The following is a 142,636-nucleotide window of genomic DNA, read 5'->3' as shown; positions in this document are numbered from 1 at the left end:
ACAAAATTACCATTTTCTATGTTATCGACTATATCTGTCCTTCTGTATAGACAAAGATATAGACAAGGATAGCACGCTACATTGCACGCACACATACGCACGATGCACATCGACATTATACTTTTATATTACGCTTCCAAATCTTGATTTGGAGGGTTTATAGATCTTTTTCTTGTTGTGCAATTCGGGGGAACTTGTTTTCGCGTTTGGTTCCCAGTCAAAATGTCTCTCCTAAATAATCTCACACAAAAAAGTCTGGGGAAAAATATCTCAGTCCCAAATGTCTCAGTCTAAAGATATCTCAGTCCAAAATGTCTCAGTCCAAAAATATCTCAGTTCAAAAATATCTCAGTCCAAAATGCCTCAGTCCAAAAATATCTCAGACAATAATGTATCGAACAAAAATATCTCAAGTAATAGTGATTTATTATATTGTTACGCCCGTGCTGGACACTGAGTAGAGAAGTCGCGGAAAGCTGTGAAGCGCGCTCCTTGACAACGGGAGTTTGTTGATGGATTTATTGATTTTCTGTCTGGCGTATTTTTGGAATCCGCACGCGTTCTGTTTTACGAGCTTGGAATAAACGCATTTTTTAAGTTCTTTTGAGTTCTCTTTTCTTTTGCAAGTTCCGCGAAATACGTGCGCGAGTGTGGAGTGCGCGATAGTGTTACGGCGGCGAGCTTACTCGACGAGCGTAACAATATTATTATTATTATTATTTGCATATTCAATTGATTATAATAATTTATTATCAATGTATGGCTGTTTATGAAATGTGATAATAATTAAATGTAATATTAATTTTGTCTTTACGCGTAAAAAGTCCCACTGTCCCTATCTACTATCTAGCAAAACCACTGCCAAGGGAACGGGCTTGGAAAAATTAGCGGGGAAAGAAGACTCTGTTGAGAGAGAGAGAGAGAGAGAGAGAGAGAGAGAGAGAGAGAGAGAGAGAGAGAGAGAGAGCTTGACTCTAGTCTGGCACTGTAAGGAGACATGAGAGGTGTAGCATAAGTGGGAGATGGCAACATCGCCGGTGAAATACCACTACTTTCATCGTTTCCTTATTTACTCGGTTAGGCGGAGCGCGTGCCTTGAGGGCTTTGTGCCCCGGCGGTCACGGTGTTCCAGAGCCAAGCGTGTCAGAGTGGCGTGAGGCCTCGCGGCCGATCGCCTTTAATACTCCCGCGTGATCCGATTCGAGGACACTGCCAGGCGGGGAGTTTGACTGGGGCGGTACATCTGTTATCGACATCGAGGAAGTTCGGCCGTCACTCCAGCAGCCCCTTAAGTTAGTTTTAAAATTTTGAAAATTATTATTTTAAGCATAATTTGATTTTACATATACATCATTTGTATCAATGCACAATAAGTACTGTCCTATTTTAAATTCCTTAATTGCTGTATTTTGATGACATTTAGAGCAATATACAACTTTATTACTAATGTATTTAATTATTTCATTCTCCAGATTTTTATAACCATTTTCTCAAATTGAGTTCAGTGATAGCACAGGTATTACTGGGTTTTTTATCACCTTATTGTTTGCACATTAACTTCGGATGGATAATGTTGGATAATGTTTCATTAAAATCGAAAATAAAGTACTTACATTAGAGTTACAGTCAATAGTTGGTTGCATGTGATCAAAAAGTCTATGTAGGATATATACACTTTGTTTGTAGAATTTATCTTGCAATCCAGTATTAGCATAATCTATAACGGTTTTTGCATAATTAAAATCAGTTTTTTCAAAATCATTCAAGTCCTGTGGAATATTTTTAAACAAAAAGTCTTTAAATTCTTGACTTATACCATAAACAGCTCTTAATAATTCTGTACAACTATCAAATGCACAAGTATTGAAGAATTTAAATTTTCTTTTAAATACAATTCTTAATTTGTTCCTATTTTGTATGACTGTTTTATATACTTGACCCGTTGTTTTTTGGAGCTGTAATTCAAATTCTGGATCTGCTGAGACAAATTTTCCTCGTTTATTCGCTTCTGCATTATTAACAATTTCTTGCACATTATCAATATTCCTTTCAAAATCATTAATAGCTTTTTTTGTTAGTTTCTTTTATTGTTTGAGTGTAATGATATATTGTTAAAAAAAGAAGAATAGTTTGTTACATTACTTTCATTAATTTTCTTCAAGTTGCAGTTCTTGATAACTGAATTATTATCTTCGGCACGGTTAATGTTTTTGTCAAAAATTTTGTTGGTGTAGTTGTACGTGATCATGATTAATAGAAAGATTAATTAAACTTTCAGAATTTATTTAAATTGAAGGTTCATTGAAAGGTGCGTGTATGTAGAATGTTTTTTTGAACCCCTTCTTTTTTTAATAGATTTTTATATTCTTCTCTCTTGCTTTCTAAGTTAGCTGTAAAAGGATCTGTTTAATCTCATTTAATATAAACGTCATTGATTTTTCCTTCTTTAACAATTTTTTGTGTACCGCTATCATATTCCAATATTTAGTGTTATTATCTAAATTAATTAAATGAAACTTTTTTTTCTTTGAAATAAAAGTTGTAGATCTTGTTGAGACGTTTTCAAAACGCTATAATATAAAGCCCTCTTTCGTTAAAAATTTCCTGAGATATTTAAAATTTTATTATAATATTTTTAATATATAATATAAAATATTTCGTGAAGTATTCACTTTTCTATGACTACTTTCATACTTTTATACGTAGAATAATAAAAGAAAGCAAGTAATAACATTAATTATTGCATTTGCAATATTGCAAAATTAAATGCGTCTATAAAATGCAATCTTTTAAATATTTTTTTGTTTTTTTTACAACAATCGATTCCTTTTATTATTCTACGTATAAAAGTATAAAGGTAAAGTCATTGAAAAGTGAATACTTTATGAGATATTTATATTCATATTTTATATTAAAAATATTAGGGACTTGAAGGGGTGTTAGCGGATGTGGACAAGTGAGTGTCTGAGAGTGTATGAGTGCGATTCTAGCGAATATTTAGAGTTAGGTGATAGTTTGTTAAGGTGCCGGGGGCAGAAGAGGATGAGTTGAGAGGAGTGGAAGCGGCGTAATTGAGGGGAAAACGCGAAAAGCGACAGCGAGGTGAATAAGTAAGAATTAAAAAGGGAGTCAGAATAGGTTAATGTAATGCTGCGTTCCCACTATATACGCGTCGCGCGACAACGCAGTTGCAGTTGTGTCTGCTGAACGCGGCCATTCTCACTGAATGCGTCGCGTCAATTAACGCACGGGCAGAACATAACTTAGGCTGAGTTTCTACTGAGCGCGTCACGCGTCGCGTCGTCACAAGTTAACCAATCAAAACATCCCATTTCATTACATTCTTGTGACGGGATCAAAATTGGATGTTTTGATTGGTTCAACTCGGACGACGCGACGCGTGACGCGCTCAATGGAAACTCAGCCTTAGTAAGAGGAATAAAAGTCGCGTTTGAAGAATATGTGTTAAAAATGAATGTATATGAATAATATATTACTCAAACTTATACAATTGAATAATAAGTAAATAAATATTTTGTATTAATAAATAAAAATAAAAAAAGTATGTAAAGTAATACACAGCTTTAATTGAATTAGAGTGTAAGTATATACATATATATATATATTATAAAATATCTGAAATAAATTTAATTCATATTCAATCTTTTTTAGGTTACATATTATTAATTATCGCATTATTAATGGGTATTTTTACTCCAATTATTCAATATTTTCATTTATATTGTGTTTGTAGAATTATGGAAGCTTATCGAAAGAAATGGCAGACAAAAGTTATGGACATGGTAATACTTCATAAAAGAGACATCGTGAGATTGGGAAATTTTGTAGGTACTTTGGTAAATGCCACAACGTAACCAAAAGTCTAGCAAACAGACTGTCGCATCGTGCAAGATCTTGCGTCGGAAATGACGACATCGAAGGATCAAAAAGCAACGTCGCTATGAACGCTTGGCCGCCACAAGCCAGTTATCCCTGTGGTAACTTTTCTGACACCTCTTGCTGAAAACTCTTCAAGCCAAAAGGATCGATAGGCCGTGCTTTCGCAGTCTCTATGCGTACTGATCATCGAGATCAAGCCAGCTTTTGCCCTTTTGCTCTACGCGAGGTTCCTGTCCTCGCTGAGCTAAAATGAAACGTTTTGATTGGATAACTCATGACGCGGCGCGCGACGCGTATAGTGGGAACGCAGCCTAAGGCTGAGTTTCCACTGAGCGCGTCACGCGTCGCGTCGTCACAAGTTAACCAATCAAAACATCCCATTTCATTACATTCTTGTGACGGAATCGAAATAGGATGTTTTGATTCCGCGCTTGATTCCACTGAGCACGACGCGACGCGTGACGCGCTCAGTGGAAAAAGTCTTGTGTATGTATATGTACACGATGCTACCGCCGTAGAGTTAGCAGACAAATTGAATGGTAAAGGTGAACATGTACTGCCTCACCTCAAAATCGAATGAAAAAATACGTTTTTGACGTATTTTTGGCTGCTGATTACGAATATCATAATATAAATTAGCGGTCGGACATATTGGAGCCGCCTTTTTGAAAAAAACCTCGAAAAATGCGACTTTTTCTATATTTTTGCTTCTATAGTCAAAAATATGCATCGGATAAAAAAATGTTTCAAATAAAAAAAATAGAGTATTAAATTCCCTATAAAAACGTTATATAAATTTTTTTCCTAATCTTAAAAGGAAGCTCATAAATGAGCGATGAATAGCCATAATGCGTTTACGTTCGTATGCAAAGTACGTATGCTTATGAGACTCGCTGTACTTTCCACACACAAAATGCTTATTGATAGTTGTTCATGCGTGCGTGTGTTTACCAAGTCCAAACCCTTTCTGGAATGTGTGTGTGTCCTGCTCTCGGCATTACCCAGAATCAACGACGTGGACGTAGCAGAATACTGATCCCTTCGGGGTGTTGGTTTAATAGGTTAGTGACGCGCGCTTTAAAAGTATTCAAGTATTTAAAGCGCGTCAACTAACCTATGTAGATTAGTGACGCTTTAAAAGTATTTAAGTGTTTAAGGGGATGCTAAAGCCGTCCAAATTACCGACAATTACATTTCAAAAGTCTCATTTTGAAACAACTTTACAGATCGCAAAATCCTTTTACAGGAATAAAGTAGAGGTACTAATGAAGGGTGGAATTATCAAATAATTAGTAATAATTAAAAAAAAATTTTAAATGCTGTCACCTCATAACCTTCTTTTCTAATATAAACAGCTGTATAAGTAATATGTACGAAATTAAACTTTCCTACCCTTCAGAAAACGTGCACAAACAATAATGTACCTTTGAAATTGAGATTGAAAGCCCGGAATAAAAATGAGAGCTTTGAAACGATCGTGTATATTTTTCACAAAAATATTCACGCAGAGCAGCAATCATGTCACAGCAGTAATTCACGGATCTTGCGAGAGATGGCGCAATAGCGCACGCTGCTTTGGGCAGTTTCGGGGTTGGCTACATTGTCTGGTTCCTAACACAGCAATTGAACCAAGACAGATATATGATACAGATTTCTCGTTAGGCATTTTTACAATTTCTTCAATTATTACTAATTATTTTACAATCCCACCCTTTATTAGTACCTAAACTTTATTCCTGTAAAATGATTTTGCGATCTATGAAGTTGTTTCAAAGAACGAGCTTTGACAGATATGTCGTACAGATGCCTCGTTAGACAAGGACAGATATCTCTCGTATTATTTCTTTCTCTGATGTATGTATGTAATTTGCATGCACCCATTTATTCCTCTCTCTCTCTCTCTCTCTCTCTCTCTCTCTCTCTCTGGAATTGGATTTTTTCGTACTTAACAGGTCGTTCTCAAGCGGTTATTGATGACACTGGTAATCTTTCGGAATGGCTGTTTACCTCATTAGGAGTCCCACAGGGCTCTGTACTTGGTCCTCTTTTGTTTTTACTTTTCATCAATGATATATATAAAATATTACGTTATGTGATGCATATGATCTTTGCTGATGACATTCAAATTTATTATTCATGCTTACCTTCCAACATCTTACGTGCATTGGAATTAATTTCGTTGGATGCTAATGCTATTTTTGACTATGCTACGTCTAACGGTCTCATGCTTAACCCTGCAAAATCCAAGGTTATTATATTTGGCAGTCAAGCGCACATAAGTAGTATTGATATCAGTCGTCTCCCACCCATTGTTGTAAACAACACGCCTTTACCATTCGTTTGTGAGGTAAGAAATTTAGGTGTTATTTTTACATCTAATCTATCATGGACGAGACACATCTCGCTTATCTCACAGAAAGTTCATCATGCGTTGAACAAATTGAAGTTCAACAAGAACTCTCTTTCCAAACAGCTTAGAATCAAACTTGTTACAACATTAATTTTACCTCACATTGATTACTGCTGTCTCGTATATCATGACCTGACCAAAGAATTAAACATCAAATTGCAAAGACTAGTTAACTGTTGTATTCGATATATTTTCGATATTAGGCGTGATGACCATATCACACCGTATAGACGACAACTGGGATGGCTTTCTGTTGAAAATAGACGGCATTATTTTCTCGGTTGCCAGATGTATCGTATTCTACACATGCGTTCGCCCACCTATTTGTCTGAGCTTTTCACCTTTCCTGATCCATCACTCAAGCGATCTAATTGTCTTGCTGAATTATCTGTTCAAACTTTCCATATTCCTGCTCACAGAACAGTGGCTTACAGAAATTCATTCCATCTTTCCGCTGTTTATTTTTGGCACTCACTTCCTAATACAGTCACATCGGCAGCATCTATAGCATCTTTTAAAAGTCTTCTTTGCGAGTTTTTGCTTTTGTCAGAGTCTGAGTGATCAGTCTCCTCCCTTTTTATTGTGTTCAAGCGGTACTATTTTGTTAGTTTTAAGTTTCGTTAGAATTAGTATAATATGTTAATCTTACGTTATATTTTGTTGAGAGCTTATAATTATGTTTATAACTACATTTATACACTTTTGCCCCTTAGCCATTGCTCGGGCATAATAAATCTATCAATCTATCAATCTATCTATCTCTCTCCCCCCCTCTCTCTCTCTCTCTCTCTCTCTCTCTCTCTCTCTCTCTCTCTCTCTCTCTCTCTCTCTCTCTCTCTCTCTCTCTCTCTCTCTCTCCCCCTCTCCCCCTCTCCCTCTCTCCCTCTCTCCCTCTCTCTTTCTCTTTCTCTCTCTTTCTCTCTCTCTTTTTCTCTCTCTGGTGAGTACGGTGTGTGCACATCCGTTGTGTTGCTCCTGTCTTAATTGGACATATTTCTGCCGCAAGCTGCCTTCGGGCTCATTTGTTGCAGGTTTATGCAAGTCTTTTTGTTGCTCGTCACGTGCTGTTGTCAGTACGCATCGGGCTATCGCTGGATTCTCGCTATTTGCATGACGAGTGTTTCTCATTATTGCAATATTATTTCTGAGAATCATTCCATGGAGGATGTCGTTTTCTTCTGCGCATGTGCCTGCCGCTTGATCTGTTCTTTCCTACACCTGCTGTCCTGGGTCATGTTCCAAAACTCACTCTAGTTAACTAAAATGCTATAGTGTACGTGACGTTGCAGCCGGCGGCTGCAACGACGACGACCAGCGACCAGGCGAGGAGGCAACCTAAGATCATGGGAGACATAATACTGCCGCACCCCTTGGTGAAGTACGACCAGGGCGAGAAGGGGTACAAACCAGTGTCACCACCGGAAGGGAGAGACGACCGAGCGAGCCCCGAAATAGTGAGGGCACAGTGACGTCGAATCCAAGCGGCTAAGAGAGACGCGACGACGGTGGCGGAGCGGCTGAGCGCCGTGCGACGCGGGGCGATAATATAAGGTGCGAGATGTACATATAGACTTAAGATTGCAGATATTAGGATTAAGTTAATAACGTGTAAGACAAGTAGGCTAAGATTTAGGTAATACGGTAAGACAAAATGGGAGGAATCAATGGGACTACTAGTCACACAAAGTTTAAATTTCGTTATTTAATCACAGATGTGTAAAATTTTATTTTCGTTTAATTGTATGCGAACTCACGCAAACAAGAAAAAATGTTTATTCTCCTTGAATAAAAAGATTATGTTATTTTGGTTTAAATAAGTACAAAGATTAATTTGTCCCAAGAACCAAGAATGTACAAACCCGATAAGTTAAAGACAAAGATTTGAGAAATCGATAAGATTCAAGTAGATAACCCCTGAGGGGACTGAGAACTACTGCGCGATAAAGGTACGTTCACAACGAAGAAGATGGTAATGAAATAAACCGAGCCACCGGGCGGATCGGGACAAAAACAACGCGGACGAATCACTAAGATAGATATTAATACAAAGCAACCATCAAAAGTCCAGCGAAGCGCGCGAAACCGAAAATCGGCTTACCACACGTGGTGGTAAGCGAACCGGATAAACAAACGACGCGAACAATAAAGTTACGACGCGAGGGTAATAAGAACACCTCAAAAGGAGGATTACCGCGAACAGATAACGTAGCGAACAAGTAGGTAAAGAGATCGCCTTACCATGCGGTATGGTAAAGGAACGCGAATCACAAGATCAAATGACCGATTGACGATGCCATAGGGATAAATAGGCCGCGAAAACACCGCGGACACCGGCAATCGATGGGCGCACTGGGTAAACCGTGAAATCGAGTTACCAAGTGGAGTGGTAAGCGATCTGAGCGAGCAAAGGGCCAAGCCGGCAAACAGACCATGCGAGCGTGTAATAGTTGGCGAGACCAACGCAAACATACGAATGAGCGGCGTGCCGAACGCCCGAAATGTAAGATCGGGATACCACGGAGGCGCGGTAACGGCCGGAGGCAAACGGGTCAACCGGGCGGCGAATGGAGACCGGGGGCGCACACGGGGCGTTGCCAGAAACGGATCACGACCAACGGTCAGCTGATCGAAGGTAGGGGAGGCGCGAGAGCGTTACCAAGGACTCGCGCGCGTATAGGAGCACCGGGTATATCGGAGAGAGCGTAACGGGTGACCACGAAATCTAATATACAGGGTAAACGGAACTCGCGAAACAAAAGCCCTAGCGATGAAATAGTAACGGTAAGACAACCGCCGTGGGCTAAATAGTCGAGCCCGTATATAACAATTGGCCAAATCATGCGACAAATGACCAGTGGCTGTACCACGAGGCTTCACGAAACCGAAAGCGAAACGTTAGTCATAAGAAACAAAATGTGAACGCGGGGTCCCAGTTCTAATGCAAAAATTAATGACATGATTCAGATTAACAGAAATTTAATTATTAATTAACGGAAATGGGACACCGGGTAGATGCTCGAAGGAATGTTCGAGAGGTATGAAAAACCTGTTATTGCGAGAACTATTGCTCAGAACGGTGGAATGTGAATAATAAGACACAATGGGCTTTTTGTTCGAGGCAACATCTGTCACAATGGAACGCGGAAGCGACGTGCGGCACCTGCCACTGTAAGACGGACAGGTGCGAAACAGATGTGGGAAGGCGGAGTTACACCAGAGTGGGGAATCATCCCCGAAGTCGGGAGCCCAAGCGAAACCCAAGCATCGGGGATTCCGCTCTAGAGCTTCAACAAGTACAGTCGACTCGGTCTTGAGAGCCTTACGATCAACACTTAGACTCTGCGTAACATATCCCGCGGTAGACGCGTTAAAACTTAAGTCGGTCACGCGATATTTGTACAACCTGAAATAAAATAAAATAGATTATATTTTATTTGCTAAAGGAAATCAGAGTACTCAAATTTATTCGTGTGCGGGTAACCTACCTAAAAGACATACTTACCTGATCCTGATACTTACCTGTTGGCGATCCCAAGTCCGTTCGGGGAGATCCTAAGTCGGTCCAGCGCAGATCCAGAGACACAGTCAGCGGTGCACAGCTGCAGTCCAGAAGAGGTCCGAGGTGCTTGGTCCATCGACGATCCAAGATCCAGCGGCAACGGGGCGACCTGAAACAGAAACAAGGAAAGAGGAATCAGCGAGGCGTCGAAAGGTTGGGAAAATCCTAATATTTAGCGTCATCCTTTCTCGTTTTGAGGGTTAAAATCGAGTGGCGACCGTGTCGGTGACACCTAAATATAAATCGGGGGGAATATCACTCCTCCGTTCGGTTACAACGTAAACTATAGATTTTAGTTACCCAGAGTGAATTTTGGAACGCAACCCTGGCGTGCCATCGAGTTCAATATCGATATCGACGCGTCAATCGATAGTGGTGTGACTTCGAGTTGTCTCTAGCGGCGCCTTCACAGTGCAGGTGTGTGCGATGTGAATCAGGTATAGATGCGTGTATACTGTGTGCTCGATAATTGACTTCATCTATACCTGTATAATTTTAAGTATTGTTTTCATATTATAGTGTAAGTTAATCTTTTATTGCATAAGTGATCCTATGATTTGTTGGTGTGCATTATCTTGTAGCATATACAGTTTAGCAATTTTAATTTTACGCTTCGTGTAACATAGTAAAATTAAGTTAAGATTCTAGCATGATATTTTTATGCGTATCATATCTTGCTTTGTGCTAATAGTGAAATGTATGCTTTCAGAATTTGATCTCGTTATCTTGGGCAGTTTCAGTACATTTGATAAATCTGAAGCAACATTAATTATTATATTGAGACATTCTATTATCAGTCGGTGCTACTAATAATGCTTGTATTGTACTTTTATGCATGAGTTTGCATATGATGCAAATTGTGAATTGCTTCTTCACCGTACTTTATTTTACTTTCGTGCGACTGCTTTTTGCGTGTGTATTGCAGCTCGACTCAGCGTCTCTTTGACATATACCGTGGGTGTGTTTAGTGGGTATGCTGCGTGCGTGCACTAAGTGCAGAAAGACGATTGCGACTATTTCTGTTGAGTGTGAGTGTGGGAGATCATTTCATCCGGGTTGCGTCAAGCCATACTCGGTTACCAAGTACGCAGACACTTGTTGCAGGTCATTGTCGTCTTTAAGTTTACCTCTTACTCCTGAGGTTAGTGATACTGTGCCGTCTTTCAACTTTGACGTGATGGCTTCTCTCGTGGACACCAACACTCTATCGCAATCTCAGTGTAACAACTCTACCAATGAGCTTTTGCTTCGCCTTGCAACCGCACGCCCCGTGTCGACCAACCGACAGGAATAAGGACGGTGGCGACGCAGGTAGCGACGCCAGACAAACAGGACGAGCTGGACGAGGAGTTCGGGAGCATCTCTTCCGGGGAGGATTCCGCGAGGAAGATAGAAGACGCCCCGGCCTAAGGCCAGCCCTCCGAAGCGTTCCGAGGACGGACCACGACAGGGAATCCTGACCCGGAGGAATATTTTGTTACCCGATTAAATTCGCGGGGTGAAAGGGGTTAAAGTAATTTTATTTTCGTTTATTTTATTTTGAAGGTCCGTCCGGCGCGATTAGTGGTAAGTTTGCGACCGTGCTCGCGGAGCAGCGGCTCCATGTAGTGTGTAAGGATTAAAAAGTAAGATAGATTTTCCCGATCCGATTATTATTATTTCAGTTTCCTTATCGGCCGAAAGGCACACGGCCCGGCTGTAGAAAATTTTATTTTGTTTTTCGCGCATGGATCGCGGTGACGCGCGAATATATATACGGCGGTCGAGCCAAACACAATCTTTGACGTGGTCCGCATGACGACGAAGTTCAGAGAAAATGTCTCGTGAAAAAACCGACGTGATCCGTACACTGGGTCACGAGTTAGCACGACAGGGTACCGAAGCCATAGAACAGCGTGCGCCGCGCGAACGGGAGGTACGCGGTCCGCATCACGGAGCCAAAATAAGGTGACCCACGGAAATTCAACGCGATCCGTACACTGGGTCACGAGTTAGCGCGACAGAGCACCGAAGCCATGGAATAGCGTGCGCCGCGCGAACGGGGGGTACGCGGTCCGCATTACGGAATCAAAATAAGGTGACCCACGGAAAATCGATGCGATCCGTACACTGGGTCACGAGTTAGCGCGACAAAGCAACGAAGCCATGAAATGGCGTGCGTCGCGCAAACAGTAGATGCGCGGTCCGCATCACGAAGCCGGAATAAGGCGACTCACGGAAATTCAACGCGATCCGTACACTGGGTCACGAGTTAGCGCGACAGAGCACCGAAGCCATGGAATAGCGTGCGCCGCGCGAACGGGAGGTACGCGGTCAGCATCACGGAGCCAAAATAAGGTGACCCACGGAAATTCAACGCGATCCGTACACTGGGTCACGAGTTAGCGCGACAGAGCACCGAAGCCATGGAATAGCGTGCGCCGCGCGAACGGGGGGTACGCGGTCCGCATTACGGAATCAAAATAAGGTGACCCACGGAAAATCGATGCGATCCGTACACTGGGTCACGAGTTAGCGCGACAAAGCAACGAAGCCATGAAATGGCGTGCGTCGCGCAAACAGTAGATGCGCGGTCCGCATCACGAAGCCGGAATAAGGCGACTCGCGAAAAATCGACGTGATTCGCGCACTGGGTCGCGAGTTAGCGCGACAGGGTACCCGGGTCAAAAAATTCGGGGCACTGCGACAAGTGTCACAGCGGAGTTCGAACCGCGAAACCGAGCGGGAGAGAACCAACTAAGTTGGAGCGTGATACGGCCACCAGGAGGCCAGATGAGCAACCGAGCGTCATCTACGGGGAAATACCAGCGGGTCTCGCTAAACCCGACCTGGTACACCCAGGAGATAGGTCGGCGCCAAGATCCGACCGCCCGGACGGGAGATCCGGCGACATGTCGCCGGAACTCGGCAACCGGACGTCGTCCACGAGGTCTCAGGCCGGAATCGGGTTGGGAAGGTCCGTGGAAGGGAGACCAGGGGGTTGCCGTCAACGGCAGAGGTCGCGATCGCGACGCGGACATCTTCTTCGGGAAGTTGACCCGGGGTCGCGTAAAACAACGTAGGAGAGGACGTGCGCACCGGTCGGCGTCGTCCTAGAACGAAAATTGTGGGAAATAGAAAACCACTACCCGGGGTCCGCCTCAGGGCGTCGAGTACATAGTACTCCGAGTGGAAATTTCCACCGCGAGCATAGGGCATAGCCAGGAGTGAACAACATCTATTGTAACTGCGTAGCGACGAACATCTGGCGCACACCTGGCGATGCGAAACTCGTAAACAACCATTGTTAACGCGGCGAACGGAAAAGTACCGCGAGGAGAAAGCGGCCGATATCTCATAGTGGGGGTAACTTGCCGTAGGTAGAGAGCCCGAAAGAGCAGGATTGCTCGAGGCAGTCTGTCGGGAACGCTCGAAGGTATAACACGTTTTGTCTTGCGCGTATATCACGGAGTATCGTTCGAACAATCGCGATTACGAACCGGATTACGAATATAATTCAACTCAGCGCTCATAACAACCGGCAACGCCCGCGAAACGCGTTACTGCCGCCGATACGAAAGGCGGAAGGTTTGGACGTACCGTAAACGAACACTTCGCACTTTGCGAGACGTGCGACCGCCATCTTGGGCGAAACTAATAATTGTTAACAACCAACTGTGTGAAACGATAATAATGAATAAATGGAAGAATCATTTGTGAACATAAATACAAAGTTAACGATTTCTTACCTTCTACTTACCTGACCAAGCGGAGTGTCGCGCCATCTTGCAAAGGAGTCCATCCGGATCGCAAATCATCATCGGGTCTGCTTCCGGGGAGGTCACTGATGAGGACCGCGCCGCAAAAAGCTAAAAGTTTATAACATTAGTGGGGGTTCGGGCAACAGTTCTCGGGGTGACGCGGTATATCCTATACGCGGTGACCTTGGGCATCGACGATAGCGTTGATCCATAGCACCGGCGAGGGGGATGAGGACCGTGTAGGAAAAACCTGAAAATAAAAGAGAATTAGTTAGTTTTTTGAACCTTCGATGTTGGGACTTAGCCGATTGAGCGAGTGTCGCGCCATCTTGGCCCCACGTTGACTCGGCCTGGCGATTGATGGCACAGATCCGAGAGGAGACGCCCCAGATGGAGACCACCTGGCGGGAATTCAATATTTAGAGGGAATTAGGGAATTATCGTACTCGTACTTACCTGATCGAGCGGGTGACGCCCAATCTCCGCACCTGGACGACATCGGGAGGCGATTGATATCAAGTCCCTGATCGTAGGCGATGGTGAAGAGGACCCCGTGGCGGGATTCTGAAATTTGAATTGTTTAAGCGAATTGAGGAACCATTTCGTCGTTCACAGCTAAGATACTTACTTTCTCGGTAGAAATAGGTAAAACCGAGTGGCGACCGATGACTTTTAGGACAAATCAGCGTCTCTCGTGACCCGATAAAGCATCGTTCGGTTACAGCCTAACGGAACAGCTGAGTGCGTCTAACGTTAAATTAAATAAGCAGTTGCGCGAGTCGAATAGTCGTTTTTCTGCTTTTGTTGAGGAGCAGCAGCGTACTAACAACGAACTTATGGATAAGCTTGATAGGCTAAGCTGCATTGCGAGCAGAGTTGAGTCCAATAGTGATCGTATTGTAGAGTTGGAGCAGCAATGCGTTGCTTTTAGGAGTGAGATCCGTGAGCTGAGAGATGATCAAAGTCGTTCGCTTGTTCCGCCGACTCAATCTGAGAATGAGCTTGTTATATCGGGTTTGCCTTGCGCTCTTTCTATCACTCCCTCCGCGTGTGTGCGCAATGTATTCGCTGCTCTCGATATCCCTGATTTATCTTGTCATGTTCTTGATGTCAGGGCTGTCATACGGAAGCCTCCTTCTGCAGCATCTGGCACAACGTCGCCATCTTCTCGTCGTTCGTTAGTTGTTACCTTAGCTTCTCCGGCCGTGCGTGATATTGTTATCTCTAAAAAGCGTGCGCGGCGTACGCTGAAACAGAGAGAAGTATGCGGTAATGACTCAGATAGGCGATGGTCTACGTCAACAAACTGCTTCCTAAGGAGACTTATGGCCTGCTTCAGCAAACTAAACGTGTCGCCAAGGAGAAATCATATAAGTATGTGTGGGTGAGAGATGGACGTGTTCGGGTCAGACAGTCCGACGGCGGGCCTGTAATTCAGATTAATTCTTGTACCAACCTTGATACGCTCCTTTGACGAGCACATTCCGACTGCTTATCATCTTCCGTTTCATTTTGTCGATCGGCTTTGAGAACTTCTCACTTCAGTGTTGCTCAATTTAATGCAAACTCTCTTCGAGGTCACATCGACTACATTCGATCATACTTCCATGCTAACTTTTATCACATAATCTCGGTCTCTGAGACATGGCTTAACGCCAATATCTCAGACGCACTAGTTGCTCTGGATGACTACTTCCTTATCCGACATGATCGTGTGAGTCAGATTGGTGGTGGGGTAGCATGTTATGTGCATAAATCGCTTAAGGTTAGGATCTTAGCTACCTCAAGCAACGTCTGTGTTAATGAACCTGAGTATCTTCTTATCGAGGTGCGTCTGTCAAGTGGCGATTTGGTGCTTCTTGCGTCCATCTATAGGAGACCTAAGGGACTCTTCTTACATGAGTTTGTTGAGTCATTAGCTCGATTCTCGCACCTTTATAGGAATATAATTATTAGAATCATGTCTAGCTTATCTTTACATATTGTGGACTCTAGTCCTACGCATCATACAGCTTGTTCTGACTCGTGGCTTGATATTTTTGCGGTGGATGATGCAGACAAGGTAACATCATTCATGAAGTCTACGAGTCCTTTTATCGCTGGGCACGATATCATAGCGCTCTCTTTAACACTTAATGCTAATCATACATCTCATCAATTCATTTCTCGACGTAATTACAAGCGCATAGATTGTTCAGTGTTCACTGAATTTCTCGGTTCTATTGCTGGCGAGGTGAGAGCCGCGATCGATGGTTTGTCTAATGATGCGGATGTCGATGGATTTTGTGAGGTACTGTCTCATCACTTACTAAGAGCACTTGACACCTTTGCTCTTTTACGTGTGTTTGTTGTTGGGAAACCTCCTGTGAAATGGCTCACGAAGGAATTGGTTGATCGATTGCGCTATCGTAACCGGTTATATAAGCGCGCCAAACGGACTAACTGTTTGTTAAGCTATGCTATGTATCGACTTTTTCGCAATCAGCTAAATGCTAACATCAAATGTGCGAAAAGTGAATTTTACTTCAAATCTCTTATTGGTATTATTGATCCAGCAAAACTTTGGAGGGAGCTAGCACGACTTGGTCTTGCAAAGTCATCTCACACTTTTCCTCTTCATTTCTTTACTTCTAATCAGCTCAACTTTTATTATTTCTCTGTTTCCAATGTTCAACCTCCTTGCTTACACTCTGACTTCATTTCTGCCATTACTTCCGTAAATCGTTCTTCTGATCGTCCTGAGTTTGTTTTCTCACCTATTTCTGCTCAGTCTGTTTTCAGGCTTATTACTGCCCAGTCCATCCACTCTTATGCCTCCGGTTCCGATGGTATTCCTCTCTATGCTCTCCGTATCGCATGGCCAGTGGTCTCATCCTGTATTACAACTTTGTTTAATCGTTCTCTGGACGCTGCTTTGTTTCCATCCAAGTGGAAGAAACCATATATTCGCCCTCTCTCTAAAACTTGCACACCTCTATTCCCGTCTGACACTAGACCAATTGCGAACTTACCTAAACTATCTAAACTATTAGAGAGAATAGTTGCTTCGCAGATTGTTGAGTACTTGAATCAACATAATATCCTAAATCCCAGGCAATCTGCGTATCGTGTGGGTTATAGCACGTAGTCTGCGCTCCTGCGTGTTTGCAACGACATTAGGCAGGGAATTGACGTTGGACTCTTGACCATTATGATACTGTTCGACTTCAGCTAGGCGTTCGATACTGTCCCTCATTTGCAGCTGTTTATTAAACTTAAGGAGATTGGTTTCTCAGATGCAGTTCTAAACTGGATTTTCTCCTATTTGACCGGACGCTTTCAAGCTGTTATTGACGATACTGGCAATCTTTCTGATTGGATTTTCACTTCTTGTGGTGTTCCTTAAGGCTCCGTGCTTGGCCCATTGTTGTTTTCTCTGTTTATTAATGATATATCAAGAGACACGGTAGTGTCTCGCGCCAAGTACACGCGGAGAGAGACCGACCGTGACTCATTTACGCGACGCGACGGGTTGCGAGTACCCGAGATGTTGAGATCTCGATAACGAGTGAACGGATCAAGTTCTAAGTAGGCTTGATCGATAGCTTGGGGTCCAATTAGGTGGGGGTTTCTCTCATAATATTCCGCTACGTGCCCTACGAGCGGAGATATTGCGACGCAAAGTCCAAATGCGAAAATTTATTTTTAAGATACGTCGTCTCCGTCAACCGCTTTTCTTTATAACATACATGTAACAAACAGAGAACGTCACTTTCACTTTTTCGACACTGGCGGCTAGCGGCGTTAGTGTCGCAGTGCAGTGCAGTGCAGACAGTGCGTTCGTTTAGAGCGCTATCCTCTCAGTCAGTTCATCATCTGATCAGTTAACCTATCTCGATCGATCGAGAGACACGGTAGTACGCGCGGAGCGAGACCGATCGTGTGACTCTTTATTACGCGTCGCGAGGTAAGGTGCGACAACGCGCGCATACGCGCGTACGCGAAACGGCAGTAACACCGTAATCGTGCCGGCGATATACTGAATTGAATTGCTTCGTGCTTATCTAAAGATTTCGTATCCCTACATTGGGTGCGTTCAGCCGATACTTCGCTAGCCTAGCAATCGTGAGTAGTCGCTCGTTTTCGCTCGTTTCCTCTCCTTTGACCCAATGGATTAAAAGGAGAGGAAACGAGCGACTGCTCACGATTGCTAGGCTAGCGGAGTATCGGCTGAACGCACCCATCTACTATCGCTGCCGGAAAAGAAGGTTCTCTACGCTTGGCAGAAAGTGACGACTGACACGTTCGATCCCGACTTCGTTGATCGCAGAAGAGCTCAACTCGAGGTACGTTTCCGATTTGCAATTAAAAAATTTTGTGCGATGAATGATATATAGGCTACGGTCAACGTGATACAAATGCTCTGGAGCGTTCTTCTTCTCCTTCTTTCTTCATTGAAAGAAAAGAGAAGAGGAATGCTTCGAAGCATTTGTAGTGTCACGTTGACCGTAGCCATAATATCATATTAATACATTATTTTATTTTTTAGGTCAAGGATTGCCATTTAAAGCTGGTACGTTTGATGGGGCTGTCAGTATTTCTGCGCTTGTGGTTGTGCTATGCAAGCAAAACTTTGCACAATCTTACAAGACGTTTATATCGTTTCTTATCAACGTTGTATGCATGTCTGTCAAGAAGCGCAAGAGCAGTGTTACAATTCTATCCAGAGAACGGTGAGAACAGGTTGTTGATATTATATATATTTTGATATATAGGCTACGGTCAACGTGATACAAATGCTCTGGAGCGTTCTTCTTCTCCTTCTTTCTTCATTGAAAGAAAAGAGAAGAGGAATGCTTCGAAGCATTTGTCACGTTGACCGTAGCCATAATATCATATTAATACATTATTTTATTTTTTAGGTCAAGGATTGCCATTTAAAGCTGGTACGTTTGATGGGGCTGTCAGTATTTCTGCGCTTGTGGTTGTGCTATGCAAGCAAAACTTTGCACAATCCTACAAGACGTTTATATCGTTTCTTATCAACGTTGTATGCATGTCTGTCAAGAAGCGCAAGAGCAGTGTTACAATTCTATCCAGAGAACGGTGAACAGGTTGTTGATATCCGTACAAAATTACCTTTTTCAAAAAAAAGGTAAAAAAATGCGCCAAGTACACGCATAGTAGTGCATATGTATTATGTTGTTACCTCGAAAAAAACAAAGTGGTAGTATTATACCTCGAAATAACACCCTGTACATACTGTTTATACAATGCGTAATACTACAAAAAGGCGTGATATCAGTACAAAATTACCTTTTTTAAAAAAAAGGTAAAGAAAGGCGCCAAGTACACGCATAGTAGTGTATATGTTGTTACCTCGAAAAAAAAAACAGTGGTAGTATTATACCTTAAAAAAATCTAAGTAACAAGTGGTAGACGAAATCTTTGTATCTTGAAAAATCTCGAAAAAACCTAAACAGTAGTATCTTCACCTCGAAAAAAAACAAAGTAGTAGTATTATACCTCGAAAAAACCTAAGTAACAAGTGGTGGACGTAATCTTTGTATCTCTAAAAATCTCGAAAAAACCTAAACAGTAGTATCTTCACTTCAAAAAAAAAACAAAGTAGTAGTATTATACCTCGAAAAAACCTAAGTAACAAGTGGTGGACGTAATCTTTGTATCTCCAAAAATCTCGAAAAAACCTAAGCAGTATTATTTTTATTTCCAAAATATTATTACTCAAGTGATACACATCACAAAATTACGTTACCTTATCAAAAAATGAGTCACGCTTCAAGTAATCTATTATTTTTACAATTACAAAAAAGAAATGATATCTCTTTTTAAATTACAGCGCCAATTACAGAGAACATACACTGAGAAAAAAAATTTGTCAATCCCAAGGAATATTTAGTCCGATACGTTCAACTAAACATTTTAGTTAGTTAACTAAACATTAGTTGAATTAATTAATTCTTGATTAAAAAAACGAAATAAATTGTTGAAACAACTAATATTTAGTTAACTAACTAAAATGTTTAGTTGAACGTATCGAACTAAATATTTCTTGGAATTAACAATTTTTTTTCTCAGTGTATTTTTCGAGATACAAAAATTACGTCTACCACTTGTTACTTAGGTTTTTTCTAGGTATAATATTACTACTGCTTTTCTTCGATTAGAATAAAATATTGAATCATGAAGAATTACACAGAGGTAACAGTACAAAATACAAATATTTTATTAAAATATTTAAACCCAACAAGGGAATACAAGGTATTTAAATACAAAGTTTATATATGTATTTTAAAAAATTTAATCGCATCGCAAAGAATTACAGAGGTAACAGTACAAAAAATAAAAATATTTTATTAAAATACATAAATTTTTCTTGTCAAAAAACTTGGCGCTGCTAGAGAGAGAGAGAGAGAGAGAGAGAGAGAGAGAGAGAGAGACTTTTTACAAATATAGATATCACTTATTCTATACTTATTCTATACACACACACACACACACACACACACACACACACACACACACACACACACACACACACACACACCCACACCCACACCCACACCCACACCCACACCCACACCCACACACACACCCACACCCACACCCACACCCACACCCACACCCACACCCGCACCCGCACCCGCACCCGCACCCGCACCCGCACCCGCACCCGCACCCGCACCCGCACCCGCACCCGCACCCGCACCCGCACCCGCACCCGCACACGCACCCGCACCCGCACCCGCACCCGCACCCGCACCCGCACCCGCACCCGCACCCGCACCCGCACCCGCACCCGCACCCGCACCCGCACCCGCACCCGCACCCGCACCCGCACCCGCACCCGCACCCGCACCCGCACACGCACACGCACACGCACACGCACACGCACACGCACACGCACACGCACACGCACACGCACACGCACACGCACACGCACACGCACACGCACACGCACACGCACACACACACACACACACACACACACACACACACACACACACACATCGCCCACCCCCACTAGCTCGAACATACACACCAGGCTGACCTAATTTTGAGGTCTAGCAGCGCCAAGTTTTTTGACAAGAAAAATTTATGTATTTTAATAAAATATTTTTATTTTTTGTACTGTTACCTCTGTAATTCTTTGCGATGCAATTAAATTTTTTAAAATACATATATAAACTTTGTATTTAAATACCTTGTATTCCCTTGTTGGGTTTAAATATTTTAATAAAATATTTGTATTTTGTACTGTTACCTCTGTGTAATTCTTCATGATTCAGTTTTTTATTCTAATCGAAGAAAAGCAGTAGTAATATTATACCTAGAAAAAACCTAAGTAACAAGTGGTAGACGTAATCTTTGTATCTCGAAAAATACACTGAGAAAAAAAATTGTTAATCCCAAGAAATATTTAGTTCGATACGTTCAACTAAACATTTTAGTTAGTTAACTAAATATTAGTTGTTTCAACAATTTATTTCGTTTTTTTAATCAAGAATTAATTAATTCAACTAATGTTTAGTTAACTAACTAAAATGTTTAGTTGAACGTATCGGACTAAATATTTCTTGGGATTGACAAATTTTTTTTCTCAGTGTTTGTTCTCTGTAATTGGCGCTGTAATTTAAAAAGAGATATCATTTCTTTTTTGTAATTGTAAAAATAATAGATCACTTAAAGCGTGACTCATTTTTTGATAAGGTAACGTAATTTTGTGATGTGTATCACTTGAGTAATAATATTTTGGAAATAAAAATAATACTGCTTAGGTTTTTTCGAGATTTTTGGAGATACAAAGATTACGTCCACCACTTGTTACGTAGGTTTTTTCGAGGTATAATACTACTACTTTGTTTTTTTTTTTGAAGTGAAGATACTACTGTTTAGGTTTTTTCGAGATTTTTAGAGATACAAAGATTACGTCCACCACTTGTTACTTAGGTTTTTTCGAGGTATAATACTACTACTTTGTTTTTTTTCGAGGTGAAGATACTACTGTTTAGGTTTTTTCGAGATTTTTCAAGATACAAAGATTTCGTCTACCACTTGTTACTTAGATTTTTTTAAAGTATAATACTACCACTGTTTTTTTTTTCGAGGTAACAACATATACACTACTATGCGTGTACTTGGCGCCTTTCTTTACCTTTTTTTTTAAATATTATATACTTTCTTATGTGTTTCATATGATTTTCGCAGATGATGTTCAAATTTACCGTCAGTGTTCACTTGCTGATATCCCCCTTGCTTTGGAGCTAATGTCGAGAGATGCCAATGCAGTTTTTGAGTATGCTAACAGGAATGGACTCAAGCTCAACCCAGCCAAGTCTAAGGTCATTATATTTGGTAGTCAAGCTTATGTCAATGGTATCGATCTTGGCTGTTTATCTCCCATATCGTGAATAACACTCCTCTACCATTTGTAAGTAAAGTGAGAAACTTAGGTGTGGTATTTACGTCCAATCTCTCTTGGACTAAACACATCTCGTTAGTCTCGCAAAAAGTCCACTTTGCATTGCATAATCTAAAATTTAATAAAAATTCTCTTTCCACCAACCTTAGGATAAAGCTGGTCGTCACTCTCATCATGCCTCATATTGACTACTGTTGTCTTGTTTATCATGGTCTTAGTAAAGATGAGTTAAACACCAAATTACAACGTCTTGTCAATTGCTGTATTCGCTTCATTTTTAATTTAAAATATGATGAACATATTACTCCTTACAGACGTCAACTGAGGTGGCTCACTGTTGAGAATAGGCAGCTGTACTTTTTTCGATGTCAGATATATCGTATTCTTTATATGAGTTCGCCTGTGTATCTCAGTGAGCTGTTTATTGCTCCTGATCCGTCACTGAAGCTATCTGACCGACTAGCTTCATTGGCTGCTCAAACTTTCCACATTCCGGCTCATAGAACTACTGCCTACAGAAATTCTTTTCTGCTTTCGTCGATATATTTCTGGCACTCTCTTCCTGGCACTATAAAATCAGCATCTTCCCTTCCTGCCTTCAAGAGTCTTCTTAGTGCCTACTTACACGCGTCTGAATCTGAGTGACTGGTTTATTCTTTTTTCTTCTTTCCGTGCTTGTCCATTGTTTTGCCTGTGAGGTGCTATTCGGCTGGTTGTGAGTTGCGTTAGTTTTAGTTGCGTTAGTTTTAGCTGCGCTGCGATTAGGTTTAAGTTGCGTTAGTCTTAGTTGCGGTAATTATAAGTAGCTTTTCAGTTTTTAAGCTTTCTTGTCTTGCGTTAGTCTTGTTGCGGTAATTATAAGTAATTTTTAAGTTTTCTTGTTTTTGTTGCTTTTATTTATGTTTGTATATGATTGCTTTGTTATCTTTTTTTGCCCTTTAGTTTTGCTTGAGCATATAAATATATATATCATATCATATCATATCTCTCTCTCTCTCTCCCCCTCTCTCCCTCTCTGTTAGAGTTGTCAATGTCACTCAATTCTAATCTAATATCTGAGCGAACCATTACTCGGCGGAGTTACAGAGGCTTTAATGGTTCTGACTGTTCTGAGTTCTCTGAGTACCTCGAATCTATTGCCGACGCTGTACGGATTAAACTGGATATATTGTCTGACGATACTGATGTCGATGGATTCTGTGGGGTCCTGTCGGATGCCATGTTAAAGGCACTTGACACCTTTGCCCCTATTCGTGTACTTAGAATTAAAAGGCCCCCTGTGCGGTGGCTTACGGCGGAATTGATTGCTCGGCTGCGTGCTCGTGATCAGCTGTATAAACAAGCTAAACGTTCTAACAGTTTTTTAGGCTATGCCACTTATAGACACTTCCGCAATGAGCTCAGTGCTGATATCAAGCGTGCAAAGAGTGAATTTCACTACAATTCACTTATTAACATCACCGATCCAGCAAAGTTATGGAGAGAACTGGCTCGATTGGGACTTGCGAATTCTACATTCACATCTCCGCTACATTTTTTCACTTCGGATCAGCTTAATGTATATTACGCCTCTGTTTCTAATGCTCAGCCTCCATGCCTACATTCTGACCTTATATCTGCTATTGCATCAGTCACTAGTCCCTCAAATCGTCCAGAATTCATGTTCTCCTCCATCCTGCCTAGTTCAATTTCTGAGCTCATCACTGCACGACCTTTACATTCTTACGCTTCTGGCTTGGATGGTATCCCACTTTTTGTCTTGCTTATTGCGTGGCCTACTTTGAATGGAAGAGTGCGTACATTCGTCCTCTTTTGAAAATTCGTACACCTCTTTCCCCGTCGGACACGCGACTAATTGCAAATTTGCTGGAACTGTCCAAACTATTTGAGAGAATTGTTGCTTCACAAATAGTTGACTATTTAGATAAATATGATATACTGAATCCTAGACAGTCTGCATATCGCCAGGGCTATAATACTCCATCTGCGCTACTGCGTGTCTGTAATGACATTAAGTTGGGGATTGATGATGGACTCATTACCATAATGATTCTTTTCAATTTTAGCAAAGCGTTTGACACGGTTCCTCATTTACAATTACTCATCAAATTAAAAGAGATTGGTTTCTCCTTATGCTGTTATAAACTGGATTTTCTCTTATTTAACTGGCCGGTCTCAAGCAGTTGTTGATGATGAAGGCAATTTTTCTAATTGGCTATTTATTTCATCTGGAGTGCCTCAAGGTTTCGTGCTCGGCCCACTGTTGTTTGCTTTGTACATTAATGACATTTTTAAAGTGTTGTTGTATGTGTCTCATATGATTTATGCTGATGATATTCAGATATACCGCTCATGTTCACCTGCTAATATTTTTCACGCTTTAGAGTTAATATCTAGAGACGCCAATGCCATTTTTGACTATGCTAACAAGAATGGCCTTAAGCTTAACCCTGCTAAGTCGAAGGTTATTATATTTGGCAGTCAAGCACATGTCAATGCAATTAATCTCAACTGTCTACCACCAATCATAGTGAACAATACTCCACTACCATTTGTAAGTGAGGTGAGAAATTTAGGTGTTATCTTTACGTCTAATCTTTCGTGGAAGAAGCACATCTCCCTTGTCTCACAAAGAGTTCACCGTGCGCTACATAATCTAAAGTTTAACAAGAACTCTCTCTCTCTACCGATCTCAGAATTAAATTTGTTACTACTTTGATTATGCCGCATATAAATTATTGTTGTCTTGTCTACCATGCCCTGAGTATGGCATTAAACACTAAATTGCAGAAACTCGTCAACTGCTGCATTCGATTTATCTTCAATCTCAGATATGATGAACACATTACTCCAATATAAACGTCAATTGGGATGGCTCACTGTTGAGAACAGACGGTTATACTTCCTTGGATGCCAGATGTATCGTATTCTTCATATGCGATCGCCTATGTATTTACGTGAACTATTTACCGTCCCTAACTCATCGCTTAGGAGATCTGACCAGCTTGCTACTTCATCAGTTCAAATCTTCCAGATACCTGCTCATAGAACTGTAACCTATAGAAATTCTTTTCAGCTCTCAGCAATATATTTTTGGCATTCCCTTCCTAGTAACATAATAACAGCACCTTCTCTTGCATCCTTCAAAAATCTTCTCCGCTTGTTTTTATTGTCATCTGAATCTGTTTAATACTTTGGGCTTTCCGTGCGAGTTGCATTAGTGCAATTGTTATTAGTGTATAGTCCGATAATCCAGTTTATTGCGTTGCTGCGTTATACATATTACTATCTTAGCTTAAGTTGCGTTATGTATTTTTAATTTAGTTTTTAAGTTATACTTTAAATTGCTTTTCGCCTTGCTTTTGCGTTTCTTTTTTGTAGTTAAATATTAGTTTTAAGTAATACAGTGGGATGCAATATAATTGTCACTAAGTTTTTCTTTCTATTACTATCTTTTTCTTCTTCGTTTCTCTACTTCTTTCTTAGCTTATATTATATTGCATTCTATGTCTGTGCTATTTTGTATGTTTGCCCTATAGCTTAGGTTCGGGCATAATAAAATCAAATCAAATCAAATCAAATCAAATCAAATCAAATCAAATCAAATCAAATCAAATCAAATCAAATCAATCTCTCTCTCTCCCTCTCTCCATTCCTGTCCCTCTCTCTCTTGGGAACGGTCGAAAGTGTCCCTCACCGATTTGGATGCGCTTTGGATATGTTGTTGAGCATACAAAAAAACAGACTCGTATTTTTTTTGTTGCTTATCGACGTTTAGGGGTTGAAAAAACCCCTAAAAAATAACGACCGATTTGGATGCGCTTTGGATATGTTGTCGAGCATCAAAAAACATTAGACACGGGTTTTTTTTGCTGCTTATTTTGACGTTTAGGGGTTAAAACAACCCTTAAAAAATAACGACCGATTTGCAAAATGTACGCTGTCGTTTTGTGAACATGTAAGTGCATTTTTATTGTTAACTTTTATTAGTTTCTTACGCTTGTTACTTTTTTCTTTGATATTGAATATAACTTTTTATTCAGCTCTTACTCAATTTTTGCCATTCTTGCCAGTGACTATATAATCTTTTGTGTTCATAAAATGTCACGTTGTGTGTGTAAGCACCTACTATAGTATATTATGCACCAAGGAGAGAAAGCAGCGTTTTTCAGACGAGTGTAAAGTTTGCCACCCGATCTAAAGGCGAGAGCGGCAAATCACACGAGTCTAAAAAATTTTTCACAACACTAATGAAAAGTTCGACTTTCATGCCTAGAGAAGGGCGAAAGTGACCAATTTCACGCTAGGGCGGCAATCGATCATCGAGGAACTCCATGACACCTTGATATTCCATAAGAAATGGCACTCGATATATAAATGTGTACGATCTTGTGATTCAATATAAAGACAGTCCTTTATTTTTATAAATATACATATAGTCCGGAAACATTGCCTCGTTACTTTACCGCAAGGCTTTTCGACCGATCTATCTCTCTATATCTATATATCTCGCACGCACCTATGATTCTCTCTCTCCAAATTACGTTATGTACTTCTCGCTCAGCGACTCAAATCTATCTGCCGCCCGTCCGTGCTAGAGTTCCTATAATAAGAGTTAAGCCAATGTGGTGACGATTTTTGATTGGTCCCGTCATATGTTTCAGCCAAGTTAGTAAGAGTAAGACAAGCTATAAGTGGGAGTGAGACAAAGCTATCATGGTCGCCATATGTTTCAGCCAAGAAGTTAGTGGGAGTGAGACAAAGCTATCATTTGGCTGTACATGGCGGCGGTTTGTCCTAACTCTTATTATAGGAACTCTAGTCCGTGCCTTCCTTCAGAACGCGCGAAGGATTTCCTCTACTCCATTTAAGGTGGTCCTTTCGCGGACCCAGCTAGTCAAGTAACAGTCCGTCATGAGGTAATTGAAAACAAACATATTGCAACATCCCAATAATTATAATAATATAAAATGATTTTACACGCACGATTTAATCATATTTAAGTATATTTACTAATTTAAAAAATATCACAATAGTAGTGTGGTTGGACTCGATTTTTTCGTCCGATTGACGTACAGATACATTTGGCAACACCGCAGTAGCTAGTCTTTTGTATAACTTACAAATTTGTTATCACGTCTTCGTCTCCGTCTCCGTATCACGTCTCCGTCTCCGTGTCTCCGTCTCCGTATCACGTCTTCGTTCCATGAGCAATGGAAAGGCATAATATTCGTGCTGTGCACGGGCGTGAGAAAGGACGCTTCGTTTCGAAATCTAAATATCGTTGGAGACAAAATGTGCTTGCGTCGAAAAAAAAGCTGCCCCTCCGGCTGTCTCTAACGTGCCCGATTTTGAAATCTGTGGTCGCCGTATTGTAGAACTGAAAACTCTTGCTCTCAATCTTTGGTGCATAGCTTGTGACATTCCTCTATCACTTCGTTACGTCAAAAGTGAGCAGAAATTCGGTCTGGCAAGCGTACTTGATGTGAAATGTGTAAAGTGTAATAAAATCTACACAATTCATACAAATAAACACCTACGAAGTGAGAGATTATACCATGTGAACCTCAAAGCGGCAACAGGTATGTTGATTTATTATAAAATGCGTAAACACAACGTTTTGTTCTCTGCTATATTTCAAAGCTTACGTCATTTAATTTCTTCTTTGTAATGCATTGCAGCAATGATAGACGGTGGCATTGGAGAATCGCAGCTGAACATAATCCTTTCTGCTCTAGATATACTAAGTTTTTCAACTGCAACACTAAAACGTAATGAGAGAATTGTCGGTCCAGCTGTCGAGAGTGTAGCTCGAAATAGCTGTCGAGAAGCTATCAAAGTGGAAAAATCCCTAACAGTAGCTGCAAGCATTACTCCTGAGGCAGAGCTATCAAAGTGATTTTTTTCCATTCAATAAAAATAGAATTAAAGTAAAGTTCAATTTGTTATCAGATTACACATAGTCAGATATTGGGTTGTATTTTCAGCAATCCCGAACAATCTAATGATGAAGAAAACAGTATCACGATGGCAGAGGTGAATCAAGAGGAAAGCGTCAAGATCGTCGTATCATACGACGCTGGGTGGCAGAAGCGCGGAACTTGTCGAGCTTATAACAGTCTCTCTGGTTTAAATTTATGTAACCACGAGACTTCAAATACTTTATAGTTAGTTCGTTTGTTCGTTATTTGCGTCGATACTTAGGTCAAGGCAGTCTCATCGGGCATCGGTCGAAGTTAATCCTCGGGTACGCAGTTCGATGCAAGGCATGTGCATTTTGCGCACGGGGGCACTCCCGCGACGATCATGACTGTCGTAAAAACTATGAAGGTAGCGCGAAGTCTATGGAGCCTGACATGGCTGTGGAGTTGATCGTTCATAACCAGCATCTGAAGGACGAAAACGTTTGCGTTAACGTACTGATTGGCGACGACGACTCATCAACTATTGCAGCAGTACGGCGCGAATCTACCACACGAATAGATAAGTGGTCTGATCTAAACCACGCATCCAAGGCGATAATTAATGCGTTGTATGGTTTAAAGCTGCCAACTAAAATTATCGAGTATTTTTCACGATGCTTTACTTGCGCGATAAAAAAGAATGAAGGCAATCCTGAAGCAATAAAAGATGCGTTAAAAAACGTCGTGTCTTACGCTTTTGGCAGTCATGAGCGTTGTGGCGAGTGGTGTCGCTATTCTAGCATGGGTGAAAAGTATCAGCACAAAGGCCTTCCTCATGGAAAGCCCTTATCGGATCCACAGCTAAAATCTGCACTTACTTCTGTCTTCACGAGATTCGCGAATAATTCTGACAAATTGGCACCGTGCGGTTCTAGCCAAGGCAACGAATCCTTTAACAGTACAGTTGCCAGCAAAGCTCCAAAATTGAAATACTACGGGAGCGTCAGAGTCCCTCAATTTTCGAGTAGCTGCATCAGTTTGCCAAAAAAATATTGGAGTGACCTACATTGAATAGGTGATTATTTTAGTTGTACGAAACTCGCCTGTATTCAATCGATTTCTCATCCGTTCAACCGATTTGCAACTCCAATTTTATTTACTGCTATGTTCAAGATTTATAAAGAGCTGAATCTGTCGCCGAGCACAGTAAAATTCCGCGAATTGAAGAAAAATGTCAGAAAACAAAAAATCGAAAATTTACGGACTGTCGAAGCGAAACGAAGAAGACTGTTTTATAAGAAAAACCGATCAAGTAAAATGGCATCCGTACAGCGTCGCGAAGGAATTACGTATGAGACCGACAGCGGATTGAACAGTGTGTCTGAATTCATTGATGAGAGTCCTTACCAAGGTATCCTCTGCACTTACTCTTATAGACGCTGGTTTTCATGAACGGTCATCCCCAATATAAATGCGAGAAATATTTACTTTTAGCTGATACTTCCGACCACCAAGATGCGAAGATAGTAATTTTTGACTTGGAAACAACCGGACTGTTGAAGTCCTCAGAAATATGCCAAGTCTGTCACTATTGTGAAAGCTAGAAAGCGAAACACTTGACTCAGGTTTTCCTACACTTTCAGATAGCAGCTGTGCACGAGAAGGAAACATTTATTGCATATATTGTTCCAGCGGGAGGCATGTTTTCCAGGGCCGCAGAAGTCACTGGGCTTCAAATCCATGGGGGTGAGATGTTTTTGAATGATCAGCAAGTTGACACAACGCCACCTTAAATGGCATTCAAAAACTTCATTGCCTATTTACGGAGTATCGGAAATAGTATAATTCTCACAGCTCACAACGGATTTAGGTGAATTTCAGAGAATTAATTTTATTCATGCACTAACAGTAAAACGCTATTTTTTTTATAGAATTTTAGGTCAAAGAAACGTTTTATATCGCACATTATTAAAGTCAAAATGCGTCTGATAATGGTCGAATATTTTATCGGTTATCATGATTTATGTTAGATTCGATGCACCGTTGATATTGCGACACATGAAAAAGTTTGGATTTCTTGAAGAATTTCAGTCTGTCGTAATAGGTTTCGCAGATACGTTGCATCTCTTTCGCAATTTACTTCCGAATCGGAAGAAAGAAAAGAAAAGGTATACCCAAACAGCTCTCGCGGAAGATCTCTTAGGGTCTAAGTCGATAGCAGGAGCTCATAACGCTGTTACCGACGTCTCAATTCTAAAAAGATTAGTTTACAGTAGCGGAATTACCGACGATATGATAAAGGAAACAATAAAAACGACCGGTGAAATCTTGCGTGCAGAGAATAATGCTGTCGTCCATGCACACAACAAAATCACTCTCGAAAGTTTGAAAGACATCTCGGCTGGCATGATAACTAAAATGGCAAAAGCCGGCATCACATTGGAAATACTTGAAAAGACATTCGCTGATTTTGGACCGGAAGGGATTCGAATGCTGCTTTGCGAAGATGTTAGAGGCAAGCCTCGAGTAACGAAAAAAAATCAAGTATTCATGGCGATTGTGCAACAGCTCGAATAGAGCAAACTTCAAACATTAATTAAAGTGTATAATTTATCATAATATAAGTGAATAAATATTGTATGTATAACAATTTAACAATATTTGAATATTTTTTATTTATATATATGCTCAGTATACGTGTACCCTGAAATTTTATTCATTATTCCACTGGATTCTATCTTCCTTTGAGTCTCGAATTTTTCACTCTATGTATGATAAAAGGAGAAGATAATATGTATAGGTAGAAAAAATAGAAGTTACCACAGATAATACAAGGCAAATAAAAAAGAAAAGATATTGCAAAACAATCCTTTTTACAATTTTTGCAGAATTTCGGGCTAACATGTATCTGAAAAACAGTTCATTACTTACATAATGCAATACCACTAATTAATATCATTTTTTATTACATTTTACATGCCATAAAAAAATATTTTTTGTTACTAAAGGGCGCATTTTTTTTTTTTGCTTCGAGCGCCGAAATGTCTAGTCCCGGCTCTGACATACAGCGTTGCCAAATTTACCTCGCCACCATGACGGTACGAGTAAAGCAATACGCGATTGGATGCACTACTTATTTAACCTCATATATCAGAGCAAAACATTCGACAAGCCCTTATTTTCAAGGTACGTACGAAATCTGGAAACTTCAGGGAATGTTTTAAGACATGAATAATGTATTCATCTGATCGCTAAGTACATGTATTATTCGTTGAAAATCTCGGCCGTGGCGATTTTCATCATTCTATCTTTCTCGTCCATTAGATATAAACAAGGATAGAATGACAATGGCACGCTCCGCAAACGCACATTTAGAATGACTTATTTCTTGTAAAGTGTCGGTAACCTCACCTGATTTTTCGTACACATGCCCCTTATTACTGTATATTTAACATATATCAAATTTAGGTACCTATCTAATACTTGTTCTCACGAAAGGACTACCTTAACCTTTCGGACTTCCTGCTTATTTATTTTCGTGCTAACGCTATCGAAATAGCATAAACTCCTCGCTGTCAGCGCCTAGTGCTGACCTTCGCATCAGCGTTTTCGGTTGTCCCGGAGTTATAATTGGGATAGTATATTATTGTAGCATATTATTTTTATTATTTTTTCTGTGGGCCCCAGGCCCCGTCCACGATGACGATATCCGGACATGGGACGTTTCCAGGATCATGCTCCGATTACTTTGTACTAACAATAAGAATAAATCTGCATAAACTTTTTTTATTTTGTGCCTTTATATCATATCTATTTTTCAAGCATAGCAACCTCGCAAAAGATGTCTTTTTTTTATTTCAATTTCTGTTTCAAAAAGAATGTTTTTTTTATATATATATTTGCTTGTCATAGTGATTGAGATACGCGTCGGCAGAACGCGCATAACGTGCAGTTTACGCCGAAGCGGCTGTTTTAACGGGAGCGATATGTTTCGTCGACGGATGATTAGCTAATTATGATTGTATACAAAAAATGGATATTTGCGTAAAGTATTGTTGCCTCGCGAATAAAGTCGAAGGACCGTCGAGAAGAGGAAGCTCGGGGTGCTTTCATTTCCCTTTTCAATCTTTTATCCGTTATCCGTTTTCGCCCTTGTCTTCGTTTCCATTGTCAGTATATGCGACAGCCGCGGCGTTACTGCACTCCATAAAGGGTATCATTGATTTGTCGAATAATACATAAGCAAAAGAGATGTCTTTCCTTGTGCTTAGAAATCCAAACAGATAAAAACAGTTTTGATTTCGAGAATCATAAAGAAATTGTATTGTGTTACTTTCTTTCTATCGCGGCGAGTAATCGTTTTTATACATTTATAGTTTACAAGTATATACATAATACTTGAAAAGAAAGGAAAAAGGTGATCGTCGCGTTTTTTTTCACAGAGACGGGCAAACGTAAAACTGATTGTGTTCACGTTGCCCGACTAAGTCAAAAACTCGGATGCTACAATAAGTATCTAGTTTTTATCCATCGGGACTTTAGGATGCCGCAAATACTGATATCAAGAATAATTATGATTTATCTTAGTGGAGTACGTACATCTTTTCGGCTTAGAAACGAAGACGATGACGACGATGACGATCAAACGAACGCTTCCATTCTTGTCCCAAAATTGTTTTCGTTTTCTCTTGTAGCGAACGTTTCGAGGAATTTGCTTACGACGGTTCGTTAGCATATGTCTCGCGGTAATTAACGATTATACGGAGCCGTCATATTTTCCACAACGCGTAGGGAAAAAATTGAATGGTTTCTAATATGTATTCAGATAATGTTAATTCATCATATTATTTTTTCAAACTTGCTTTCCTCCTTTTAAAAATTTACACCAAGAGAAACTTTTGTTACATATTACTTTATATTGATTTTTTTTTTTAACATCTTTATTTCTTAAAAAGGAAACGTGTTTAAGATTGCTTAAACGGTTCTAACGATAGCGAAGTCGAAATTACAAATTAGCGTTTCAACACGGCAATTGCGAGCACCGAGACTTGAGCGTTATCGCCGTGACTTTCGCCGTGACGATCAAATGAGTAAACAGTGGAGACAAGGCCTTCTTTGTTCGCTTTGTTTCTTCTGTTTTCTGTTTATAATTGTCGATCGCGCATCTCTCGGGGACTTCTCTCGGAGAGGCGTGTATTGAAAGGTCTCGAATTTGCGAGAAGCTCCCGAGAGCTTAAAGAGACACGCGCCCTTGGCAACGAGGCCAGTCGTTCTCTGCTTTCCGAGTTGCCGCTGTCAATAATTCGAGTTGCTTGCTCCGTTTCTTTCGCGCGCGCTTAGTACTTAGAGTTGCTCGCTCTTTTGCTCGCTTAACTCTGCATCGGCGCTTGCTTACGCTTTCGCGACGCGATCTCTTCCTTCGTTATAATTGCGATTCAGCTCTTGTAAATAGTGTAAATAAACGAATAAACTGTGATTGTTCGTTAACTCTGCTCTTTGACTGTCTCCTCCTATCCGCGGTTCGTGTCCTCGCTCGCGCGCGCGGTCCGCTTTCGAACATTTATGGTCCTTCGAGCCGGATGCTGTGACCGGCGCTCGGGCTGTGAGTGAGTGCTTAAGTGACCTACCTCCACGTTCCGTCAAACAACATTGAGGGGAGACGATGAGTAAGGAAAACGCCCGGGAAATAGCAGGAGCTGTCTCCAAGGAGACGAATAGAGAGATGGAAGGACTTATCCGCAGCCAACATGAGCTCTACGGGCGCATTGCTCGCTCGTACGAGAACCTGAGGAAGGTGGGAACACCAAATATCACCATCGGGTTGGTGGAGGCGCGTTTGCAGGCCCTCGAGTCCAACTGGGCGAAATTCAGGGCGCAGCACGAAAAAATATATGCCGGCTACTGGGAGATTCTAGTGGATCATGACTACGAGAAGAAGGACGTGCCGTCTACCGCAGAGGAGGCTTACGTACAGCAAAAGGGCATGTTCCTCGAGACGCTCCGCAAGCTCAAGAGTAAAGCGGACGGCGCTCCCGCACCGGCCGCTGCCGGGACGAACCCGCCTCGTACGACCTTGCCGCGCATTCAGCTGCCGGAGTTCGCGGGCAAATACGAAGAGTGGCCCGCCTTCCGTGACCTATTTCATTTGATCATCGGGAAGGATGCCGCCACGACTCCAGTTGAGAAGCTACATTACCTGAAGTCGTGCTTAAAGGGGGAGGCGGAACTCCTAGTGCGCAGCCTGCCCACGACAGACGAGAACTTCGAGCGCGCTTGGAAGACCTTGACGGACTACTACCAAAACAAGCGACTCCTGGTGCGCTCATACCTCGCTCAATTTACGTCGCTGCAAAAACTAAAGGGTGAGTCAGTATCCGAGTTACGCAAAGTGTATCACCGAGTCGTGAGCACTGTCGGCGCTCTCGACAGCATCGGGCGGCCGATTTCGCGTAGTGAGGACCTGTTCGTCCATCTCGTCGTAGATCTTCTCGACCCGCGTTCGCGTCGCGAGTGGGAGAACGCTGTCAGCGAAACGCCGGATCCGCCGTCGTTCGCCGTCTTGCAGCAGTTTCTGGACCGACGCCTGCACACTCTCGAATCGCTCCAGCCGGCGAAACCGGAGAACGCGACTTCCGCGAAGGCCGGGGGGAATTCCGCGCAGCAAACGCGAGCCTTGCATGCAAAGGCAAAGGAAAACCGACTCGGTCGCTGTTCCGTATGCCAAAAGGGACATTTTATTATGTTTTGCGCCGCGTATAAAGGGAAAACCGCCGCGGAACGAAAACAGCACGTCGAGGCAAATAATCTCTGCCTCAATTGCCTCGGAAAACACAAGTTAAACGAGTGTGATTCGAAACGAAATTGCTCTGTGTGTGACGGCCGACACTATTCGAGCCTGCACGACGCGTATCAAGGAACCGACGTTCCTCATTTCGCATCTCGCCCAGGGACCCTCCGAGACCGCTGTGGCTGTGCTCCTCGCCACCGCCCGTGTCCGCGTGCGTGATCGGTTCGGCATCGAGCGTACCGCGCGAGTTCTAATCGACCAGGGTTCCGAGTCATCGCTCGTCGCGGAATCGTTGGTGCAACGCCTAAAACTGTCCCGCGCACCCGCCTCGGTCGCGGTATTCGGGGTTGGCGGGAAGCGGACGGCTCGTGCGCGAGGCCTGGTGACCCTCGAAATCTCACCCCGGGGAGGAGGGCCGTCGCCGTCAATCGCAGTGTCGGCCTTAATACTCCCTCGGCTCTCCCTCTACGGGGGAGGAATCCGTGCGGATAAAGAGGCGTGGACGCATCTCCGCGGGCTGGAGCTCGCCGATCCCGAATTTCTAGGCTCGGACCCGGTGGATCTCCTGCTGGGCGCCGATGTCGTCGCCGAGATCCTCCAGCCGGGACTGCTCAAAGGCGGGGCACACGAGCCTGTTGTCCAGAAGACGGCGTTAGGGTGGATCATCTCCGGGGCCGCCGGAGCGGTGGCGAATCCGGAGGCCGCAGTAGCGCATCAGTGCCACGTTGACGCGGAGCTCTCCGCTCTGGTGCAGGGGTTCTGGCGGCAGGAGGAACTGCCCGTCGGCCCTCCCGCGCTAACTAGTGAGGAGCAGGAGGCCGAGGACCTCTTTGCACGAACTCATTCGCGTACCGCGGAGGGCCGATTCGTCGTGAGACTCCCCGTCGTAAATCCGCTGCCCGATCTCCGGGGAACGCGTAACTACGCGCTACAGGTGCTAACTCGGATGGAAAGGCGGCTTTCCCGCGACGAGACATTGAAGAGCCTGTACGTCGACTTCATGCGGCAGTACGAGAAACTTGGCCACATGACCCCCGTCGCGCCGGACGAGATCGCGAAGAGCCGAGTGTGTTATCTCCCACACCATGGCGTCATGCGGGAGGCAAGCTCCTCGACAAAGCTGCGCGTGGTGTTCAACGGCTCGGCGGCGCTTCCTTCGGGCGACTCACTAAACCGGTACCTACGGGCGGGACCAAATCTGCTGCCGGCCCTCGCGGACGTGCTGCTGCGCTGGCGTCGTTACCGTTACGTCCTGGCCACGGACGTGGAAAAAATGTACCGCCAGATTCTGGTTCACGAGGAAGATCGTGATTTTCAGCGGATCTTGTGGCGGTACCACACAGACGAGAAGATACGGGAGTATATTCTCAACACCGTTACCTACGGGCTAACCTGTTCTCCTTTCCAGGCTATTCGTGCTTTGCTTCAGCTAGCCGAAGAAGAAAAGGAACGCTTCCCGCTGGCCGCTCTAGCGCTGCTCTGCGCTCGCTACATGGACAAAGTACTTTCGGGCGCCGACACCCTCGAAGAGGCTATGGCCCTTCGGCAGCAGCTAACGGAACTCTGTGCGGCGGGCGGCTTTCCGCTGCGCAAGTGGTCGGCTAACGATGAGGCGATTTTGACGGGAGTCCCGGCGGAACATCGCATGCAGCGCGAGCTTCGCGCTTGGCGACCTCAGGAATCGCACGGCATCCTGGGCTTACAGTGGCACCCAGGCATCGACAGTTTCTCCTTCACGACACGGACGAGCCCGGTGACGTCAGTCACTAAACGGTCAGTGTTGTCGCTCACTGCCCGGCTCTTTGACCCCCTTGGTTGGCTGGCGCCGGTCGTGGTGCGTGCCAAGATAGCCTTCCAGACCACTTGGTTGCAGGGTCTCGACTGGGACGACCCCGGAAGACGACGCCCGACGATGGAGGGAGTATCAGACCGAGCTTCCGGTACTGGAGCAGATTCGAGTTCCGCAGAGGATTTTTTCGGACGCGCCGGGGATTGGCCTCGAGCTCCACGGCTTCGCTGACGCCTCCGAGAGAGCGTACGCTGCCGTAATTTACCTACGAGCGGAAACAGAGGAAGGATCATGGCGAGTCACCTTGATGGCAGCCAAAACAAAGGTCGCCCCTCTCAAGCAGGTCACCTTGGCTCGACTCGAGTTCAACGCCGCTGCGCTGCTCGTCAAACTCGCCTCTCACGCCAAGACCGTCCTCGAATTACAAGGGGCCACCTTCCACTTCTGGTCGGATTCTATGGTGACGCTGGGATGGATCCGTGGGCATCTGACCCGCTGGAAGACCTACGTGGCTAACCGGGTCTCGGAGATACAGACGACGATGCCGGAGGCCCTGTGGCATTATGTGCCAGGAGGAGACAACCCGGCAGACTGCGCTTCGCGGGGGCTTTCCCCGGGCGAGCTGATCGGCCACCAGCTCTGGTGGCAGGGCCCCGCCTGGCTTAAAGAGGACCCCTCGACATGGCCTGCTTCTGCTGCCGCACCCGAAAAGGAGGGCCTGCCCGACGAGCGCGTGCGAGTCCACGTGGCGGTGCCAGGGACTGCCGCGGTCGAGGAACCTGAGGAGCTTCTCCGCTTCTCCTCGCTCCGGCGACTACTGCGCGTGACGGCATGGTGCCGGCGATGGCTTCGCCGGGGGCGGGGCGGTCAAGCGGGAGCGGAGTCAGCGGCCTCCGGGTACGGGGACGACCTTTCCGCCGAGGAGCTGGAGGAGACCCGCTTGAGTTGGATCCGACGGACGCAAGCGATTCACTTCGGCCAAGACATGGAAGCTGTCCGGCTAGGCCGCTCGCTGCCGAGATCTAATTTTCTTGTTAGACTTAATCCTGTTCTAGATGCTCAAGGACTGCTGCGCGTTGGCGGACGGCTCAAGCACGCCGTCCTGGCCTACGACGAACGGCATCCCGTGATCCTGCCCGAGGCGTCACAATTCACAAGGCTGACCGTGGACGCTTGCTACAGGAGGACGTTGCACGGGGGGGGGTCCAGATGACCCTGGGGAGGATCCGTCAGCAATATTGGATCCCGCGAGGCCGCGCTCTAGTGAAGCGACTGATTCTTCGTTGCGTGACGTGTGCGCGTTGGCGGGCGGCAACCCCGCAGCAACTGATGGGCGAGCTGCCACGCGAGAGAGTGAGACCATCACGGGCATTTCTACACACGGGCGTTGACTACGCCGGGCCCATTATGTTGAGGACAACCAAGGACCGAGGCCAGCGTTCCCACAAGGCGTTCATCGCGGTTTTCGTCTGCCTCGCCACGCGAGCAGTTCATTTGGAGGTCGTTTCGGACTACACCGCGGCGGCCTTCTTGGCGGCGCTTCGCCGATTCACTTCCCGCCGCGTGCTGTGCTTCAGCCTTCACAGCGATTGCGGGACCAACTTCGTCGGGGCCGACGCGCAGCTGCACGCTCTCTTCGCGGCGAGCCATCCGGAAGGACGACAGATCGCCAGCCAGCTCGCCGGTGACGGGATAAAATGGCGGTTCAACCCTCCAGCCGCGCCCCACTTCGGGGGCATATGGGAGGCAGCCGTCAAGTCCCTGAAGCACCACCTTCGGAGAGTGCTGGGCGAAGCCACCTTAACTTACGAGGAGATGAGCACTCTCCTCGCCCAGGTAGAAGCGTGCCTAAATTCACGTCCGTTACAGGCTCTTTCAGATGACCCGGACGACTTGGCTGCGCTGACGCCGGGGCACTTCCTGGTGGGGTCCGCGTTGACGGCGGTGCCCGAGCCGTCGCTGCTGGACGCGCCCGACAATCGACTATCCCGCTGGCAGTTGTTGCAGAAGATGCGGGATCACTTTTGGGAGCGGTGGGCTCGAGAGTATCTCCACGCCCTGAGTCAACGTCCCAAATGGCTTGTCCAGAAGCCTGACCTCCAGGTCGGCAGCCTCTGCATCATTCGGAACGAAGCCACCCCGCCAACGAGATGGCCGCTGGCCCGCGTCATCCGAGTCCATCCGGGAGAGGACGGACGCGTTCGCGTGGTCACCGTTCGCACCGCGGCGGCTGAGTTTACCCGGCCCATAGTAAAACTTGTAATGCTACCGACTACCGACGCCGATATAAATTAAAGCATTGTGAAAAATTAAATTCCCGGGAGCAAGGTAATACGTACGCCTAAAAATTCGCGGTCTTAAAGTAGCTCTGCTTACGGACGCGTTCGTGTACAGCCGGACTTTAAGTCAAGTATTCAGGTTGCGCAATAGATCCGCCGGAAGGGGATCCTAGTATCTGTGCGTTACGCCGCTGCGCGACGTAAAAATTCGCTCGCGCGTTCGAGAGGCAGGGATCCCGACGGCGGATCCGCGTGTCATCGGTAAATACCTAATTATCGTACGCTACGCTAATTATCGTACCGCGATTATGTCGTCAGTCCCTCTGACGAGGCGGGCGGTATGTTTAAGATTGCTTAAACGGTTCTAACGATAGCGAAGTCGAAAATACAAATTAGCGTTCCAACACGGCAATTGCGAGCACCGAGACTTGAGCGTTATCGCCGTGACTTTCGCCGTGATGATCAAATGAGTAAACAGTGGAGACAAGGCATTCGTTGTTCGCTTTGTTTCCTCTGTTTTCTGTTTATAATTGTCGATCGCGCATCTCTCGGGGACTTCTCTCGGAGAGGCGTGTATCGAAAGGTCTCGAATTTGCGAGAAGCTCCCGAGAGCTTAAAGAGACACGCGCCCTTGGCAACGGGGCCAGTCGCTCTCTGCTTTCCGAGTTGCCGCTGTCAATAATTCGAGTTGCTTGCTCCGTTTCTTTCGCGCGCGCTTAGTACTTAGAGTTGCTCGCTCTTTTGCTCGCTTAACTCTGCATCGGCGCTTGCTTACGCTTTCGCGACGCGATCTCTTCCTTCGTTATAATTGCGATTCAGCTCTTGTAAATAGTGTAAATAAACGAATAAACTGTGATTGTCCGTTAACTCTGCTCTTTGACTGTCTCCTCCTATCCGCGGTTCGTGTCCTCGCTCGCGCGCGCGGTCCGCTTTCGAACAAAACGAAAACCGTAAAAAAAAATTAATATTAAACTTATCTTTATCGTGTTAGGAATTTATTCAATTTTATCGCTACGTGTCTCAACTTCTCTTGTTAAAAAAAAAACTAATTTATAGCTTTTGATTTTACATATAATTGTTAAATTTCAGTTTTGTCAGATGCGATTTGTGCGAGCTTATTTCGTGGAGCAAATATTTTGTTACGTTTTCGAGAGTGTTTATCCGATCATTAGCGAAGCAACGCGATACATTTATATTCGATCACAAGGGACTATGCGCAAATTTTCGCATTGTTTGCGGATTTTATAACTTTATTGACGAATATAAGATCTAAGATCTTTCGCATAATTGATTTACGATTAAACTCGCGCTTTATTGAGGCTCAGATGTACACCCGTCTGTATCATGTCAATAAAAATCTGGCAGCAAAACGTGTAGGAATTCATTCGTTTAGCAAAGGATGCGCGTTGACCTTAGAAGCGCACGTTGGAATTTCATCCGGAGGAAAAAAAAACTTTGTCGCGTTTTTTTAATCTTTCTGATTTTCAAAGTAAATTCTTCGTGTATATTTTTTCGTGCTTATAATATTATTTGATTTTTGCAGATTAATTTTCTTTTTATGAAATATATTTTAGCAACTATGCCGTCTATAGAAAGAAATCTGTTGGACTGTGCTAACTCGGACCACGTGCGTTTCTGACGTTTAGATATTAGTGAAACTCGGTTAGAGTGGTTGAATTCTCTTAGAAAACAAAAAAATGACCTGTCCCGTTTCTTGATAGACATTCGAGATGCTAAATACTAATTTATTGGGTGCGTTCGGGAAGACGCTATTAGTGCTATTTGCTTATTTTATCCTTGTTTTACACCTGATGAGCGATAAAGATAGAATGATGCAATAGCGCCCTTCCCGAACGCAGCCATTGTGTTATAAATTTCGACGTTCGCTTTTCGCGTGAGACTGGCATCGGCTTCCTATCTCGCTAACCGGGCCTTTTTCAGTCGAATACGTTTCTTTCATTTTAATATAGAGAGGAGAAGAAGCTAGGGATAGGTAAACATACATTTTGTACGACAATATCGGGAGTCTATTGTTTGTACGATTATTTTTTCTCTGGGCCCGGGGCCTCGATCGTCCACGATATAATAACAATATCGCGGACACGGGGCGTCTCCAGGATAGTGCTCCGATTACTTTGTACTAAGAATAATTCTGCATAAATTTTGTTTCGTGCTCGACTTGATTTTGTCGGAGCGCGATAAATGCTCGCCCATTTTCTTAATTTGAATCCACCTAAGCGCAAGAGGGCTTGAAGCTGATCGCGAGATTGACGTAATCGTATAGGATCGTCATCGCCGAAGAGGGCATCGTCGGCGTACCATTTCCTTTGAAGGATGATGACAGCCAGCGGGAACTTGTGACCTTCGTCGGTTACAAGTTGAATAAGAACGCGAAACGCTAGAAATGGCGCAGAAATCATACCATAAGTTACGGTTAATAACACATACTCTCGAGGAATGTCTGAGGGATTAGGTGTCCACAATATTCTTTGATAATTGCCGTCGCGCGGGTCGACACGAGTCTGCCGGTACATCTTTGTAATATCCGCAGTGTACACGTATCGAAATTGTCGCCATTGTAATTAGTAAGACCGCAGGCAGATCTTGTTGAAGCTTAGGTCCTGTCAGGAGGTGGTCATTCAAGGAGGACCCGTTCGCAGTCAAGCACGACGCATTGAATACAACCCTTAAATAAGTTGTCACGTTGTCTTCACGAATAACCGGATGATGGGGAATGTAAACGTTTTGCGCATTATCTATTTGAGACCGCGGTACTTCTTGCATATGACCTAGCCTTTCATACTCCCGCAAGAAATCTGAATACTCTTTCTGCTGCTCCGGATTGCGTTGCAACCTCCGAGTGAGGCGTTGCAGACATTTGTGCACAATGGAGGGCCGGTTTTGAACGGCAAACAAACCATGTATCGACCATCCGGAGAGCGCGAATGGGTTTGACGAAAATGCTCTTCGCATTGTTCGTCAGCCGGGCGAAGAAGGGAAGATCGGGGAATTTCTTTGACTTCCCAGAAGCGGCGTAACTCGGCTTCGAGTGATTCGCCTTAAGAGCAAAAATGTGAGGTCACGAACGGAGGAGTGCTGAACAATGGGCTTGATGACGTGTGTGACGAGACTAGAGAGGAGGCCATAGGTCCGGAAATAATCCAACCTAACACGGTGTTCTAAGCGATTGGTCGGCCTGTGTCTCCCTTCCGGAGGCCGTCCAGGATCAACTCGCCGTAAAGATCTCAGCGCCAACAAGAATTATAAAGTATTTTAATCAAATTAAAGGTTTTATATAAGTTAGTATGATTATTCATATAGATCATATTAGAACACCTGCGTTATTCTTTGACAGATGTACCGCCCCAGTCAAACTCCCCGCCTGGCAGTGTCCTCGAATCGGATCACGCGGGAGTATTAACGGCGATCGGCCGCGAGGCCTCACGCCACTCTGACACGCTTGGCTCTAGAACACCGTGACCGCCGGGGCACGAAGCCCTCGGGGCACGCGCTCCGCCTAACCGAGTAAGTAAGGAAACGATGAAAGTAGTGATATTTCACCGAGATCCCGACGACGGGCAGAGGCGCCGTACGGCAAACCGGGCTCGTGCGACGACCGGGTCTCCCGTTTAAGGGGGACCGGCCGCCTAGTAGTGTGTCACATTGTTTTGAGCCTTTCGACTCACGAAACTCCTAGAGATATCATTGCCACCTTTGACTAGAGAGGATACGGCCTTAGAGGCGTTCAGGCATAATCCCACGGATGGTAGCTTCGCACCACCGGCCGCTCGACCGAGTGCGTGAACCAAATGTCCGAACCTGCGGTTCCTCTCGTACTGAGCAGGATTACTATCGCAATGACTGGTCATCAGTAAGGTAAAACTAACCTGTCTCACGACGCCCGTCTCGGAAGGGCGGGTTTTTTATCTCTTCGCGTATTACTTCCGCGATGCTGACTTAGCTGTCAGCGCTTTTGCTTCCGGGTGAGCGACCTGGAAGCCGCTTGCGACACCCGGAATGCCACCTCAGGTGAGTTTGGCAATATTCGGGGTGTGCGCTGACAGCTATGTGTCGCAATTCGGGCACGGCGACTTCCGCCTCACAACATATTATTTTTTTATTATTTTTGTTTTAGGGTAATTATAAGTTCTATCCCTAGTCTGTCTGATTTAGATTATAAGTATCCACGATGTGATAAATAGTGTATACGTTGTATAATTTTATTAGATTATAATTTAGCATTTCATGCGGTACTGAGCATTCGGGTCGCATGCCACGTCAGGAATGGCCGAGCTGTAAACGTCAGCCAAGGTCGTAGGCCTCATTTGTATTGCGCGCGGTTAAGATGGCATGCGCGACGGCAACGCCCATTGACGGAGGACGCTGATTGGCGGGCGGCGCTCAGGTTGCGCGCGGGATTTCGGTAGCGGCAGCAGCGGCTGCAACACTTCGCTCACGACCGCCGACCAGGTCGTACGTAATGCTGACTACTCAAAGTTACATCGGAATAAAGTCCTGTGCTCAAGTTGTGTGTTCCTTGATTACTCGTCCCTGTGGAAATCCTTTCTGGCTGCCCTCAATCCTGACACCAAGCCCACTTAACCTCGGTTCAAAAGGACTTTCCTTACAATATATATAACATTTATATTTTAATGAATGAAAAATTGATACATTGTTTTTCTCGTCGCGTGCGTGTATGTACATATGTGTATATGTCGTGTGATGTGACAGCTGGCATCGGTTGCGCGAGGTTAATGGGATTATTTATATAAATATATATAAATTATATTTTACATATTAATGTCTTTTAACACGTCATCTGTAATGTTTCAATATTTATTGCTTGCTCGCGCGCGCGCGCGCGCGTACAAATCTAATCTGGTATACGTTACAGTAACTACAGATTTTTTATACAAATTTATCTTTGTAATCGTATATTTTATATATTATGTATTACATGTGCATGAATTTTCTTCTAACAATATTTGTAATGTCATCAACTTTTCACGCTTGTTGAATATATTTGCACCATGAGCACCAATAGATAATCCCATCATATCTTCTCGAATATTTTAAATTTATCGGTATATCTAAAATAAGACAAATTTTACATAATGCAAAAACAGTAATTATTACTTATACATCTGCTTATATATTATATACGATATATTTTCCTCTCACACATTTCTTTATACTCCTTCTTTTTTCTCTTATAATGTTCTTTATATTGTCTTCCCCTTTTCCAGTCTCTTAATTAACTTTTCTACCTCCTTCCTCTTTTTCCCACAGTCCCCATCCCACCATCCTCCCGTTCTTTCTGCCCCTTTTTTTACTCTTCTCATCCTTTCTTTCATCTTAATTATTTTTGTCAACTTTTCGATCTCTTTAGCTATATTGCTCCCCCTACCTATTTCTACACCTCCTCGGTTCTTCTTCTAAACTCTTCTCTTGCCTCTTCCGACCAGTCCGTCTCTTCCACCCACCTCTCTTTCTCCGCTATTGTCCCTCTCCTCTCACCACCACCCCCTTTGTCCACCCGTACTGCTACTGATTGGTGATCCGAATCTACCTCACACCCCACCTCCAATCTTGTCACTCTTTCCCAAACATTCCTATCTCCCTTCGCGTAATTGATCACTGTTTCCCCTTTTTCTCCTGTAAATTCACCTCTCTTTCTCACCTCCCTCCTATGCTCTATTCATAATTCTCCACCCTTCTTCTTCAACCCATACAATCAGCCCTTCCCCCTGCCTATTTATCATTTTATCTTTCGATTTTCTTTCAACTCCCTCTTCTCCATCCTCCAGCGCTCCTTTCTCCCCTGTTCTAGCATTGAAATTGCCCCCCACTATCCATCTCTTTTTTCTCCTTTCCTCCCCCTTCACCGATTTTATCTTACCCATTATCATAAATTGCTGCTTACGTAAACTATTGCCAATCTCCATTTCTTCTTCTTCCATCTTACTTCTCTAATCATTAAACTCTTCTCTTTTATCCATTCTTCTTTCCCTTCTAACACCTTTCTGAATCCCATCATTATCCCATCTGTTGCTTTTCCTCTTCTTCCAACTCTTTCTTTCTTTACACCCTGTATCCTCCAGTTGAACTCCTTTGGCACGTTATTCTTCATCTTCTCCCGTTCCTCCTATTTCAGCCATGTTTCCACCAACCCCACGACATCCCACTTTTTTATCCTTTCCTAAAACCCTTCCTGTTTTCCCTTCACTCCCGCTACATCTCAAGAGCTTATCTTTGGGCTTCCTTCCTTTTCCTTCCCCTCCTCCTCCCTCCTGCATTTCTTTCTTCCCCTTCTCCCTCTTTTTTTTCTCTTTCATTCCTTTTTACTTTCCACACTCTACTCTCTCTGACTCCTTTCCCCCTTCCCCTCAGCCTCACCACACTCTCTTCCTCTCTACTCTCCCTCTCCTCCCTTTTCTCTCCGCCCACCCTTCTCATCGTTTCTCCTCCCTCCTCACTACCTTTACATTTCATTTTTCCGTCTCCCTCTCTTCTACTCCTACTCTTTCCCTTCTCATCTGTTCCTCTTTCTCCCCCCCTCCTTTTTCTTGCTCCTCTCTCTCATCTTCCCTTCCATCTCTCAGGACTATTTTTCCTCATCTCAACTCCACCTCTTCCCCTCTATCCAAATCTTTCCGTACTTTACCCAATCTCTCCTTCTATTTCTTCTCTCCTTCTCAGCTATCCTCTCCAGGCTCCATTGCATTTTTCTTTGATGCTTTCCTTCAAGGTCATGTCATTTTTTATTTCTTCCATCCTCCCTTTCAACACATTCTTCTTCTGCATTACCTCTCTATTTATTACTTTATTTTTTAACCTAACTAAGACCATCTTCTCTTTCCCCGTCTTTCTCTTTTACTTTCTTTATTCCTCCCTCTTCCCCCATCTCTAGCCATAGCTTTTCTACCGCTTTCTTTCGTCTTCCCTCTTCTACCTCCACTCTTTTCACTACTACATTGTTCCTCCTTCTGTCTCTCTTTTCTAACTCTCTCCACCTTTCTAGCTCTCTTACCTTCGCTTCTATTGCTTTATCTCTTTTTCCTATCTCCCACTTTCCTTCCTCTTTTACTTCTCCCTGCCCTTCCTCCCATCTCTCCATCTCTTAATATATCTAAATTTATATATTAGTTAACTCCTTTATATACACTACCGCTCATTAATTTCAATATACCCCTATATTTGTTAATTTCTCTGTAAAGGATGAACATGATACATATGTTTTGTACAGAAATGAATACATTTGCTCTTATAAACACTTGCGTGCATTGCATTTTTATATATTATTTATATACAAATGCCATGCATGCAAGTGAAATGTTTATAACAGCAAGTGCATTCATTTCTGTGCAAAACACGTATCATGTTCATCATTTACAGAGAAATCAACGAATCTGTTGTATACTGAAATTAATGAGCGAGAGTGTATATAAAAAAGTTAACTAATATATAAATTTAAATATATTTGCAATATGATAAATATTTTTATAATATATTATACTTTTCTCTATATTGTTCCTTCTCTTCTCCTTCTTTCTTCTTTTTCTATCCCTATATCTTTCTTTCGTCATAAAATACTTTTTATTTTTTTATAAACAGCTTAAGGTATCGATACGATAAATAATACTATAAAAGATACATTTGAATGGAACGGTAATAATTTACACATCCTACCTCATAATAGCGTAATAAATGTAAACGATTCATAGGAATAAATGTGATAGTATATTTATCAAATAAAATTAAGTATGAAATATATACATTTAAGAAATATTACTTTAATGATTATATTACCTTACCCGTTATTAACATCCCATACAGGCAAAGCAAATAGATACTATGATATACAGGATACCTTTAAACAATTCTTTCATTTTCTAACATTTTTCAGATATATTGTAATATAATCGTATAATCGTCATATTTTTTTACACAGAAATACTAACGCAAAATTATTCGGACATTGTCACTACTAAAATTAAAAAATCAGATGATAGGTAATATACATATTTTTAATTCACATATCTCTCATTTACTACCGATCATTATTTCACAATGATACATTTGCAACGAAATAGATACGCCAATACCCAAAACGTATATCTGTAATCTAAACACAAGTTCTTATATTCTGGAAACGATACAAATGTCTTAAAATACTTTTTACTTGTTTCTAAGCAGCATAAAATATCGATACTATCCGAATAGTATAAAAGCTACATTTGGATGGAACGATAACAATTTAGACACCCTACCTCTATAATTATGTTAAAATCGTCAGATATACTGTAATATAATCGTCATATTTTTTTACACAGAAATACTAATGCAAATTATTCGGACATTGTCACTAAAAAATTAGATGAAGATAGTTTGTAATCATACAAAGATACAGTTTAGTTAATGTACACATCTTTTTAATTCACATATCTCTCATTTACTATCGATCATCATTTCATAATGATGCATTGCAACGAAATAGATACGTCAGCAACATTCGAAACCATCGACTGGAAAAAGCATTCTTCTTGGTCTATTCGTTGTGACGGATAAAATCGTATAATTTCAGCACTCAGCGGTGGATTCACTTCACTTGATGCAATTTTAAGACAGAGCTCAATTCAAAGAATCCTCGTTGTTACTAAATATGCTTACAAGGCAAGGCCTGTGAACAGCGCTAATTTCCCTGCCATGCGCATATCTTTTTTTTCGTGGCTGTATCCTGATTAGGCATCATCTTGTCCGCAATATGCTTATAGACTTTTCCATTCAGCATTAACATAAAAAAGCCGTCGTACCATCTGAAATTGTTATATAATTGTCTTGGTATTATAATTAATTTTATAATAAGTGTTTCCTCTCCGATAGCATAAACAAAATTAATTTTAGGAAATCTAAATTATTTTATCTTTTTCTGAAAGTAGAATAAAAAACGAAACTAAAAATCAAGTTTTTTAAAATAATAGACAACTTGAATAAATTATAATTAATGTTTATAAGAACAATTTTATATTACTATTAAAAGGAATGTTCAGAGCACTGATTACACTTACATTTCCTGGTTAGCGCTTATTTAATGACATGTTGTATTTTCCAAATTTTACTTCCAAAACACCGAAAATACCTTCCAGCCTGTGATGACACCACGTATACGCCAACGAACCTGCACGGTATCGTTTTCAGAATGCATTGTGATCTTTAGGATGTCAAGCTTGACGTGTGCAAACTTCATATGACCAATGAACCTTAATAGTATCAATTGCTTCGCATAACTCACAAGTCCCCTGCAATATTTTTAAAGCATATTATGAGAAAATAAAAATACTTAATGCTAAAAACTCTCAATTGCTTTGAATACTTAATAAAATTAATTTTTGTTACTCCTCTAATATTGTTGATAAAAATTATATCATAATGGATAATAGGGACTCAATTTACAAATATTTTAGCATAACTTGCCTACAATACAAATTGCGCTACAGAACACTTTTTCGTTCTTTTCAACTTTTAAAATTTGCAAGAAAGGATATGTATACGTACATACATGTGCAATTTTGGATACACCTTCTTTCTTAAAGATCTCTTCGGTATCACCTCCCTGCGGTCAATATATGGCGGCAAAATTTTGTATACCACATAGTTAAATATAAAATGTTCCTGCGTGAGAAAACGAGAGAAAAGGACATTTATAATAGGTAATGACACACGATACGAACCACACAAAAGTGTAAATTCGGGATTGGGGGAAGAAAGAGGGGGTAAAGGAGAAGAGATTGTTACAATTAAAGGCACTCTGTAGCAACTCGTATTATCTAGCACAAGAGGACCTCTTGTGCTAGACAATTATGCCTCAACAGTGTCTGACTATGAAAATTATTACATTTTAAAGACGCGAAATTGTACATTCAAAGCATCCAAATTAACGAAAGTAAAGTACAATATAAACATACCTCGGAGAAATCTTTATTACGCGATAGTGCCTGTCACAACGTGCATATGGATACCAGATTACTTTCTCGTTCTCTTAACTTTTACAACTTTTACAAGACAGCATATATACGTACGTGTGCGATTTTGGATACTCCTTCCTTCTTAAAGATCTCCTCGGCATCAGCTCCCTGCCGTCAATATATATTTCACTATCACTATCTGTCACGCGGCGATGGTCACGACTGTCACTATAGATATATCTACATATTTCTAGGTTATCGCTGTCTACACTTATGTGTCATGAAATAACCATTAAACTTTTTACACTCCCTACAGTAATTATTTTACGTAGATTGTAACACAAGATCGCGCTTCTTACTACGGTGAGAAATCAATTCAAATCTCACGACAGTTTCGTTAATATTAACAGTAAAATAAAAAACTGAAATTACAACACAATACTAATATGGCATAAAAGCACATAAAAGAATAATTGCGAGCAAGTAACTTCATTCTTTCTATTTTTTCTGACATCGGCGTAAAACCCCTCGTGGCGTAAAAATACCAGACTTACTCTATAATAAAAAATGTTTTGGATGCATCCATATGTAACTTTTTAGTATGTTATTGTTAATGAGGTTTTAGTATATTTGTTTATAAGGAAAGCATAATTATAGTAAATATTTTCACTTTTTTTATAAAATTATAATATAGCTAAGAATGTATAGAATAAACATACTAGCATTTTTTTATTTTTTGTAATGCAACATTTTTATCAGTTGGTGTAAAGAAAACACATTGTTACTTATTTTCAAGAAAGACATGTGGTTGCATATTCCAAATTACATAATTTTTTTGCTCAGCAACAATTTTTTTACACCAATTGATTTATTTTATTATTCTGTACATAAAAATGTTAAAGGTACCAAGGTTACATTTACCAAAAAATGAATAGTTTATGAGGTACTTTATATTTCGCCAAAATGTGCCAGAATAAAATATGAAATATCTTATAAACTATCAATTTCTTTACAACCATCTTAATATTTTTATATGTAGAATAATTAGAAAAATCATATTATGAAAAAAATGGCGATGACCTTTATGTGACCTTAAAAAATTGATTTATTTCAAAATGGGTTTTATCATTATTTGTCCTCTTTGATGCAGCTTTTGTCTAAAACGTTTTTTCATATCTTCCATATTTTTCGAGATATTTGCCTAAGGCGTTTAAAATGGCACACCTGGTACATACATAAATATATAAATAGGTATGTAAACTATTAATTTGTTAATTATAACTCTAACTAAAATTTTTATGTAAAATAAAGAAGAATTATATTATAAAAAAATCATACAATTTCCATTTTAAAAAATGGAGATGACCTTTATGTGACCTTAAAGATTCGATTTTTTCGAAAATTGATTTCATCAATGATTGATTTATTTGTGCCCCTTGATATTTTAAATTTGTCTGAACCGTTTTCTTGTATCTTCCATATTTTTCGAGATATTTGTTTGGGGTATTTAAAATAACATACCCTGTATATATGTATATGTATATACGTATACAGGGTCTGCGAACAAAAAGTGTCCACCGTCTATATTTCAGAAATGGCTTAAAATTATGAAAAATATCGAAATGTACGTGTTTGATCATTTCGAGGGGCAACTCAGAAGATTGGGAGTCGTCTCCCCAAGGGATTGCCCTATAAGAAAACTCCAAATCCTTAAAAATTTCAAATGGAACCTCTTATATTGTATATCGTTAGAAAGAGCATAAAATAAGAAAAATTTTGGTTCAAACCAGAGGTTGATACATTAACTCATTCGGGAATTATTTTCCAAGCAAAAATAAGAAGTTAAAATAAGAAGAATTTTCATGAATGTTTGTTTGACGTTTAAGTGCGCGTTTGCGAAAGTTCGTTAAGAGTTTCGAAACGTTATTTTCTTGCTAAAAACATTTAATAATTTACTTGCATTTACTTAATAGAATGTATAAAATCAACAAGGTCAGGAAATATTCTGCAGATATTGAGTACTGTTTACAAATACAAACCAAATATGACCATTTCAAACACTTTCTACGAATGTAAGCAGCTGTAAATTACTGGAGCACAGAAATGGTCATAACTCGGAAATAAAGTCAAATAGGACATATGTTTATGTTTTTTCATTGTTTTCGTGTCCTGAATCTACCACTACAATACTCCCCACTTATTAGGAAACACCTGTATGGATGTATGTATGTATGTACATATAACATAAAGTACAGTTGTCGAATGTCAAACGTTAAGTAATGTAGAAGATTAAGAACAAGATGATAAGGCTATGGTCCATTTGATGCTAAAAATGCTTTGAAACGTTCTTCATCTTCTTTGTTTTTCTTCACTGAAAGAAAAGAGAAGAGGAATACTTCGAAGAGCATTTGTAATGTTAAATGGATCGCAGCTTAAGTAAACATACATGGAACTATATACACACCATTAATTTTTAAAACTATAAGAGAAATGACTAAAGGTGGGATAATTACGACAACAGGTAAGGAATTACACAGACTAAAACCAAAGGAGAATATACGAGACAATGCAATAAAATTTTATATGTAACAAAAACAGATGGAATTATTCTGTATGGTCAAAATATTGCAAAAATATTGGAGATACTGATTGAAAAAGTGCAGAAAGAAGAAGAAAGATATATAATATTTGAAAAAAATTATATATTTTATTTTTTAATTATATTAATTAAATGAAACTCTAAAAAAGTATAAAAAAAAAAAAAAATTTATAGAACCAATTTCAAAAAAACTCTAAAAAGTAAAAAAAATATAAAGCTTTTTTATTTTCTTTTTAATTTTTTCTTATTTTTTAGTTTTTTTAAACTCAGTTCTATATTTTTTTTAAATTTTTGAGCAATTTTTAAAATTTAATTGTTTCTTCATTTTTTTAAATAGATTTATATATCAATTTGTATGTGACATAACAGTCACGTGTAAAATTTAATATTTCATGATAAAAAATTAAATATAATTTACTTTTAACCAACTTCAAAAAGGAGGTTCTCAATTCGGCGAGTATGATGACGTGGATATGTCTACGATTTTTTCTGAAACTACTGTATGGATACGGTTTTCACTGTAGAGCAATCCTTGCTCCGGAAAGTTTTAGTACATAAAACATTGCGTTAGAACATCAGGGTACGGAACAATAAAGAAATTATGCATACTTAATAATTACATTAATTACAAGCAAATAATAAATTATTATTTTTGATTCGTATCAATTGAATAACGCACTAAAAAAGTATGAATTAAAAAAAAATCCTTTTTTTTTAGAATTCCTTTTAATGATTTGAAGTCGGCGCAAAATTAATAATTACTAATTCAATTTGTCGTCGCCTTCAAAAAATTGAAAGGAATACTTGGTGTTTTTTTTTTGCAGAACTGGTGCGCACTCAATGCACATTAAAGCCGTCGTACACACAAATAAACGTAAAGTATGTTTAATATGAACGGGTTAAGTCACGAAATCCTCAATATTCTTTATTATACTATTTGGTAAAATATGTATTAGGTATTTTATCAGAGAGTCGAAATATTTGCATTTTACTTTAAATATTAGAAATTAAATCAGTATACACAACGGCTTAAATGTGCACTGAGTGCGCACTGCCAATGAAAAATGCTATTAAAAATATCATTAATTTGGCGCCGACTTCAAAAAATTGAAAGAAATTCTTAAAGTTTTATTTCATACATTTGAGTTTTTTTATTTGTTAATTTTTTTATTTCTTATTTGTTTTAAAGTTTTTTTAAAAACCGTTTTTTTTTTTTTTTTTTAATTTTTTTACGTTGACTCATCGCATGACAAGAGAAAGAAAATGTGTTTCTTGGAAGCGGGTGGTTGGCGAGCGCGATAAAGAGCGAAAAAGTAAGGCGTAGAGTGAGATTAGGAGTAGCAGCAGAGAGGAGAGTAGTGGTGGAGGGAAGGGAGAAGTGGCAAAGGCGGTGGAAGTGGAGGCGAGAAGCAAGGAAGAGTAAGAGAGGAGATATTAGTTAGTAACGGTGTGTGGTCAGAAAGAGGTTAGGGACACCTTAGAGAGAAATTGAAGTGGCAGGCGGTTGAGAAGTGGCGACATTGTGGGTGAAGAAAGGCTGAGAAGTGGTGACATCTCAGAGAGAAAAGGGGAAGGAGTAGGGTGGCGGTAGATTTGAAGCGAGATAAGGAGAAAAAGAGACGATAGAATAAATAAGGTAAAAGGAAGGCAGGGGATAAAAAAGAGAGTAGAGGAGATAAATAAGGAAAGTGAGGAAAAGAATAAAGCGAAGAAGGAGCTCAAAAAGATGACAAGTAGAAGAGGTAAGGTGGCTAGCACAAGGAGAAAGAGAGAAGTGCGAGTTTATGTAGTGAGGCGAGTATAGATGATTATTTAAAAAAAAAGAGCGGAAGGGAGAAGAGGAGAGAGGAAGAGGCGTTTAGAAGAAGTATGAAAATGGTGATATCGCCAGAGGGGAAAGAACAGATAACAAGGATAATGAGTAAAATGATGGAGAAAATACGGGAATTAAGGAAAGAACAGAAAGAGCAAGGGGTAGAAAGTAGAAAGCAAGAAAGAGAGAGAAATGATAAGAGATGATATTAGGAAGATGAGGGCGCATGTGGAGGAAAGAGAGGTGAAATGGCAGAAGGAAAGGAAGGAAATGAAGGAGATAGGAGAGTTGAAAGGAAGGCTGGATAGTATAGAGAAGGAGAGAGATGGGAGGAAGGAAAGTGGGAGATAGGAAAAAGAGATAAAGCAATGGAAGCGAAGGTAAGAGAGCTAGAAATGTGGAGAGAGTTAGAAGAGAGAGACAGAAGGAGGAACAATGTAGTAATGAAAAAGGTGGAGGTGGAGGAGTGAAGGCTAAAGGAAGCGGTAGAGAAGCTATGGCTAAAGATGGGAAAGGAGGAAGGAACAAAAGAGGTAAAAGAGATAGGAAGAAAAACGGGGCAAGAGAAGAAGATAGTAGGATATAAGATAGTAATCAGAGAGAGTAAAATAAGAAAAGTAAAAAGGAGTGAAAGAGAGGAAAAAGAGGGGTGAAAAAGAGAAGGGGGAAAAAAGGAATTAACAATAAATAAGGAGGAAGAAAGGAAGGAACAGGAAGGAAGCCTAAAGATAGGCTTTTGGAATGTAGCGGGAGTGAAGGAAAAACAGGAAGGGTTTTTGGAAATGATAAAAAAGTGGGATGTCGTGGTGTTGGTGGAGACGTGGCTGAAACAGGAGGAATGGAAGAAAATAAAGAATAGGGTGCCAAAGAAGTTCAACTGGAGTATACAGGGTGCAAAGAAAGAAAGACTTAAAAGAAAAGGAAGAGCAATAGGTGAAATAATGATGGAAGTCAGAGAAGGGTTAGAAGAGGAAGAAAAATGGGTTGAGGAGGAAGGTTTAATGATAAAAGAAGTAAGATGGAAGAAGGAAAAATGGAGATTGGCAACAGTTTACGTAAGCGGCAACTTGGACAAAATGATGGGTAAGATAAAATCGGTAAAAGAGGAGGAAGGGAGAGAGGAGAGATGGATAGTGGGGGTGATTTCAATGCAAGAACAAAAGAAAAAGGAGCGCTGAAGGATGGAGAGGAGGGAGCTGAAAGAAAATCGAAAGATAAAATGATAAATAGGTAGAAGAAAAGGCTGATTAAATGGATGGAAGAGAAAGGGTGGGAAATTATGAACAGAGTAAAGGAGGGAGATGAGGAGGGGGTGGTGACTTTTACAGGAAAAAGTGGGGAAACAGTGATCAATTACGCAATAGGAGATAGAAAAGCTTGGGAAAGAATGACAAGATTAAAGGTGAGGTGTGAGGTAGATTCGGATCACCAATCAATAGCAGTACGGTTGGACAAAGGGGGTGGTGGTGAGAGGAGAGGGACAATAGCGGAGGAAGAGAGGTGGGTGGAAAAGACGGACTGGTTGGAAGAGGCAAGAGAGGAGTTTTGAAAAAGGACGGAGGAGGTAGAAATAGATAGGGGAGCAATAGATAAAGAGGTCGAATAGTTGACAAAAAGAATTAAGATAAAAGTAAGGGTGAGAAAAGTAAAAAGAGGGGCAGAAGGAAAGGGTGGGATGGGGACTGTAGGAAGAAGAGGGAGGAAATAAAAAAATTATTAAGAGACTGGAAAAAAGAAAGACAATATAAAGAACATTATAAGAGAAGAAAGGAGTATAAGGAAAAGTGTGAGGAAAAAGGAAGAAAAAGAGAAATTTGCTGAAAGAGGCAAGAGTGGCGAGAACAGAGAAGCAGGTGTAGGAAGTAATAAACAAGAAAAGGAGAAGAAGGGTAGAAATTAATAAGGAGATAACATTAGAGGAGTGGGATAAATATTTTAGGAAAATGTTAGAAGGAACGGAATACAAGCAAAGGCTAGGAGAAGGAGAGTTGGGTGAGCAGGGATCGGAGAGGGAAGTGGAGAAAGCGAAGGAGATAGGATAGGAGGAAGTAGAGAGAATACTGAAAGAGCTGAAAAAAGGTAAAGCGGCGGGAGAAGACGAGATAGGAAATGAAGTGTAAAGTTATGGGGGAAGTGGTTTAAGAAAGGCGTTATGGAAGAGTATATATGGAAAGGAGAGGGTTTACACACTTACACATTTACACACTGAATTATGCGATAGGGAAGCGATTAAAGAGGAAAAAGAAGGTAGTGGCTGCTTTTGTAGATCCAAGGGCGGCATTTGATTCAGTGAACAGGAGGGTTTTGGGAAGATGTCTGAAAAAACCAGGGGTGAGTGAGAAGTTGGGAAAAAGGAACATGGAAATATACGAGAAAACAAGGAGTGTAGTGAGGGTGGAGGAAAGATACGGAAGGAAATTTTGGACAGCGAGAGGGGTAAACGGAAAAATTAACAGACCCGATCAGGATTTAAACTCGAAACCTTTTGTTTTCTACCTTCGTAGTTTATTACTGTGTGTTGCTTCACAATTGCTTTACCCCACATAGCAAAATATTGGCAGTATGCCGACAGTATGCCAGTAAATTTATCTCATAATTTCGCAGCAAGATCTTCTTGTGCTGTGTTTTTTATTATATTTTATTTGATTTTTAGTACCTTATAATCCGTTTTATCAATAAGTATGCCAGTTTACGTTGCATCTCAATTTTATATTTAAATATAAAACTGCATTATAAGAAAAATAAAAATAAAGATAAATTTAAGTAGCTTCAAGACGTTACAAACATGTAAAATGATCTGATATTATTAATAATATATTTATTATTATTTGAACTGTATACAATTAGTAAAAGAAATTTGAGTAAATTTTATTTTTAATAATTGCTTTTGAATGTTTCGTTTTTAGCAAATTTTATATATATAAATCAATAAATGTATGAAGTATGGGTTTTTACGTCTTTAATTATATGAGTAAAAGTATGTCCTCATCAGCATTAATAATGTACGGTGTATAGTTTTCGAGAAATAGAAAGGTGTTGCTTTAGAGGACCTATCGATATTAGCAACTTACCTCATCACTTCTAATAAAAATATAAAAAATGTATAGTTGTATATTCGTGAAATAAAATTAATGCGCGCGCGTAGCGCGCGCCTGTGTTGTTCTAGTCCATAATAAAAAAATCCATTTGGACCGAGAAGTGAGCTTTGCGAGTCGAATATCTCGCACGTAGTGTTGCCGCTTTTCCGCGTGCGTGATTGGCCGGTCGAAGCCGAGTGTGATCGCGGGAGATCGCGGCGAGCTTCGTGCGTGTGTGTCGTGAGTGTCGTGAAATCGTGATGTGACAGCTCGCGTCGTGTTGTTAGGAGGTTAATAATAATATTATAGAGAGCGAAGGGTTGATGATGATGATTAACGGCGAACTGGTAAAAGTAGATCAATTTCGGAGAGAAGAAATAATAAATTGCACATGTGGTTTTATGGAAGAGGACGGTTTAATGATCTCTGTCTCTGCTGGCAACATGGACATTGTAATTTTATTGAAAAGGAAAAGGATGTTTCTGAGAAATATACATTTGTTACATATGTCAAAATCCATGTCGACTACGACCGTCTAAGAAATATTATCACGATAAGGACTGGATCATGGAAGGAAAATTGTCAAGGTAATTTATTTATTAATATATTTACGTTTATATTTAGATTGTGCGTGTGGTTATAATTATTTATATATAGTAATCTGTTTATATGTTATTTATTGATTTTTTAATTTGCAGCTTGTCTAACCTAACTCGAAATCATCAGTATAAGATAAATCAAAGGATTGCAATGTTGAAGCGTTCTTATGACTTGGTTGCTGCACTTTTACAAATTCAATAACTTCTTCATTGTCTGTGCGTAAAAATCAACGTGGCACATTAAGTTATAAAGTTATATACGTCTGCCTTCTTGGAAAAGTTTTTTTTGTCTGCATTATAACGACTAATTATGAAAGTGGACGGTTTAATGATCTCTGTCTCTGCTGGCAACATGGACATTGTAATTTTATTGAAAAGGAAAAGGATGTTTCTGAGAAATATACATTTGTTACATATGTCAAAATCCATGTCGACTACGGCCGTCTAAGAAATATTATCACGATCAGGACTGGATCATGGAAGGAAAATTGTCAAAGTAATTTATTTATTAATATATTTACATTTATATTTAGATTGTGCGTGTGGTTATAATTATTTATATATAGTAATCTGTTTATATGTTATTTATTGATTTTTTAATTTGCAGCTTGTCTAACCTAACTCGAAATCAGTATAAGATAAATCAAAGGATTGCAATGTTGAAGCGTTCTTATGACTTGGTTGCTGCACTTTTACAAATTCAATAACTTCTTCATTGTCTGTGCGTAAAAATCAACGTGGCACATTAAGTTATAAAGTTATATACGTCTGCCTTCTTGGAAAAGTTTTTTTGTCTGCATTATAACTTATAACGACTAATTATGGAAGAGGACGGTTTAATGATCTCTGTCTCTGCTGGCAACATGGACATTGTAATTTTATTGAAAAGGAAAAGAATGTTTCTGAGAAATATACATTTGTTACATATGTCAAAATCCATGTCGACTACGGCCGTCTAAGAAATATTATCACGATCAGGACTGGATTAAGGAAGGAAAATTGTCAAGGTAATTTATTTATTAATATATTTAAGTTTATATTTAGACTGTGCGTGTGGTTATAATTATTTATATATAGTAATCTGTTTATATGTTATTTATTGATTTTTTAATTTGCAGCTTTTCTAACCAAACTCGAAATCAGTATAAGATAAATCAAAGGATTGCAATGTTGAAACGTTCTTATGACTTGGTTGCTGCACTTTTACAAATTCAACAATTTCTTCATAGTCTGTGCGTAAAAATCAACGTGGCACATTAAGTTATAAAGTTATATACGTCTGCCTTCTTGGAAAAGTTTTTTTGTCTGCATTATAACGACTAATTATGGAAGAGGACGGTTTAATGATCTCTGTCTCTGCTGGCAATATGGACATTGTAATTTTATTGAAAAAGGAAAAGGATGTTCCTGAATGTGGAACGCTTCCACATTGACATATGTAACTGCAAACGTATGTAGTATTTCTTGTGACATGCTATACGTTATCAAAGATAAAGCATTAAAAATTGATGACTACGATTGCTTCATGCAACATTTCTTATGGTTTACGGAGAACATCATGTTGTTCTCTATAGTTACAACCATAATCTCTTGTGTGTTTTATCTCTAAATGGTATGTATTCTAAAGATTGTCTGAAAATAAGGTATGTGGTATTCCAGAATCATTAGATTTGTATAAAAATAATATCTGTCTAAATTTGAATCTTTTTACAGGAAACTTTATGTTTTGGTTATCCAGTAGAACATGTAGTTTCTTCTCCCGATGCAAATACAGCTTACATAAAAGTAAGAGATCAAATATTTAAATACACAAGAAACGGAAAACTTGAACAGACAAATATAACGTTAAACGAACAGTGTGATCAAATAGAAGTTATACGAATTGATATCAAAAGATATTATCCTTGCTCTGTCTTCTGGAAAATAGTTTCTTGGTCGACGGAAAAGAAATTGCTAAAAATATTACAAGTTTTTACGTACATTCTGATTTTTTGTTTCTTACGACACTGCAATGTACATTGATTTGTGTCTTATTGAACGAAGTTAATATAAAGCAGCTAAATGATTAAGCAGCTAAACGTGATTTACCTAACCAGCTCTGGGATTTAAATATGAACGAGATTTTATTTGCGGGTAAATACATACTTTTTATAATCTTTTTTTTTTTGTATACCGCATATTTTTCTGACTTTAAATATATCGTTACAGATACATCAGGTACCTACATCAGACGACTCGAAAAAGGTTCTCGTATAATAACGGCGATACCGTACGACTCAAAAATAATTTTATAGTTGCCTAGAGGAAATTTAGAATGTATACAGCCAAGGGCATTATCGGTGAATATAGTAAAATGTTACCTGAATAACTGTGATTATTTGACGGCACTTGCTATAATGACTAAACAACGTATAAACTTGAATTTATCATACGACCACGATCCACAATTATTTCTGGATAATGTGAAAAAGTTCCTAGAAGATCTTGTACAGCATAAGAAGTTAAATTGGTTGAATCTGTTTTTGTCAGAATTACAAAATGTCGATGTCACCCGTACAATGTACGCGTTTTGTTATGTGGATCGCCCTGTCAAATCTGACACTAGAAGTAACAAAATACAATTAATAAGGTAGACGAGATCTGTAAATTATTAAGAGATGCCATGGAGAAATATCAAGTTGCGAATAACTTAATACAACCAATATTGATAAGCTTGGTGAAAAATTAACAAAGACAAGGATTGGGAAAATACACTTAGTAAAATAAAGCAAGTGAAAATGTTGGAGGATTCACAGAGATCAGAGTTACATGATCCTACCGTATCCACTTATGAAGCGTTAAAGTGTTCACTGCATTTCGTCACTATCGATACGTTATATGATGTTTCATTAGGCATGTATGATTTAGAACTCGCAATGTTTATAGCGTTTGAATCATCGAAAGAAGATCCCAAAGAATATATTCCATTCTTGAATAATTTGAAAAAATTGGACCCAAATTACATGAAGTATTCTATTAATATGCATCTTAAACGTTACGAATTAGCGTTAAAATATTTGTCTAAAGATTCAACTAACAATAAGTTTGAGGAATGATTAAATTTATACGTAGTCATAAATTATACCAGGCGGCAATAAAATTGTTTGAGAAGAATACTATAGAGTATAAAAAGGTGGCTGAAGTTTATGGAAAATTTTTGTCAAGTGAAGGAAAATATGTGGAAGCTGGTTTTATAGAAGTGGCGATCTTGACAAAGTTGTAGAAACATTTAGAATGTTAAATGATAATTGGGAGGATATAATCGCAATATCAAAAGAGATGAAACTACGGTAAAGATATACAATTTTTTTTCGTATATGCATAAAAGAATATTATCCTATCATCGTTAGAATTAATTACATATGCTTCTATACACATAAGAATTAATTTTTTCAGCCCAGCAAATTCATACAAACTTCATAAGACACTGGTTGAACGTTTGAAAGCAGAGCGGAAATATAAACATGCAGCTATAGTATTAAAAAAATATCTAAATTATGCTGAAGAAGCAGGCTATTATATGAGGGGAGATTTTGGAAATATGCAATACGATCGTGTTTATTTTTCTGAGGTATATATATATATATATATATATATATACCTTTTTTTAAAAGAAATTAATCTTTCTTAACTATATAGATAAAAAAGATAGTAGAAATAGAGTTTATGCTTTCTTTAAAGCAGAAAATAATTGGTACATTGAAAAGTTTACATAAATACAAAGTATAATAATAGCATATAATTGAAGTAAAGCCCTTTGCACAATAGGCGATAGTGACAACGATAAAATTGCCGACAAAGCTATACCTTTGTTGGCAACTTTGTCGCTGTCACTATCATCATCGCTATCGCCTATTGTGCAAGGCGTCAGACTATTATAGGACAGGTTGCCGTTATATTGTATTATTACAGTAATTTCATGTACTTTTACGTCATTACGCATGATCATGTACGTCTATATCATGTCAGTATGATAGACACTCTAACACTACGCAACTATTAATTTTAGTACTTAATAATTTTTTATCTAATTGAGAACGACAATTTTAACTTATAGATTTATTCATGTTTTACGCACCAAAATACACAAAATTAAAATTTTAGCCAAATTGGTGAGGAAGCTTCTTTCCTTAAAAAAAGTATAAAAAATAAAAAAAATTTTTTTTAATAGAACCAACTTCAAAAAGCTCTAAAAAATAAAAAATATAGAACTTTTATATATTTTTTTAAATTCTTTCTTATTTTTTACAGTTCTTTTGAAGTCAGTTCTATCTTTTTTTCAGTTTTTGAGCAATTTTTTAAATTTTAATTGTTTTTTGCATTTTTTTAAATAGATTTATATATCGGCGTAGCAATTGATAAATTGCTATGTGACATAACAGTCACGTGTAAAATTTAATTTTATGGTAAAAAATTAAATATAATTTATTTTTAACCGACTTCAATATGGATGGGTTCATAACAACTTAATTTTGACAAATATTTAGGTATTATGAAGGAACACGAATGTAAAGAGATCACGTCAGCGGAAACTCCATCGTTCTTCAATACAGTGGACAAAGTACTAAATCTAATGCATGTGACGTTAAAAGAAGCAAAATACATTATGACTATAGTGATGGATCTCAATGTTATATCGCTCGCGCTTCAAATCATTTGTTTAGCAGGTACATTCATTATATTTCTTATTTCATTTATAAAATATAATAATGCAATTATAATTAAAATAATGAATGAATATAGGTAACATTTTATCAAGGACGCTATTAGGCAGAAGAGCGGAGAGAAACGAATATGCATGTAACAACAGATATTCGTTTAATTTGAATGATTACATAACGCTGGATAAGAAAATTAAAAAGAAAGGGCGAGGCGATGGTGAGATCTCAATATATTTTTATATATTGTCGTTATTACGAAACTAGATATATGTTATTAGATGGCACGCGTAGGAAAAAAGCTGCGGCGTATGCTGGAGGCCTCGTACTTGATCCGAAGAAAGGTTTCTATGACAAGCTGGGACTGCTGATGGGCTTCAATTTTTGGTATTGTACAAGATGTATTAATCCGAGTATTATACAAGAGTACAATTTGTGTTTTACCATCGTGCCCAGTGCGGCGTATGCTGACGTCGAGGTAATTTTCTTATATACAAACAATATCATGAAGTAAATATCTGGACTAAAATATAATTTACACAGTGCAGCAATTAAATATTCTCGAGTTAAATCTGGAGTCAGGTATGATCCCGACGGAGATTCACAAATTAGTCAAAAGCAGACAGCAGATCAAGCAACTCATGAAAGCGCCGAATTTATTGCCGGAACAAAAAATGGATTACCATATCAGGCAAATGGCGTTGAACTTCACAGCCAATTTCATGCATGGATGCTTGGGGGCGATGCATTATCGATTTTACGCTAAAGGTCTCGCCGCTCTGATAACAGGTAAGACGCGAAATATTGCATATTTAAAACGCCTATAACATGAAGCATAATATATTATATAATACAATTTTTTTTACATAGGGCTTTAGCCTAGGAGGAGGACGAGGATAAAGCGAAGAGGAAGGAGCAATGTAAAGAACGCAAAGAAAAAGAACGAGAAAAGAAACGTGACGAAGATGATGGCAAAGGAAAGTGGGAAACCGTTAAAGGCGGCGTGGCTATTCCCTTCGAGAAACCGAAGATGTTCGTCAAGGACGTAGAAATTAATATTGGTGCGGTGTTGAAGAAACTTTCTGAGATAATTGCAGCTTTACTATACTAAGTTATAAAATAGATATGATTAATTGTTTTAAATTGATTATCAACATTTATTAAAAATTAGTTATATCATGCAATTTAAAACAGTTTGTTTCTTCTTTCGGATATGATAACAACTAATCAGACGTGTCTTATGAATTTTGCAAAATCACATGGTGATTTTGTTGATGCAATATATCGACACTTAATAAAATAGCTATCATTTTATCTGAATATTCTTATGGCAGCCAAAAAATTGAAATATCCCCCAACTTGCTTGTTTCAGATACATTTATATTGATGTAATTTGTGCATAATTCAAGAATAAAACATTTCTGTACATAAATTGGCAATTGGTACGATAAATCTTTCCTTTAATATAAATAATGCGACATATTTTACTTTCTTGTAAAATTATAGGAATAGTATCTTTTCCCTCCTCCTCTCTTTCTCTCTACCTCTCTCGCTCACTTAATAATTACACGCCCGGGGGTATACTCAAGTAGTTAGATTGAATTATTTCAATTAAACTTGTTTAATTATAATTTTATATATTTTATTTTTAGTTGTTTACGTGTATCGAGAAGTGAGCGTTTCGATTCAAATATCTCGCGTCGTAGTGTTGTCGCTTTTTGATTGGTCGGTCGAAGCCGGCGATCGCGGGATCGCGGCGACTTTCGCGAGTTTCGCGCCTGTGCGTCGTGTGATATCGTGATGTGATCGCGTCGTGTCGTGAGGTTAATATTGACGTGATCTCTCATTATTAATTACAATTGTTTAATTTCGAATTTCGGTTGCGTCTTTACTCAAAAATCGAAGTGCTACGAAGTTATGGGTGTCACAAGAGGCGAAATATCAGTAGGTCGCCGGAGATAGGTAATGACAGTCGTGATCGTTACTATGTTTAGGCGGGCGTTACTTCTGTAGTAATTTACGATAATTAACTCGTTTACGCGGGATGAATTATTATCAGTTACTACAGAATCCTCATTTACGTGGAGGATTATCATATAAGTTACAGAAGTAAAGCTCGCGTAAACGTAGTATATGACAGATAGTGTGTGTGTATGTACGTAAGCGTGTGTGTGCGTGCGTGTGTGTGCGTGCGTGTGTGTGTGTGTGTGTGTGTGTGTGTGTGTGTGTGTGTGTGTGTGTGTGTGTGTGTGTGTGTGTGTGTGTGTGTGTGTGTGTGTGTGTGTGTGTGTGTGTGTGTGTGTGTGTGTGTGTGTGTGTGTGTGTGTGTGTGTGTGTGTGTGTGTGTGTGTGTGTGTGTGTGTGTGTGTGTGTGTGTGTGCGTGCGTGCGTGCGTGCGTGTGCGTGCGTGCGTGCGTGCGTGCGTGTGTGTGTGTGTGTGTGTGTGTGTGTGTGTGTGTGTGTGTGTGTGTGTGTGTGTGTGTGTGTGTGTGTGTGTGTGTGTGTGTGTGTGTGTGTGTGTGTGTGTGTGTGTGTGCGTGTGTGTGTGCGCGCGTGCGTGCGTGCGTGCGTGTGTGTGTGTGTGTGTGTGTGTGTGTGTGTCCGGAGTTTGATCAAAATAACTATTTATAAATCTTTCTGTTCATTGTTGCATTGCAGAAGACTACAATCGATGGCGAAGATGACAGTGAAAGCGAATCTGATTGGAGCAGCGATTCAGACAGTGAGAGCACAAGTAACGATGACCACTATCAAAATATTCGCGTTTCATCAAAAAGTACGTTCTCTCAACCTATAAAATTGAGTAAAATTATTTTCTACATAATGAAAAATAATAAATTTAACGATATATTTTATGACACCATAATTTTTTTTTTTTTTTACATAAGAGCCTAGGAGGAGGTCGATTAACCTCGCGACACGACTCGAGCTATTACATCTCGATCACACGACGCACACGCACACATGACGAAGGCAAATATCAAAATATTCGCGTTTATTGTTCCACCCAAATGCTCAGAAAAGAAAGATGTATTTTGTTAACGTACCTTTTATACTATTCGGATAGTATCGATATTTTATGCTGCTTAGAAACAAGTAAAAAGTATTTTAAGACACTTGTATCGTTTCCAAATTATAAAAACTTGTGTTTAGATTACAGATTTACGTTTTGGGTACTGGCGTATCTATTTCGTTGTAAATTTATCATTATGAAATGATGATCGGTAGTAAATGAGAGATATGTGAATTAAAAATATGTACGTTACCTAACCCTTCATCTGATTTTTTAATTTTAGTAGTGACAGTGACCAAATAATTTTGCGTTAGTATTTCTGTGTAAAAAAAATATGACGATTATACGATTAAATTACAGTATATCTGAAAAATGTTAGAAAATAAAACAATTGTTTAAAGATATCCTGTATATCATAGCAACTATTTGCTTCCCCTGTATGGAATGTTAATAACGCGTAAGATAATATAATCTAAAGTAATATTTCTTAAATGTATATATTTTATACTTAATTTTATTTCATAAATACTATCACATTTATTTCTATGAATCGTTTTCATTACGCTATTATGATTTTAACATAATTATAGAGGTAGGATGTGTAAATTATTACCATCCAAATGTAGCTTTTAGTATTATTTATTGTATCGATATCTTAAGCTGTTTATACAAAAGTAAAAAGTATTTTAAGACGAGAAAAAGGTATAGAAATAGAAAAAGTAGAAAGAAGGAGAAGAGAAGGAACAATATAGAGAAAAGTATAATATATTATAAAAATATTTATTATATTGCAAATATATTTAAATTTATATATTAGTTAATTTCTGTATATATATACTACCGCTCATTAATTTCAATATACAACAGATTCGTTGATTTCTCTGTAAAAGATGAACATCATGATACGTGTTTTGCACAGAAATGAATGCACTTGCTGTTATAAACATTTCATTCGCATGCATCGGATTTTTATATAAACAATACATAAAAATGCATTACATGCAAGTGTTGAAAGTGTTTATAACAGCAAATGAATTCTTTTCTGTACAAAACACATGTATCATGTTCATCCTTACAGAGAAATTAACAAATATAACGGTATATTGAAATTAATGAGCGGTATATATATATAGTGTATATAAAGAAGTTAACTAATATATAAATTTAAATATATTAGTTAAGAGATGGAGAGATATATGGGAAGAAGGAAGGGCAGGGAGAAGTGAAAGAGGAAGGAAAGTGGGAGATAGGAAAAAGAGATAAAGCAATAGAAGCGAACGTAAGAGAGCTAGAAAGGTAGAGAGAATTAGAAGAGAGAGACAGAAGGAGAAGTAGTAGTGAAAGGGGTGGAGGTAGAGAAGGGAAGGCAAAAGAGAGCGGTAGAGAAGCTAAGGCTAGAGATGGCGGAAGAGGGAAAAATAAAAGAGGTAAAAGAGAAAGGAAGAAAGACGGGGAAAGAGAAGATGGTTTTAGTTAGGTTAAAAGATACAGTAAGAAAATAGAGGTAATGCAGAAGAAGAATGTGTAGAAAGGGAGGACAGAAAGAATAGAGAATGACATGACCTTGAAGGAAAGAATCAAAGAAAAATGCAATGGAGCCTGGAGAGGATAGCTGAGAAGGAGAGAAGGAATAGGATGAGAGATTGGGTAAAGTACGGAAAGATTTGGATAGAGGGGAAGTGGTGGAGTTGGGATGAGGAAAAAGAAGTTCTGATAGATGGAAGGGAAAATGAGAGAAGAGCAAAAAAAGAAGGGAGGAGAAAGAGAAACAGAAGAGAAGGGAAAGAGTAGAAGAGAAAGGGTCGGAAAAATGAAATAGAAAGGTAGTGAGGAGGGTGGAGAAACGTTGGGAGGGGAGTGCGGGGAGAAGAGGGAGGAGAGAGAGAGTAAGGTGGAAGAGAGTGTGCTGAGGTTGAGGGGAAAGGGGAAAGAAGTCAGAGAGAGTAGAGTGTGGAAAGTAAAAAGAAGTGAAAGAGAGAAAAAAGAGGGGGAAGTAGGAAGAAAGGAATGCAGGAGAAATAAGGAGGGAAAGGAACAGGAAGGAAGCCTAAAGATAGGCTTTTGGAATGTAGCGGGAGTGAAGGGAAAACAGGAAGAGTTTGGGAAAGGATAAGAAAGTGGGATGTTGGGGAGTTGATGGAGACGTGGCTGGAACAGGAAAAATGGGATAAGCGAATAACAGAGTGCGAGTGTGAGAGGTAGGGCGAGAGAGAGTGTGTGGTAAGCGAGGGGCGAGCACAATGTAGGAGAAGGAAGGTGTGAGAGTGGAAGAAGTGCGCAGGGTTCAGAGAAAGAGAGAGAGAGAGAGAGAGCCCGTGGAGGCTGAAGAGAAACAGGAAGGTTAAGGTTATAGAGACAGACGTAGATCGTAGAAGGAAAAAAGTATAGAGCGCTAGGGTAAAGAGCTAGGGAATTCTGGGGAGTTTGGGAATAACGCGGGGAAGCAGTACGGCCATAGAATTGGGGAAAGAGAGACGCGGTAGTACGGGGAACATAGACGAGCTTTTCAAGAGGAAGAGGGATACAATGGAGAAGGAAGAAGGAGCGGTTGGGAAAGGGAGCGAGGACCATTTCAAGAAAAGCAGGAAGGTAATGAGAACGCCACCAGGGGAAGAAGATATAGATATGAAAGGGTTGTTGAGAGAATTAGGATAAGAGCTGAGGAAGGGGTTAAAGGAAGTGAGAGAGGAATTAAGAGAGGTGGCGAAAGAGCAAAAGGAGGCAATGGTGAAAGAAGTTGAGAAGATAAGGAACGAACTAAAGGAGAGAGAGAGAAGAAATGAAGAAGGGAAAGAGAAGAGTTTAAGAATAGAATAGAAGATTTGGAAGGAAAATTGGAGGGGATGCAAATGGAGTTAAAGGGAGGAGTTCGTGATGGAGGAAAAGGTGCAGAAGGAAGCGAAGAAAAAAAAGGGAGGGGGGGGAGAAAGAAGTCTGATTGGAAAGAGAGGGTGGAAAGGCTGGAAAGGAGGTGTAAAGTGAAGGAGAGGGGAGAAAGGAAGAGAAATATTTTGATAAAAAGAGTGAAAGAAGATACGGTAGGAATAGAGGGAGAAATAAAGGTAATAAAAAAGATAGGCTTAGAAGTTAAGATAGAGGAGATTAGAAAAATAGATGCGGGAAGGAGAGAGAAGGGAGGTATAGCAGTAGTAAGAGTAGGAAGTGAGGAAGAGAAATCAAGAATAATGAGAAATAAGTGGAAATTGAGAGGCAAAAGTACTTGGATAGAGGAAGATTTGACATAAGAAGAAAATGGAAGGTAAATCAAGTTGCATGGAAGGCAAGAGGAGAGGGTACGGATAGGGCAGGGAGAAGTATGGATAAAAGGGGAGTGGTGGGTGTGGGATAAGGTAAGAGATGTGCTTAGGGATAGTAGAGAGAGGTGTTGTGAAGCAGGGCAAAGGAAAGGGAAGGAAAGCAAAAGAGAGGAATTGCAAAAGTAGGTTGAGTAGAAAAGAAAAAGAGGGAACGAGTGGGTGAAAGAAGAGTAGAGAATGAGAAGGATAAAGAGGAGGAATTAGAGAGAAGATTTGGAGAGAAAGAGGGGGAGGAGAGAGAGAGAGGAGAGAAAGAGAATATATAAGGTGGCTTTTTGGAATGTGGCGGGATTAACAAATAAAGATAAGAGTTTTGGATGGGGCTGGAGGAAAGGGATGTAATGGTGTTATGTGAGAAATGGGTGGATGGTAAAGGATGACAAAAGATAAAGGAAAGGCTGCCGAGAGGTTACGTGTGGGAAGTGCAGAAAGCAAAAAGGAAGAATCGTAAGGGAAGGGCGGTAGGAGGAATTATAGTAGGGGCGAGGGCAGGGGTCAAAATGGAAAAAGGAAGGACGAAAAAAGATAAAGAAGGGATGCTATCGATAAAGGTAAGGTTAGAGAAGAAGTGGTGGAACATAGTAGGAGTGTATATAAATAAGATAAAGGCAGGAAATTGGAAGACCTAAATTAATAGGTGGAGGAGATAGAGACGGAAGTGAGGGTGCTGATAGGAAGGATTTTAACGCAAGGATTGGGAAGGAGGAGGGATTTGTAGAAGAAGGAGAGGAAGAGAGAGGAGAAGGGGAAAGAAGAACGAAAGATGGCAAGGTAAACGGGGAGGAAAGAAAGTTATGTAGATTTTTGGAGGAACATGGGTGGGCAATTTTTAAGGGAGAGGGAGGATAGGGGAGTCGGTGATTGACTGCGTGTTGGGGGACAGGAGGACAAGGGAGAGGATAGAACGGGTAGTGGTGGAAGCGAAGGTCGACTCAGACCACCAGCCAGTGACGGCGTAGGTAAAATGGGTGAAGGACGGTTTGGGTAAAAAGAAGGGGGGAAGGGCAAAAATGAAAGAGAAGATTGATCAGAGGAAGGCAAGAAAAAATTTAAAAAGTTAGTGGGGGATAAGCAAATTCAGGAAGGGGAGTGGAAGAATGGTAGGGGCTAAAAAGGAGGATAAGGAAGGTATTAAGGAAAGTGAATGGAAAGGGCAAAAAGGGCGGAGAAAGAGGCTGTTGGGGTGAAGAATGTAAAAAAAAAGGAAGAGAAAAAGCTCATGTTAAGGAAATAGAGAAAAAAAAGAAGAAAAAGTGGCAGTTATAGGGAGGAAAAACAGCGAGGTAAAGGAGAGGTAAAGGAGATTAGGACAGAGGGACATATATGGAAGATGGTAAACAGAGAGAGAAAGAGGAGAAGAAGGTTGAAAGAGGGAATTAGTATGCAGGAATGGGATAGGTATTTCAGAGATTCGTTGGGAGGAGTTGGAGGAGAAGAGGAAAAAATAAGAAGAGAAAAGATGTGGGAAATGGTGGGAAAACTTAGGGAAGGAAAAGCGATGGGAAGTTATGGAATTCCAAATGAGGTATGAAAGTTTGGAGGAGAGGTGGTAAAAAAATGGTTGTGGGAGGTATGTAATAGAGTGTGGAAAGAAAAGGGTTGGCCGGAAGGTTGGAGGGAGGGAATTATAGTGCCCATAAAAAAGGGGAAGTGGGAGAAAGTGGGAAACTACAGAGGGGTGATGTTAGCACAAACGGCATACAAGGTGTACGCTGCTGTTTTGGCGGAAAGGTTGAGGAAGGAGGTAGAAGAGAAGGGATTGCTTCCGCAGAGTCAGACAAAGTTTAGGAGAGGGGTAGGGACCACGGACAACATCTATGTATTAAATTACTTAATAAATAGGCAGGTAAATTAAAGAAAGGGAAGATGGTGGTGTTGTTCGTAGACTTGAAAGCAGCTTTTTTGACTCGGTGGACAGAAGGATTCTGATGGAAGCGATGAGGAAAAAAGGAGTGAGAAAGGGCTTGGTGATAAGATGTAAGGAGCTGTTGAGGGATGCAGGGTAAGGGTGGGAGAGGAGCTGGGAGAAAGGTTTTGAACAGGAAGGAGAGTTAGAAAGACAGGGGTGCCCGTTAAGCCTGATTTTGTTTACGTTGTTGTTGACAGACAAAGAAAGGTACCAAATGAAAAAATTAGAGTGTAAGAAGTCTTATATGAAAAATAAGAAGAAAGAAAAAAAAATATGAGAGAGATAAGTACGTGAAGTAAGCGGAGAGAGAAGAGAAATGGGAGGTGGTGAGGTCCTCTTGTGCTAGATAATACGAGTTGCTACAGAGTGCCTCTAATTGTAAGAATCTCTTCTCCTTTACCCCCTCTTTCTTCCCCCAATCCCGAATTTACACTATTGTGTGGTTCGTATCGTGTGTCATTACCTATTATAAATGTCCTTTTCTCTCGTTTTCTCACGCAGGAACATTTTATATTTAACTATGTGGTATACAAAATTTTGCCGCCATATATTGACCGCAGGGAGGTGATACCGAAGAGATCTTTAAGAAGGAAGGTGTATCCAAAATTGCACATGTATGTACGTATACATATGCTTTCTTGTAAATTTTAAAAGTTGAAAAGAAGGAAAAAGTGTTCTGTAGCGCAATTTGTATTGTAGGCAAGTTATGCTAAAATATTTGTAAATTGAGTCCCTATTATCCATTATGATATAATTTTTATCAACAATATTAGAGGAGTAACGAAAATTAATTTTATTAAGTATTCAAAGCAATTGAGAGTTTTTAGCATTAAGTATTTTTATTTTCTCATAATATGCTTTAAAAATATTGCAAGGGACTTGTGAGTTATGCGAAGCAATTGATACTATTAAGGTTCATTGGTCATATGAAGTTTGCACACGTCAAGCTTGACATCCTAAAGATCACAATGCATTCTGAAAACGATACCGTGCAGGTTCGTTGGCGTATACGTGGTGTCATCACAGGCTGGAAGGTATTTTCGGTGTTTTGGAAGTAAAATTTGGAAAATACAACATGTCATTAAGGGGTTAGTCTACTCGAGAGAGCCAAAAACAGGCGAATTTTCAAGAATTAATTTCAGACAAAGTATCGGTGATAAATAAATGTTTTTTTTTATTTTCTTTGTTAAAGTTTCGAGAACATGTCCAAATTTTTATGCGTTAAAAAATTTTAAGATGGCGATGAGGCACTCCTTCGCGCGCAACCATGTTTTTTAGAGGTGGTAAAACGGTGTACATGGTTTCTGGAATGTGGATGGTCTGAAACCAAAAAAAAAAATATAGTCATAAACTATATTGTATTGTCTACGGAATGACGAAGCGTTTTTTCTCTCCTTGCTTTTGGCGTCAAGAAAAAAATTCCTGAATTTTTTGCTGCATTTTTGGACTCAAATTACGTGTTATTATTATTAATAATTATTGAACAAAATATTATAATAATAAAATCGTTCGTCATTCCGTAACTACTATTCCATAGAATATGTGTACCAAATTTGAAGTCGATTCATCGATTAGAACTCGAGATATCGTGTACACCGTTTTGAAAAACATAGTTTTGAGAAAAACGCGTTTAAAGTTTCGGCACTAGTTTTTTGAGTGAAAAATTGCATTTTAAGCGTCTTACCGTTAATCAGCCATTCCTGCGTCATACAGTAAACCTTCCACCTCGTAAAAATTCTCTTCGAGAGCCGATTGTGCTATTCTTCTATTAATTCTTTCTTGTTTGGAGGTCTCGAACGACCGCTTGTCAGCAATCGCAATTCGCAGGTCATCCGCTTTATCGCACATTTCGACGGCATTTGGCCCAATTTGTAAGTTCAGGACGTCCATCATTTGTAGAATACTCTCGTACCCGTGATTAAAAATGCTTGCTGCAAAATACGATGCCACTTCCACGGTTTTCGCGCGACTAAACACTCGTTTCGGAGCAAAATGATGCAATACTGGCGTGCTGTCTGTTGAAAATACTTCTGACTGACTATAAAGTATTTTTAACGACATCTGTTGGTGTCGTTAGTGTATTAGAGAAATTCAAAATTGAATGGTAAATCGTTATGTTGTACCCGCCGAACAGGTAACGATTTGCAGCAGATAAGCGTTTCGGAGCACTCCGGAGCGCTTGGGTAGGAGCTCGAAATTTCAATGAAAACGAGTTCTGGCAGGTATAAGACCTTTTGTCCCTTATTCTAGAGGGTTCAAAGGATTTTTTAAGCCAATAAAAAAAAATCGATTTTTTGACCATTCTCGAGTAGACTAACCCCTTAAATAAGCGCTAACCAGGAAATGTAAGTGTAATCAGTGCTCTGAACATTCCTTTTAATAGTAATATAAAATTGTTCTTATAAACATTAATTATAATTTATTCAAGTTGTCTATTATTTTAAAAAACTTGATTTTTAGTTTCGTTTTTTATTCTACTTTCAGAAAAAGATAAAATAATTAAGATTTCCTAAAATTAATTTTGTTTATGCTATCGGAGAGGAAACACTTATTATAAAATTAATTATAATACCAAGACAATTATATAACGATTTCAGATGGTACGACGGCTTTTTTATGTTAATGCTGAATGGAAAAGTCTATAAGCATATTGCGGACAAGATGATGCCTAATCAGGATACAGCCACGAAAAAAAAGATATGCGCATGGCAGGGAAATTAGCGCTGTTCACAGGCCTTGCCTTGTAAGCATATTTAGTAACAACGAGGATTCTTTGAATTGAGCTCTGTCTTAAAATTGCATCAATTGAAGTGAATCCACCGCTGAGTGCTGAAATTATACGATTTTATCCGTCACAACGAATAGACCAAGAAGAATGCTTTTTCCAGTCGATGGTTTCGAATGTTGCTGACGTATCTATTTCGTTGCAAATGCATCATTATGAAATGATGATCGATAGTAAATGAGAGATATGTGAATAAAAAAGATGTGTACATTAACTAAACAGTATCTTTGTATGATTACAAACTATCTTCATTTAATTTTTTAGTGACAATGTCCGAATAATTTGCATTATTATTTCTGTGTAAAAAAATATGACGATTATATTACAGTATATCTGACGATTTTAACATAATTATAGAGGTAGGGTGTCTAAATTATTATCGTTCCATCCAAATGTAGCTTTTATACTATTCGGATAGTATCGATATTTTATGCTGCTTAGAAACAAGTAAAAAGTATTTTAAGACACTTGTATCGTTTCCAGAATATAAAAACTTGTGTTTAGATTACAGATATACGTTTTGGGTATTGGCGTATCTATTTCGTTGCAAATGTATCATTGTGAAATAATGATCGGTAGTAAATGAGAAATATGTGAATTAAAAATATGTATATTACCTATCATCTGATTTTTTAATTTTAGTAGTAACAATGTCCGAATAATTTTGCGTTAGTATTTCTGTGTAAAAAAATATGACGATTATACGATTATATTACAATATATCTGAAAAATGTTAGAAAATGAAAGAATTGTTTAAAGGTATCCTGTATATCATAGTATCTATTTGCTTTGCCTGTATGGGATGTTAATAACGCGTAAGATAATATAATCATTAAAGTAATATTTCTTAAATTTATCTATTTTATGCTTAATTTTATTTCATAAATACTATCACATTTATTCCTATGAATCGTTTACATTTATTACGCTATTATGAGGTAGGATGTTGAAATTATTACCGTTCCATTCAAATGTAGCTTTTATAGCATTATTTATCGTATCCGATACCTTAAGCTGTTTATAAAAAAGTAAAAAATATTTTAAGACGAAAGAAAGATATAGGGATAAAAAAAGAAGAAAAAAGGAGAAGAGAAAGAACAATATAGAGAAAGGTATAATATGTTATAAAAATATTTATTATATTGCAAATATATTTAAATTTATATATTAGTTAACTTCTTTATATACACACTACCGGTCATTAATTTCAGTATACAACAGATTCGTTGATTTCTCTGTAAAGGATGAACATCATGATACGTGTTTTGCACAGAAATGAATGCACTTGCTGTTATAAACATTTCACTTGTATGCGCATCGCATTTTTATATAAATAATATATAAAAATGCAATGCATGCAAGTGTTTATAACAGGAAATGTATTCATTTCTGTACAAAACATATGTATCATGTTCATCCTTTACAGAGAAATTAACAAATATAGGGGTATATTGAAATTAATGAGCGGTAGTGTATATAAAGAAAAGTTAACTAATATATAAATTTAAATATATTAAGAGATGGAGAGATGGGAGGAAGGAAAGGCAGGGAGAAGTGCAAGAGGAAGGAAAGTGGGAGATAGGAAAAAGAGATAAAGCAATAGAAGCGAAGGTAAGAGAGCTAGAAAGGTGGAGAGAGTTAGAAAAGAGAGAAAGAAGGAGGAACAATGTAGTAGTGAAAGGGGTGGAGGTAGAGGAGGGAAGGCGAAAGAAAGCGGTAGAGAAGCTATGGCTAGAGATGGAAGAGGAGGAGGGAGGAATAAAGGAGGTAAAAGAGAAAAACGGGGAAAGAAAAGATGGTTTTAGTTAGATTAAAAGATAGAGTAATAAAAAGAGAGGTAATGCACAAGAAATTCGTGTTGAAAGGGAGGATGGAAGAAATAAAGAATGACATGACCTTGTAGGAAAGCATCAAAGAAAAATGCAATGGAGCCTGGAGAGGATAGCTGAGAAGGAGAGAAGGAATAGAAGAAGAGAATGGGTAAAGTACGGAAAGATTTGGATAGAGGGGAAGAGGTGGAGTTGAGATGAGGAAAAAGAAGTCCTGACAGATGGAAGGGAAGATGAGAGAGAGGAGCAAGAAAAAGGAGGGGGGAGAAAGAGGAACAGAGGAGAAGGGAATGAGTGGAAAAGAGGGAGACGGAAAAATGAAAAGGGAGGATAGTGAGAAGAGAGAAAAACGATGGGAGGGTAGGGCGGAGAGAAGAGGGAAGAGAGGGAGAGTAGGGAGGAAGAGAGTGTGGTGAGGCTGAGGGGCAGGGGGAAAGGAGTCAGAGAGAGTAGAGTGTGGAAAGTAAAAAGGAGTGAAAAAGAGGAAAAAGAGGGAGAGGGGGAAGAAAGGAATGCAGGTGGGAGAAGGAAGGGAAGGAACAGGAAGGAAGTCCAATGATAGGCTTTTGAGATGTAGCGGGAGTGAAGGGAAAACAGGAAGGGTTTTAAGAAAGGATAAAAAAGTGGGATGTCGTGGGGGTGGTGGAAACATGGCTGAAATAAGAGGAACGGGACAAGATGAAGAATAACGTGCCAAAGGAGTTCAACTGGAAGATACAGGGTGTAAAGAAAGAAAGAGTTGAAAGAAGAGGAAAGCAATAGATGGGATAATGATGAGAGTCAGAAAGGTGTTAGAAGGGAAAGAAAAATAGATAAAGGAGGAGGGTTTAATGATTAGAGAAGTAAGATGGAAGAAGGAGAAATGGAGATTGGCAATAGTTTACGTAAACAGCAACTTATGATAATGGGTAAGATAAAATCGGTGAAGGAGGAGGAAGGGAGAAAAAACAGATGGATAGTGGGGGGCGATTTCAATGCGAGAACAGGGGAGAAAGGAACGCTGGTGGATGGAGAAGAGGGAGTTGAAATAAAGTCGAAAGATAAAATGATAAATAGGCAGGGGGAAGGGCTGATTAGATCGGTTGAAGAAGAAGGGTGGAGAATTATGAATAGAGCATAGGAGGGAGATGAGAAGGAGAGGTGAATTTACAGGAGAAAGAGAGGAAACAATGATCAATTACGCAAAGGGAGATAGAAATGTTTGAGAAAGAGTGACAAGATTGGAGGTGGGGTGTGAGGTAGATTCGGATCACCAATCAGTAGCAGTACGGGTGGACAAAGGGGGTGGTGGTGAGAGAAGAAAGACAATAGCGGAGGAAGAGAGGTGGGTGGAAGAGACGGACTGGTCGGAAGAGGCAAGAGAGAAGTTTAGAAGAAGAACGGAGGAGGTAGAAATAGGTAGTGGGGCCAATATAGGTAAAGAAATCGAAAAGTTGACAAAAATAATTAAGATGAAAGAAAGGATGAGAAGAGTAAAAAAGAGGAGCAGAAGGAACGGGAGGATGGTGGGATGGGGACTGTGGGAAAAAGAGGAAGGAGGTAGAAAAGTTATTGAAAGATTGGAAAAGGGGAAGACAATATAAAGAACATTATAAGAGAAAAAAGGAGTATAAGGAAATGTGTGAAAGAAAAAAGGAAAAAAAGAAAAATCTGCTGGAAGAGGTAAGAGAGGCGAGAACAGAGAAGCAGGTGTGGGAAGTAATAAAGAAGGAAAGGAGAAGAAGAGTAGAAATTAATAATTTACTACTAGGAGATAACAATAGAGGAGTGGGATGAATACTTAAGGGACATGTTAGAAGGAACGGAATATAAGCGAAGGTTATAGGAGAAAGAAATGAAGAAGAGCAGGGGGAGGAGGGGGAAGTAGAGAAAGGAGAGGGGATAGGATGGGAAGAAGTAGAGAGAGTGCTGATAGGGTTGAAAAAAAGTAAAGCGACGGAAGAGAACAAGATAGGAAATAAATGTATATCCATAATCTATTATTTCAATTATCATTTCCTTACTTGCCGACATTGTGATATTTTAAGTGTATTAATTATAATTATATAATAAGCGACAAATTTGTTTAAAATTTAAAAATTTTAAAGGAATTGGAGAGAGTGCTGTTATACTACATATTTAACTTTTAGAATTCTCTGTATTTATGTTTTCTATTACTATTAATTAATATTATTGTTAGAATTAAAAAGTTAAAATTGAAATTAAAAAAACTTTATACTATCTACTACTAAAAACATAAAATATTAATTCTTTGCATTTAATTAAAAATAACTTATAAACACTTGCATTTTTGCCATGTATCTTAGAAGGGTGGATTATATGACATTCATGGGTAAAATGTAAGCATTATAAAAAGTTACAAGTAATGTTTATAAATAAGGCAATAAATTGTCATAAATAAGTTATAAAATATGTGTAACAAATTTATTAAAATGTAAAAATGATAAACAAATTATAAAACTAAAAAATAAAAAAAAATAGAAAAACGATAGGTGCATTAAAGATTATTATTGTTATACAATCCAAAAAAAGAAAGAAAAAGAACACATAGGAGATTTTGAGTTTAATAAAGTATCCGTACTATGGCCTAAATCCTGCATGCTAACTTGCTGTATATCCTAAACACAGGAGGGATATACAAGATATTAAGGTAAACAAAAAATACAAGAGCTATGCACTTGTATTTTGCTGTATTCTATCATTTACTATCCCTCTACACTTATGTGTCATGAAATAACCATTAAACTTTTTACATTCCCTACAGTAATTATTTTACGTAGGTCGTAACACAAGATCGCGCTTCTTACTACGGTGAGAAATCAATTCAAATCACGACAGTTTCGTTAATATTATCAGTAAAGTAAAGAACTGAAATTACAATACAATACTAATATGGCATAAAGGCACATAAAAGAATAATTAGTAGCAAGTAACTTCATTCTTTCTATTTTTTCTGACATCTGCGGCGTAAAACCCCTCGTGGCGTAAAAATACTAGACTTACTCTATAATAAAAAATGTTTTGGATGCATCCATATGTAACTTTTTAGTATGTTATTGTTTATAAGGTTTTAGTATATTTGTTTATAAGGAATAGCACAATTATAGTAAATATTTTCATTTTAAATTCTTTATAAAATTATAGTATAGCTAAGAATGTATAGAATAAACATACTAGCATTTTTTTATTTCTTGTAATGCAACATTTTTATCAGTTGGTGTAAAGAAAACACATTGTTACTTATTTTCAAGAAAGACATGTGTTTGCACATTCCAAATTACATAATTTTTTTGCTAAGCAACAATTTTTTTACACCAATTGATTTATTTTATTATTCTGTACATAAAAATGTTAAAGGTACAGTTACCAAAAATGAATAGTTTATGAGGTACTTTATATTTCGCCAAAATGTGCCAGATTAAAATATGAAATAAACTTGTAAACTATTAATTTCTTTACAACTATCTTAATACTTTTATATGTAGAATAATTAGAAAAAACATATTATGAAAAAAAATGGCAATGACCTTTATGTGACCTTAAAAAATTGATTTATTTCAAAATTGGTTTTATCATTATTTGTCCTCTTTGATGCATCTTTTGTCTAAAACGTTTTTTCATATCTTCCATATTTTTCGAGATATTTGTTTGGGGTATTTAAAATAACATACCCTGTATATATGTATATGTATAAACATATACAGGTTCTGCAAACAAAAAGTGTCCACCATCTATATTTCAGAAATGGCTTAAAATTATGAAAAATATCGAAATGTACGTGTTTGATCATTTCGAGGGGCAACTCAGAGGATTGGGAGTCGTCTCCCCAAGGGATTGCCCTATAAGAAAACTCCAAATCCTTAAAAATTTCAAATGGAACCTCTTATATTGTATATCGTTAGAAAGAGCATAAAATAAGATAAATTTTGGCTCAAACCAGAGGTTGATACATTAAATCATTCAGGAATTATTTTCCAAGCAAAAATAAGAAGTTAAAATAAGAAGAATCTTCATGAATGTTTGTTTGACGTTTACGTGCACGTTTGCGAGAGTTCGTTAAGAGTTTAGAAACGTTATTTTTGTGCTAGAAGCATTTAATAATTTACTTGCATTTACTTAATAGAATGTATAAAATCAACGAGGTCGGGAAATATTCTGCAGATATTGAGTACTGTTTACAAATACAAACCAAATATGACCATTTCAAACACTTTCTACGAATGTAAGCAGCTGTAAATTACTGGAGCACAGAAATGGTCATAACTCGGAAATAAGGTCAAATAGGACATATGTTTATATTTTTTCATTGTTTTCGTGTCCTGAATCTACCACTACAATACTTCCCACTTATTAGGAAACACCTGTATGGATGTATGTATGTATGTATGTACATATAACATAAGTACAGTTGTCGAATGTCAAACGTTAAGAAATGTAGAAGATTAAGAACAAGATGATATAGCCCGAAAGCTGGCGTCAAAAAACTGCAAGAGTTTTATAATGGTTGATTTTTTTCACATAACGTTATATTGCGAGTGTACTACATGAGTCAGCACCCACTCGCAAGCGCCGCCGGCGCGCTTTGAAATAGGTCAAATTATTAAGTGCGATAAAAGTGTTTTGTAATGGCTCAAATTTTGTGAAAAACTAATAAATAATATAAAAAACCGTTAGAAAGTGGCCGTCAGACCGCACAGTTATGGGACGCAGCGAGTCAACATCTCGCATAAGTGGTCGCAATAATTAGGTCAGTAAAACTGTTTCGAAATAGCTGAAAATTTAGAAACTATTAAATTATTGCGTATAATGAAGGAAGAAAACGGTCAGACTTCAGTTTAATGGGACTGACGCAGTCAGCAGTCGTTTGAAGTGCGAAGATCAAGCGCGCGCGGTTGCTCCAAGCGCGTAGTGATTTGCTTATAATTAAATTCCATTTGTATTTAATAAGATAATTGAAAAATTTTTAACTAAATCACGATTGTAATTGTTATTTTTTACGTTGTTTTCCTTTCCTGTTTTGAAAAGGACGGTTAGTTGCATGGTTTGAACAGAGCGTCGGTATTCGGCGTCAGTCTTAAGGCGAAAATAAACGACGCGTGACTCGGCGAGCCTCGCGCAGCTCGTAAATGGTTAATTTTTATTCATAAAAATGATTGCCACAAAATTTGAGCCATTACAAAACACTTTTATCGCACTTAATAATTTGACCTATTTCAAAGCGCGCCGGCGACAGGTGTCCCAGTACCTGACCTTGCGAGTGGGTGCGGACTCATGTACACTCGCAATATAACGTTATGTGAAAAAATCAGCCATTATATCACTCTTGCAGTTTTTTAACGCCAGCTCTCCGCCTAATAAGGCTATGGTCCATTTGATGCTACAAATGCTTTGAAGCGTTCTTCATCTTCTTCGTTTTTCTTCACTGAAAGAAAAGAGAAGAGGAATACTTCGAAGAGCATTTGTAATGTTAAATGGATCGCAGCTTAAGTAAACATACATGGAACTACACACCTATAATTTTTAAAACTATAAAAGGAATGACTAAAGGTGGGATAATTACGACAACAAGTAAGGAATTACACAGACTAAAACCAAAGGAGAATATACGAGACAATGCTAAAAAATTTTATATGTAACAAAAACAGATGGAATTATTCTGTATGGTCAAAATATTACAAAAATATTGGAGATACTGATTGAAAAAGTGCAGAAAAAGAAGAAGAAAGATATATAATATTTGAAAAAGATTATATATTTTATTTTTTAATTATATTAAATAAATGAAAAGCACTAAAAAAATATAAAATAAAAAAAAAATTTTTATATATTAAAACCAACTTCAAAAAAGCTCTAAAAAGTAAAAAAATATAGAAAGCTTTTTTATTTTTTTTTAAATTTTTTCTTACTTTTTAGTTCTTTTTTGAACTCCGTTCTATATTTTTTTAAATTTTTGAGCAATTTTTAAAATTTTAATTGTTTCTCCAATTCTTTTAAATAGATTTATATATCAATTTCTATGTGACATAACAGTCACGTGTAAAATTTAATATTCCATGATAAAAAATTAAATATAATTTATTTTTAACCAACTTCAAAAAGGAGGTTCTCAATTTGGCGAGTATGATGTACGTGGATATGTCTACGATTTTTTCTGAAACTACTGTATGGATGCGGTTTTCACTGTAAAGCAATCCTTGCTCCGGAAAGTTTTAGTACATAAAACATCGCGTTAGAACATCAGGGTACGGAACAGTAAGAAAATTATGCATACTTAATAATTACATTAATTACAAGCAAATAATAAATTATTATTTTTGATTCGTATCAATTGAATAACGCACTAAAGAAGTATGAATTGAAAAAAATTTTTTTAATAAAAAGATTTAAAAAAAGCTCTAAAAAAAATTAAAAAAAAATAAAAAATAAAGAAGCTTTAAAAAAGGTATAAAATAATAGAGAGGAATTTTAAGAATTTCTTTTAATGTTTTGAAGTCGGTGCCAAATTAATAATATTTTTAAAGTATTTTTTTAATTTTTTGAAGTCGGCGCCAAATTAATAATTAGTATAATTACTAAATCAATTTGACGTCGCCTTCAAAAAATTGAAAGGAATACTTAGTGTTTTTTTTTTTGCAGAATTGGTGCGCACTCAATGCACATTAAAGCCGTTGTACACACAAATCAACGTAAAGTATGTTTAATATGAACGGGTTAAGTCACGAAATCCTCAATATTCTTTATTATACTATTTGGTAAAATATGTATTAGGTATTTTATCAGAGAGTCGAAATATTTGCATTTTACTTTAAATATTAGAGATTAAATCAGTATACACACAACGGCTTTAATGTGCACTGAGTGCGCACTGCCAATGAAAAATGCTATTAAAAATATCATTAATTTGGCGCCGACTTCAAAAAATTGAAAGAAATTTTTAAAAGTATTATTTCATACATTTGAGAGCTTTTTTATTTGTTAATTTTTTAATTTTTTATTTGTTTTAAAGTTTCTTTAAAAGCCGTCTTATTAAAAAAAAAATTTTTTTACGTTGACGCATCGCATGACAAGAAAAAGAAAATGTGTTTCTTTACATTCTTAAATTGATATAATTGATGCTATAAATCATGATCACATCAACGATGAAGATGGCTACAGCGTGTTTTATGTAATATATGATTTTTTTTTTTAATTTATGATTAAGGTATCATAAAATGGTAAATATGCATATTAGGTTAAACCTCACCGATGACTTTGACCTTGACATATGTTGTTAAGGTCACCCTCCTGAGTGACCTTCAGAAGGTTTTAGCCGGCGGTCATTGTTTATGAAAAAGTTATAAACAAAAAATGTTTCGAAAATATAGCAGCTATTTTGAGTATTGGAAGGCATAAATGACTAATATATATGTCGAAATAGTTCACGCATACACTTTCCACGCGAACCGAGGCTCACGCACACCCCCCCATGCTTTCGGGGGAGGTGCGGTAGCCCCGAAATAGTTCACGCATACACTTTCCACGCGAACCGAGGCTCACGCACACCCCCCATGCTTTCGGGGGAGGTGCGGTAGCCCCGAAATAGTTCACGCATACACTTTCCACGCGAACCGAGGCTCACGCACACCCCCCTCCATGCTTTCGGGGGAGGTGCGGTAGTCCTGAAATAGTTCTCGCATACACTTGGACAAAATACGCAAAATTTTAAGTATGCAAATTAAATACACGGGACTACCGCACCTCCCCCGAAAGTATGGGGGGGTGTGCGTGAACCTCGGTTCGCGTGAAAAGTGTATGCGTGAACTATTTCGGGGCTACCGCACCTCTTCCGAAAGCACGGGGGGTGTGCGTGAACTTCGGTTCGCGTGAAAAGCGTATGCGTGAACTGATTCGGGGCTACCGCACCTCCCCCGAAAGCACGGGAGGTGTGCGTGAACCTCGGTTCGCGTGGAAAGTGTATGCGTGAACTTTTCATGCGTGGAAAGTTCATATGCGAGATGCCACATGTTGAATACTTTTAAAGCGCGTCATCTAACCCATGTAAGTATTCTCTGCTTTAACAAAAAGACTTCAATTTATCAACAATTTACTACTTTAAATGTTGTATTTGGTAAGGCAGCGACTTTCTCGAAAATAAAGTATTCTCTGCTTTAAAAAAAAAAACGTAATATTAGTCATTTATGCCTTCCAATACTCAAAATATCTGCTATATTTTTCAAACTTTTTTTGTTTATAACTTTTTAATAAACAATGACCGCCGGCTAAAACCTTCTGAAGGTCACTCAGGAGGGTGACCTTGACAACATATGTCAAGGTCAAGGTCATCGATGAGGTTTGACCTAATATGCATATTTACCCATAAAATTAAAAAAAACAAACAAAAAGAAGAAAAAAAGAAAAAATGGAAAAAAAAGAGCCAAGAGACAGAAAAAAGGAGAGAGAGGAAGAGGGAGACAGAGAGACAGAGAGACAGAGAGAAAGGGAGAGAGAGAGAGAGAGAGATTGATTGATTGGTTTATTTTATGCCATAGTCACAGACTTTAGGCAAGTAATGAATAATACAAAGATACACATGATATAAACAAGAGCGAAAAATAAAAGACAGAAGAGAGAGAGAGAGAGAGAGAGGGGTAGAGCAGAGGGGGAGAGAATGAGGGAAGGGGAAAAAAGAGAGCGAGAGAGAGAGAGAATTAGTGAGAATACGTAAAAATGGCTGCAAAATGCAAAAAGAGACAAAATTAAGACGACAGGATATGAATTTAAGGGAATAGATAAGGATAAAATTGAATAATAGGACATGAACAAAAATCAGAGAGAATCAGAGAAGATAAAAAAGAATGAGAGAAATAAAGAGAAGACAATGAGCGAAAATGAAGCATTATGGAGTGAGAACAAGTAAAAATAAGAAAGAATGAAAGAAGATAAAGCAGTAAAATGCAGTAAAATTAGGAAAATAATGCAGAATAGATGTTAATGAAGGAAACTATATAAAGATAGTAGAAGGAAACTACATAAAGATAGTGGTGAAAGAACGTAACTGAGAGTGAATCAAACAAAATAAAACAAAATGAAATAGAAGAAGAGAGCGAGTAAGTAAGAATGAAAAAATTGAAAAAAATTACATGAGAGTTTAAAAAATAAAATAATATGAGATTTATAATTAATAAGAGAGGGAGAGGGGTATAGGAGTGGAAACGGGTGGTTGGCGAGCGCGATAGAGAGCGAAAAAGTAAGGCGTAGAGTGAAATTAGGAGTAGCAGCAGAGAGGAGAGTAGTGGTGGAGAGAAGGGAGAAGTGGCAAAGGCGGTGGAAGTGGAGGCGAGAAGCAAGGAAGAGTAAGAGAGGAGATATTAGTTAGTAACGGTGTGTGGTCAGAAAGAGGTTACGGACACCTTAGAAAGAAATTGAAGTGGCAGGCGGTTGAGAGGTGGCGACATTTTGGGTGAAGAAAGGCTGAGAGGTGGTGACATCTCAGAGAGAAAAGGGGAAGGAGTAAGGTGGCGGTAGATTTGAAGCGAGATAGGGAGAAAAAAGGAGACGATAAATAAGGTGAGAGGAAGGCAGGGGATAAAAAGGAAAGTAGAGGAGATAAATAAGGAAAATGAGGGGAAGGATAAAGCGAAGAAGGAGCTCAAAAAAATGACGAGTAGAAGAGGTAAGGTGGGTAGCACAAGGAGAGAGAGAGAAGTGTGAGTTTATGTTGAGAGGCGAGTATAGATGATTATTAAAAAAAAAGAGCGGAAGGGGGCAGAGAAGAGAGGAAGAGGCGTTTAGATGGAGTAGGAAAATGGTGATATCGCCAGAAGGGAAAAAACAGATAATAAGAATAATGAGTAAAATGATGGAAGAAATACGGGAATTAAGAAAAGAACAGAAAGAGCAAAGGGTAGAAAGTAGAAAGCAAGAAAGAGAGAGAAATAATAAGAGATGAGATTAGGAAGATGAGGGCGCATGTGGAAGAAAGAGAGGTGAAATGGCAGAAGGAAAGGGAGGAATTAAAGGAGATAGGAGAGTTAAAAGAAAGGCTGGATAGTATAAAGAAAGAGAGAGATGGGAGGAAGGAAAGTGGGAGATAGAAAAAAGAGATAAAGCAATGGAAGCGAAGGTAAGAGAGCTAGAAATGTGGAGAGAGTTAGAAGAGAGAGACAGAAGGAGGAACAATGTAGTAATGAAAAAGGTGGAGGTGGAGGAGTGAAGGCTAAAGGAAGCGGTAGAGAAGCTATGGTTATATAGAGATGGGAAAGGAGGAAGGAATAAAAGAGGTAAAAAAGATAGGAAAAAAGACGGCGCAAAAGAAGAAGATAGTTTTAGTTAGTTTAAAAAATAGAGTAAGAAAAAGAGAGGTAATACAGAAAAAAAATGTGTGGAAAAAGAGGATGGAAAGAATAAAGGATGACATAATTTTGAAGGAAAGAAAAATGTAATGGAGCCTGGAGAGGATAGCTGAGAAGGAGAGAAAGAATAGGAGGAAAGCTTGGATAAAGTATACGGAAAGATTTCGATAAAGGGGATGTGGTGGAGTTGGGATGAGGAAAAAGAAGTCATGACAGATGAAATAGAAAATGAGAAAGAAGAACAAGAAGAAAGGGGAAGAAAAAGGAACAAAGGAAGGGAGAAAGAGTGGAAAAGAGGGAGACGGAAAAATGAAAAGGGAGGATAGTGAGAAGGGAGCAAAAACGATGGGAGGGTAGAGCGGAGAGAAGAGGGAGAGTAGGAAAAAAGGGAGTGTGGTGTGGCTGAGGGGAGGGGGGAAAGGAGTCAGAGAGAGTAAAATGAGAAAAGTAAAAAGGAGTGAAAAAGAGGAAAAAGAGGGGTGAAAAAGAGAAGGGGGAAAAAAGGAATTAAAGAGGGAAGAAAAAAGGAAGGAACAGGAAGAAAGCCTAAAGATAGGCTTTTGGAATGTAGCGGGAGTGAAGGTAAAACAGGAAGGGTTTTGGGAAAGGATAAAAAAGTGGGATGTCGTGGGGTTGGTGGAGACGTGGTTGAAACAGGAGGAATGAGAGAAGATAAAGAATAGGGTGCCAAAGAAGTTCAACTGGAGTATACAGGGTGCAAAGAAAGAAAGACTTGGAAGAAAAGGAAGAGCAATAGGTGGAATAATGATGGAAGTCAGAGAAAGGTTAGAAGAGAAAGAAAAATGGGTAGAGGAGAAAGGTTTAATGATTAAAGAAGTAAGATGGAAGAAGGAAAAATGGAGATTGGCAACAGTTTACGTAAGCGGCAACTTGGACAAGTTGATGGGTAAGATAAAATCGGTAAAAAAGGAGGAAGGGAGAGAGGAGAGATGGATAGTGGGGGTGATTTCAATGCAAGAACAGGAGAAAAAGGAACGCTGAAGGATGAAGAAGAGGGAGCTGAAAGAAAATCGAAAGATAAAATAATAAATAGGTAGAAGAAAGGGCTGATAAAATGGATGGAAGAAGAAGGGTGGGAAATTATGAACGGAGCAAAGGAGGGAGATGAGGAGGGGGAGGTGACTTTTACAGGAGAAAGTGGGGAAACAGTGATCAATTACGCAATAGGGGATAGAACAGCTTGGGAAAGAGTGACAAGATTAGAGGTGATGTGTGAGGTAGATTCGGATCACCAATCAATAGCAGTACGGTTGGACAAAAGGGGTGGTGGTGAGAGGAGAGGGACAATAGCGGAGGAAGAGAGGTGGGTGGAAAAGACGGACTGGTCGGAAGAGGCAAGAGGGAAGAGAGGAGTTTTGAAAAAGAACGGAGGAGGTAGAAATAGGTAGGGGGGCAATAGATAAAGAGGTCGAAAAACTGACAAAAAAATTAAGATAAAAGTAAGGGTGAGAAGTGTAAAAAAAGGCGCAGAAGGAAAGGGTGGGATGGGGACTGTAGGAAGAAGAGGGAGGAGATAGAAAAATTATTAAGAGACTGGTGTTTGAGATCGAAAACTCAGCACCGCGACGAAGTCGCGTTCGGCTGCATGTCAGTACATGCAAATTGAGAAAATTAATATTCGCGTGAAATGCCGCTCAGGAATTGTCGCGGAACATTCGGTATAGCATGGATCGTTCGGGATTAGCTTTCTAGAAACTTTAACATTGTAATCAATAATAAAGTCAAACAACAATAACGCTGGAACAAAGGGACGATCCATGCTATACACAAAGCACTCGAAAACAGGTGACGACCCCGTCGGGTCGCAACATGAAACCGGTGACGTCAGCTTCATGACGCGGGACTTCGGTGGCCAATCACCCTCCCGAAATTCGGAGAAATCTGCAGGGAGGGAGTTTCGCCTCGGAAGCGTTAAAAGGACCGCCGCTGCGCCGCGGAATCGATTTCGCTCGCAGATCACAGAAAAACCGCTTTTCACACCGCTTTTCGCCGCTTTGCACATCTCCTTTCGCTATTCCGCGTTTTGAACACGCTTTCGCCGCGTCGCTTGCCGTAGCTTCTGTGCGCGCTTCACGGCTTTCTTCGGCCACTGGAAAAAAGAACTGTAAATACTTGTACATACATTTTGAATATATCTGTTTTATTTTTCAATTCTGCACTTGTCTCCTTTTCTGTGGTCGTCTTCTACCTCGCGCTCTCTCGCGCTACCGCGTGCTCTCGAACATTTTTGGTCCTTCGAGCCGGATTATCGCCGGCAACCGCGAGTTCGGGAGTGCCTCCTCCAACGGAAGATCACCATGAGTCTCGACCAGAGCAACATGGTCAGCAGCCAACACGAGCTCTTCAGACGCATCTCAAGAGCCGAAGAGAACCTGAAGAAGATGGGGCAAGCGAGCATCACCCTCGCCGCCATCGAGACCCGCATTCGCATCCTCGACGACCTGTGGGCAAAGTTCGAGAGTCAGCACGACCTGATTCGAAACTGCTACAAGGATTCGAGCCGCTACGCTGAAAGTGAGTACGCTCAATCAAACTTACTCGAGGCCGCCGAGATGGCTTACGTGCAGCAGCGTAGCGTCCTGTCCGGCGAGGCCGACCGCCGCAAGCCCGCGCAAGCCTCCACACCGGTGGAGCACGGTAACGACCGCGCGTTGAAAACCTCGCTGCCCCGTATACAGCTGCCGCAGTTTTCGGGTGAATACGAGAAGTGGCCGTCCTTCCGTGACGTCTTTCGGTCGGTCATCGGCGATCAGTCGTCCATTTCGGCAGTCGAGCGGCTGCATTACCTCCGCTCGTGTCTTAAAGGTCCGGCTGAAAATTTAATACAGTCGTTAACAATCACCAGTGAGAATTACGATCGCGCGTGGGCAATTCTCAGTAAACACTACGAGAATAAGAGGGAACTGATCCGCTCCAACTTCGCCACGTTTACCGCCGTGGCGAAGATGAAAGGAGAAACCGCAGATGAGCTGAGCCGCGTCCACAACGCCGTCACGGCCGCAGTTAATGCTCAGGAGAGCATCGGGAGGCCCATCGAGTCCCACGGAATGGACCTCTTCAACCACCTGGTTGTCGAGCTCTTCGACCCGCGAACGCGACTTGAGTGGGAGTCCTCCACCCGCGACTCCGTCGATCCGCCGGATCATGAGGAACTCAAAGACTTCATCTCGAAGCGCATCCTCACGCTGAACGCCGCGAGACCGAAACCCGCCGCGAAAGCCCCCGATTCCACTCGGTCCGCGAAGACCCACGTCGCGAAACAAGGGTCAAAAAACAGTTCCGATCCGCAGTGCGCCTTGTGCAAGGGGAAACACTCCTTGATGACGTGTAGTGACTTCAAATCCAAGTCCGCCGCAGACCGAAAGACGGTTGTCGAGACCAGCCGATTGTGTTACAATTGCCTCGGCAATCACACCGTCGCGAAGTGTCAATCGACAAAGAACTGCTTCACGTGCAAGGCTCGTCATCACACGATGCTTCACGAGGCATACGTTCCCGCGTCAGCATCGACCGAGGTCTCCGCGCTGTCCGCTGTGCGCTCCGCTGACGACCGCAAGGCGATCCTCCTCGCGACCGCGCGAGTGACCGTCGCCGACCGCTACGGCAATTCGCATCCCGCTCGAGTCCTCATCGATCAAGGATCGGAGGTCTCAATCATCGCTGAGTCGCTCGTACAACAGTTGCACCTGCAACGATCTCGCTCCGACGTGTCGATTTTCGGAATCGGGGGGTCGAAATCCGGGTCAACCCGCGGGAAGGTGACGGTGAATCTCACATCCGTGACGACCGGAGTCACGATTTCCGCCGTCGCGTTCGTGCTGCCTCGCCTTTCTCTGTACCAAGGCTCAACGACCAAGAAGAGCCCCGCCACGTGGCCCCATCTCAAGGGACTGCCTCTAGCCGATGCGCAGTTTTCGGCTGGAGATCCTGTCGAGTTGCTCCTGGGAGCAGAAGTCTGCTCCACCATCCTCGAAGAGGGCCTTCGAAAGGGCGGGCCGCATGCCCCGATCGCGCAGAAGACAGCCTTCGGGTGGATTCTGTCCGGCGGCTGCGGTGCTTCAGCCCTCCACGCGCGCGGCAGCTTTCAAGCGACGGCCGACAACGAGCTGGCCGATCTCGTGCGCCGCTTCTGGGAGCAAGAAGCAGAGCCTTCCACTCCCGCCGCCCTCACGCCAGATGAACAGAGGTGCGAGGACCTTTATGTGCAAACGCACTCTCGCACGGAGACGGGACGGTACGTGGTCCGCCTACCGTTTTCCAAGACGCCAACAACGTTGTCGAAAACTTGCCGACCGGCCGAACGCCTGCTGACCGCCATGGAGCGTAAGTTCCACAGAGACGCCCGGTTCGGAGAGCTCTACCGTCAGTTCATGCGAGAGTACGAAGACCTGAAACACATGGAGTTAGCTACGGTCTCGCCATTCAATGAGAATGAGTATGGATGCTTCTTACCTCATCATGGAGTCCTCCGAGAATCAAGCTCCTCCACCAAGCTACGGGTGGTTTTTAACGGGTCGCAAGAGACAGTGTCCGGCGAGTCGCTGAATCACCACCTTCTCACAGGCGCCAATTTGCTACCCGCTTTAGCCGACGTGTTGACGCGCTGGCGATGGCACCGCTACGCCTTCGTCACGGACATCGAAAAGATGTACCGGCAGATCCTCGTCCACCCGGACGACAGGACGTACCAGTGCATCCTCTGGCGGTGCGCCCTCCTCGCCCTCGTGTGCGTGTACCGGCTCCGCACGGTGACATACGGCCTCGCGTGCGCGCCGTTTCTTGCCATTCGCACGTTGCAACAGTTGGCTCACGACGAACAATCGCGATATCCGCAGGGAGCGATCGCGTTACGCGAGGACACCTACGTCGACGACGTTGTCTCGGGCGCGAACACTCTGTCCGCTGCGATCGCGAAACAGGCCGAACTCCGCGGACTGTGCACGGCGGGCGGGTTCCCGCTTCGAAAATGGGCCGCGAACGACGAGAAAGTGCTGTCAGGAGTCCCACCCGAGCACCGACTTCACCACGAACCGCACTCATGGGAAAACGACTGCTTTTCCACTCTCGGGTTGTTGTGGCACCCGAACGAGGACACGTTCGCGTTCGCGATTCACCCGCGCACCGTCACCGAACTCTCGAAAAGACGCGTCCTCTCGGAAACCGCACGTCTTTTCGATCCGCTAGGATGGCTCGCCCCCGTGGTCATTCGCGCGAAGATTCTTATCCAGTCCGCGTGGCTCCAGAGACTCGATTGGGACGATCCGCTTCCCACCGCCGACGCGCAAAGCTGGAAGAGCTTCCTCGAGGAGCTGCCTCTCCTCTCCCGCTTACGCGTCAACCGCTGGCTCGGCAGCGGGGACGAAGACGCACAAGCGGAACTGCACGGCTTTGCCGACGCATCCGAGCGAGGATACGCCGCTGCTGTGTACCTCCGCATCATCAGAAACGGCTCCGTGGCCATTCATCTATTGGCCGCAAAGAGCAGGGTGGCCCCGGTCAGGCAGGTGACACTGCCACGACTCGAGCTCACCGCCGCCGACTTGCTCACGTCTCTCACAGATCACACTCGTTCCACTTTGCGTCTGTTCACAGCACCCACGTTTCTTTGGTCCGACTCGCAGGTCACCCTGAAGTGGATTCAAGGACACGCTTCCCGCTGGAAGACCTACGTGGCGAACCGCGTGGCACGCATTCAGCAACGGCTGCCTGACGCTCAATGGAGACACGTCCCCGGGAGGGACAACCCAGCGGACTGCGCCTCCAGAGGAATCGCCCCTGGCGAACTGCTGGAGCATCCCCTGTGGTGGACTGGACCCGCCTGGCTCCGCGAGGACCGAGCTCACTGGCCTAGCGGAGACCTTGTGATGTCCGACTCCGATCTGCCCGAGCAGAGAGTCGCGGCACACGTCGCCACCGAGAAAATCGAGGAGGAACCCGAGATGCTTCTCCGGTTTTCCTCCTTGCACCGGCTCCTCCGAGTCACGAGCTGGTGCTTGCGTTGGCGTCGCACCGCTTCCCGCACTACCGCACTTACACTGCAATCGACCGAGATCAATGACGCACTGCTGCTCTGGCTTCGCGCAGTGCAAGGACTGCACTTCACCACCGAGATCACGGCACTCTCTTCAAACCGCACTGTGTCCCATCGCAGTTCGTTAGCGCGCCTGAGTCCATTCCTGGATGACCAAGGCGTGCTGAGAGTCGGAGGCCGCCTCAAGCATGCCCTGCTTTCCACCGATGAGCGACATCCGATGATCGCACCGCCGTCCTCGTGGCTCACTCGGTTGCTCATTGAGTCGTGTCACCGTCGAACACTGCACGGAGGAGTGCAGCTCACTCTCGGCTTACTCCGCCGTCGCTTCTGGATTCCTCGTGGCCGCTCAGTTGTCAAACAGCGGCTTCACCGCTGCATAACTTGCACCCGCTGGCGAGCCACGACACCGCAACCGCCGATGGGCGACCTTCCGAGAGGCCGAGTCACGTCGGCGCGTCCCTTTCTCCGAACCGGCCTGGACTACGCCGGCCCGATCCTCCTCCGCACGAGCAAGGGCCGCGGACATCGAGCGTACAAGGGCTTCATCGCCGTATTTGTGTGCCTCTGCACCAAGGCGGTGCATCTGGACGTCGTGTCAGATTACACGACGGACGCCTTTCTCGCAGCTTTCCGTCGCTTTATTTCCCGTCGAGGCCTCTGCGAGGAGATGTACTCGGATTGCGGCACTAATTTCGTGGGAGCCGATCGAGTACTAAGGGAGCTCTTTCGAGCGTCGTCTGCCGACGGCCGTCGTCTTGCTCACGCCGCCGCCACGGAGGGCATAACCTGGCACTTCAACCCTCCGGCTGCGCCGCATTTCGGAGGACTGTGGGAGGCCGCCGTGAAGTCGACCAAATTTCATCTCCGTCGGGTCATAGGGGAGACAACGCTCACTTTCGAGGAGATGAGCACTCTCCTCTCTCAGGTCGAAGCCTGCCTTAATTCTAGGCCGCTGCAGGCTTTGTCCGACGATCCGGACGACATATCCGCTCTCACACCGGGCCACTTCTTGATCGGCGCTCCTCTCCTGGCCTTGCCCGAACCCGCCTTGCATGACGCCGCTGAGAGCTCACTTTCCCGGTGGCAACACCTCCAAAAAATGCGCGATCACTTTTGGTCACGGTGGTCGCACGAGTATGTCATCGGGATGGCAACTCGATCAAAGTGGCTCAAATCCGAGGACGCACCCGCCGTCGGCTCTCTGTGCCTGGTGCGATCCGAAAGCACGCCACCGAGTCGATGGCCACTGGCCCGCATCGTTCGAGTACACCCCGGAGACGACGGCATTGTACGCGTAGCCACAATCCGCACCACCACGTCCGAGCTGGTTCGACCGCTGTGCAAGCTCGTGCTTCTCCCGGGGGCTGAGGACCAGCCGCCGCCGACGGATGCGTGAGCTCACCGACACTCGCTGTCACTTCATTGTCTCATTGGCCTTCAGCCTGCAATTTCTTGTAATAATGTAACTCATTCTCGTCAAGTATTCGTCTGTTTCGGCCCTCTGCCACTGTCAAACCAAGCAACCGCTTATCTCGGTTGTCCGCCTCAACTTAATAATTTTGCAACACGTGAAATCACTTTCGCGCATCACTTCACTTCTCTTTACTTTTCGCACGTCACCGAACTCGCGTTACGTATATCGCGAATATTTATGTGTCTCGCTCGGGATCGTCGCACGTTATGACACTGCGCAGGCGCACCACGCCGCTGGCGCTCGCCTGCACCACGCGCCGAAATCGATCGCATATCGATTCTGTCGACCGCGACGTCGGGCGCTTCATCGAGCGAGCCATCGAACACACCGTCCTGTTTCGTCAGGCATGACGAGGCGGGCGGGATGTTTGAGATCGAAAACTCAGCACCGCGACGAAGTCGCGTTCGGCTGCATGTCAGCACATGCAAATTGAGAAAATTAATATTCGCGTGAAATGCCGCTCAGGAATTGTCGCGGAACATTCGGTATAGCATGGATCGTTCGGGATTAGCTTTCTAGAAACTTTAACATTGTAATCAATAATAAAGTCAAACAACAATAACGCTGGAACAAAGGGACGATCCATGCTATACACAAAGCACTCGAAAACAGGTGACGACCCCGTCGGGTCGCAACATGAAACCGGTGACGTCAGCTTCATGACGCGGGACTTCGGTGGCCAATCACCCTCCCGAAATTCGGAGAAATCTGCAGGGAGGGAGTTTCGCCTCGGAAGCGTTAAAAGGACCGCCGCTGCGCCGCGGAATCGATTTCGCTCGCAGATCACAGAAAAACCGCTTTTCACACCGCTTTTCGCCGCTTTGCACATCTCCTTTCGCTATTCCGCGTTTTGAACACGCTTTCGCCGCGTCGCTTGCCGTAGCTTCTGTGCGCGCTTCACGGCTTTCTTCGGCCACTGGAAAAAAGAACTGTAAATACTTGTACATACATTTTGAATATATCTGTTTTATTTTTCAATTCTGCACTTGTCTCCTTTTCTGTGGTCGTCTTCTACCTCGCGCTCTCTCGCGCTACCGCGTGCTCTCGAACAACTGGAAAAGAAAAAGAAAACACAAAGAAGATCATAAGAGAAGAAAGGAGTAAAAGGAAAAGTGTGAGGAAAAAGGAAGAAAAAAGAGAAATTTGCTGAAAGAGGCAAGAGAGGCGAGAACAGAAAAGCAGGTGTGGGAAGTAATAAACAAGGAAAGGAGAAGAAGGGTAGAAATTAATAAGGAGATAACATTAGAGGAGTAGGATAATCACTTTAGGAAGATGTTAGAAGGAACGGAATACAAGCGAAGGCTAGGAGAAGGAGAGTTGGGAGAGCATGAATCGGTGGGGGAAGTGGAGAAAGAGAAGGAGATAGGATAGGAGGAAGTAGAGAGAATACTGAAAGAGCTGAAAAAAGGTAAAGCGGCGGGAGAAGACGAGATAGGAAATGAAGTGTAAAGTTATGGGGGAAGTGGTTTAAGAAAGGCGTTATGGAAGAGTATATATGGAAAGGAGAGGGTTTACACACTTACACATTTACACACTGAATTATGCGATAGGGAAGCGATTAAAGAGGAAAAAGAAGGTAGTGGCTGCTTTTGTAGATCGAAGGGCGGCATTTGATTCAGTGAACAGGAGAGTTTTGGGAAGATGTCTGATAAAACCAGTGGTGAATGAAAAGTTGGGAAAGAGGATCATGGAAATATACGAGAAAACAAGGAGTGTAGTGAGGGTGGAGGAAAGATACGGAATGAAATTTTGGACAGCGAGAGGGGTAAACGGAAAAATTAACAAACCCGATCAAGATTTAAACTCGAAACCTTTCGTTTTCTACCTTCGTAGTTTGTTACTGTTAAAATGTTGGCAGTATGCCGACAGCATGCCAGTAAATTTATCTCATAATTTCGCAGCAAGATCTTCTAGTGCTGTGTTTTTTATTCTATTCTATTTGATTTTTACTACCTTATAATCCGTTTTATCAATAAGTATGCCATTTTACGTTGCATCTCAATTTTATATTTAAATATAAAACTGCATTATAAAAAAAATAAAAAAAAAAGATAAATTTAAATAGCTTCAAGACGTTACAAACATGTAAAATGATCTGATATTATTAATAATATATTTACTATTATTTGAACTGTACAATTAGTAAAAGAAATTTGGGTAAATTTGATTTTTAATAATTGCTTTTGAATGTTTCGTTTTTAGCAAATTTTATATATAAAAATCAATAAATGTATAAAATATGGGTTTTTACGTTTTTAATTATATAAGTAAATTATGTCCTCACCAGCATTAATAACGTACGGTGTATAGTTTTCGAGAAATAGAAAGGTGTTGCTTTAGAGGACCTATCGATATTAGCGACTTACCTCTTCACTTCTAATAAAAATATAAAAAATGTATAGTTGTATATTCGTGAAATAAAATTAATGCGCGCGCTTAGCGCGCGCCTGTGTTCTGTTCGTGAAATAAAATAAAAGCGCGCGCGTAGCGCGCGCCTGTGTTGTTCTAGTCTTATATAAGAAAAGTCATGGAGACGCGAGAAGTGCTTGTTTGGAGTCGAATATATCGCGTGAATTGTTACCGTTTTTCCGCGTATCTGATTAGCTGTAGCTGTCGAGTTTGCGCGGCAAGTTTCGCGATGCTGCTGGTGCTGTGAATGATGACGGCTCGTATCTTGTGGAGTTAGTACGCGAGGTTAGTGAGATTATATATATATGGGTGAATCTTAATGGATGCACCAACTTTTTACCATAGGAGATGAGTTACCGACCGCAACTGTAATGAACCGAACGATCCATAGGTGACACCAGCTTGAATCGACCGCTTCGATCGACGAGTCCGAGGTGATGTACAGGCAAGTTAAAAACTGTGAATCAAATAACGTATATCGTGTGTACATACTTTTCTAACATATCCAACTGTCTTACGCATTTTCTTTTTACATATAATTTTATTTAATAACACGATTTCTTATTATTCTCCATCTATGCGCAACGTATTTACCGCATGTACTACGTTTACGCAAGCGTTACTTTTGTAGTGACTTACGAATTCACTCGTTTACGCGAAGTAAATTATCATAAGTTACCACAAAATTATGTTTACGCGTAAGAATTATTGTAAGTTACTACAGAAAGTAACGCTCGCGTAAACGTAGTAAAAGTATCTTTTTTATACGATTTTTTTTAATATTTATATTTTAATACAGTTTTACTTGGTGGCGATTTCTTTTCACGCTTACGCGGAACATTTTAGCGCGTAAAAAAAGAGTTAAATATAAGCGGAAAAAAAATAAAAATATTCTACCATTCTTATACAAAATTGAGCAATTCTACTTTTCTATAAGAAATACTTTACTGTATACTTTATGGATATAAAAGTAATAATGTAAAAAATTAGAAGTAATAACAGTGGACTTCCGCTCCACCCTTGAAGTGCCACCAATAGCGCTTTAGGTTTTTTTGCCTGGACCCGTAATGTACCACATTTTTAGACCTTTTTCAGTATAAAGGTTTAAACAGATGTACTAAAGTCATACTGCGTGTAAAAACGCACACAGATGAAAAATTACATCAACGTGTGACCGTACGCAACACATTACCAATTTATCATGTTTTTACCTCAGTGTGCGTGCTCGAAATGGTTTCCCTCCAGCCTCTCACAAAATGTAGTTTTTTTTAACACGATGCACCCGGCGCAAGACCCGTGGACTTATTGCACAACAAGCTCATATAATTAAATCCTTCAGATCTTGAGCACTAGCAAGTCGCGTTGTGCAAACTTAATTATACTGCACTGTTTGAGATCGCAAAGTAGCATCGCGTTCGGCTGCATGTCAGCACATGCACGCTTGCAATAAATTTCGTTCTCATATTTTATACGGTGAAAGTAACTAATGTTCACGTGAAATCGTCGCATGAAGTTTGGCAAGAAAACATTCGGTATAGCATGGATCTTTCGAGATTCGCTTTTCAGAAACTTTAACATTGCCATCAATAATAAAGTCAAACAACAACGCTAGAACAAAGGAAAGATCCATGCTATACACAAAGCACTCGAAAACAGGTGACGACCCCGTCGGGTCGCCACGTGAAATCGGTGACGTCGGCCCCATGACGCGGGCCTCCGACGGCCAATCACCCTCCCGAAATTCTAGGAAACCCGCAGGGAGGGAGTTTCGCCTCGGAGATGTTAAAAGGACCGTCCTCGCGCCGCGGAATCGATTTCGCTCGCAGATCATAGAAAACCCGCTTTCGCACTCCGCTTTGCACACCGCTGTTCCGCGTTTCGAACGTTTTCGCCGCATCGCTAACCGTTGCTTTTGTGCGCGCTCCACGGCTTCCTTTGAAAAAAGGGAAAAACTGTACAGACCTGTACATATTAGACTTTATTAAATATATTCGTTTATTTTGCTATTCGATACTTGTGCCTTGCTTTTGTGGTCGTCTCGTTACCTCGCGCTATTTCGCGCAACCGCGTGCTCTCGAACATTTCTGGTCCTTCGAGCCGGATAATACCGGCAACCGCGACTTCGGGAGTGCATCCTCGACGAGTGACCGCCAAGATGAGCATGGATCAGAGCGCCTTGCTGAACAGCCAGTACGACATCCACGGCCGCATCTCCCGCGCCATGGACAACCTCCGAAAGCTGGGTGCAGACAAGCTCAACCTCGGCACGGTGAGCACTCGCATCCGCATTCTCGACGACCTGTGGGCCAAATTTGAGTCAAATCACGACCTCATTCGGGCATGCTACGGGCAACTCTACAGCGAGAGTGAGTACGCAAAAAATGACTTTGTCGACACCGTTGAAAACACTTACGCGCATCAACGCGGTTTGCTTCTCGGGCTCGAAAGCAAACTCAAACCCGCGTCGCTTAGAGTGCCGGTTGGAACGGAGCAAAGCAGCGATCACGCTCCCAAAACGTCACTGCCGCGTATTCAGTTGCGGAACTTTTCGGGCGCGTATGAGGAGTGGCCGTCGTTTCGAGACCTCTTCAAGTCGGTCATCGGTGAGAATTCGTCGATTTCGAACGTTGAGCGGCTCCATTACCTCCGATCGTGTCTGCGAGGGCCCGCTGAAAAATTAGTGAGCTCATTAACGGTGACCGGGGACAATCACGACCGCGCGTGGGCTATTCTTAATAAACATTTTGAGAACAAGCGGGAGTTGATACGCTCCAACTTCGCCACGTTTACCGCCGTGGCGAAAATGAAAGGAGAAACCGCTGACGAGCTGAGCCGCATCCATAACGCCGTCACCACCGCAGTCAATGCGCAGGAGAGCATCGGGAGGCCCATAAAGTCCCACGGAATGGACCTCTTCAACCACCTGGTTGTCGAGCTCTTCGATCAGCGTACGCGACTCGAGTGGGAATCGTTTGTCTCGGACTCCGTCGAGCCGCCGGAACACGAGAAGCTCACGGACTTCATGTCGAAGCGCATCCTCACGCTAAACGCCGCGAGACCGAAACCCGCCGCGAAAGCTTCCGATTCCACTCGGTCCGCGAAGACCCACGTCGCGAAACAAGGGTCGAAAGACAGCTCCGATCCGCAGTGCGCCCTGTGCAAGGGGAAACACTCGCTGATGACGTGCAGCGATTTCAAAGCCAAGTCCGCAACCGAGCGAAAGACGGTTGTAGAGTCCAGTCGGCTGTGTTTTAATTGCCTTGGCAACCACACCGTCGCGAAGTGCCAATCGTCGAAAAACTGCTTCACGTGTAAGGCTCGGCATCACACGATGCTTCACGAAGCCTACGTTCCCGCGTCGCCGTCTACCGAGGTCAGCGCGCTGTCCGCCGTGCGCTCTGCTGACGACCGCAAGGCGATCCTCCTCGCAACCGCGCGAGTGACCATCGCCGACCGCCATGGAGACCCTCACCCTGTGCGAGCCCTCATCGACCAAAGGTCTGAGGTCTCAATTGTCGCCGAATCTCTCGTGCAGCGCTTGCACCTGCAACGATCTCGCTCCGCCGTGTCGATTTTCGGAATCGGTGGGTCGAAATCCGGGTCAACCCGCGGGAGGGTGACGGTGAGCCTTACGTCCGTGACGACCGGAGCCACGATTACCGCCGTCGCGTTCGTGCTGCCCCGTCTTTCTCTCTACCAAGGCTCGGCGACGAAGAGCCCCGCCACGTGGCCCCATCTCAAAGGGCTGCCTCTAGCCGATGCGCAGTTTTCGGCTGGAGACCCGGTCGAGCTACTTCTCGGAGCAGAAGTGTGCTCCACCATCCTCGAAGAGGGCATTCGAAAGGGCGGACCGCACGCTCCGATCGCGCAGAAGACGGCCTTCGGGTGGATTCTCTCCGGTGGCTGCGGTGCCTCAGCCCTCCACACGCGCGGCAGCTTCCAAGCGACGGCCGACCACGAGTTGGCCGATCTCGTGCGCCGCTTCTGGGAGCAAGAAACGGCCTTCCGCTCCCGCCGCCCTCACGCCTGACGAACAGAAGTGCGAGGACTTCTACGGGAAAACGCACTCTCGCACGGAGACGGGGAGGTACGTGGTTCGATTGCCGTTCTCCAAGGAGCCGACAAAGTTGTCGGAGACACGCCGGCCAGCTGAACGCCTGCTCACCGCAATGGAGCGGAAATGCGAGAGGGACCCCCGGTTCGGCGAGCTCTACCGCCAGTTCATGCGGGAATACGAGGAGCTGAAACACATGGAGTTAGCTTCCGGTTCTCCAGACTGCAAAATCATGCCCGAGTGCTACCTACCTCACCATGGTGTGCTCCGAGAATCGAGCACCTCCACGAAGCTCAGGGTGGTATTCAACGGGTCGCAGCTGACGACGTCCGGCGAGTCGCTAAACCAACACCTCCTCGTGGGCGCCAACCTGCTGCCCGTTCTAGCCGATGTCCTGATGCGCTGGCGGTGGCACCGCTACGCCTTCGTCACGGACATCGAAAAGATGTACCGGCAGATCCTCATCCACCCGGACGACAGGAAATACCAGAGCATACTCTGGCGTTGCACCCTCCGCGACCGCGTGTGCGTGTTCTGGCTCCTGACGGTGACGTACGGTCTCGCGTGCGCGCCCTTCTTGGCCATCCGAACGCTAAAACAGCTGGCCCACGACGAACAATCGCGCTATCCGCAGGGAGCAATCACTTTGCGCGAGGACACTTACGTGGACGACGTTGTCTCGGGCGCGAACACTTTGTCACTCGCGGTCGCGAAACAAACCGAGCTCCGCGGGTTGTGCACGGCGGGCGGGTTCCCGCTTCGAAAGTGGGCCGCGAACGACGAGGAAGTGCTGTCGGGAATTCCTCCCGAGCACCGACTTCGCCATGAACCGCACTCGTGGGAAAGCGAAAGTTTTTCTACCCTCGGACTGTTGTGGCACCCGACCGAAGACACATTCGCGTTCGCGATTCACCCGCGCACTGTCACGTCGTTCACAAAAAGACGCGTTCTCTCGGAGACGGCACGTCTCTTCGATCCTCTGGGATGGCTGGCTCCCGTTGTGATTCGCGCGAAAATTTTGATTCAGTCCGCGTGGTTACAGCGGCTGGATTGGGACGATCCACTTCCCGCCGCCGACGCGGACTGCTGGAGGCTCTTCCTCGAGGAACTGCCTCTCCTATCTCAACTGCGCGTGAACCGCTGGCTTGGCAGCGGAGACGAGAGCGCGCTGGTTGAGCTGCACGGCTTTGCCGACGCGTCCGAGCGAGGATACGCCGCGGCCGTGTATCTCCGCATCACTCGAGGCGGCTCCGTGGCACTCCACTTGCTGGCCGCGAAAAACAAGGTGGCACCGGTCAAGCTGGTGACACTACCACGCCTCGAACTCACTGCCGCCGCCTTGCTCACTTCTCTCGCGTGTCACACTCGATCAACGTTACGTTTGTTCGCAGCACCCATTTTTCTCTGGTCAGATTCGAAGGTGACACTGCACTGGATCCGGGGGCACGCCTCCCGCTGGAAGACTTACGTGGCGAACCGCGTGGCCCACATCCAGCAGAAGCTGCCGGATGCTCAATGGCAACATGTCCCCGGGCGGGACAACCCTGCGGACTGCGCCTCCAGAGGGATCACTCCAGGTGAACTGCTGGACCACCCCCTGTGGTGGACCGGACCCGCCTGGCTTCGCGAGGACCGATCTCTGTGGCCGAGCGAGGACCCTGCGATGCCCGACGCCGATCTGCCCGAACAGAGAGTCGCGGCACACGTCGCCACCGAGAAAATCGAGGAAGAACCCGAGATGCTTCTCAGATTTTCCTCGCTGCACCGGCTTCTACGAGTCACAGCTTGGTGCTCCCGCTGGCGACGCACCGCTTCCCGCACCACCACACTCACGTTGCGATCGGACGAGATCGACGACGCACTGATTCTCTGGCTCCGTGTCGTGCAGGCACGGCACTTCGCCTCCGAGATCACGGCACTTTCGGCAAACCGCACAGTGTCACACCGAAGTTCATTGACGAGCCTGAGTCCGTTCCAGGATGACAACGGGGTTCTGAGAGTCGGAGGCCGCCTCAAGCATGCCATGCTTTCAACCGATGAGCGACATCCGATGATCGCACCTCCGTCCTCGTGGCTCACTCGGCTGCTCGTTGAGTCGTGCCACCGTCGAACTCTGCACGGAGGAGTGCAGCTCACCCTCGGCTTGCTCCGCCTCCGCTTCTGGATCCCTCGAGGCCGCTCAGTTGTCAAACAGCGGCTGCATCGCTGCATCACCTGCACCCGCTGGCGAGCCGCGGCACCGCAACCGCCGATGGGCAACCTCCCGAGGGGCCGAGTCACTCCGGCGCGCCCATTCCTCCGAACCGGCTTGGACTACGCCGGCCCGATCCTCATCCGCACGAGCAAAGGCCGCGGACACCGAGCGCACAAGGCGTTCATAGCCGTGTTCGTGTGCCTCTGCACCAAGGCGGTGCATCTGGACGTCGTCTCGGACTACACGACGGAAGCCTTCCTCGCCGCCTTCCGTCGCTTCATCTCCCGTCGGGGCCTCTGCGAGGAGCTGTACTCGGACTGCGGCACCAATTTCGTGGGAGCCGACCGAGTCCTGCGAGAGCTCTTCCGAGCATCATCCGCCGACGGCCGCCGCCTTGCCCACGTCGCTGCCACGGAAGGCGTCAAATGGCATTTTAACCCGCCGGCTGCACCACACTTCGGCGGATTGTGGGAGGCTGCCGTCAAGTCGACGAAGTTCCATCTCCGTCGGGTCATTGGGGAGACCACGCTCACCTTTGAGGAAATGAGCACCCTCCTCGCTCAGGTCGAAGCCTGCCTGAATTCCAGGCCGCTGCAGGCTTTGTCCGACGATCCGGACGACATATCCGCCCTCACGCCAGGGCACTTCCTGATCGGCGCTCCTCTTCTGGCCGTGCCCGAGCCCGCCTTGAATGACGTCGCCGGGAGCTCACTCTCACGGTGGCAACACCTCCAAAAGATGCGCGATCACTTTTGGTCACGGTGGTCGCACGAGTACATCAACGGGATGACATCTCGCCCAAAATGGACCAAACCCGAGGACGCACCTGCCGTCGGCTCTCTGTGCTTGGTACGCGCCGAGAGCACACCACCGAGTCGATGGCCACTGGCCCGCATCATTCGAGTGCACCCCGGCGACGATGGCATTGTTCGCGTGGCGACAATCCGCACCTCAACGTCAGAGCTCGTGCGACCACTGTGCAAACTCGTGCTTCTCCCCGGGACGGAGGACCAGCCGCCGCCGACGGATGCGTGAGCTCGCCGACACTCGCTGTCACTTTATTGTTTTATCGGCCTTCAGCCTGCAATTCTTCACATTTATGTCACGTATTCGTCCGTTTCGGCCCTCTGCCCAAGTTAAATCACGCAAGCGCTCATTTCTGTTCTCCGACTCGACTCGACGATTTGTGCAACACACGAAATCACTTTCGCGCATCACCTCACTTCACTTCGCGTTTCGCACGTTACCGAATTCGCGTTACGCACATATCGCGACTGTTTATGTGTCTCGCTCGGGATCGACGCGCGTTGTGACACTGCGCAGGCGCACCACGCCGCCGGCGCTCGCCTGCACCACGTGCCAGAATCGCGTGCTAGCAAATCGACCGCATATCGATTTTCAACCGCGACGTCGGGCGCCTCATCGAGCGAGCCATCGACCATACCGGCCTGTTTCGTCAGGCATGACGAGGCGGGCGGGATGTTTGAGATCGCAAAGTAGCATCGCGTTCGGCTGCATGTCAGCACATGCACGCTTGCAATAAATTTCGTTCTCATATTTTATACGGTGAAAGTAACTAATGTTCGCGTGAAATCGTCGCATGAAGTTTGGCAAGAAAACATTCGGTATAGCATGGATCTTTCGAGATTCGCCTTTCAGAAACTTTAACATTGCCATCAATAATAAAGTCAAACAACAACGCTAGAACAAAGGAAAGATCCATGCTATACACAAAGCACTCGAAAACAGGTGACGACCCCGTCGGGTCGCCACGTGAAATCGGTGACGTCGGCCCCATGACGCGGGCCTCCGACGGCCAATCACCCTCCCGAAATTCTAGGAAACCCGCAGGGAGGGAGTTTCGCCTCGGAGATGTTAAAAGGACCGTCCTCGCGCCGCGGAATCGATTTCGCTCGAAAATCAGAGAAAACCCGCTTTCGCACTCCGCTTTGCACACCGCTGTTCCGCGTTTCGAACGTTTTCGCCGCATCGCTAACCGTTGCTTCTGTGCGCGCTCCACGGCTTCCTTTGAAAAAGGAAAAACTGTATAGACCTGTACATATTAGACTTTATTAAAAATATTCGTTTATTTTGCTATTCGATACTTGTGCCTTGTTTTTGTGGTCGTCTCGTTACCTCGCGCTATCTCGCGCAACCGCGCGCTCTCGAACATGCACTAAGAGCCGAAAAACAGTAATAATTCCTGTATTTTTGCTCATTCTCAACTTTTAATCTTTCTTACAGTAACCATTACGCGCTACTACAGTAAACATTCTTTCAGTAACCAGTACGGATCTCACAGTACCATTACGATAAAAATCAGTAATGATTCCGGTGCAATAAATTAAAAAAAATTTCTTTTTATATTTTCAAATAAGTCTTATTTTTTTTTATATTTTTATAGTTGTAGGGAATGGCCACAGAAAGAATAATGTCCGTAATACTTTATTGAAGCGACCGTTTATTACACCGCAGGAATAATGCTCTGCTTCGCGGGTGGACTCTTCCGCTCGATCTCCGGGCTCGGTACCTCTCTTCGCATGCCGTCTTGTCTGTTCCCGGGCTGAGAGGACTCTGGTTCTCTCGGCCTCGGCGATCAGCGTCCTTACATCTATTTCACGAACTCGGTTCGTGCGACTTGACTTTGTCAACAATGACTCGCTTGTCGAGATAAACACGACCGCGTCAACGGTCCGCGCGTCGGCCGTTACCAACGTCTATGAAAAATCGCCTACATAGTTTAATTTGTATTCGTGGTTTCGCATATTCTATTTTATTAATTAAAATTACGCATTGTTTTACAATTTTTGAAAACACATTGACGGGAAACGGGATTCAAACCTAAGATTCCGGAATGACAGTTTAAGGGGGTAGTACAGTCTAGCGGAGGGTCAATTTCAGGATTTAATTGTGACAAAGTGGTAGGCCAATCAGGTTTATGGTGTATACGATATTGAAGTACATGTTTAAGTGCATTTACAGTATTTTTAATATGGAAAAATATTAAGAAATATAGGAGTTATGAGTCATTTCACGGTGTAGCTAGTAGCTCCTGTACGGCGTGCCTGAAATAAAAAACGCAAAAAGGGTATTAAATTTAAATGTATTCCCCACCGGTTGACGTTCAAAAATTGTAAAAATGTTAAAAATTGTGAAAGTTAAAGCATTTAACAAAAAGATCAAAATAAACTCCTTTTTGTTAAGTGCTATAACTTTCACAATTTTTAACATTTTTACAATTTTCGAACGTCAACCGGTGGAAAATACATTTAAATTTAATACTTTTTTGCGTTTTTCATTTCAGGCACGCCGTACAGGAGCTACTAGCTACACCGTGAGATGACTCATAACTCCTATATTTCTTAATATTTTTCCACATAAAAAATGCTGTAAATGCACTTAAACATGTACTTCAATATCGTATACACCATAAACCTGATTGGCCTACCACTTTGTCACAATTAAATCCTGAAATTGATCCTCCGCCAGGCTGTACTACCCCCTTAATATGCTAACGCTGAGCTAACAATCTATTCTACAATAACTGTTATGAATCTCTCTGAACTTCTTTGAACTCGCACGATAAAACGAATATAAAGAGCCAACAGTACTTAATGGTTACAAAATCGCACATGATTGAATAATGGAACTTCTCAGCAATTATTTCTTTTCTATTATTTCTTTCAGACAGTATCGCTTACGATCTTAATCTTTAGATATTACTGTGTTTTTTAGTAGACATTACTTCTTTTTAAGTAAGCATCTATGTATTGAGAATAAAAATTGAGAATGAACGAAAATTCAGAGACTATTACTGTTTTCCGGCTTTCAGTGTGCTTAAGATAATTCCACAAGAATAAAAATAAACTGATATCAGAGTTTTACATATAATTTTCTGGTTGATTCTTTGATTCTTACCGCGTGATGGCTTGTGCGTTAATTATTGAGTCGTCGATATTATAATCATTTCTTCCATTTGCGCCATTTTTATGCGCGGTGTTCGTGTTGGACGAAAAAAAGCAATGGAAATAATGATAAAAGAACAAAATGTTTAAAATCATATTACCATAAAATCTTAGAAATAAATATGTATTTAAACATTTCAGAGAAATTGACCATTTTTTCACAGCTACAACTAGTCTGTAGCCTCATCGAAAATATGTGGCTTGGTTACTTCTGCTCTGGGTATTTTAAAGCATAAACTTTCAGTCGGAAATAGAAGATAGTTTTCTGTCAGAATTCTGTCGATCTTCAATTATTTCTTTCACTGTTTTTGCGTTGTTTTTTTAGCGTTTCTGCGTTGTTGCTACAGCTTTATCCTAGCAAATTGTTCATTCCGTGTCTCGCTTCGATCCCGTGTGTTTCGTAAACGTGATAGAACGTGCGGTCAACATGGCTCACAATTTTACGAATAATGAGATGTGCGACATGGTTTTTTTTGTACGCTATATGCGGCCAACGATTGCGGGAAACTGCGAGAGCTTATGCTCGTAGATACCCAGAGCGAAGACAGCCACATCATACATTTTTTCTGAGGCTGGAATCGCGGCTGCGAAAAAATGGTCAATTTAGACCTGTTAAGCCTGCAGGTACATATTTATTTATAAGATCTTCTGATAAAATAATTTTAAATTGTATCCTCTTACTTTTATTGCCTCGTACAGGACGACCACCGCGCATAAATACCGCACGGATATTAGAAGAGGTCAATAATGACCCAGAAATTAGTACACGAGACGTCGCGCGGTATCAAGGAGTCAGCCAGGCAACAGTATGTAGGGCTTTGAAATCGGCTCACTTCCATCCCTACAAGGTAACCCTGACTCAAGAGTTGTATGCAAATGATAAACCTCGCAGATTGAGGTTTTGTCAATGGCTTCTTAATGTGAGTGAGGAAAATTATTATTTTTCGAAATACATTCTGTTTTTGGACGAATGTATTTTCCATAATGATGGCAAAGTCAACCGCCATAACTCGCATTATTGGGCCACTGAGAATCCTCACTGGATGCAGCAAGCGCATACACAAGTCAGGTGGTCGGTGAACGTTTGGGCGGGTATTCTCGGAGACCACATCATTGGGCCACATTTTATTGATGATAGGATCGATGGTGACCGATACCGAAGATTTCTCAACAATGAACTTGTTGACTTGTTGGATGAGGTGCCGTTGGAATTACGTGCTAACATGTAGTTCCAACAGGATGGCCATCCAGCACACACTGCCAGGGCAACAAGGGCGTTATTAAATGAGAAATTCGGTAACCGTTGGATCGGACTTTATGGTCCCCACGAATGGCCACCGCGTTCACCAGACCTCACACCGCTTGATTTTTTTCTGTGGGGTTATCTTAAGCAGCAAGTTTACGCAACACGACCTGCTAATGCTCAAGATCTGAGGGATCGAATTGTACGAGCTTGCCGTGCAATAACTCCACAGGTCTTGCGCCGGGTGCGTCGTGCAATTTTGACAAGGGCTACATTTTGTGAGAGGATGGAGGGGGGCCATTTCGAGCACATACTAAAGTAAAAATATGATAAATTGGTGATGTGTTGCGCACGGTCACACGTTGATATAATTTTTCATCTGCGTGCGCTCTTACGCAATATGACTTCAATGTATCTATATAAACTTTTATACTGAAAAGGTCTAACGATGTGGTACAATATGGCTCCAGGCGAAGGTCCACTTTAAAAAACCTAACGCGCCATTGGTGGTACCTCAAGGGTGGTGCGGAAGTCCACTGTTATTACTTCCAATTTTTCACATTATTACTTTTATATCCATGAAGTATACAGTAGAATATTTTTTGTAGAAAAGTAGAATTGCTCAATTTTGTATAAGAATGGTAGAATATTTTTATTTTTTTTCCGCTTATACCCAACTCTTTTTTTACGCGCTAAAATGTTCCGTGTAAGCGTGAAAAGAAATCGCCACCAAATAAAACTGTATTGAAATATAAATATTAAAAAAAAATCGTATAAAAAAGATACTCTTACTACGTTTACGCGAGCGTTACTTTTGTAGTAAATTGCTGTGATTATTCCATTGTAACACATTAATTGTAAGATTGAAAAGCTCGCGCAAACGAGAGCGAGTTATTCAAATGCTGGCAACCACTAGTTGCGGCAGCTTTTACGCAGGCAACCATATTCCATCGTGTGGAGGAAAAATTTAGCTTCAATTTGTGTAAAAATTGTCTCAATACACGATGAACGTTGATAATTAACGAAAAAGAACCTTTTTGCATCTGGCTGCCAGGAAGTTGCGGCAGACTGAAAGGTGGCAACCTATTTTTTTTCAAGTTTTTTAGATCACTTTCTTTCAGATGACGCTTCATTTACTTCGCAAACAAATAAACGAAGTTGTCTAAAAAAATTTAATTAAAACAGCTCTAATTGAGGGTACTTGCGGCAAGATTTGCTAGGCACACCGGCCGCGATGTATGACCTCATATGTAATTAATCTTCCATTAAAATCGCATTTCGATAAAATAACAGATAAACGTAAAGGAAATTTTGTATTAACTTACGATAATTTACTCTGCGTAAACGAGTGAATTATCGTAAGTTACTACAAAAGTATAACGCTCATAGTACATACGGTAAATACGTTGCGCATAGATGAAGAATAATAAGAAATCGTGTTATTAAATAAAATTATATGTAAAAAGAAAATGCGTAAGACAGTTGGATATGTTAGAAAAGTATGTACACACGATATACGTTATTTGATTCACAGTTTTTAACTTGCCTGTACATCAACTCGGACTCGTCGATCGAAGCGGTCGATTCAAGCTGGTGTCACCTATGGATCGTTCGGTTCATTACAGTTGCGGTCGGTAACTCATCTCCTATGGTAAAAAGTTGGTGCATCCATTAAAATTCACCCGGTATATATATATATATATACCATATATATATATATACATATATATATTTTTTTTTACTTTTACTACAGTCTAAGCATACTATATCAAACTTTGGGATTTGATATAGTAATAATATAATCATAATAATCTGTTTATATGTTATTTATTGTTTTATATATATGTGATGACTTATTACAGAGAGCGAAGGGGTGATGATGATGATTAACGGCGAACTGGTAAAAGTAGAACAACTTCGGAGAGAAGAAATAATAAATTGTACATGTGGTTTTATGGAATAGACCAAGAGGAATGCTTTTTCCAGTCGATGGTTTCGAATGTTGCTGACGTATCTATTTCGTTGCAAATGCATCATTATGAAATGATGATCGGTAGTAAATGAGAGATATGTGAATTAAAAATATGTACGTTACCTAACCCTTCATCTAATTTTTTAATTTTAGTAGTGACAGTGGCCAAATAATTTTGCGTTAGTATTTCTGTGTAAAAAAAATATGACGATTATACGATTAAATTACAGTATATCTGAAAAATGTTAGAAAATAAAACAATTGTTTAAAGATATCCTGTATATCATAGCATCTATTTGCTTCCCCTGTATGGAATGTTAATAACGCGTAAGATAATATAATCTAAAGTAATATTTCTTAAATGTATGTATTTTATACTTAATTTTATTTCATAAATACTATCACATTTATTTTTCTATGAATCGTTTTCATTACGCTATTATGATTTTAACATAATTATAGAGGTAGGATGTGTAAATTATTACCATCCAAATGTAGCTTTTAGTATTATTTATTGTATCGATATCTTAAGCTGTTTAGGGGAGGGGGAAAAGCCGTCGAAGCGTGCGGAGGGTCGGGAATTAGGCGGAGTGGAAAATAAGTTTCTGGGAATGGAGTAAGGCAGGAAGAATGGAGTGACACGATGGAACCGAAGGAGGAAAAACAGAGGAAGCGGAGTAATTGGAGGAGATGCTGAGAGGAAAGGGGACGAAGAAAGATCCTGGAATTATAGAGAGAAGCCTTGGAGGTTAGGACACGGAAGAAGAAGGAAGAGGGGAGGAGACGCCAGAGGTGAGGTACTGTGGAAGAGGAGGAGGAAATAGGCATAGCAAAAGGTGGCGCGCGGCGCGGGCAGGCGGAGAGAATGCGCGGAAGCGAAGAGATGGTGGTAGGGCCCCGGCTGGAGCTGAGACGGCGCGGGTTGCCGACCGCTCCAAAAGAGTGAGTTGGCGACACTGCGGGGCGTCGAGGCGCAGCACATGGGGCCGGCGGTACCCGCGCGAGCGGCGACGAATAGGAAGAGAGCAACGCGGCGCTCGCGTAGGCGCGCCGAGGATGATAAGCACGATAGATGCGGCAGCGCGGGACGGCAATGAGCGAGAGGTGAGTGGAGAGAGCGGAGAGGATAGAGGGCGCAGCGAATGGAGGAAAGTGTGACGGCGGCGCTGGAAGACAGTCGGGATGGCAAGACTGAGAGGAGAGGTAGGGAAACAACAAAGTTGGACGCACTGGCAGAGGTGAAGGGTAAAGGAGGAAGATAGACGGAAGGTGAAAGGAAAAGGTGTAAGGGAGATGCGAAGGAGAAAAACCGTGGAGGAGAGGAAGGAAGACTGTAAGTAAAGGAGGAACAAGAGAGGCGAGGGGGAAGCGGAGACGGACAGAGATAGAGTGAGAAGAGAGGAGCAATAAATATCTTACATAAGGCATGTTTATACAGGGATAGGAAAAGAGACGATGGCAGGGATGGGGCAAAGGTCGGAGGAGACAGAGTGGGTGGAGGAGATCAGGAAGGAAGTCAGGAAGATAGGGCAGGAAATCAGGGAAGAAATAAGACGGGAAGGAAAAGGCATAAGGAAGAAATTAAAGGAGATTGGAGTGAGGTTGGAGAGGCTAGAGGAGGAGCGCTGGCGGTGCGAGGAAAGCGAGGAGCAGGAGAAGGAGGAGGAAAGAGAGACAGATGAGAGCAACGGGTGGAGAGGGAGAGAAAAGGAACCAGCAAGGACGAAGAGGAATAGCAGAGGAGTGGCAAGAAAGGAGATGACGGAGGAGGATGGATCGGAAGGCAGTGAGGGAGGTTGGAGAGAGAAGGGGTGGGGAAGAGACTGGTGGGAGGAGGTGGCCAGCGAGGAAGATAGGAGAAAGGAGGAGGAGAACAGGTACGCGGCAAGAGGATATACACAGGGAGAGGAAGAAGGGGGGAGTAGGAAGGATGAAAATAAAAAGGAAACAGAAGGGGGAGCGAGCAGGGAGAAGGAAGACAGAGGCTACAGAGAAGAAAGGACGGCCAAAGAGGGCAAGGGAGGACAGGAGGAGAAGAGAAGGGAGGAGGAGGGAACAGAAGAGAGGAATAGAGCGCGGAGGGCGGTAGAAGACAAGGAGGAGGAAGTGAGGAGAAAAAAGGAAAGGAAAGAAAGAGAGGAAAAAGAGGAAAGGAAGGAGAGGGAGAGGAGGCTTGTTCAGGGGGAAGGCTGGAGACTGGAGAAGCAGAGAAGTGAGGACTTGGAGAAGAGGAAAGGTAGGGAGATAGGAGAAGGAGTGACGGAGGAGACGGAGAGAAGGAGGAAAGAAGAAGAAGAGAAGATGAGGAGAATAAAGGAGAGAGTAAAGAGGCTGGAGGAAGAGAGAGAGCAAAAGGAGAGAAGAAAGAAGAATGTGATATGGAGAGGATTGGATGGAAGGGACGCGGAAGAAAGGAGGGGCATGATGATATGGATAGCAGAGAAGGTACTGGGGAAAGAACCGAAGATTAGAAGGGTCTGGGAAAGGAAAGGGGAAGGAGGGAGAGAGGTTCTGATAGTGGAGATGGAAAATGAGAGGGAGAGGGCAGAATTGCTGGGAAGATTTGGAGAGGTTAGGCAGAGGTGGGGGATTGGGGTGGACGAGGACCTGTCGATGGAGGAGAGGAGGACAAGGTGGAGGATGTTGGAGAAGGCGAAGGAAGAAAGGGACAAGGGAAGAAGAGCGAGGGTGGAAAACAGGAGACTGTGGGTGGAGGGCAAGGAGTTAGAATGGAAGGAAGAGGAGGGAAAATGGGAGGAGGTATGAAGGGGAGGGGATAAGGTTGATAGCTAGGGACGGGAGGAGGAGGAGAAAGGGAGGGTATTAGGATAGAAGAAAAGCAAGAAGGAGGCCAAGGGCGAGAGTAGTGGCAGAAGGGAGGGAAGCGGAGAAATGACAGAAGCAAGGAAGGCGGAGGGAGATGGCTGGAGTAAAGAGGAGGGGAGGGAAAAGGAAGTGGGTTTTTGTTTCAGAGCGAAGACATAATAGGAAGGAGGGAAGGCGGCGAGAGGGAGGAGAGAGAGAGAAGGAAGGAAAGAGAAAGAGCAGTGGCAGAAAGGAGGGAAGCGGAGAAATGGCTAAAGCAAAAAGGCGGAAGGAGTTGGATAAATGAAAATCGAAGGGAGGGGAAATAGATGAAATGTAAGGTCGCATATGGCCAGGCGCGTAAGGGAGTGATTTGTAAGAGGTTTGGGTACGTTCCTCATAAAAAAAAACGCCTTGTAAACCCTACGGGGATACACAATAAATATACATACATACATACATACATCTTAAGCTGTTTATACAAAAGTAAAAAGTATTTTAAGACGAGAAAAAGGTATAGAAATAGAAAAAGTAAAAAGAAGGAGAAGAGAAGGAACAATATAGAGAAAAGTATAATATATTATAAAAATATTTATTATATTGCAAATATATTTAAATTTATATATTAGTCAATTTCTGTATATATATACTACCGCTCATTAATTTCAATATACAACAGATTCGTTGATTTCTCTGTAAAAGATGAACATCATGATACGTGTTTTGCACAGAAATGAATGCACTTGCTGTTATAAACATTTCATTCGCATGCATCAAATTTTTAAATAAACAATATATAAAAATGCAATACATGCAAGTGTTGAAAGTGTTTATAACAGCAAATGAATTCTTTTCTGTACAAAACACATGTATCATGTTCATCCTTACAGAGAAATTAACAAATATAAGGGTATATTGAAATTAATGAGCGGTATATATATATAGTGTATATAAAGAAGTTAACTAATATATAAATTTAAATATATTAGTTAAGAGATGGAGAGATATATGGGAAGAAGGAAGGGCAGGGAGAAGTGAAAGAGGAAGGAAAGTGGGAGATAGAAAAAAGAGATAAAGCAATAGAAGCGAACGTAAGAGAGCTAGAAAGGTAGAGAGAGTTAGAAGAGAGAGACAGAAGGAGAAGTAGTAGTGAAAGGGGTGGAGGTAGAGAAGGGAAGGCGAAAGAGAGCGGTAGAGAAGCTAAGGCTAGAGATGGCGGAAGAGGGAAAAATAAAAGAGGTAAAAGAGAAAGGAAGAAAGACGGGGAAAGAGAAGATGGTTTTAGTTAGGTTAAAAGATACAGTAAGAAAAAGAGAGGTAATGCAGAAAAAGAATGTGTAGAAAGGGAGGATAGAAAGAATAGAGAATGACATGACCTTAAAGGAAAGAATCAAAGAGAAATGCAATGGAGCCTGCAGAGGATAGCTGAGAAGGAGAGAAGGAATAGGATGAGAGATTGGGTAAAGTACGGAAAGATTTGGATAGAGGGGAAGTGGTAGAGTTGGGATGAGGAAAAAGAAGTCCTGCTAGATGGAAGGGAAAATGAGAGAGAAGCAAAAAAAGAAGGGAGGAGAAAGAGAAACAGAAGAGAAGGGAAAGAGTAGAAGAGAAAGGGTCAAGAAAATGAAATAGTAAGGTAGTGAGGAGGGTGGAGAAACGTTGGGAGGGGAGTGCGGGGAGAAGAGGGAGGAGAGAGAGAGTAGGGAGGAAGAGAGTGTGCTGAGGTTGAGGGGAAAGGGGAAAGAAGTCAGAGAGAGTAGAGTGTGGAAAGTAAAAAGAAGTGAAAGAGAGAAAAAAGAGGGGGAAGTGGGAAGAAAGGAATGCAGGAGAAATAAGGAGGGAAAGGAACAGGAAGGAAGCCTAAAGATAGGCTTTTGGAATGTAGCGGGAGTGAAGGGAAAACAGGAAGAGTTTGGGAAAGGATAAGAAAGTGGGATGTTGGGGAGTTGATGGAGACGTGGCTGGAACAGGAAAAATGGGATAAGCGAATAACGGAGTGCGAGTGTGAGAGGTAGGGCGAGAAAGAGTGTGTGGTAAACGAGGGGCGAGCACAATGTAGGAGAAGGAAGGTGTAAGAGTAAAAGAAGTGCGCAGGGTTCAGAGAGAGAGAGAGAGAGAGAGAGAGAGAGAGAGAGAGAGAGAGAGCCCGTGGAGGCTGAAGAAAAACAGGAAGGTTGAGGTTAGAGAGACAGACGTAGATCGTAGAAGGGAAAAAGTATAGAGCGCTAGGGTAAAGAGCTAGTGAATTCTTGGGAGTTTGGGAATAACACGGGGAAGCAGTACGGCCATAGAATTGGAGAAAGAGAGACGCGGTAGTACGGGGAACATAGACGAGCTTTTCAAGAGGAAGAGGGATACAATGGAGAAGGAAGAAGGAGCGGTTGGGAAAGGGAGCGAGGACCTTTTCAAGAAAAGCAGGAAGATAGTGAGAACGCCACCAGGGGAAGAAGATATAGATATGAAAGGGTTGTTGAGAGAATTAGGATAAGAGCTGAGGGAGGGGTTAAGGGAAGTGAGAGAGAAATTAAGAGAGGTGGCGAAAGGGCAAAAGGAGGCAATGGTGAAAGAAGTTGAGAAGATAAGGAACGAACTAAAGGAGAGAGAAAAGAACTGAAGAAGGGAAAGAGAAGAGTTTAAGAATAGAATAGAAGATTTGGAAGGAAAATTGGAGGGGATGCAAATGGAGTTAAAGGGAGGAGTTCGTGATGGAGGAAAAGGTGCAGAAGGAAGCGAAGGAAGAAAAAGGGAGGGGGGAGAAAGAAGTCTGATTGGAAAGAGAGGGTGGAATGGTTAGAAAGGAGGTGTAAAGTGAAGGAGAGGGGAGAAAGGAAGAGAAATATTTTGATAAAAAGAGTGAAAAAAGATACGGTAGGAATAGAGGGAGAAATAAAGGTAATAAAAAAGATAGGCTTAGAAGTTAAGATAGAGGAGATTAGAAAAATAGATGCGGGAAGGAGAGAGAAGGGAGGTATAGCAGTAGTAAGAGTAGGAAGTGAGGAAGAGAAATCAAGAATATTGAGAAATAAGTGGAAATTGAGAGACAAAAGTACTTGGATAGAGGAAGATTTGACATAAGAAGAAAATAGAAGGTAAATCAAGTTGCATGGAAGGCAAGAAGAGAAGGTACGGATAGGGCAGGGAGAAGTATGGATAAAGGGGGAGTGGTGGGTGTGGGATAAGGTAAGAGATGTGCTTAGGGATAGTAGAGAGAGGTGTTGGGAAGCAGGGCAAAGGAAAGGGAAGGAAAGCAAAAGAGAGGAAGTGCAAAAGTAGGTTGAGTAGAAAAGAAAGAGAGGGAACGGGTGGGTGAAAGAAGAGTAGAGAATGAGAAGGATAAAAAGGAGGAATTAGAGAGAAGATTTGGAGAGAAAGAGGGGGAGGAGAGAGAGAGAGAGGAGAGAAAGAGAATATATAAAGTGGCTTATTGGGATGTGGCGGGATTAACAAATAAAGATAAGAGTTTTGGATGGGGCTGGAGGAAAGGGATGTAATGGTGTTATGTGAGAAATGGGTGGATGGTAAAGGATGACAAAAGATAAAGGAAAGGCTGCCGAGAGGTTACGTGTGGGAAGTGCAGAAAGCAAAAAGGAAGAATCGGAAGCGAAGGGCGGTAGGAGGAATTATAGTATGGGCGAGGGCAGGGGTCAAAATGGAAAAAAAAAGGACGAAAAAAGATAAAGAAGGGATGTTATCGATAAAGGTAAGGTTAGAGAAGAAGTGATGGAACATAATAGGAGTGTATATAAATAAGATATAGGCAGGAAATTAGAAGACCTAAAGTAATAGGTGGAGGAGATAGAGACGGAAGTGAGGGTGCTGATAGGAAGAATTTTAACGCAAGGACTGGGAAGGAGGAGGGATTTGTAGAAGAAGGAGAGGAAGAGAGAGGAAAAGGGGAAAGAAGAACGAAAGATGGCAAGGTAAACGGGGAGGAAAGATAGTTATGTAGGTTTTTGGAGGAGCATGGGTGGGCAATTTTTAAGGGAGAGGGAGGATAGGGGAGTCGGTGATTGACTGCGTGTTGGGGGACAGGAGGACAAGAGAGAGGATAGAACGGGTAGTGGTGGAAGCAAAGGTCGACTCAGACCACCAGCCAGTGACGGCGTAGGTAAAATGGGTGAAGGACGGTTTGGGTAAAAAGAAGGGGAGAAGGGCAAAAATGAGAAAGAAGATTGATCAGAGGAGGACAAGAAAAAATTTAAAGAGTTAGTGGGTGATAAGCAAATTCAGGAAAGGGAGTGGAAGAATGGTAGGGGCTAAAAAGGAAGATAGGGAAGGTATTAAGGAAAGTGAATGGAAAGGGCAAAAAGGGCGGAGAAAGAGGCTGTTGGGGTGAAGAATGTAAAAAAAAGGAAGAGAAAAAGCTCATGTTAAGAAAATAGAGAAAAAAAGGAAGAAAAAGTGGCAGTTATAGGGAGGAAAAACAGCGATACAAGAAGTTGTATAAGGAGAAGAAAAGAAGAGAAGTGGAGAAATGGGAAGGGGAGGTAAAGGAGATTAGGACAGAGGGACATATATGGAAGATGGTAAACAGAGAGAGAAAGAGGAGAAGAAGGTTGAACGAGGGAATTAGTATGCAGGAATGGGATAGGTATTTCAGAGATTTGTTGGGAGGAGTTGGAGGAGAAGAGGAAAAAATAAGGAGAGAAAAGATGTGGGAAATGGTGGGAAAACTTAGGGAAGGCAAAGTGATGGGAAGTTATGGAATTCCAAATGAGGTATGAAAGTTTGGAGGAGAGGTGGTGAAAAAATGGTTGTGGGAGGTATGTAATAGAGTGTGGAAAGAAAAGGGTTGGCCGGAAGGTTGGAAGGAGGGAATTATAGTGCCTATAAAAAAGGGGAAGTGGGAGAAAGTCGGAAACTACAGAGGGGTGATGTTAGCACAAACGGCATACAAGGTGTACGCTGCTGTTTTGGCGGAAAGGTTGAGGAAGGAGGTAGAAGAGAAGGGATTGCTTCCGCAGAGTCAGACAAAGTTTAGGAGAGGGGTAGGAACCACGGACAACATCTATGTATTAAATTACTTAATAAATAGGCAGGTAAATTAAAGAAGGGGAAGATGGTGGTGTTGTTCGTAGACTTGAAAGCAGCTTTGTTGACTCGGTGGACAGAAGGATTCTGGTGGAAGCGATGAGGAAAAAAGGAGTGAGGAAGGGCTTGGTGATAAGATGTAAGGAGCTGTTGAGGAATGCAGGGTAAGGGTGGGAGAGGAGCTGGGAGAAAGGTTTTGAACAGGAAGGAGAGTTAGAAAGACAGGGATGCCCGTTAAGCCTGATTTTGTTTACGTTGTTGTTGACGGACAAAGATAGGTACCAAATGAAAAAATTAGAGTGTAAGAAGTCTTATATAAAAAATAAGAAGAAAGAAAAAAAATAAAATATGAGAGAGATAAGTACGTGAAGTAAGCGGAGAGAGAAGAGAAATGGGAGGTGGTGACGATTAGATATTAGTACAGTAGAGGAAAAAATGGAATAAATTAACGGAGAGAAATAGTGGAATGGGATAAATATTTTAGAATAAATATAACGGGAACTATATGGACATGGATGGCGCGCGCGTTAGTGCAGTGTAAGAAGTAGTTAAGTGTAAGGAAAAAAATGAGAACCGAGGAAGCGAAGTGTGATAAGTCTTATGCGAGAAATAAAAAGAAAGAAGAAAACAAAATATGGGAGAGACAGATATGTGAAGTGAGCGAAGAGAAAAAAAGGAACGAGAGGTGGCGAATGGACCTGGTATAGTCGATGAGAAAGGGAATACATTTTAACGGATAGAAATGGTGATGTGGGATGAGTGTTTTAAGATGAAATAGAACAGAAAAAGTTTGAAGCGCGCGCGTAGCGCGCGTGCGTGCTAGTGTCATAAAATTTTTTGTTTATGCCTATATACAGGGTGCCCCAGAATTCTTGGTACTTTTTTCATATTTAGATAGAGCGAGCCAAACTGAGTCGAAAAATCATGTATCATTTTGCAATTTTCGCAATAGTTGACGAGTTATTAATGATTAAATATCGACGTATTAGCCCGCCCTCCGCCAAATCCAAGCGCGCGGCGAGATGCGGCCGCCCCGCGGTCGGCGCGCGGGCAGTTGTTTACTACAAGCGGCGATGATTACGCACGAGCGGCGCGTAACGCCGGGGCCCTGTCCTAAGCGATGATAGTTTCTCGCCTTTTTTAAATAGAAATAAAATTTTCTAACAACATAGAAATTTTTGTGCGTACGTATGTACATATGTGTGCACATGCATACACAAGAAAATATCAATTCTACTGCTTAAAAAAGCGATTACTCAATTTACCTTTTTTTTTTTAGTAAGTAACGGTTGTCTTTAAGCAAGAATATTTTCTTGATAATAGTCTTAAAATGTACAAATTTTAGAAAGAGTCTTTATTATGTACTCGAAAGAAGAATTTATACTTCTTCAAAGAACATAATAAAATTTTATCAAAGAAAAGTCAAAATAATAAATAAAATCATATGAGGACCCTCGAGATTAAAATAGGAGAAGGCTATGAGGGTCAGACGCAGATCACAGTGCGTAATATCAGAAATAAGTGATTTATTCGTCGTTTTACATTACATCGATCCGTACGTTTCGGCTCAGTTTTGAGCCATCTTCAGCGGTAGTTACAAAAATTAAGTTACACGTTCTCCGTACCGTATGGTGAGTTTACTGATTCAAAGTATCAGAAACATAGACCAATTAATCCATATCTGTAAATTTGTTCAATTAATGTTGAGATATTAAAAAGATCCCTTAAAAAACTCACCATTCGGTCTGAAAAACGTGGAATACAGAGCCATGTATACATAATGAATACTCTCTGCGAGAAGACTTGACGATCTTTATCGACACGACACATGCACAGCAATGATATGAAAGGTCTTGCAAGAAGAGGCATGTCGTAAGTCAACACACCGGCGAGGATTATAACAAAGCACGATTTGACACCGTCTCAAAATGACACGGATATTTTGCATCATGCATATGTCACGGTTTTGAGCAAATTGTAATCCATGCTCATGAACTTCGGTCGTTGGCAAATCGGGGTTTTACTATTGGTACATGCAATATTGTGACGGTGTCAAATCGTGCTTTGTTATAATCCTCGCCGGTGTGTTGGCCTACGACATGTCTCTCCTTGCAAGACCTTTCATATTATTGTGTGTCGTGTCGACAAGATCGTCAAGTCTTCTCGCAGAGAGTAGATATTCATTATGTACGCATGGCTCTGTATTCCATGTTTTTCAGACCGAATGGTGAGTTTCTTAAGGGATCTTTTTAATATCTCAATATTAATTAAACAAATTTACAGATATAAATCAATTGGTTTATGTTTCTGATACTTTGAATCAGTAAACTCACCATACGGTACGGAGAACGTGTAACTTAACTTCTGTAACTACTGCTGAAGATGGCTCAAAGCTGAGCCGAAACGTACGGATCGATGTAATGTATCAAAACGACAAATAAATCACTTATTTCTGATATTACGCACTGTGATCTGCGTCTGACCCTCATAGCCTTCTCCTATTTTAATCTCGAGGGTCCTCATATTATTTTATTTATTATTTTGACTTTTCTTTGATAAAATTTTATTATGTTCTTTGAAAAAGTATAAATTCTTCTTTCGAGTACATAATAAAGACTCTTTCTAAAATTTGTACATTTTAAGACTATTATCATGAAAATATTCTTGCTTAAAAACAACCGTTACTTACTAAAAAAAAAAAAAAAAGGTAAATTGAGTAATCGCTTTTTTAAGCAGTAGAATTGATATTTTCTTGTGTATGCATGTGCACACATATGTACATACGTACGCACAAAAAAATTTTCTATGTTGTTAAAAAATTTTATTTCTATTTAAAAAAGGCGAGAAACTATCATCGCTTAGGACAGGGGCCCGGCGTTACACGCCGCTCGTGCGTAATCATCGCCGCTTGTAGTAAACAACTGCCCGCGCGCCGACCGCGGGGCGGCCGCATCTCGCCGCGCGCTTGGATTTAACGGAGGGCGGGCTAATACGTCGATTTTTAATCATTAATAACTCGTCAACTATTGCGAAAATTACAAAATGGTACATGACTTTTCGATTCAGTTTGGCTCGCTCTATCTAAATATGAAAAAAGTACCAAGAATTCTGGGGCACCCTGTATATATAATATAATATTCAACAAAATAGAATCAGCAAAAAGAAAAAGGGTTATTAGAAAGTAACGAATTTATATATTGTGTCTACACAAGTAATACCTATATTATTTCATGTAATTGAGTACAGATCACTGAGATTGCTCTAATTTAATAGGGCACATAGGGCATATAGTTAACTTTATGATCCACCTTGATAAAATACATGTGAAAAAATTAATTTTATGTAATAACTAGACATTTTAAACGCGCGCTGCTTATTTATTTAAGCTATTTTTATATTATATAAACACTATTACACTATTAACCCTTAGATACACACAACTTTATCAACTGGTAAAATATGCAATAATAGCCGCTCACGAAGTAAGCGCAACGAGAAAATCAATTGACATTGCGGAAAGGCGACAACAATAAACTTTGATAGATTTGATTATTGACTTTACATGCCTTTTTTAGAAATGAAAAGCGTCAATAATATCTATATATATATAAAGGAAGATGTCCTGACTGACTCACTCACTCACTCATCAACGCTCAGCCCAAACCCCTGAACCGAATTTTTACCAAAAGTATATGAAATGGGGGTAGAATTTTCCGGGGAGTGCCACTATGTGTATAGTTTTTTGTTACCGATTTTTTGAAAACCGGTTTTTCTAATTTTTCTAATTTTTCGGGAAATAATTCACCAAATTTCAAAGAATTGTAGATCAAACAGGGATAGAATTTTCCGGGGAGTGCTATAAAGTGTATAATTTTTTGTTACCGATCTTTTTGGAAACCGGTATTCGACATTTTTTCATTTTTTCGGGAAATAATTGACCGAATTTTAAAGAAATATATATGAAACAGGAGTAGAATTTCCCGGGGAGTGTCATTATGTGTATAGTTTTTTGTTACCGATCTTTTTGAAAACCGGTTTTTTAATTTTTCCAATTTTTCGGGAAATAATTCACCGAATTTCAAAGAATTGTAGATCAAACAGGGGTAGAATTTTCCGGGGAGTGCCATAAAGTATATAATTTTTCGTTACCGATCTTTTTGGGAACCGGTATTCGACAGTTATTTTAACAATGCTGGAATGCGAGAATGAAAGAATATATAAGAAATTTAAAAATAAAAATAAAAATTAATTAAACAACATTACGCGTTGAACGGATTTACGATAATATCGGTAAATAGGACTTACATGGATCATTGTGCGTCAATTATATAAAATTCGTGGCGGGTCGGAAAAATACGACGGTCTCATGTGAAGGCCGAAAAAACTAATGATACATTATCGCAAAATACAGTAAACATAGAAGAAGAACTTAAAGTGATACATTATCGCAAAATGCGGTAAACATAGAAGGAGAACTTAAAGTGAAGAAATTATTCGATCATAGACCAATGGTAGGTTTTCAGTGTCTTTCTGTGAGTTGATTGCCTCTTTTTTAATAAATAGCATTTCAGAAATTTCACGTTTTTTTAAATTTTGTTCTTTGTGTAAGATTGTAGCATCTTGCCATTTGAAATTATGGTCGCAATCTGTTCTATGCTTACTGACGACCGAATGTTGGTTGGGGGGTTTTTTGATGTCTGCGTGATGCTCTTTTATACGCGTTTCTAAATGTCGCTTCGTTTGTCCGATATAGCATGCATTGCAATCAGAACAGTCGAGTTTATAAACGACATCAGTGCATCTCCTGATCTCCAATCTATCCTTCCCTTTCCTGATTAGTGTATCCATTTTCTTAGGGACCGTATACAAGGTGTTCAAACCGTAATTTTTGAACGTACGGCGTAATCCCTCACTAAAAGTTTTTACGTAGGGGATGGGAACATAATTTTTCAGATCAAGAGTAAATGCACTGTCCTCGTTGTTAGCGCTATCCTCATTATTCGATCGTTTGTTAATTTCTGAAATTTTTCTTTGAATGTGTTTGTTCACCAACAGGTCCGGAAAACAGTTATTAGACAATATGGTTTTCACTAACTTGATGTTCTCATCGTGAAACTGTTCATCCGACAATAGTATGGCCTGGTCAACCAAATTAATGACCGTGTTAATCTTGTATTTCAAAGGATGACTGGAGAAAAAATTAATATACCTGCCAGAGAACGTTGGTTTTCGATACCAGTTGGTGAACAAACAGTTGCCGTGTCTAAAAACAGACGTGTTTAAAAAATTCAGGGTGTTGTTCTTCTCAAGTTCATACGTGAATTTGAGACGCGGGTGATAGTTGTTAAACGTACGGACAACCTCATTAAGTTTCGAATGTGGAATGCACATAAAAATGTCATCGACATAACGGAGAAAAATCTCGATATGAAAATCAAAGGATTGAAGGCAGCAAGTCTCTAAATCGTCCATAACGATATCGGCTAAAATAGGCGAGAGGGGGAAACCCATTGGACTACCGAAGATCTGTTCGTAGAACTCACCGTCAAAAGAAAAACTAGTGGAGTTAAGAATCATTCTGATAGCGTGTAGAAATTGGTCCAGATTCATCCGGGTCCCTCCCGATATCGCATCCCATCTTTTTTCGATTCCAGTCAGAACAAGTTCTATGGGTATGTTCGTGAACAACGCAACGACATCGAGAGAGACCAGGACGTGGTCAGGGGGGATGATGTGTTGCTTCATACTCTCCACGAACGACCAACTATCTTTAACATGGGAAGACGGCTTCACAACTGCTTTATTCAGAATGTTGTGCAGATATGAGGCAATATTATAAAGAGGGCTTCCAACGGCAGATACAATTATGCGTAACGGATAGCCCTCCTTGTGGATCTTCGGAAGTCCATAGCAACAGGGGAGGTTACCGTTTGTGCAGTTCAGATAATTGTAAGCCCTCGCGTCAATAATACCGTTGTTCTTCCATGATTTCACTAAACAGTTTAATTGCGAGGTGATTTTATTCAACGGGTTTCTGTTTATTTTTCTGTATGTAGACTGATCGTTAAGCAAGGCTTTCATTTGCATAATATAGTCTTGTCTATTCATGATGACAGTGGTCTGACCTTTGTCAGCATTCGTAACCAGAATGTCAGGGTTGTTAGTAAGATATTTCTTGCATAACGAAAACTGCGATAAGATGTATCTATCTACAGAATTAGATCTCTTGTTTGTTTTTATGAAATCATGGAGAGAATTTGAAACAAGACAGCGCACTTCGTTAACTTTGTCATCATCGATCATGTGCTTATTTTGTTCAAAGTTTTTGAGAACATCTAAAACAATTTTTGATCGGTCATTCCTATTGTATTGATTGACAGGTAGTCCGAACCTGCTACTAAGACTTAGCATCTTTAAAATATTTTCGGGGATCTGTCTGTTACTAATGTTAACGATCCATTTATTTGTGTCAATATTATGGAAAGTCTCAACTTGTTTGTTATGTTTAATTTTTAAGTTATTGAATTTTTTCATTAATTTGCATCTGGTCAAGTTGTCGAAGTGAGATATCTTGTTTCTGTTATATAAGAAAAAATCTTTTACTGTACATGCCGGTAGAGAAACGTATAACGCGTCTTCAATCCTTTGCCCCTCAGATCGTAAATAAGCAATCGTGTAGTTAATGTCCTTAATCTCTAGGTTCAAAAACAAACATTGGCAACGGTGTTTGTAATTGTCCAATGTTCGATTTAAACGCGTGTTGCGCAGTTTAATATTGTATCGAAAATTTAGGATGTGTGGAGGAAATAGGCCCCAACGTCGGCAGTGGAGTAATGGATCGTTAACATTAGTAACAGACAGATCCTCGAAAATATTTTAAAGATGCTAAGTCTTGGTAGCAGGTTCGGACTACCTGTCAATCAATACAATAGGAATGACCGATCAAAAATTGTCTTAGATGTTCTCAAAAACTTTGAACAAAATAAGCACATGATCGATGATGACAAAGTTAACGAAGTGCGCTGTCTTGTTTCAAATTCTCTCCATGATTTCATAAAAACAAACAAGAGATCTAATTCTGTAGATAGATACATCTTATCGCAGTTTTCGTTATGCAAGAAATATCTTACTAACAACCCTGACATTCTGGTTACGAATGCTGACAAAGGTCAGACCACTGTCATCATGAATAGACAAGACTATATTATGCAAATGAAAGCCTTGCTTAACGATCAGTCTACATACAGAAAAATAAACAGAAACCCGTTGAATAAAATCACCTCGCAATTAAACTGTTTAGTGAAATCATGGAAGAACAACGGTATTATTGACGCGAGGGCTTACAATTATCTGAACTGCACAAACGGTAACCTCCCCTGTTGCTATGGACTTCCGAAGATCCACAAGGAGGGCTATCCGTTACGCATAATTGTATCTGCCGTTGGAAGCCCTCTTTATAATATTGCCTCATATCTGCACAACATTCTGAATAAAGCAGTTGTGAAGCCGTCTTCCCATGTTAAAGATAGTTGGTCGTTCGTGGAGAGTATGAAGCAACACATCATCCCCCCTGACCACGTCCTGGTCTCTCTCGATGTCGTTGCGTTGTTCACGAACATACCCATAGAACTTGTTCTGACTGGAATCGAAAAAAGATGGGATGCGATATCGGGAGGGACCCGGATGAATCTGGACCAATTTCTACACGCTATCAGAATGATTCTTAACTCCACTAGTTTTCTTTTGACGGTGAGTTCTACGAACAGATCTTCGGTAGTCCAATGGGTTTCCCCCTCTCGCCTATTTTAGCCGATATCGTTATGGACGATTTAGAGACTTGCTGCCTTCAATCCTTTGATTTTCATATCGAGATTTTTCTCCGTTATGTCGATGACATTTTTATGTGCATTCCACATTCAAAACTTAATGAGGTTGTCCGTACGTTTAACAACTATCACCCGCGTCTCAAATTCACGTATGAACTTGAGAAGAACAACACCCTGAATTTTTTAAACACGTCTGTTTTTAGACACGGCAACTGTTTGTTCACCAACTGGTATCGAAAACCAACGTTCTCTGGCAGGTATATTAATTTTTTCTCCAGTCATCCTTTGAAATACAAGATTAACACGGTCATTAATTTGGTTGACCAGGCCATACTATTGTCGGATGAACAGTTTCACGATGAGAACATCAAGTTAGTGAAAACCATATTGTCTAATAACTGTTTTCCGGACCTGTTGGTGAACAAACACATTCAAAGAAAAATTTCAGAAATTAACAAACGATCGAATAATGAGGATAGCGCTAACAACGAGGACAGTGCATTTACTCTTGATCTGAAAAATTATGTTCCCATCCCCTACGTAAAAACTTTTAGTGAGGGATTACGCCGTACGTTCAAAAATTACGGTTTGAACACCTTGTATACGGTCCCTAAGAAAATGGATACACTAATCAGGAAAGGGAAGGATAGATTGGAGATCAGGAGATGCACTGATGTCGTTTATAAACTCGACTGTTCTGATTGCAATGCATGCTATATCGGACAAACGAAGCGACATTTAGAAACGCGTATAAAAGAGCATCACGCAGACATCAAAAAACCCCCCAACCAACATTCGGTCGTCAGTAAGCATAGAACAGATTGCGACCATAATTTCAAATGGCAGGATGCTACAATCTTACACAAAGAACAAAATTTAAAAAAACGTGAAATTTCTGAAATGCTATTTATTAAAAAAGGGGCAATCAACTCACAGAAAGACACTGAAAACCTACCATTGGTCTATGATCGAATAATTTCTTCACTTTAAGTTCTCCTTCTATGTTTACCGCATTTTGCGATAATGTATCACTTTAAGTTCTTCTTCTATGTTTACTGTATTTTGCGATAATGTATCATTAGTTTTTTCGGCCTTCACATGAGACCGTCGTATTTTTCCGACCCGCCACGAATTTTATATAATTGACGCACAATGATCCATGTAAGTCCTATTTACCGATATTATCGTAAATCCGTTCAACGCGTAATGTTGTTTAATTAATTTTTATTTTTATTTTTAAATTTCTTATATATTCTTTCATTCTCGCATTCCAGCATTGTTAAAATAACTTGAAAAGGACCCAAATTAGTGGTCGAAACGTCGTTGTGATATACTTAATAAAACTTGCCAGTCAGGCCGTTTAACTATACCGAATTATTATTTCATCACTGGCGAATAATTCTTATTGAATATTAATATTTTAATAACATTAAGCTGAAGATTACTGTAAGAATTAAAGAAAGCAAAAAATTGTTTATCTGAAAAATGTTATTTTCAAAAATTGTATTTTATAGCATATTTTATTTATGTAGTACTGTGTGTGTGCAAGAGACAAATCAAATTTATGTAAAAGTTAAATTTAGATGTTTATTGTAAAAGTTTACAACTTAAAAGTGAAATGTATACTTAATTCATTTTAAACCTAATTTGGAAATTTAAAATGTTAAGCATGCATATTGGAAAAATGTACAATTAAAAATATATTATTTACATTGTTCAGATTATGAACTTAATTTTTAGCAATACATAATAAGCACTTAATATAAAATTATATACTTTAGCATTATTACTTAAAATGACAGTGTTTCATTTGTACACGATTTATTTTGACACTACAGTTTAGTCCAATTGAACTTATAAGAGAAAAACTAATTAAATATAATCTGAGCAATTGTATGATATCTAATTAAACCACTTGCACTTATTTTTTTTTATTACTATCATTTATCATTGTTAATAAAAAATATATATATGTGTGTATATGTGTATTTACCTATAGGAACTACTGTATCTGTCAGAATAAAATTTTCGTAGTTGTCAGTAAACATACGTAAGAAATATTCAAGATGTAGCCTGCAATAAATAAGAAAAACAGTTTGTTGTACCACATACATAATATTAAAACTGCTATACATAAATATTAAAAAGTATGGAAAAATCTGAAATAAAAATTTATTGTTTCAAATAAGAAAATAAATGCAAATACTTGGTATTAAAACTGTTTAATTAAAATAGTTTTAGATAAAGTTGTTGAGTTTGAGTTGGAAAATGGAACATTAATATTAATTTGAGTTTGATTTTACTACCAATTACGTAAAGTACAATTTTTTAATTTAATTACGTACTTTTTCATACAGACCTATTTGTATTGTAGTGACATATCAGTACCTCAGAGGTAAAGGATCGTATGTCCACTTTTTGTCAATATTGAGTTAGTACTATTTCCAATATACCGGGAGCTTAAATTTTAATATAGTAAAAGGTTTTATGTCTATTACAACTATATTATCTAAAATAGTGTCTAAAATTTATGTTTCTTTAACCTGATTTTTCTTTTAGCGGTAAACAATTGCAAGTTCCTTAGTTTTGATTAGGTACAATGTATTATTGACAATTATACTACAAACATATCAGTTTCATTGCTATAATAAATATTTAAAAAATTACATTGCCACTTTTATTTTACATTTAATAAAAATACATTTTTTCCTTATTTAAAACTTTAAACGCCGTTTTCTCGAAATGTATAAAACTATAGACATATGGTCCCTTACCTCTGATGTACACACACACACACACACACACACACACACACACACACACACACACACACACACACACACACACACACACACACACGCACACGCACACGCACACGCACACGCACACGCACACGCACACGCGCACGCACACGCACTCGCACACGCACACGCACACGCACACGCACACGCACACGCACACGCACACGCACACGCACACACACACACCCACACCCACACCCACACCCACACCCACACACACACACACACACACACACACACACACACACACACACACGATTGTTTAACTTTTACATCCTACATCTTTATACAAGTAAAATATTAAAAATAAGAAATGGTATATTGTGCACCAAGGGGCGAAAGTAGCGTTTTTCAGACGAGTGTGAAGTTTGCCGCCAGAGCCTTCGGATGGGGCGGCAATCACACGAGTCTGAAAAAGCTTTCAACTCGAGGTGCACATATGTTATTTTTCACAACACCTTCACGGAAAGTTTGACTTCCATGCCTAGAGAGAGGAGAGAGTGACCAATTTCACGACAGGACGGCAGTAGCGGGAGGAAAGTGCTCACTTTCTTCCCGCTATGCCGCCCTGGCTTGAAATTGGTCACTTTCGCCCTTCTCTACAGGCATGGAAAGTCGAACTTTCTGTGAAGGTGTTGTGAAAACATATTTTAATTATTGTTTGCCATAGTTCAGTAAATTAATATAATTTATTGTTATCTAACCTGCCAGCTGCAAAAGCTCTTTGAGCTTCCAGTATTTTATAATCCCGTTGTTAGTTTTTAAGGCTTGTACGATATCCAGCTAATTTCACCAGTCTGTAGACGTTTTAATTTTAGTTTTTCATCAACAATCAATTTTCGTAAGTTATCTGCAAATGGAATGTTATATCAAATTTGTTCATTTCTTCACAAAATCGAAATAAATTACCTACCTAAGAAGTCCCACACGTTTCCATGAGATTTGCCAAATTTTTTTCCTGCTATATTATGGAAATTTTCTGTTATGTTATTTGTCCCCACAGGACAATTATAAACACTGACTTTTGATGCTAACGGTAACCAAGTATTCCGTACATAAGCCAGAAAATTATTAACAGCAGGATATTTTCCCGAAATTTGGCAAGCTTCAAGCTGTATAAGAAAGAATGCTTTCTCAAAGCAATCAGAAGGAATCAACGCCATAGTCATAGTCATAGATAAAACGTTTCTTGGTGCATCCATTAAACCTAATCGCCGCCAATGACGCAATAATGCCTATAAATATATTTGTATTCATTAGGATCAGTCAATTCCGATAATTATGGAGACAACTATTGCAAGTATATAAGTTCATGTTATACATAAGAATTTTTATATTCATTAAGATCAAGAGATAATAGTTATCTCGCGCCAAGTGTACGCGCTCTGTACAAAATAGAAAATGATATCAGGAAATTTGCGCCAAATAAATATGAAAAATTAGTAACATTTGATTATCATAATCATGTATCTTTATTATGTATTGATAAAAGTAACTCGTTACCGTTATTATTTTCATTTTATAACAATGTTACAAGTAACGCGTTACTTTTATCAATAGATAATAAAGAAACATGATTATCAATCAGATGTTATTCTTTACATTAATTTTTGTTGTACTAAATCTTATTCCAACAGTTATCAATATTTCTTCTAATAAATTATTATACCTGATTAAAGTGAAACCAGCAACCATGCGCCTCTGCTGTTGAAAATTGTTCATTTATTGCTTTTAAGGCAGCTGCCTCATAGTCGCTCATTATAAACTTTAAATTTTGTTGAAGCGTTGGCACTAATTCAATAATTTTCTCCCAAATAGCTGTATATACATATTACTTGAGCGACTTTCACACAGAACAAAGATCATACCAATACCCTATGTTTGGCGCACCGCCATGTATCATAGTGTAAATAGTAGTTAATTATAAGATTGATTTCGTGTTGTCGTTTCACATTGTTAATGGTACGGTTTTCGTATTGACTAATTATACCGGGTTAAATTATCGCGCCTATTAGCGAAACGTCGGTGGATCGCGATTAATACACTTGTCGATATTCGCGCGACTCACCCGACTCGTGCTGCCCGCCCACGGGTGGCATCCCCAATTATGAGAAGAATTCGGTACTCGCTCGCGCCGTACTTCGCAGGTGCGCGAGCCGGAGCCGGAGAATGCCGAAGAGGCACTCACCAGTCGAACGTCGTGAAGCTCACACGTTACCGTTTTTGCATGTGCAAACTCGGAGTGCTCGGTCGCCTATCGCAGACCACGAAGGCCTAATCGCTTGATATCCTGCCTATCTGTGACTGCTTACTATCCTGCCTATCTGTGCCTGCTTGCTATACCTGCCTGTCCGTGCCCGCTTGCTATACCGGACGGTTGCACGCTTTCGCCTTGCACGCCAGAGATCTCGCCAACGGGAGGACGACGTCGACACCCAGGAGGCGCCGGGCAACGACACGGTGAGTCGCCTCGCATTTTGATATTCGCTTGCTTGCTTCGCTTTATTAGCTTTCGCGAGGGCACGGGCCCTCTGGTCCTTCGAGAAATTTTGTTGACCAATCGCAAATCCGGGGAGCGCCTCATACCCCCCCGTGCACCCTATAAAATATAACAGATTTGTTATTAAAATCAAGAAATATATACATATTTAGATATTTCACAAGAGAATCATATAGGAAGTAAGATATGAACTGAATTGTTAATATAAATATTGTTTAAATCTCACTATTTTATTACTATTAAGAAAGTAATCAGACATTTATAAAACACGTATAAATTTATAAAAAATAATGCTGTATTCGTTCTTTTAAATTCCTACTGTCAATATCCATATAAAATAGAATATTATTTTCCTATTGTTCTTATTTTTCCTATATTTATTCTTTAAAAGATGTTTGAAGTTGAAAGAGAGAGAGAGAGAGAGATTGTGTTATTCTTTTTTTGCGGCCATCAGTGTCGATTGTAATCTGATAGGTCAAGCCGCGCGTTCTACGTAGTTCATGGAAAAAACGCGCGGGCGGCGCCGACAACGCTGCGTCCCAGGCGGCGAGGCACGTGTTTACCGCGCATGTTTGAGCATGTTGGGAGGGGCGCGCAGCCCGGCCGAGCGAGCATATTCGTCTCGCAGATCTCGTGCGTGAAACATCGTGCGTTATACATAAATTCGAGTCGCATAATTGCATCATCTTTTCGCAGTTAAATCGTAAAGTATTTGAGATCGGCCTATTCGTGTGCGATAAATAAGATAATTGTGAAACATATACGGATCGGAAAAGGACAACAGCGATCGTCACTGAGAGGAAGCCAGCGAGATACATCCTGGCGAGCCATGCCGGCACGTGGAAGGTTCGAGGAAGGCAGCCATTTTCTGAAACGTTCGAGGAATCCTGTTCAAACTGAATACGAGCCGCTACTTATACATCGAGAGGAAATTTGTCTGTGGCGTGTTCTGTAAGACTAGCTCTAATTATTCATCTGTTTTGCTCACAAGGTAACTAATTATTTCACAATCGAAGGTAGAGACGTTAGATATTCGTCTAACGTTACGTTAGGAATCCTGATCAAAGGATCCTATGCTCATCTGAGGAGGGTTATCCTTGTTATTCTGGGGAGGAAAGTTATCCTTGTTATTCTGGGGAGGAGAGTTATCCTTGTTCGTCTGAGGAAATATAATACATTTCTCGTGTTGAGAGGAAAACATCCTCATCTCTTATTTCAGGTTTGTGCTCAATTCATTTTGATTCAATTGTATAACAATGAGCTCAGTTTAAAGTAAAGTAAATAATTAATCGTTCGGTTGCAACCATTTTCATGACAAGTAAAAAAACTTTAATTCTTCTTTGTGCGATTGTTTCTTTCTCATTAATTAGACAATATCTCTTGTTAATTTGCGAGCTATGTGTACTTTTCTTTGTATTACATATGAAATGAGAATACGTTCATTGCGGATTATATTAATCGTTTCTTTGTGATAAAACTATCTAGTGACTAATTCCGTGCGTTACTATAAAAGTTACTTCTCAATAACTTGATAATTATTCTACTAAGTATTTTGCGAATTCTGACTTATTGAATGTTATGTTCATACTAAAGTGAATTAATGTGTCAATCAAAGACTGCCTAGTACAAGATTTAGTCTAGTAAATTCAGTGAGAAACTTATCGCTTGTGTTTCTGTTGTTGCTCATGTCATGCATATAGCTTACGTTGTAGTAATCGCTCACGATATAATACAATGCTTTGCCGAGATTTAGATACTTATTTGGTAATACTCAATCAGTATTAACATTACAAATAACATCAATGAATAGACTGATGATAGTAATTCGTTATTTAAAATAAAAAATTGATGCATTATTTTTTCCAGATTATACGTATACATTCTATCTGAAGTGATATTCTTGTATTAATTGATTTATGTTTATGTTTCAAACGATCCTTTCTTTAGAGAAGAACAACTAATTCTAAGCTTGACTACGTCAAAAGAAATTATACGAGAATAATGACTACTATGACAATTCTTCTTACAACGAAGATTTTATATGATAAAGAAATACCTCAGTAAAACCTAAAAGTATATTATGATACATATTTAAAGAAAGGACTGTTCTATAATAACTATTGATTTGTTTCTTTTTGTGTTTTATACATTTATTGTATTTCTACAGTATTTTATATGATCTATGTAATAATTGGTTCACGAATACTGGGAAGGTTTTCGGGCAGTTTCCCTTCTCCTATGCAACAAATGTTGGTATTCTTTGTATAGTTCTGCCCAATCTAGCCATTTCAAATTACATAAATTACTAAACGCAATCTCTCTCTCAATAAACGGATTCTTATTATTTGTTCCGGTAATTATGCAGTATAGGGGAAGCACCTTCGATGACCTTGACCTTGACATATGTTGTCAAGGTCACCCTCCTGAGTGACCTTCAGAAGGTTTTAGCCGTCGCTGGTTTTTTATTATAAAGTTATTAACAAAAAAAAGTTTGGCGACCTCACCGATTTCAATGACCTTGATATATGTTGTCAAGGTCATGACCACGAGTGACCTTCAGAAAGTTTTAGCCGTCGCTCGCTATTCGTTAAAAAGTTATTAACAAAAAAAGTTTGGAAAGTATAGCATATATAGGTGCATATATAGGTTAGTTGACGCGCTTTAAACACTTAAATACTTTTAAAGCGCGTCACTAACCTACATAGGTACGATTTACTGCTTTAAATGTTGTGTTTTGGTAAAGCAGCGATTTTTTTGCAAAATAATGTATTCTCTGCTTTAACAAAAAAATTTCAATTTATCAACAATTTACTGCTTTAAATGTGTTTTGGTAAAGCAGCGACTTTCTCGCGAAATAAATTATTCTCTGCTTTAAAGAAAAACGTAATATTAGTCGTTTATGCCTCTCAGTACTTAAAATAACTGCTATATTTTCGAAACTTTTTTTGTTTATAACTTTTTAATAAAAAACGAGCGACGGCTAAAACCTTCTGAAGGTCACTCAGGAGGGTGACCTTGACAACATATGTCAAGGTCAAGGTCATCGGAGGTGCTTCCCCTATACTGCATAATTACCTTTGTTCCTTCCTCATCTAATTCTAGAGTTCAGGCTTGTGCGCGAGCTTGTTCAAACAAAAGAATATAAGCAATTTGTATGAAAAGAATATTATTGTACAAAGAAATTAATGTAGAATATTGATACAAGCTCCTGTATTCTTTTTCTATATTTCTACTCAACATTTACATGCTACATTAACAAACTACAATTCATAATAATAAAAGCTATGTTAGAGCGTACTTACCACGTTTACGAATCGAGTATAAATAGTATACAGTTGGCTCATTAATGGTACACGTGGAACAATCTAAAAATAGTTTATATTATTAATATTATTTATTAAAAAAAAAACATAGAAACATATATAGTAAATATAATGTTTTGCAAATGAGCTAGGCTTACATTAAATGTGCCATCTACATAAAGTTCTGTTGATTTTTGTGATTCTTGCAACAGCTCATTACTTGTAAATATTAATGCTGTTTTTCCATTGCTATAGGTTACGCTTCCTTTGTAAACATGTAACAATACAATCAATTATAAGACAAATGCTAATTTTCACCGAAACAAGTCGATCTAAATTATGATGTTCAGATATCAGTTACCAGTCCTTCTACTCTTCTATAAAATGCCCATAGACTTTTCTTAAACTTGTTATTACATGAATAAAACATTTTAAAAATTTAAAAGGTTAAGCCAAAAATATGTAACCTCCAGAGGGTTAAAAGCAGGGGCCCGATTCTCTAACAACAAATGTACGCGCAAACTCTGCTCTAACAGAAAAGCTGCAAGCTTATTGGCTAAAAACTGTGCGATAGAGCCAATCAATTTGCAGCCTTTTTGTTAAAGCAGATTTTGCGCATACGTTTCTCGTTATAGAATCGGGCCCCAGGCCTCTTTTTCAAATCTATATTTAGAGTATAATTTTATTTACTTGTTAGAAAGCAATAAGGGAATGTAAATCGAAAAATCGATTAAACATTTTTAAATTTAAAAACTTTTTTTACGCAATTTTTTCATATTTTGCAAGACACTTCAAAAAAATATAAATTACTTTTAAATATATCTGTTTACATAAAAATTTCTTCGCGTACAATTTGTAATGTAAACATTACAGAAACTATGAATAAAATTGTTCTTAATCTAATAAAATAAAAAAGACATTTATTGAAAGAATATTTATATTGTGTAGCAAAATTGACAAAATAAAAGGTAAAACAAGAAAAAACTTCCGCCAATAAATAAAAATATAAAAAGATGAAAAATTAAAAAAAAAAGTTTATTAAACAACAGACTAAAAAATACAAAGAGCAGTGACTGGTAAAAAGAAATTTAAAAATAGAAGAAGAAAAGAAAAAAAAGGAAAGAGAAAAACTTAATAAAAGAGGCAAGTTGATTCTTATTAAAAAAGGAAAATTGAAAAGCAAAAATTTTGGTTTAAATAAAACTAATTGTAAGACATATTATTACTTTATCTGGTTTCTTTTATCTCATTTATATAAAATATATAATAAAAAAGCTTTATCACACAAAAGTTAAAGTAATAGAAAAAATTATTCAAAAATTATTTTAATAAAAATGTTTGCCAAGATTAGGGTTTAAAAATCCGATTACGGAAAAAGCACTCAATACATATAAATGTGTAACTAAAAAGATCAATAACTAAAAAGATAAAAATTATTTTTCCGTTTAATTTACTACATACAGCAATGAATTACTCTGTGTTTTAATTCTGCTTTAATTTTTATGTTTATGAATTTATTATAATATGTATGTATTTCCAAAATGTAGCGCCGTGATTGTGCGTTATTCAAACGTCGGCTGCCAAGTGCAACAGCTACTCTAGAACGCATGACCACGGCACTGCATTTTGGAAATATATATATATTATAATAAATTCATACATTTATAAATTCAATGCTTTTTGAAATAAAAAGTAAAGTAAACAATTAAATGCAAATATCTAATTAGTTTAAATTTCTTTTTTATGCAAACAAATTAAAAAGAGCAATAAAAAAGGTTATAATTTTTACTACATTTTAAGCTTCATGCTTATAAAAATATTTTGATCTATATATATAAAACAAAGTCGGGTTAGTTACACCATTTATAACTCAAGAACGGCTGGACAAATTTTAATGATCTATGATTTGTTGGATTCGTCTCCGCCCCGAATAGCATAATAACTAAAAAAAAAAAAAAAAAAAAAATACCGGGGCCGGGGCAAAGCCCGGCGGGGCATGCTAGTTGTTTAAAAATGAAAGATTTACATTTAAATTTTATTTTTATACTGTTATTCTATACATTATTTTAAGCCGTAATTTTAACAGCAATTTTGTAACGTTGAAAGAACATATGGGTTCCTGTGACTTTTTAAAGTTTATTATGTAGGTTTTATTTTGTAAATAATGTTTTAAAGTTTTATCTATGTATTCTCAATTTTAGTGAGAAAGTTCATCCAAAATAAGAAAAACATACATATTTACAACATATGTACATGCAGGGTCATCAGGATTCATACGAAGAGAATAATCACGAAGAGTAATTTTACTTACTGTCTACAGACATTGTCAAATATATCTTTCAAAGACAAAGACGTTTCTCGACACAGCTTCAACATTTCTTGCTTCATGGTAGATTGCACTATCTTCCATTGTGTCTTTGTATGATTATGATCGTGGACTAAACGTATTTGACCATTCTCAAGATTTATAGCGCCAGGACACTTTGAAGACCGGCGAGTACTGCATTTTAGAATATTCTGATTGCGAGAATCTTTATTATAACTGTAATCATCGTAAACATAAAGTGTTGTACCAGGTTGCTTGCCACATATTTCCTCCATCTGAAAAAAAAATTAAATTAAAAGACAATAGTCAATACTTGTAATAAAAATTGAAAGAAACGAAATGTTCCTGTTAAAATCATGGATAATGTTGTATTTATTTAAGCATGTCTTTGAAAGTATTATTTTCATGGAATTCTCGAGCAACACTAATCTTCCAATATTATAGCTATTAATATAAAGCATAATTAACAAATTTCATCAGTTTACTTAGGAATTTCTTAAAACATAATTTTTTATACTACATATGCAAAATAATTTCTAAGATTATGTATTGTGACGTTGCGGCTCGCCGCACCGTCGCGGCACCCCGCCGCCGTCAAAAGGCGCGAAATTTCGCGCCCAGGGACGGACCAGGGAGGCAACGACGAGATCTCCAGGGGTCGTATTTAATCGCGTTTCCGCATTCTGATTACCTTCTTTTGTTTTTATGCAATGTAATACGCGCGGCACCTCACCCACACCACGGCAAACCTTCGAGGGAGTGCTTGGCGAAAAAAATCAAAGACGATCGATAACCAAGTAGGGGTGGCAAACACGGAAGCAGCAGAGATCGCGGGCTGGCGAGAGCAACGCGGCAGGCGGGCGGCACGTGCGGCAGCGATGGACGAGGCCGCCGATAGCGGGGCCCCAAGCGCTTGGGTAAACACCCGGCTTCAGCAAATGATCTCCATAAAACACCGACCCACGGGGTGGCTGGCCACCGCCCCCGGGGTCAAACCGGAGGCACACCGGCACGAGCGAAGTTCCGTCCGCCGCTAAGGACAAATTTGAGGAGTCGTACGCCGCCGAGGGACCGTTGCCCGCCCCCGAAAGACCTCGTATCGACAGCACTGCGCCGGGACACCGCGGGCTTGCAAGCTCGCGCCCGATTGGCTCGCGCGCCCCTCAGGAAGGGGTACCGTATCGATTCCGCAATCGAGCGGGTTTAGCGCTTCACTCTCTGGTCGTCCGTCGGCGAGATAATACGTTTTGCTAAGATACGCGATAGCCACCCCGAATCGGGCATTTCGATCTTTATCTGGCGGATCGAGGATCGTTGGTGGAAGGTGACGGCGAGGAGCCGAGGAGGAGGCGTATCACCGGTGAGGTTACCCGTAAATCGCGAGATGTAAAGCCACGACACCGCCCTCCGGTGCACGCTCTCGCTCGGAATAACGCATGTTAAGATCGAGTGTAATTTCGCGATCAATAACGAGAGCAAAGGGCCTCGGGATGGTATCGTGGCCGCGGAACCGTGGTACAAGCGTTATGGCGAATCCCTGGAGGTCGCGATAGGCGTTAATGAGTTCGATATCGCGAGCATATTGCGTTGTTCTCGCGACCTTGGTGTACGGCCGCATACGGGCCGGTACGTCGTAAATTGCGTTACCGTTTCTTCGCGTCGGGAAATTCTTGTGTTCGAGCGTCGGGGTTAGCGTGTCGATGCGTGTTTGGATCTCGTTATTACGGGTCGATCGCGTAAGGTTTGCTCTCGCGTTGAGAACCTTGCGTCCGGTATTACTTGCGTTACGTCCTATGGCGTCCCTGCTCGCGATCACCTCGAATTTGGCGTCGGGATGTCGATGGCATTGTTAATTGCGGCCGATTGTCGTTTCCGCCGATTGACTACTTATGTTAGACTTGTACTCGCGTTAAGAAATTACCGGCGTTCACACGCTTCGTGCGTTTAGATGTTACTTGCGTAGTTCTTCATGGCGTTCCGTGGCTATTAGCGATATCGCGACTCTAGTATTTCGCGTTGACCGGTATTCCGCATTATTGGAGAACCGCATTAATCCAGTATTTTGCGTTAGTTATCGTATTCTTTGCCTGGTTAAATGACTCGGCGCCTCCCCGTTGCGCCCGAGCAGAATCACTCGCGTCAGGTTAAGATATCGTGGCGACAGAGTTTCCGTACGGTTCCGGACGTGGTTTTCACGCAATCCAAGCGTGACGTACCGTTATTTCGCTACATTTTACGTTGAACCTCACTCTTATTCGTGATATTAAGTGTAGTATTCTCGCGTATTATAACTTTCGACTCGAATTATTAATTGTTTGAGAATAGCGCCTTCAGCGTGCTTATTAGAGACTCAATTAATACTCCGTGGGTGTCTCGCGTCCGCTTTAATATTATTTCTGTTAGATGAATCCAGACACCCCGCCACCGGCTATTCTTGATTTATTTATGGAATGTATCTTGTGTTTGATCGAAGCCGGATGGATAAACGTTGTTATATTCTCGACAACTAGTACTCAATAAATGTTATTTTATTTGTTATTTGACTGAGTATGAAATTAACGTGTCACCCCGCCGAATTTCGCGCCGCCCTTCATTAACCCCGCCCGAGATTAGGTCAAGCTAGCCGATTCCACGCACCTCCCCACTTCGCTTTGCGTCTCGTTTAGGTTTTCACGATTTCGTGGACGCGAAGTTCCCAACATTCGGAACATTTCGTGGAGTATCGGAGGTGCGAGGAAATCACTGGAGAGGCCTACCATCCCGCTCTCCTAAATCCTTTTGATCCGGCCCACGTCCCGGAGCGGTTCGGGAGTGCAAAAAGGTCGTGACAGTATGTATGTAGTATACAAACTATGAAAAATGCCGCACATGCGTTATTTTTTTCACACTAGAATTTGGGCCCAGCAAAGTTTATTCAAATTCTACGGCGTATTAAATTAATCAATAGCTTATTGCTCTCAAATTGCTGGCAATTTATTCTGTTTGCAGAAACGTTAGACCACGTACGGATAAAATATTTCATACGATAATTCAACTGATCAAATTCTTATAATAAAATATTTAATTTGTGGAAAAGTAATACGTAGCAGATATTTTTTTCTTGCTGTTGTCGGTTACTTACATCGGTAACGATACAATGAGCATCAGATAAAAGAAACAGGCAGCGTTAAAAAATGATCACTTCTTAGAATTAAGAATGTATGAGCAACTGAGGTTATAATGACGACACGAGCACGATCGTTACCACAAAATCATAATTATTACGACAAAGAACATCAAAAGCAGATTAACGACATGAGCGCACAATCGTTACAACAAATGCATAATTATTACGACATGTACATACATCAAAAAGCAGATTAACAACACGTGCATTGAACGACGACTTTAAAATGACGAGCGTTGCTAAAGCCTGATCTACAATGTGCTCTTTGCTTTCTGTTTTTTGCTCTTAACCTGTTTGCGACTATCCCGTATTTCGCAATTGCGTCGCGTAACGCGATGTTTTTTGTTCTCTGTCGCCTAAGATAAAAATTGACGAACTTCAGAAGAGACAAGAAACATCACGTTACGCGACGGAATTGCAAAATACGAGATAGTCGCAAAGAGGTTAAGAGCAAAAAACAGAAAGCAAAGAGCACATTGTAGATCAGCCTTAACTGCCGCGAAAAACGAGGGAAACATTTTCACGCATGTCTCGCATGTACCACGTGGTTCAAGTGTGTTCTAAAATTTATGGCGTTTTTCTTTGGCAGAACTGGTGCGCACTCAGTGCACATTAAAGCCGTCGTACACAAATCAATGTAAAGTGTATGTGTAATATCACAGATTTAATCTGTTTAATATAAACGGGTTAAATGAATGAATTGAATGAAATGGTTTAATGCGAATGTATTGGATTTGTATTGGTCAATCCTGCCAACTTTAACCGTCGGTTAAGCTAACCATGGTTGGTGAAATTGGCCCTAAGTCACGAAAGCCTCAATATTCTTTATTGTACTATTTGGTAAAATATGTATTGGGTATTTTATCAATAAAAATATTTGCATTTTACTTTAAATATTAAAGATTAAATCAGTGTATAACGGCTTTAATGTGCACTGAGTGTGCACTAGGGGCCGATATCACAGTCTCCGATTAACGTGATTCTCTGATTAAACTCACTCTTCGTCTTTTTCTAGAAGGAGTTAAAAGAAGCAGTTAGAAAGAGACGCAGAGTGAAGTGTAATCGGAGGATCACGTTAATCGGAGACTGTGATATCGGCCCTAGTTCTGCCAATGAAAAACGCTATTACTGTTAGTATTGAAATACTTTATGCCACAATATTATAGGCTTTTGCCGGTATTCATAGGTCGGTATTTATAGTCAAACCTTATTTCAAGATTATCTTAGTAATATCTTAAGACGCTAATACGGCTCTGATTAATTCATGAGATCTTAAGCCCCGGACACACACTTTTTCGTAACAGTTACTGTAAAGTTTCGACCAATCGCGTTGCTCGATTCGGGAAGGTACGGCCGTACTCATAGGCCGGTATTCATAGACGAATCTTATATTTAAGAACGTTTTAAGAAAAATCTTAAGATATCATAAACCAATCACATAGCCGTATTAGCGTCTTAAGACATTACTTAAGACTGTCTTGAAGACTATGAATACCGACCTATTGAGAACGGGCATGCGGCCTACATGGCGGCTGTAAGCTAAATACAAATACACGCGGAACAATTACTACGTTTACGCGAGCGTTGCTTCTGGATTCAAGCGTCAAATTTCGTCACGTGACTACGTTTGACGCTTTATCTGTGGAGGGGGCAATAGCGTTAAACAGCCAGGGACCGTATTCTCAAGCCTGCTCTAATAATTTTCGTATGCGACTTTCTATTTGAAAAATATTGAATTTCGCATGCGAGTTTCATGAAAACGATTCGAGAATAGGTCCATGCTTGTTTGAGCGTCTGCGGAGTCTATGACGTGTATATGTATTATTACATTACTTGTGACGAGACAAAATGGGATGTTTTGATTAGTTTAACTCGGACGACGCGACGCGTGACGCGCTCAGTGGAAATTCAGCCTTAGGGCGCGGTCACATGGACTGATATTTTCCGCGTAACGCGTTTCGCGTAACCAATCAAAGACATTCCGCGTTTTTTGTTACGCGGAGTTAAATGTCCTTAGTTCACATGAGCCATTTTTTCCGCGTAACGCGTATCGCGTAACCAATTATATCGTTGATTCTTTTAGAATGTCCCAACAGAAATGCCAAACGTCGTAATTTATTGGTTACGCGATACGCGTTACGCGGAAAAAATTGGTCTATGTGAACTAAGGACATTCAATACCGCGTAATAGAAAACGCGGAACGTCTCTGATTGGTTACGCGAAACGCGTTACGCGGAAAATATCAGTCCATGTGACCGCGCCCATAGACTCGTTTTCTGCATACGGGCGTAGTATCGCACTATCGCAGTGCCCACTCTATGTCTGTCTATTATGCATGTCAGTGGTGCAGCAATAGAAAACCAACCTATAAGGGCCTTGGCACATAGAAAAACTTAAGCAGTTAAACTTAAGCAGTAAAAAATCAACGGTATGGATTTGCTACCGCTTAGGGCCGTGCCTTAAGTTCTTGACTGTGATTGGCTGATTTGCTTACTGCTTGAGTTTTACTGCTTAAGTTTTTCTATGTGTCCGGGCCTTAAGTTCGGTCGTGCTTCTCTCAGTAAAAAACACGTACAAAATTGTAGCTAAATATGTACAGAATAGGGCTTCTGAGGAACTGATTATCTTATCGAATATCGGATTGACGTGTTTTTGACGCCGGACGTGGTGAGAATCTTCCATTATGTTAATATTTCATATATCGTACGGTATACATAGTAGTCTCTGCACAAATTAATTGTTTTCTAAATTTAGCTACAAATCAGTTATAACCAGACATTTTGCACTTTGTATGATTTGTTGTAATAATTAATACCTTTCAAAATGCCTGATTATAGAAACTTTAGTTCCTAATTAAGCTTAATCATAATTAGTATAGGTAAATTCTCTGATACCAAAATGGGCATTTTATTTTATATACCAAAGATTTATGATAAGAAAGATATTTTGACAACTATTTCTTTTAATATTGTTACGTATAGTACAATGCGCTGTGATGATATGTGATTTTCTTTTGTAACTTTTTATTGGAGACAACACTGTATAATACAAACTACAAAAAGGCGTGATATCCGCACAAAATTACCTTTTTTAAAAAAAGGTAAAAAAAAGCGCCAAGTACACGTATAGTAGTGTATATGTTGTTACCTAAAAAAAAAAGAAAGTGGTAGTATTATACCTCGAAAAAACCTAAGTAACAAGTGGTAGATCTTTATATCTCGAAAAATCTCGAAAAAATCTAAGCAGTAGTATCTTTATTTCCGAAAAATTATAACCCAAGTGATACACGTCACAAAATTATGTTACCTTATCAAAAAGAAGAGTCGCGCTTCAAGTGATCTATTACAATTACAAAAAAGAAATGATATCTCTTTAAGTTAGAGCGCCAATTACAGAGAGAACATGTATATTGCCTCAAAAAATAATTGTTGCACTACATTGAAAAATCTTTACATTGTGTCAATTAGAAAAGAATGTATAATAACAATTTTATAAGATTAAAAAATTTTATTTAAATTTAACAAGGGAATACAAGATATTTAAATACAAAGTTATTTACATGTGTATTTTTTAATGGCCACAAAGAATTACAGAAGTAACAGTAAAAAATAAAAATATTTTATTAAAATACATAAATTTTTCTTGTAAAAAAACTTGGCGCTGCTAGACCTTTTAAATAAATAAGGAAAACAATAAATAAAAATAATTCAGAGAAGAATACAATGGGAGTAATATTAAATGATTATCAGCGTGGATGTGGGAGTGAGTGACATGGGTGTGCGTGACTACGCGGACGGCGGATAATGCGGCTTATAATTAAGTATAGAATAAGTTTATTTATTTATTTAAAATTTCGAGGTCCAGCAGCGCCAAGTTTTTTTACAAGAAAAATTTATGTATTTTAAGAAAATATTTTTATTTTCTACTGTTACTTCTTTAATTCTTTGTGGCCATTAAAAAATACACATGTAAATAACTTTGTATTTAAATATCTTGTATTCCCTTGTTAAATTTAAATAAAATTTTTTAATCTTATAAAATTGTTATTATACATTCTTTTCTAATTGACACAATGTAAAGATTTTTCAATGTAGTGCAACAATTATTTTTTGAGGCAATATACATGTTCTCTCTGTAATTGGCGCTCTAACTTAAAGAGATATCATTTCTTTTTTGTAATTGTAGTAGATCACTTGAAGCGCGACTCTTCTTTTTGATAAGGTAACATAATTTTGTGACGTGTATCACTTGGGTTATAATTTTTCGGAAATAAAGATACTGCTCGGGGGGCGGTAGAGCCGTACCCGGAATTGCGATAAAGCGAAGCTCAAAGGACCAGGGGGGATGTGTAAAGTCTCCCCAAAGCGAAAATTAAGTTAAACAAATGCGACTCACCGTTCGTTGTGCCGTCGACTCCTGGCGGTCTCGTCTCGGTCGCGATCGGGCTCGCGCAGCAACGCAGGCAGGGCAGCTAGCAAGGCGAAAGCGAGGCAGGCAGCAGTAATTTAAGGCAGGCAGCAAGCAAGCAGGAGGAAGCAAGTAAAGGCAGCACACAGACAAGCCGAGAAAGTGGGCGATCGCACTATCCGGGAGCGAGCGGATGATCTCGCGACTCCGAATATTAGCACAAGTCTCTCTGCTCCGATACTCTATCTGTGCTCCGTTAATCTCTCCGTGCTCCGAGACGTCGTAACGATCAGACGTCGTAACGATGAGCCGGCGTAACGATCAGTGCTGAGGGCTCGCGGCGCTGGAACAGTGTCGCGAGCGAGTACTTGTTCTTCTGGCG

At 40.9% G+C, this 142,636-nt stretch overlaps 12 protein-coding genes and 4 long non-coding RNA genes across 26 annotated transcripts; 11 read left to right on the top strand and 5 right to left on the bottom strand.

Moving 5' to 3' along the window:
• Nucleotides 1-1,102: 1,102 nt before the first annotated feature.
• Nucleotides 1,103-2,608, bottom strand: LOC143907558 (uncharacterized). Its single transcript, XR_013259886.1, has 3 exons — nt 2,143-2,608; nt 1,614-1,717; nt 1,103-1,287 (listed from the first exon to the last, which is right to left on the bottom strand). It is a non-coding gene; the product is annotated as an uncharacterized LOC143907558 (long non-coding RNA).
• Nucleotides 2,609-33,596: 30,988 nt separating this feature from the next.
• On the top strand, nt 33,597-36,741 carry LOC143907546 (uncharacterized). The gene is made up of 2 exons (XM_077424389.1): nt 33,597-34,649; nt 34,882-36,741. Exons 1-2 carry the CDS (start codon nt 33,597-33,599, stop codon nt 36,739-36,741), a joined length of 2,913 nt encoding a protein of 970 aa, XP_077280515.1.
• Nucleotides 36,742-36,817: 76 nt separating this feature from the next.
• LOC143907545 (uncharacterized) lies at nt 36,818-37,723 on the top strand. Its single transcript, XM_077424388.1, has one exon. The coding sequence runs from the start codon at nt 36,818-36,820 to the stop codon at nt 37,721-37,723; it is 906 nt and encodes a 301-aa protein (XP_077280514.1).
• LOC143907544 (uncharacterized) lies at nt 37,720-38,805 on the top strand. Its single transcript, XM_077424387.1, has one exon. The coding sequence runs from the start codon at nt 37,720-37,722 to the stop codon at nt 38,803-38,805; it is 1,086 nt and encodes a 361-aa protein (XP_077280513.1).
• Nucleotides 38,806-43,456: 4,651 nt separating this feature from the next.
• LOC143907527 (uncharacterized) lies at nt 43,457-128,950 on the bottom strand. Of its 4 annotated transcripts, none has more exons than XM_077424369.1 (5): nt 128,222-128,950; nt 127,466-127,787; nt 127,257-127,402; nt 125,745-125,824; nt 43,457-43,879 (listed from the first exon to the last, which is right to left on the bottom strand). In XM_077424369.1, the coding sequence occupies exons 1-3, from the start codon at nt 128,309-128,311 to the stop codon at nt 127,314-127,316; spliced, it is 501 nt and encodes a 166-aa protein (XP_077280495.1). In that variant the 5' UTR covers nt 128,312-128,950; the 3' UTR covers nt 43,457-43,879; nt 125,745-125,824; nt 127,257-127,313. The 4 variants fall into 4 exon arrangements, with proteins under 4 accessions (XP_077280495.1, XP_077280497.1, XP_077280494.1 ...); XM_077424371.1 differs by lacking the exon at nt 43,457-43,879 and having other exon boundaries at nt 125,458-125,824; nt 128,222-128,253; nt 128,621-128,950; XM_077424368.1 differs by lacking the exon at nt 43,457-43,879 and having other exon boundaries at nt 125,458-125,824.
• LOC143907525 (uncharacterized) lies at nt 46,744-49,294 on the bottom strand. Of its 4 annotated transcripts, none has more exons than XR_013259879.1 (4): nt 48,755-49,294; nt 48,345-48,461; nt 47,858-48,088; nt 46,744-47,605 (listed from the first exon to the last, which is right to left on the bottom strand). It is a non-coding gene; the product is annotated as an uncharacterized LOC143907525 (long non-coding RNA). The 4 variants fall into 4 exon arrangements; XR_013259880.1 differs by having other exon boundaries at nt 48,869-49,293; XR_013259881.1 differs by having other exon boundaries at nt 48,349-48,461; nt 48,755-49,292.
• LOC143907517 (uncharacterized) lies at nt 56,353-61,236 on the top strand. 5 transcript variants are annotated; one of them, XR_013259871.1, is made up of 10 exons: nt 56,353-56,830; nt 56,942-57,338; nt 57,450-57,849; nt 57,961-58,454; nt 58,556-58,627; nt 58,939-58,975; nt 59,051-59,181; nt 59,970-60,171; nt 60,278-60,452; nt 61,216-61,236. It is a non-coding gene; the product is annotated as an uncharacterized LOC143907517 (long non-coding RNA). The 5 variants fall into 5 exon arrangements; XR_013259870.1 differs by having other exon boundaries at nt 59,051-60,171; XR_013259869.1 differs by having other exon boundaries at nt 58,913-58,975; nt 59,051-60,171.
• Nucleotides 61,374-62,967, top strand: LOC143907543 (DNA polymerase alpha catalytic subunit-like). Its single transcript, XM_077424386.1, has 5 exons — nt 61,374-61,548; nt 61,625-61,759; nt 61,821-62,017; nt 62,088-62,328; nt 62,410-62,967. Exons 1-5 carry the CDS (start codon nt 61,374-61,376, stop codon nt 62,415-62,417), a joined length of 756 nt encoding a protein of 251 aa, XP_077280512.1. The 3' UTR covers nt 62,418-62,967.
• On the top strand, nt 71,923-73,157 carry LOC143907514 (uncharacterized). Its single transcript, XR_013259867.1, has 2 exons — nt 71,923-72,123; nt 72,376-73,157. It is a non-coding gene; the product is annotated as an uncharacterized LOC143907514 (long non-coding RNA).
• On the bottom strand, nt 86,334-91,036 carry LOC143907541 (uncharacterized). The gene is made up of 4 exons (XM_077424383.1): nt 90,909-91,036; nt 89,197-90,867; nt 87,283-89,132; nt 86,334-87,185 (listed from the first exon to the last, which is right to left on the bottom strand). Exons 1-2 carry the CDS (start codon nt 91,034-91,036, stop codon nt 90,210-90,212), a joined length of 786 nt encoding a protein of 261 aa, XP_077280509.1. The 3' UTR covers nt 86,334-87,185; nt 87,283-89,132; nt 89,197-90,209.
• On the top strand, nt 87,042-89,928 carry LOC143907542 (uncharacterized). The gene is made up of 2 exons (XM_077424384.1): nt 87,042-89,737; nt 89,835-89,928. Exons 1-2 carry the CDS (start codon nt 87,042-87,044, stop codon nt 89,926-89,928), a joined length of 2,790 nt encoding a protein of 929 aa, XP_077280510.1.
• On the top strand, nt 91,197-92,174 carry LOC143907540 (uncharacterized). Its single transcript, XM_077424382.1, has one exon. The coding sequence runs from the start codon at nt 91,197-91,199 to the stop codon at nt 92,172-92,174; it is 978 nt and encodes a 325-aa protein (XP_077280508.1).
• On the top strand, nt 96,817-98,691 carry LOC143907538 (uncharacterized). The gene has a single exon (XM_077424381.1). It carries the CDS (start codon nt 96,817-96,819, stop codon nt 98,689-98,691), a length of 1,875 nt encoding a protein of 624 aa, XP_077280507.1.
• On the top strand, nt 98,831-101,944 carry LOC143907537 (uncharacterized). Its single transcript, XM_077424380.1, has one exon. It carries the CDS (start codon nt 98,831-98,833, stop codon nt 101,942-101,944), a length of 3,114 nt encoding a protein of 1,037 aa, XP_077280506.1.
• Nucleotides 108,634-111,354, top strand: LOC143907515 (uncharacterized). Its single transcript, XM_077424361.1, has 2 exons — nt 108,634-109,422; nt 109,528-111,354. The coding sequence occupies exons 1-2, from the start codon at nt 109,383-109,385 to the stop codon at nt 110,853-110,855; spliced, it is 1,368 nt and encodes a 455-aa protein (XP_077280487.1). The 5' UTR covers nt 108,634-109,382; the 3' UTR covers nt 110,856-111,354.
• LOC143907535 (uncharacterized) lies at nt 128,873-135,075 on the bottom strand. The gene is made up of 4 exons (XM_077424379.1): nt 134,666-135,075; nt 132,513-132,619; nt 132,355-132,417; nt 128,873-129,151 (listed from the first exon to the last, which is right to left on the bottom strand). Exons 1-4 carry the CDS (start codon nt 134,676-134,678, stop codon nt 128,873-128,875), a joined length of 462 nt encoding a protein of 153 aa, XP_077280505.1. The 5' UTR covers nt 134,679-135,075.
• Between the last annotated feature and the right edge of the window lie 7,561 nt (nt 135,076-142,636).

Source organism: Temnothorax americanus, unplaced genomic scaffold, assembly GCF_048541705.1.
Source record: "Temnothorax americanus isolate GAGA-0224 unplaced genomic scaffold, ASM4854170v1 Scaffold83, whole genome shotgun sequence".
Classification (NCBI taxonomy): Eukaryota; Metazoa; Arthropoda; class Insecta; order Hymenoptera; family Formicidae; genus Temnothorax; species Temnothorax americanus.
The sequence above is the reverse complement of the archived record's forward strand: the minus strand, read 5'-3'. Positions and strand labels throughout refer to the sequence as shown.

Bases quoted from the DNA above. Each gene is read 5' to 3' on its own strand.
- LOC143907543 (XM_077424386.1), top strand. From the start codon at position 61,374: ATGAAGGAACACGAATGTAAAGAGATCACGTCAGCGGAAACTCCATCG. The intron at 61,760-61,820 runs GTGAGATCTCAA...ATATGTTATTAG, and splicing joins AAAGAAAGGGCGAGGCGATG to ATGGCACGCGTAGGAAAAAA. The intron at 62,018-62,087 runs GTAATTTTCTTA...TACACAGTGCAG, and splicing joins CGGCGTATGCTGACGTCGAG to CAATTAAATATTCTCGAGTT.
- LOC143907538 (XM_077424381.1), top strand. From the start codon at position 96,817: ATGAGCATGGATCAGAGCGCCTTGCTGAACAGCCAGTACGACATCCAC.
- LOC143907527 (XM_077424369.1), bottom strand. From the start codon at position 128,311: ATGAGCGACTATGAGGCAGCTGCCTTAAAAGCAATAAATGAACAATTT. The intron at 127,788-128,221 runs GTATAATAATTT...ATATATTTATAG, and splicing joins GCTGGTTTCACTTTAATCAG to GCATTATTGCGTCATTGGCG. The intron at 127,403-127,465 runs GTAGGTAATTTA...TTCCATTTGCAG, and splicing joins AAACGTGTGGGACTTCTTAG to ATAACTTACGAAAATTGATT.
- LOC143907546 (XM_077424389.1), top strand. From the start codon at position 33,597: ATGAGTAAGGAAAACGCCCGGGAAATAGCAGGAGCTGTCTCCAAGGAG. The intron at 34,650-34,881 runs GTATGCCAAAAG...CATCTCGCCCAG, and splicing joins ACCGACTCGGTCGCTGTTCC to GGACCCTCCGAGACCGCTGT.
- LOC143907542 (XM_077424384.1), top strand. From the start codon at position 87,042: ATGAGTCTCGACCAGAGCAACATGGTCAGCAGCCAACACGAGCTCTTC. The intron at 89,738-89,834 runs GTCAGGAGTCCC...CACCCGAACGAG, and splicing joins GCGAACGACGAGAAAGTGCT to GACACGTTCGCGTTCGCGAT.
- LOC143907541 (XM_077424383.1), bottom strand. From the start codon at position 91,036: ATGAGCAACCGAGTGAGCCACGAGGACGGCGGTGCGATCATCGGATGT. The intron at 90,868-90,908 runs GCGCGCTAACGA...TGCGGTTTGAAG, and splicing joins TCATCCAGGAATGGACTCAG to AGAGTGCCGTGATCTCGGTG.
- LOC143907544 (XM_077424387.1), top strand. From the start codon at position 37,720: ATGACCCTGGGGAGGATCCGTCAGCAATATTGGATCCCGCGAGGCCGC.
- LOC143907537 (XM_077424380.1), top strand. From the start codon at position 98,831: ATGGAGCGGAAATGCGAGAGGGACCCCCGGTTCGGCGAGCTCTACCGC.
- LOC143907535 (XM_077424379.1), bottom strand. The intron at 132,418-132,512 runs GTAAGCCTAGCT...AACTATTTTTAG, and splicing joins ATGTAGATGGCACATTTAAT to ATTGTTCCACGTGTACCATT. The intron at 129,152-132,354 runs GTAAGTACGCTC...TATATTTTATAG, and splicing joins ATACTCGATTCGTAAACGTG to GGTGCACGGGGGGGTATGAG.
- LOC143907545 (XM_077424388.1), top strand. From the start codon at position 36,818: ATGGCAGCCAAAACAAAGGTCGCCCCTCTCAAGCAGGTCACCTTGGCT.
- LOC143907515 (XM_077424361.1), top strand. From the start codon at position 109,383: ATGCGAAGGAGAAAAACCGTGGAGGAGAGGAAGGAAGACT. The intron at 109,423-109,527 runs GTAAGTAAAGGA...ATGTTTATACAG, and splicing joins GGAGGAGAGGAAGGAAGACT to GGATAGGAAAAGAGACGATG.
- LOC143907540 (XM_077424382.1), top strand. From the start codon at position 91,197: ATGGGCGACCTTCCGAGAGGCCGAGTCACGTCGGCGCGTCCCTTTCTC.